A 144,179-nucleotide genomic window follows, 5' to 3' on the forward strand; every position below is an offset into this window, starting at 1 on the left:
CCGTGTGCTTACTTTGGTTTCATTCACTCAGGATGCTACCTCCGGCACTTTGATCATTGTAAATTCATCCTGTAAACACCGCATTAAATATTGATGACGGTACCAACGTTTTATATATAGAACTATATATTTATATCAGGTTTGCGCTGGGCTTTATGCTCTCTGTGCGAGGTTTTCTCTTAATGAGATGCTTGAAGTGCTGCACACAGCTGATCAAAGCAGATTATTGAAATTAGAGGCGCACGACAAGGTTAACATAACTTATATTAGCAAGTTCACTGGGAGGAAAAAGAGAAGAAGAAGAAAAAAAACAACCTGCGGCAAATGCCCACATCCAATCGCTCCGTAAATAATTTACGACTCAAGATGGGAAAATGCGTGCACTTGGACGGGATGGAAGGGCGTTAATTGTGCATTAACTGTGCATCAATCGCTGCTGCAGTTGTTTTCATATGGATATGGCTCACTGCCCAGGGCAGCAAAAACATGGGGGTAGCATGTACTTTTGACTAAATGGAATTTATAAATATCCCCCTTAGGTACATGTGGCTTATTAATTTGAATCCATTTAATTTGCAGCTTCATATTCACACACGATTAAAGCAGTGCTTCAGTGTTTTTTTTTTTTTTTTTTGAAGACTCTGGTACGTCTCTACTTTAAAATCGAATGCATTTATACTCATCACCTCTGAACCAAATATTTTCACACCCAGTCAAGATTCTGTTTAAAAGACAGTTTGGGGGGTTTTCCAGTATGTTATTGGAAACATACTGGAAAACATGTAAACATGAAACATCTTTATGTTTCTTCATGAAAACATAAAGAGACATTCTTTTAGTTTTGGTAGTAAGACCACCTTGGATTAAAACAAGCCCACAAAGCAGGACGCTTGAGCTGAATTATTCTTTTACTGATGCCGTTTGAGATGTGTGAAACATTTATTTATTATTTTTTTAGTTTCATAAAACCGACAGATTTGAATTATTTACAAAAACCTGCAGCGATCTCTATTTAGTACTTCATGTAGTCTGTGTTTGCGCCTGGCTGTTTCAGTCTCTCAAGTTCATCTCTATGAAAAAATATTTTTTAAAAGCACAACGCGTTAAACCAAACCAATTTTTGTGTGTGTGTGTGTGTTTCCTTTTCTATGGTTCTTATAATGTAAATAATTAAAACACAGTTTGCAAAATAGGCCTTGTTGAGGTAGTGAGTGTGGGGTTGAGGGGCCTCGGAGGAAGAGGCTTGCCCAGCACTATGATAAAGTGAGGACCGCCACTGATGGTTTCAATACAAAGAAAAAGAAGGAATCTGATGACGACGTGGCCAGAGTTCTTCCTTCTTGTGATATATCTGTGGAGCTAGAACTGCGTTATAACACATCAAGACACATGTGATAAACTTTAAAAACGACAAAAGGCGCCCAGTTGTTCATTTTTGCAATCCCACCTAAAAAGTTACACACACAACCATCAGATTAAACCAAAGCAAAAAAAAAAAACGTTTTGGCCGACTACATGTGTGACTGTCTTGAAAATCGCCGCTAAAGAGGTTTATTGCGTCAGATAGCGTCTACACAATTTAATTTGTGCTTTCCAGTGTGCATGTAAAGAGCGGGAGTTTTACACTTTCACTATTGGTATCATTTATCATTTATTTTTTATTTTTAAATATCACAATAAATATACTACATATGGACATTGGCTTTGGTAAGAGTTACAAGTTCATCACTGTTTGTTTCTCCACTTCACACACTCGGACGTGACCTTTGTCGCTCGTCCCGTCGGTGGCACCGGCAAAACGGATGTATCCTGACGACACAGGGGTGAGGGGTCATTGGGGGTCAGGAGGAGGGGGGCGCTGTGTGGAGATCATGTGGCTCAAACAAACTTATAACACGAGGAAAAAAACTTTACTGTTTCATGCATGCAGATAGGTTTTAATGCTTCAAAAGAGATACAGGAGTGGGATGGCCACAGTAAACTTGAATTTATTGACACAAAAAAACCAATATGATCCTCTATTCTCTTCACCCTTAAAAACACAGGTTTTTTTTTTTAATATCTTTTCTTTTTTGACAAGACTGTGAAAACAACAACCAAAAAAAAAAAAAAAAAAAAAGACCATAAAAGACATTACAAATGGAAATCTACAAAATAAAACATAGCAACGACAGCATCGATGCTGGTTCTGGAAATTTACAAAGTAAAATGTGTATTATTGTTTGTTTATTTTTCCCCCCTATCTTTTCGTCCGGTTCTTTTGAGAGCAAAAGTCATAAATGTCGGATGTGCTGCAACACCGTGAAGAATAGAGCCGAAGACCTACAAGCGTATGGAGTTATATCCTAAACAGCAAGGATTCAAGTCACGTAAAGATTTTTTTTCTTTTTCTTTTTTTTTTGAAAAAAAAAAAAGGAAACAAAACAAACCTATGTATAAAGAGCTGTAAAGATTCTGTGGTAGATACTAGTGGTCATAAGCATAAAGAGTGCATAGTTTGAACAAAAAAAAAAAAGCACTGAGACATGAAGAAAACCAACACTGCATGAGCAATATTTTCTAAAAAAAAAAAACAAAAAAACAAAAGCAAACTAAAAAGGCTGATTTGGTGACTTTTCAAGTTGTTTCTCATACGACCATGACTCCGAGTCACGTAAAGCTAAATATTTAAGTGAAAATCCTTTGGATAGGGTGCAATAAATCCCTTTTGACCCGTTACAACATATCCATTTTGCCAACTCTACCTGCCCGATTCGGAGCAGGTGATCCGTACGTAAAACCAAAATGAGAAGGGGTGTGTGTGTGTGTGTCGGAAGGGAGGGGGAGAGTTCTTTTCCTCTCGTCTTTCCAAACATTTGGCACAGGCCATTTCTGATCTGTGCGGTCCATTGAGGAGGCGGCGGAGAGAAATGACACGCGGGAACCTTAAGAGATGGGATTAAGAGAGGGAAGCGGCTGCAGCAGAGATCAGTGTCGTGAATCGATTCAGAGTACAGGGAGGGGGCGCTGTCGAGCAATGTGGGCTGTTAACGCCACAAGTTTTTTTCTCTTAAGATATATTTTTTTTCAAAACAAAAACTTGAAAAACATATATAGCACCACAGAGGAGAGAAATAGCACCTATGTTTTGATTTCTTTTTTTTTTTTTTCCGTTCGTTACCTTCCACTGCACAGTAAGATGAATATTTCAGCAAAAAAGTACAGAAGCAGTTTATTAACTTAATTACATTTCCACCAGAGTGGGGCTTTTGTTCAGAGGGTACAAAATGAGGGAATGTATTGTACTTTATATAACAGAGAATATTTTTTTAGTCTTTTATTTCCAATCTGTTCTTAAATTAAAAAAACAAAAAACAAAAATAAAATAAAATAAAATAAAATAGTGTGCTCTACAAAGACAGAACTTCCAATTGCGTTTTTTTTCCTCTTTTTTCTCTTCTATCCTCGTTTTGGATGCGTGTGTACGATTTTAGATGTTTTCTCGTTCGTCTACCTCACAATTAGTACAGTCACATGCATGTTTTGAAGCCAGAAGCAATAAACATTACCAGGAGAGAAAAAAAATATACAGAATGTACTTACAAACATAAAAAAAAAGAGAAAAAAAATCACTTACATATATTTATAAGTATATAAATATATAAGGTCCATTCCAAAGAGAATGGGGAGACACTTATGCACAAACAAGAAAACAAAATCAAGAACAGAGAAGGTGGCAAAAGGCAGGAAGGAAAACGGGAGGAGGAGGGTGGTGGGGTGGAGGGGCTGTGGGGCGGGTAGTTTGGGGCATGAGATCAAAACAGAGCCAAATGGGATGGTGTCCGTGGGCAACGCTGCGACCGTCTGGAACGGCAGCAGCTCTCAGGGTCGCCTTCGTTGTTTCAGACCAAAAGAATTGAAATCAAATGCGATGACATGGGGCGGGGGACTCGGGCAGGGGAGGCTGTGTGTGTGTGTGTGTGTGTGTCGTGTGTGGGAGGGAGGACGCAAACTCCAGTTTCAAAACTTGCATGTGATAAAAGAAGGCACACTGAGGTTTCAAGGTTATTTTTCTCTATTCCTTTAGATTTTCACTGTATTCCTGACGTAATTATGTTTGACTCGTGTCGCTTCGTGGAAACAGTTTTTCTTTTTATTATACAAATAGCATCGTCCTATTATTTTTCAACTGTTTGTCTTTTTTTTTTCTTTCTGAGAAAACAAAAGTAGGATTTTCTTTTCTTTTTTTTTTTTTTTTCTTCTTCCTCCATTTGCTCGGTAAAAGGTCTCAGCCGATGAAGCAGACGGGCCCCACTTCGAATCCGAACTTCTGCGTGGAGCCGCCAAAATCGTTGAACATGATGTCCACAACAGGCACCTGCTCCACCTTCGGAGTGTTGATCTCGAGTACTGTCTTTTCGTAGTTCTTTTTCAGCTGTCGAGAGAGAGAGCGACACAGCGGGAGACGGAATTAATTTCAGAAATCCAACAGACCGAGCCGCTTCAGCAGACGACAAGGACCGGGTGGCTTTCGTCAACCTACCGCGCAGCCATCGACCACGGCGCGGATGTAGGGGTTGTTGTCGTACGACATCTCCTCATCGTTGGATCCCAGGAAGCGGATGGCCTTGTCGTAGTTGTCCTGCTCCTGGTCGTGCCACGCCACCGAGTGGTAGCAGTTGTACGTCATGTTCTGCCGGGCCGCCGCGCTCAGGAGCCGCAGGAAGGTCATCTGGACGACGCCGATGGGGTTGCCCTCGGCGTCCACGTAGGAAAGCTACGGAGAGAAAAACGCCTTTTAAAAATGGAGTCTGGCCTTCCAGCTCTTACACCGGGATAGGAACAGAAGAAGGATTAGAAGGCAAATGAGGGATGCGGGAACTGATTTCCAGCAGACATCTACGAATGCTCTCGCACCCTGCAACGCCGTGATAAGTAACAATGTCCTGAAATCGGGCTTCAAAATGTCATAAAATCACTACAACCGCATTACGTAATAAAATCCTTCGACGCATTTTGCAATACTTTTTCTCGCATTATGCAACAACGTTGCATATCGCGCCCATCATTACGTAATGTGGAGGTAGCTCTTCTTTTTAGAAATAATCTAATAATGTGGCACATAATGTAAAACGATCACAAACTGTTCATTATGTGGACGCTTAAATTGACGCTTTGGATAACAAATAATTAATTTTTGGTCGTTTAGTCGCCTTTCCAGACTCATGCCCTCGGTATTAACCTACATGTTGTTCACTCAGAATGAGTTCAAGGATTTTACTCAACTATTACATAATGCTGTTTTAATAATGTTTTATTACATTTTAAAGCCTGATTTTACTACATTATTTTGAATTGTGATTACATAACGCGGTGTTACAAACCCAAGCTACATGTAATTTTGTGCACAAATTTCAGTGAAATTATCTCAAGATTTAAGTTGTTTTTTGGTTTTTGTAGGTGTGTGGGAGGATTTCTGGGAAATGGCCAATTTATGGACCCGGATTTAAGATGCAGTACTACCACCATGCTGTACAGCTCCTCTGAATTACCAGAATATACAGGATTCTGTAAATAATCTAAAGTAGGTATATATAAACTACATAAATCTGTATAACACATCAAACCCAGACCAACGTCTTTTACTGTCAATATTCAAAGGAGTTACTATTATTACCAGCATAACATTATTGTCAGTAGATGAATTGTGAATTGATGTCATTACGTAACCAAATTAAGTGCTAGAAATATAACATTTATGTCAGCCATCTTTAGTGCCAGTTTGGATCTTTGGAAGTGGGCTTCTGTGGCGTCTCTTTCAGTAGTTACTATCTTACCTGTATGACCTCAATTTGGAGAAACAGAAATTTTAGCTAGATGGTCCCGCTAACAACTATTCACCAAAGGGGATTTTTGTTTTCCATCTTGCAAAAGGTAAACACTAAATTTATTTTATAAATCCTTAAACCAACACTACTTTGGATTATATCTGTTGTCCTCTAATAAGGGAACTCCGGCTGCCTTCAGTGGGAATTTTGGTATCATTTGTCCACAGGGTCAGATCAAATAAACTGCTATATTGAGCTAATGAGCAGCGACGACAAATAATTGGGCTTTTCAATCACTTTGGTTTTTGCTTCCAATAGAATCATCTCCAAATTAAAGTGCAACTGACAAAAACAGAGGTTTTGAGACTTTTAACCAGAGGCGCTAGTTTCAGCTCTACCTCTGAAGTTAAGAGTGTGACTCTGGGAATGGCTTCACAAAGGGCTTGCCTGACACAGAAAGATGAAGAAAAAATTAGATTTATCACTAAGCTTCTCCTGCACACTGTAAATCTGACACACCCTTCATCCTAACATTAATGCTCTATGCATGAACACTGTAAGAGACACAATCGTCTGAGATTTCTAAAACTAGTGTGTAAACTCAAAGCCAGTTTTTTTTTTTTTATGTTTATGAATCATTTATGAAAGTGGGGAATATTGTAAAACAACTACCTGATTCCTTAATGGCATAAATGTATTTTATGTATGTTATGTAATAAATGTGTTTACAAGGGGAGGACTGATGCCTCCAGGCTACAAAAAGGATAAAAAATGAACATGGAAAATCCTTTGAATGAAAGGCAGACCCCCCAAATAGCTTATTTAGATGCTAGATGCATGTATGTGAAGAATCTCAAACCCACACAAGTGTAATTCTCAAAATAGGAAATATAAGGTAGTAATGACATGCTAATTGCCTCATAATTACACCAGAATCCCCCCCACCCCTCCAATTCTCCCACTTTCATGCTCACATTGCATAAAACTGAGCTACATCCCATTAAGATGATTACAGGGCTTCATAATCCAAACTGATTAGATACATCTGGAACCAATCCTGGTTGATCCAGTTTATTTTAATGCTCTTAAACGACAATCTGCATACCAACCATCAGGAATCCATTAGATCCACTTCGCCTTGCAGACAAACAGGACTTACTGAGCGTAGAGCGCATGCTGAACATGTGCCATGCAGCCGGAGCAGCAAACCATCTGGTGCCTCGGTGTTTTCCCTCCTCGACTGGCTTTGGCACCTGGTGAGCCGATGCTTGCATGCGCATGCACACGAGACACCCCACAGGGCTGACATTCAAAATGAACGGTGGCAAAGAGTGAGGGGCGCCTGATCCCTTTCCTGTACTTTTCCAGACTTATTTCAAGAGTTTACAGTGTTTTGGTTTTTTTGTGTGTTTTTCTTAAAGGGGCAGTATTATATGTAAAATCGACTTTATTGAGCCTTACATCATGCTATGATATTATTCCATACTTCAAAAACATAGCTGGAGTGTTGCCTTGCTTCCTTCATGCATGTTTGAGAAATCTTTTAATCTCTCATGGCAACCGTTCAGCTGTGCAAAACGCCTGGCTGGGGGTAGCGCCACCTTCGAGGACAAAACTCCTCCTTGGATTTTCCAAGCTTCCCAGATTCTGAGCTTCCATGTCACAGAGCACCCACCGTCCCCTGTTCCCCCACTCAGCTCCTTCAGACTAGCCAGCAGCAATTGGCAAACACCAGGTGGAACTGCACATCCTCTGAGCTCGTCATACGAGCTGCGTCTCAGAGCAACGCTGGTAAAAACTTTGTTAAAGGGTTAATAGAGGAGCCATATTGTGATGACTTCCTGACTTTCTCAGAGAAATGGGCCGAATTTCAAATAGTTAAATTACAATGTCAAATGTCTTTCAGGTCATATATGATATATGCAACAACTAAAGGCAACATAGTTACTTGAGTGAGCTATAAAATGATAATTTGAGGCTGAAAAATGCATAATACTGTTCCATTAAGTATAAATGAATTAGCTCACGTTGTGTTTACAGCAGATAAAAAAAAAAAGAAGAAGATATCTGGGTTATTAAAGATTACGTTCGGGGAAAAGGGCCTGGACATCCATATTTTCCATATCTTTTTCAGAGTAGGAACCAGGGGAAGATGTTTGTCGTTTTGATGTATTTGTGCTGCGACTCGGCGCAGAGTCATAGATAAACGAGTCTAATCATTCAGGAGACGACGTTCCATAACAACACAGGCGCTGAGGCTCACGTTCAGGAGTGGTTTACCAGTTAGTTCTTCTTTTTGTTTTTTTTTCCCCATTCACATCCCTCCTCACTCTCTGCCCCGAACACTGTGAATGCAGCCACACATCTCAGGAGAAACGTTACCTCTCGATCATCACAAGTCAACAGACTGAGGAGCCAGAAGCTCCTGAGTGGTGACTGAGTGCCCTGACCGCACTGACCTGGATCCACGCTGACACACTGGGAGTGTGTGATCAGCTGCACAGCAGCAGCAGCAGCAGCAGCACAAAGGGAATTGCAGGATTGGAATATTTATGCTCTGCTTTTTTTTTTCTTTTAAGAAAGAAGCATAAAGTGATGAACTTGCGTTTCATGGTCATGGCGTCAAGGTACTGAGTCACTTAAGAGATGCTACTTATATGGAGTAGAGACATCATGGACTGGATAGAGCAGGAAGTTTGTTTTTTTGTGAAATCCAATTTTGCATCTAAAGCAGAGGTGTCCAAAGTGTGGTCCGAGGGTGATTTGTGGAACTTGGAATGATTTGGTTCGGCCCCTGACCACAAGTGAAAAATGGTGAAAAATCTGCCCAACAGAACAGAAAACAACTGATGACTCCGTCTGTTTCTTTCTTTTAATAAGTTAACAGTCTGAAGCCCTGTTTATGTCTTTGATCTGTAAAGATTTTTAAAAAAATATATTTTTTGTTGAGCAGGTAAATCCAAAAAAAAGAAAGAAAGAAAGAAAATCACAGTAATCTAATTTTTGCATTTTTAACTTAATGGAAACTGTGGTCCAGTAGTTTTAACACTGCAAAAACAGTCTTAAGTCTTGTTGCTTACTTTCTAGTGCAAATACCTTAGCATACTTGAATTAAGAAAAAATAAATTACAAGTTACTTTTCAGCGAGATATAGGACCTTGTTAAAGTCAATAATTCACTAATATTGATGAAAAAGTGGAATAATACTTCGTCATCGGTCGTTTTGGACCCCACAGCACCACTGATCTAAAGTAATCCTCAACATCCTTCCACAAACCTCTCCTCCATTTCTTTCTGACAGCATCTTTTCTACATTGTTGCTGGACTGAAGAAAAATGCAGCTCATGCCGTGTCATGCATGATAAATTAACAACCTACAAGCATAGTGCCAGGCTTAATACATACTTCATAGTGCAGAACCAGAACCAGAACCATGCAGAGCCCGGGCCTCGGCCGGGGACTCTGGGAACCGCAGGCCGAGCCACTTACCAGCGAACCTCTCTTGTAGTGACTATACCAAGTGCCTGGCGAGTCTTTGGGCCATTTTGCCATTTTGCTCTGTAAAATATAAGAAGTGTTCAGGGGAGGGAAAGGGACTTAAGAGTCAGGCTTACCAGTTTACCACGTTTGAATTCACTGAACCAGGAACCGGCAGTCTCCTTTACCCAGGATGTGAGCCTAGCCTGGGGGCACGGATCAACAAAAGAAGGCAGAGGAAGGGTGGGGAAGAAAGGTGTTAAAGAGAGGAAACAGAATTTGACAGAAATCTCAGCCCCTCCCCTTTTCAGCTTTTCTTCTTTCTCCTTTTGCTCTCCAGAGATGAATCCTACAGATCAGAAACGCGGCTCAGTGAGATCAAGCAGCCTTGCCGGACTACGGCATGAGAGTTTCCACCCACCGCTACGGCACAAACTGCAGCTGGCGGCTAATTGCTGTTGAAATATTCATAAGTACACAGTGATATTAAATGATTGCCTGCCTGCATGGAGATTTTCTTTTTCTTTTTACATTGATGTTTATGTTTCTGCTAGGCAGTCTGTGCGGTTCTCTGATACTATTGCAGTGATTTGTTAAAGTGTTCAAACCACTTGAATGTTTTCTAAAAAGATCAAGTAATTTGAGTCCGCTGCTGCTTTCACAAGAACTGTGGATTACAGTCTTACAGCAAACTATTCCTTTATTGGAAAAAGCTCAAGCTCAAATACAAAATGAACAGGAAGCCACAGGCTCTCAACTGATTTAGGTCAGGACTTTGACTGGGCCATTCTAACACAAGAATATATTTTGGTCTAAACCATTCTATTGTTACTCTGGCTGTAATTTTAGGGCCCCTTCTGGAAGGCAAACCTCCTCGCTGGTCCACAGTCTTCCTCTCAGGATTGCGTTTTCTTTAGGTTCATTCCTTTTCTCATCATCTCTGACCAGTTTTCTCTATCCCTGCTGAAAAGAAAATCCCCACAGCATGTGCTGCCACTACCATGTTTCACTGTGTATGTATTCAGTGTGCTAATTTAGTTTTTCTTGCCACTTGTCCATAAATCGTAGTTTCAGGGTTGTTCTTCTTAGCATCAGTGAACTCCAGCAAAAAAAAAAAAAAAGTACCGTTTCCTTTTCCATTTCATCTTTACCATGGGTTTTGGAATTTATCAGGTCGTTTATCGTTTGTCACTTATCGCGATACGCCTCTTATTCTGATAATAATTTTCATTTATCAATGCCACGATAAATTTCAATTATCGCTGTTTAAAACTCTCCAACATTGTCAGTGTGGTTAGTTGCAATGGTTTCTCCACTGTTTGTTCAATGAGTGTCAATAAATTTGAAAACATAATTATGCAGTTGCTGCGTGCATTTTAGCGACACAAATCACACGCCGTCATGTGACTGGTGTACTAAAGAAGTGTATTACAAATGGTGTGTTGTTCCAGAGCAATATTTGCGGTCACAGCCATACACTTGCCTAAAAAAATTTATTAAGTACTTCTTATCGACACCGTAATACAACAAAATAGTGTGATAAAGCTTAACGTCCATATTGCCCACCTTTACTTTACAGGTAAGGGTGATCTCCTTTAGCAACCACAACTTTGTGCTCCTTGGTTTATCCACTAATATTCTCAAACAAACCTTGGCAGAACAGCTGGATTCATTCTGAGGGGGAAACACTTAGACTTTTCAGGTCAAAATTTCTCAACTATGTGCAACTTGGTTGTTCTGTGACACAAAATCCCGATGAAATACGCTTGCGGTCGTAAAAAACAAAACAAACAAAACGTGGAAAAGTTTGACGGATGCACGAATACTTTTAGCCAGATGCTGATCTCTCCAGCTCAGGTTTACAGATGGGCACTAACATCGTTCTGCCATCAAAATCCCCGCCGAGACTCGTAACGGCCTCAGCCGTGACATTGATGAATTCCTCTATAATTAGCGAGCAAGGTTTGATATGAAACTGTCAGCGGTCGCCTAAAGCGTCGATGAAGAATCACCTGTCGCTGGAAGACAACATGCATTAAACCCCCGCTGCCTTGAAGGGCAACCTTCGCTCGTTTTCAGAGCGAAGTTCCAACTTCCTCCCTCTCAGCATCTCTAGTGTTGTGATTTTTCTTGTGCTCCATCTGGACGGTGTGGGTTAGCGCTCTGATGATAATATGTGGGAGAGTTTTTTTGGCATCAATGCCAAGACTGACAGCGGGGGCTATTCTCTCTTCCTCAGACACAAACGAGGCTATAAAAAGTCCACTTCATTATTCCGGGTTTAAGCAAACCCTCTTACCTCTCCCACCGCCCCTCTGAGGCTTGATGAGTGGGATCATTAAAATGGCTGTAGCACTTGTGCTATTACACAACCCCGGAGTTGTCAGAGACAGTGTTCCTCCACTCCGCCACACTCCTCTCTCGCTCATGCATAATGAACCAGAAAGTGTTCTCGCTGTGTATGTCACCTGCCAGTGCTTTCATATGCCACTGAGTTCTCTCTGCTCCCTGAGAAAGCAGCACTAGGATAGATAAAAAAGAATTTAAAAAAAAAAGCTTTTGGGTGAGTTGGAGAGAATGTTGTCTGCTGTTTGTAAAATATAACTGATGAGTCATCTCCCACATCTCCTTGTCCCGCCGCAGCAGGGGATCCAACGAAGGCTAATTACGTGACTACGCGAGTCGCAATTCTCGAGGTGTTCACGTTATGAATACAGCAGTTGGTCCCACGTGTGGGAGAGGAGGGAATAAAAAAATACACGATATTTTCCTTATCTGCTGAGCTCTGCAAACATTTCCTCCTCTGTCGATTCTAACATGGAAGTTTTCTTCCCAATCTCTGCGCATGTTTTCTTTTGTGGAGATGTACGGCCAGACGTACCCCTTCAGACTTCTTATCCGGGTAGATACAACTCTCTCCACCTGCTGTGAAGTTGCAGTGGACCTTGAAGGAGTCCCGCGAGCAGCCCTGGTTTGGATCAATCCAGTATTCACCTGCAGACAGGAGGCAAAGCGGAAGACGTTTAGAGGAGAAAATAGGACGTTTGGTGAGTGGTGTAAAGCAGTCGATGCCTGTCCTTTTCTCATTCAGAGTAACCTGACACCTTAGAATTACATATACAGCTCTGGAAAAAATTAAGAGACCACTTTAAATGATCAATTTTGACTTTTTATAGGTATATGACTGAGTAAAACAATACTAATGTTTTAACTGAGGAAGAGTTCAGAAATCAATATTTGGTGGAATAACCAGGAGGTTTTCAATGGGGTTCAGTGCAGTGGGCTCTTCATTTTTTCCAGAGCTGTAAATGTCAAATGGGACACAATTAATCCTTATTTAGAGGGGAAAGTGTATAAACTGCAATGGGAGAGCTTTGTGTGTATAATCCGTTTGGCTAAAATGAAACAAAAGGGTAAAGAAACAGTCTTTTTGTATTCTTGTAATAAAGTCAGTGTTTAAATCAGATCCAGACTGAAAGGTCTTCCTTTGTTGTTGACATTCATGGTAAAGATCTGTACATAAGGCTTTAAAAAATGTCAGGAATTTAGCAGAATTATTAATATTCACCTTCATGAGCAAAATTAGGCGATATTTTGAAGAGTGAAAAACTGGTCTCTGTAATATGTTCTATTTATAAACCAGGGCAGCGGGAAGTAATGGACTGTAAGTTAAAAGTTTGACACTTGGATAATATGAACTTAAAATTTTATCGCAAAATTTTATGGCATTTATTCAGCAAACAATAAAAGCGACACTAAAAAAAGTATTTAAAAAAACAAACAAATCCAACCCTCATTTGGCAGCAGATCTGTCACCGCATAAAGTCGGTAACGAACACATAAGCTGCTCCAAATATAAAATCTTCCATCACCAAAAAAGGCTACCTGGCACTCCGGCAACAGAGTAGTGCTATTCTGCTGCTAAAGAGTTTACAGTAATTGTACTTAAGGCTACAAAATACCAGGAAAACAGAGCTGTTGAGCTACTACTGAATAATGCGCTTTTCCTTCATCACAATGTCACAACCACTACAAATACACATCTGTTGTGGGCAATGAGGACAGGAAAAGTCCATCCAACAGGTTAAAACGTATTATGGCAAATCTAGCATTCCAAATATTGCATTCACGGAGTCCTCAGTTGCATTTATTTCTCACTTCAGATATTGAAATTTAGTGACGCTCCAAAAACTGTGGAAAAATTATATGAACAAAAGTACGCATGTTTTTTCCCTATGATTATGATGAACACAAGGATTTCTCACTATGAGACACTTGAATAATAAAAAGCCAGCATGAATTAGAAAGTGATTCTATATGTATTTTATAAACTACAAGAAGTGAAGCTGATATCACCATTTTTTTTTTATCTTTAATTTTTAGGAGTATTTTCCTCACTGACTAAATCAACAAAAATTAATGGTTAGATTTTTCCTCAAAAAATCAGCATGACACCATATATACTTGAGCAAAAGAAAACTTATTTTCAGTTGTTTTTGAACATATATACCAGGGGATCCGATAATTACAGAGGACACTGTTTGTGTTTTACCTTCCTGTCAACAGAGGAGATTAAGGGACTTAAATATTGTGCATGCATATTTTTTCTTAACATCCTAGGCTGGCAACTGTCTTGTCTGGAGATTAATTAAGCAAATAAATAAAGGAGCACCTTAGCTAGCGGTGTCCACCGGGTCTTCGGGAAAAGATGTCCTGCATGTTTTAGACGTCTCCCTGCTACACCTGATTTAAGTGGCAGAATTTTCCTGCTCAGTTTATCATCAGGTTGTGCAGTCGCCTGGCAGTGACTCATTCATTAAAAATCTGTTGTGCTGAACCAGGCTTGCTCCCTCAAGGACGGATTTTGGACACGATTCACTTGTGCTAACCAGAAGCGGCTCTAAACAAGTTGGATCAGTGGATAAATCTCCTTAATATACAATCCAGAACTTAGGCTCCCCAAGGCCAAAATTGTAAAGGAAATGTTAAGCTATTTTTCTTTTTCTAAAACATCCAGTGGTGTGAATTTTACTGATCTGGACAAAAAATAGCAAGAACTAAATTCAGTTTGGTTGCATAATGGTTTTTATCCAAATCAGTCTTAAGCGAAATTTATGTAAAAATAGCAAGGTAATACATGTACATTAAGAATTTAATCAGATGTAAATATTGAGCCGGGTAATCATGAAAAGCGATATGTCATTCAGTGGACGGTCTCTGGCTGTTATGTTTTCTCCAAAATCAACTCAAGTGTAAAAACTCTGATATTGTGTGTTTCAATGTTGGTGGGGTATTTTTCTTCTCCAATTTGTTTGATATTTTTCTTTCCTCAAAAGAAAACCATTGCAGCCTTTAGAGCGTACAGAAACATGAGACATCGGTATCCGTAACGGAACTCGACGTCCCGTTCATCTGCGCTCTGTTGTCTTAAACACTTCTCTTTCGCGGCTGCTGCTGCATTATTAATGATTCGAGGGCGAGATATGAAGAGCGGAGCAGAAGGGCCCCGCGTATGAAACGGAACATCACACGAACCATCGGGGAAATCAGGGTGGCACAGCTGCAGGTCCTTGCAGGTGCGAGCCGGGTTGCTCTGCGTGCCCAGCGGATGCTTCATCTGCTCGATCTCCAGCTTCAGCGAGTTGAGCGACCCGAAGATCTCCTCCATGCCGTCGTCGTAGTCCTTGTAGTTGGCATCCATGGCGGCGTCGTCCACCATCTGGCTGGCGTCGATGTTCCTACGTGTTCTGCCCTTAACGGGAGAGACGATAGGGAGCGGGTGGATGACGTCACCGGGAGGGCCCTGTTGGGGATAGATTGGAAAAAAAAGTTGTTGAGACGCAAAGAAGTGTATCGGTAAACACTGGGACAGAATAACAATCCTGTTGGATTACTCACAGGGGGGCCAGGAAGACCAGGGGTTCCAGTCTCTCCTTTTGGACCTGTTTGACCCTGAAAGAAAGAAAACCAAACCCATTACTCTTTACACATGCTTGTTGTCGCCTCTACAACATTCAGGTTTTTGTAAATGACTTACAGACGACCCTTTGGCTCCTTTGGGACCTGGGGGACCCTACAGACACCCAATGACATCAAGCAATCAATACCGGCCAAGAAAGGACAGTGGCTGCTATCAGGCTAATGTGAAGAATATAGACTTACAGGTAAGCCGGGAGGTCCAACTGGACCTAGGGGACCTGTAGGACCAGCGATACCCTAACGGAGAGAAGACAACATGTAAATCCCCAGGCATGTTTATTCTCTGAATTATACAGAACTGACAAGTTCAAGATATAACCAAAGGTTTCTGCCTGCTAATTTAGCTGAACTAAAATCTTTCCCGAAGTATGGGTAAGACTGTCAGGGTCGTTCAGAGAGGTTGGCGATTGCTAAAGTAGGGTTGCTCCCCTCTGGGCCGTGTTGCTTACGTTGTCTCCTTTGGGACCGGACGTTCCTGGAGGGCCGGGAAGACCTCTGTCACCCTTTTCGCCCTGTTCACCTGGGGGTCCAATCAGACCAATGAGACCCGGATGGCCCTGCAGACGAAAAACAGTCAGTAATACACCAGTTTGAGCATAAATACATCTATCTGACTGAGCCTCTAAACATAAGGTTACCAAATTGACAACCAGAGGCAAAGAAATCTCATAGGTTATTGAGTTTGGTCATTAGTTTTAATGTTACGCCGGTGCTCTGAATTATTTAGCTTGCTTTAATGGGTAGTGGAGGTATTTACTTTCTCTCCTTTAACACCAGTGTCTCCTTTCAAACCAGGCAAACCAGGAGGGCCCTGTGAAGAGAACAAGAGTCATTCGGATCAGACTAACACTGCATGTTTGTAAGCAAATAGTAAAGCTGGGGCCGGTGCATTTACTCACCATAGGTCCAGGAGGTCCATCTGGGCCTGGAGAGCCAGGCAGTCCTTGCTCGCCCTTCAAACAAACAACAGTTATTCAGGATTTTCAAAGCCTACCTCCAAACAGTGTGAATCTTTTATATTTTGCTGTTAGCCAGAACTTTTCATAAATGTTGCATTTTTTTCTTTCTTCTTTTTTGCAAAACAAAAGAAGTCAGGTTGTACTTACAACTGCGCCAGGGATGCCCCTAAGTCCTTCTGAACCAGGCTTTCCGGGTGATCCTTGAGGGCCCACAGGGCCTGTTTTTCCTTGGGGACCTTCAATTCCTGGCTCTCCCTTTTAAGGTTATAGTTTGCATTTTTATTCGTATGGAAAATATTCACAAAGTGGAAGACATGAAATATAGAGAACTTTTATGTATTCCATGAGTTACCTTGGCCCCTTTCTCTCCTTGTCTTCCCTCAGGCCCCGGTGCTCCAGGAGGCCCCTGTTTATTATTGAAGCGTAATGCAAACACAGAACATAAGAGTCTAGAATCTGGTAAAAAAAATATATTTTTTAATCAAAACAGGATGGAAAGACCTCCAGGTTGTACTTACTCTCTTTCCGGGTGGTCCAGAGGGACCAGACTCCCCAGTGGGTCCAGGTGAACCCTGGTTTGAAATAAAAATGCAGCCATTAACACTTTTCAACAACGGCAAAGCAATAATAATCCCCTTACAAGTAACCAAAGCACTCACAGGTTGCCCGGCCTCTCCGTCGTCTCCCTTATCACCAGCTGGGCCATCCAAACCCTGAATTACACACAAACAGAACCTCAGTCAAAAAAAGAGTTTTATTTAAGCGATGTAAACACCGGAGCTGAGAGGCAATCAATCATGTGTATATTTACAGCTGGACCGGGCTCTCCAGGGGGTCCAGGGTCTCCAGGGAAGCCACTCGGACCCTGAGAATTAGATAGAAAATAAAACCCACTCGTCTTTTTGGGCCTGTAATTTTTAATTTAGCACAGAAAAGATCACCTGGGCAACCATTGTTGCAGTGTCAAAAGTGTTTTTGTGTTCTGCTCAAGGCAGATTAGAACTCACAGGGCTGCCCTTAGGGCCGTCATCTCCAGGTGGACCTTTAGGGCCAGGAGGTCCTGCAGCACCAGCTGGACCAGCCTCTCCCTTCTCTCCACGCTCTCCTCTTGGACCCTATGGTAAAAAGATATATACATATATATATATATATATGAAGCAGATGCACAAAAACAAACGGTTACAATTTCAAAGCCTTAGATCATTCGGCTCAAATAAAGTTGAAGAAAGAAGAGACGGATTTACTCACCGGCGGACCAACTTCCCCCTGAAGTCCCGGCTCTCCCGTCTCACCGGCATCTCCCTGAGAGAGGAGGACGGACAAACACATACATTATCAGCCGAGGGATCCACTGCGGATCAACAAATGCCATCATTTGCAGCCCTGACTGTCCCTGTGCCCTTGTCACCTGAATGAGAACAGAAAGACATGACACGGGAGATTTCAATCCCTCAAGTGTGAGGAGATGGTTGGAGGACAGAGCCTGCTGACCTCACTGTTCTCCCCAAAGCCTGTCCATATATCTTGCCCTTCCCCCATGTCACCCTCCCAGCTTCACCCTACTGAATAGTTGCCCCGTTGACTCACCTACGCGCGTGACAGTGTCGTTATTCACTGTCGCGTAGAGCTACTGCCCTCCCAGCTGGGGCTTAACGGATAAAGTCTGCTGCACTTGTTTTGTGGAGAAAATATTATCCCATGTCATGTTCAGAAGGCAAGGAGCAAACCGTTCCGCAGCGGCAGAGACGGGGCTGCTGCGTGGCGATGTGTTGTCATCAGCACATCCGGATTCCCTCAGGCGTGGACGGCTCAGTGTTTTGTTTTGGTTTTTTTGGTTGGGCGTCGGAAGGGATTTTGTAAAATAAGCATTGAGCTGTCTTTCAAAACCTCTCATGCTGTTGTCAAGAAATCCAAACTAAGCACGATTTGAACCTTAAAGTTTTAGCAACACATGCTGTTTTTTATTTTGTTTTTTTAATAAATGCAACCCTGCTTCCGTCCACCAGTGGTGTTTTTGGCTAAATCTGCTGACAAGAGGGGGCAAAAAAAAGAAAATCAAGACAGCTGCTCATCACAGATACACCAGGGATTGTGTTTACAGGAGAAAAAAAAAAATAGGCCTGACTTTTTGTTGCCTGCCAACTTTGTGCGCCGGCCAATAAAATGCCATTTCAGCTGAAGGGCGATTAGCCAAGAAGAGCAGTGTGTGGGTTCGTGCAGAAGGAGGAGAAGCTATTCAGACGGGGATTATGAAGCAGCAAAAGGTGATTCTATTGACTGAAGGAGATAAAACAAATCACATCATCACTACGGACGGAGAACGATGAGCTCAGCAGCCGCGCAGCTGCCAAAATGGGCCTCCTTGTAATGAAATAGCAGCAACGAATGAGAAGACTATCCGAGAGTGGCTTTTAATGAAGTACTCGCCTGCATACACAGAATTCTCCTTCACTGGATTTGGTAGCGAAAACTGGCAGGTGCGGTTTTAAAGTAAATGCAAATGTTTCAACGTTAATGCTTTCAGATTGCTCCCAATCTGGCTTTTTGTTTCTACTGGCAAATAAAAACACTAGAAATAATTCCACCAATCATATTCCCCTCCCCCCCCCCCCCCCCCCCCCCCCCCCCCCCCCCGATCCATTCGATCCATCTCAACCTCTGCACTGCAGCCTGATTTGGAAATATACTGTCTTAAAGTTATTTCTTCGGGCGTGCTGTGGTGGCGTACGGGATAGCGCGACCCACGTTTGGAGGCCTTGAGTTCGATTCCCAGACCCGGCGACATTTGCCGCATGTCTTCCCCTCTCTCCTTCCCCCTTTCCTGTCAGCCTACTTTCATATAAGGGACGCTAGAGCCCACAAAAGACCCCCAGAAGGGAAAAAAACAAAAGTTATCTCTTCATCCATAGGGTTCAAAGAACTAAATGTGAATTAAGTCTTATAACAGTGCTACATCAATCACTGTAAAGTGGATAAAACAAAGAGTAGAAAAAACTACAGTGTTGTACCCTTCAAGTGGGTGCAAAGGTCAGCAGCAGAAACATGCAGACACACAAAGCCGTCATACAATTAGCATTTGCAATAAAGCTCCCCTCCATTTGTTGAGACGGCATCCCAGAAACTACTTTAAAATTTAAACCTCGCTGTGAACTCTTTAAATTACTCAGTCAGCATTTAGCAGAGGAAGCAAAAAAACTGGGGGAAAAAAAAAAAAAGTTCCCAACTCGACCGAACTCAGAATCCGGTCCATGAAACAGGAACATCCTCCCATAAGTTACCCAGGCGCAGTGTCTGCAAAAGGTGAGCTGTTAGCGTAGTTTTAAGGGTAGCATAGTTTTATGTTAGTATTCTTGTTTGTTACATGTTTTATGGTTTAAGTTATGTTGGACTGTTACAGTGAAACAAAGCTGCTACAGCTACGTAGTCAATATGTAAAGAAAATGCCTGGGAGGCTAGCTGTTAGCGTAAGCTAGGCTAGCTGTGCTAATTCCTAATAAATGCTGGTAAAAACAGCTTAAAAATATTACCTTCATATATTTTTGACACTAAAACCATAAACACCTCCTTTATTGAGTGGTTTTATGCAACTTCTCTCAATCTCTTACATAAAATGTTGCCTCTACTAATAAATAGTGAATTACTATTAGCTGCTACCATGTAATCTGTTTGCTAGATCTGCAGTTTACACACCAATAGTTCTACAAGCAGCCATTACTTTCTTCTTTTATAGATTTTAACAATCTTGCTAACCACGTAGCGAGGCAGCGTAACACCTTGCTTAGCTAGCTCACTTTAGCATTAAAGATAACAATTACAGTGAATATGTGGATTTCTTCTTATTTTCAGTTGAGTGTCATTAATTTATCCGGAAAATGTTTTGAGATATTAGTAAATAAAACCAGGTGAGAAGTTTTACCTTTTCTCCAACAGCACCAGGGTTTCCGACACCACCAGGGGGTCCCTGAGGACCGTCGGCTCCAGGGGCACCTGAAGGACCCCTGGGACCGGGAGGACCGGGTGGACCCTGTAGTAGACGATAAAAGTCATTTAAATTTGTGAATGAGTTTGGGCTGGATGTCTCTTTCCATGCAATCACAGTCTCAGCGCCCATCTCACCATTTGACCGACGTCTCCCGTTTCACCTTTCTCACCAGGTGGACCAGGCAAGCCCTGGAGAATTAGAAGACGGTTGAATTTGTTCTGTTCTTCATTTGATTGTTCAAAATATTTGAGATGATATTGCAGTGCACACCTGCAGCCCAACTGGGCCTGGAGGTCCTGGGAAACCTCTCGACCCTTCATCTCCCTTCTGGCCGAACATACCCTGCTGACCTCTGGGACCTGGCTCTCCATCTGCACCCTGCAAAAAATAAGAGGTTATAAAGTGAGCCATGTTGTAGAGTTGCTAAACCAAGCAGTAAAGATACACAAAGCGGACACTTACAGCAGGACCTGGTGCTCCGACGGGGCCTTGAGGGCCGGTAGGACCTGGAGGACCCTGGAGAGGAGCACATCAAGTCTTGTGTTATTTTTCTTAATATGAGGCGCCTGTATTCACTAGAAAACTAAGTACGCATCAAAATGTGAAGATGTAAAATGGTTGATTAAAAAAAAAAAACGTACATGTTCTCCTTTGTCACCTTTACTTCCTTTCTGTCCTGGTTCTCCAAGCTCTCCCTGTGAAACAGAACCCTCAAAGTGAAACACAATCCTCAGCAACGGATACATCATGCACATTATGCTTATGCATCACGTGATCGGACATCTCCCATAACAGAAAACCAGATATGGGAAACTGACAAAACCAACAGGCATTTTATCCAGCCCTCTTTTCTGACAATTTACACCAAAAGGAGGGGGCAGAGGGGGCTTATCATGAGTCCCTCGCAAACTATCGAGCAAAGGAAAACAAGATAATTGCTTCCATTAGAAAGCACACTGAAATATACAAAATAAAGCCATTTGTACCTTTGCACCCTTTCAAAACCTTTTCTACACTGTGGGTGTTTGGGCGTGTATTCCTAATAGCTATCAGTGCTGAAGGCAATTACTTTTATAGCCAGACAATGCATTTTGTTTTGTCTCAGGAAAAAGCCCTTAAGTCAGTCAAATCTCCACGGTGTGGAAAGTGTCTGAACGTGTGTAAAATGTTAGCTAGTAATATCCCGTAAATCATACACAGCAAATGCTCCCGGTGTTATCTCTGTCCGTCCACTCTCTGCAGGGACCGCTGTGTGGCCCCGTAAGAACCGAGGAGCTCACCGGCAGGAGGAGAGATTATCCTTTGACTTTCTGCCGCTGCTGATCTTCCCGCAAATGTTTCTGGAGAGGATAAGGAGTTGCTCTCACCTCTGAATGCTAAAGAGTCACCGTGACACGTTGTGCCACTGCCTCTAAATTCAGCGCCTGTCGCCGCTTTGTTTGTGCGCCGCAGCAACAAGGCTGGCTAGACGATTAAAAGATCTGCAAATCAATGCAAACTCTGTAAAGCAAATTTCTCTCGGAGCGTTTGGGTCAGAGGGAAAGGGATGAAAAGAAATATGATTTATATCCCAGCTTTGGTGTCTGGCGTAAGGGGCACGGGTAGGGTTACATATATTTCTGTTTATAGCACGGTACATGTTTACATTGTTGGCAAAGTAAATTATGTGAATCTTCATCTTTTGAATGAGTGTGTCTGCGTAATCTTTTCAACCATCTGGCTCAAACTGTTCTTTGTTCATGAACCACTCAGAAACAAGCAAGACTCAAACTAGTGTCAACGTACTGGACTGAAAAAGTGCCGACCAGAAATGACTATAAAAGGACACTTTCAAGCTCGGATGAAATTTCTAACTGTTTACCAGGACAAAACCAAAGTCTTCAGGGGAGCTTTTTGGCCAACAAGAAAACCCCTTATGCTGATAAGAAGAACAACTTTTGTAGGAGTTGATGTTCTCAAGGTCTAATTCACTGATCCAGTTTATGGAGTTGGTACAGTAATGTACATGGAGGTCTACCACTAATCTCTTAATCTGCACTGGAAAAAGCCACTACACTGAACCCCATTGAAAACCTCACGGTTATTCCATCTAATATTGATTTCTGAACTCTTCCTGAGTCAAAACATTACTATTGTCGTTTCGAAATGAATATGAACTTGTTTTCTTTGCATTATTTCTCATTTCCTGATAATAAATAAAAAATCTTTGCTTGGAATTTTGGAGACATGTTGTCAGTAGCTCATAGAATAAAAGGACAATGTTTGCTCAAACATAGACTTATAAATAGTGAAATCAGAGAACTGATCATTTTGCAGTGGTCTCTTACTTGACTGAAGCTTGGACATAGCTGTGTGTGTTAAGAGGTTATCCATCAACAAACACACATCAAACAAAAAGGACTGAAATGCATAAAGGTGGCAAACATTAAGCTTCTACAATGGTCCTGACTTCTAAGTTATTAAAACATAACATCAGATTTAGTGGTTTAAGCTGTATGTATCATTTTGGCTCTGTGTGGATTGGAATAAAATCCACAACTACTTGAAACCTGTTCATTCAATTCTAAAAAAAACAAAAAAACACACACACACACAAAAAGAACTGTTAAAATACTCAAGCAAGAGTCTAAAATATAACGTCTGTGTCAATGGTAGGACTACGTAAACATCTGACTAGATGATTGACAATAATTGCTTTCCGTTGCAATTTTTTCCGTTTTGACAGAATGGAAATCGAGCTATATAAAGCAACTGACCTTGTCTCCGTCCTCTCCGGGTGGCCCTGGTGGCCCTCCAGGCCCTGGTAGACCCACAGGTCCCTGAATACCGTCTCTTCCGGCTGGGCCCTGAGGACCTTTTTCTCCCTAGAGTTGTTTCATAGCAGCGCGACGCCACACAGTCAGTCAGAAAGGCACAGCAATACATCGAGCACGCCACGGCTATTTCTGCAACACGAACCCCTTACCGGTCCACCTTTCTCTCCAGCAGGGCCTGGTGGTCCCTGTGGGCCAGAACGTCCAGGTGGGCCTGTAGGTCCGGCTGGGCCGGCAGGACCCCGCTCGCCAGGAGAACCCTTCGGCAAACAAAACACATCGATGTTAGTCACCAAAACAACAAAGCGGGATCAAAACTAACATACACACAAAATCCGTCCCACGTGTCATCCCTCTTATGTACGTAACATATTTTACATATATCATTATATGCATTATACAGCAACTTTAGCATGAAGGCTGTCCTCAGAGATGCATCTGAACTAATGAAAGGTTAGCATGTAGATGCAGTGAATTATACTCACAGCAGGTCCAGGTGGGCCTTGAGGACCCTCATTCCCTTTCAGACCATGAGCCCCCTGCAGAGCAAAATTAAACTAAAGCATGAGAAAAAAAAAACACACACACACACACATGCATCTGTCGAGGAAGCATCCTGCCTCATAAAATCTGTATCTTTAAACCGGCACAGCATGAGGTAGAAAACCTCCTGCAGCCTCCAAAGCAGCCGTTCAGCAGATGGAGAAAACAGTTCTTTACCAATACGGCAGCAAATCTGCTTCATCGCCGCAGAGAGAGGTGGGGTGAGCACCGCACAATTCAGCATGTCACGACGAAAGTGACTGAATTGATACTACGAATGATTTCTTGGTATCTACCTTGCAGTGAGAAAGTGTAATAAACTTTCTCGTAGAATGGGAGAGGGGAAAAAAGAACAACCTAAAGTTAAATAAACAGCCTGTCCCGTTTTGGAGCCCACTTTGACTTTAACACATCGCTACAGCAGTTTAATAGCTTATAGCCTCGGACTATTATGAAATAGACACGGAGCGAGAGATATTGATTTTTTTGGAAGGTATATTTGAATGCTGAGCCGAGAGAGACGACTTACCACAGGGCCTGGCAGACCTCTCTCTCCGGGGAAGCCTCTTTGTCCAGGAGGGCCGTCTTTACCAGTTGGGCCAGCAGGACCGGGGTCACCCTATGGTTAGTTTGAATAAATAACTTCCTAAATCAAATAGTGAACAGATGCGGGAAGTCCGATTAGTGGTCCAGAGACCAAAGTTTCACCTTAGCTCCTTCTTTCCCTGCAGCTCCGGGCAGACCGTGCTCACCAGGCGGACCTGGGGGTCCCGGGTGACCTCGATCTCCCATTGGCCCAGTCTCACCTGTTGGCCCCTGCAGGTAAAATAGTAATAATAATTTTAAAAAAGATCTTAAAAAGTGTAACATGTCAACTGAAATACTGGGCCTGCAGCTATCAGGCATAACATTATGACCACTGACAGTTATATCCTCACTGTTGATGTGACATTAATGGCTTGTCTAATCCAATTGTAACAGAGAAGCAACTGAAGCTCAGATTGTTAAATAAGTTAGGCAATGGTTCCAATAAAACGATCACAGGATACAGGACACTGCTGTTTGTAGTAATGGGGCTTCATAGCTGCAGACCAGTGTAGGTGCAAAGTCATAATGCTAGGCTTAATGTGTGTACTTGGTGAGGAATGTTGATGGAAAAGAAGCTTTCAGTTCTTAAATCCTTAAGAAGTTGAGCATTTGCTGAGTAGGAGGGCAACTCCTCCTTAAAGCCTCGGTGTTCCTCCATTATCGTCAATGTTCTCAGCTGGCATTAGCAGAACTGCTTGGAGGGTAAGTCTGCTAAGCAGTCATGCATAATGGATGAAGAGCCCAAAGCTAATATAGAAAGAAAAACAGCACCCGAGGTATGGCTCTCGCAACAATAAATCAGCTGTTGCCGGACCGGCTGAAAGCGTTCCTCGCTGTTCCCCGTCGTTCCCCGTCGCTTTGATGCGAGCGCATTTCAGAAAGTACACTAACGAGAGTCTAACTTCTAAACAAGTGACTGGTATGTTTTGGCACTGGATTCTGCTTTCTGGGTAAATGGAAAAGAAAAAAGCAGGGAGCGTACCTGAGGTCCAACCACACCTGGAGGACCAGGAGGGCCCGTCTTGCCTTGGAATCCCTGGATGTGACAGAAGAAACCAAAACTTAGTCCATCACCAAACAGTCTGGCGACTACAAACGAGGTCAGCGATCAAACGGCTTTACTTACAGTCTCTCCTCTCTGTCCAGGATGTCCAGGCAGTCCGTCTTTCCCTGGGGGTCCCTGACAAATTCACACAAATCCACAAATTCAAAGTAAAAGTACTCCATAAAAAACAGGTGGCTTTCTAAAGATCATCTGACTCACAGGAGGGCCCTTTGGTCCTGGAAAACCTGTTGGTCCCTGAGGCCCTGGCAAACCCTGAAAAAATATTTTTAAAAAAGAAGAAAAAAGTACACAACTGCAAGTCAGAAATCATTGATCTCTCAAAGAACAACAGATTCCTTTCAAACAACCCGACTTTTGATAAGAGTATAATGCTACATACCCTCTCTCCGGGAGGTCCTGGTGGGCCGTCGTTTCCTGAGTTACCCTGAGGAAACAAAGCATGGGGGTCAGCTGTGCAAAAAAAGCGACACACACACGGCAAAAGAACCCATAAGATGAGAGCGAAATATTTCACAGACTTTGGGTCCAGCTTTCCCCGTCGGTCCCCTCGGCCCTCTCTCTCCTCTCGGCCCCTGATGGATACAAAGACGTGATGAGAATCACAGAGAGGGCTCCGCCAGAGACACAGATGACCTGGAAGCGCTGAGATTAATTAATGTTTCGACTTGGCTCCCCCTCAAGAATAGCCACGTCGAGAGCCCCCCACCCCCCTTCTGCTTTTACCCAGGTGCCAAGTTTGCCATCTGTAGATAAGCTGAAGTGTGCTGAGTAAGACTAACCGTTGGTCCTCTCTGTCCGCGTGGGCCTGGCTTTCCTCCTGTGCCCTGTGGATGTTAAGAACACGCAGTGATCAAAGGAGTGGCAACTCACATCATTAAAGGGAGAGTGGCTGCATGCTCAACATGAATTAATCTAAAGGCCAGAAGAGGATCATATCTGCAGACTGAGCTCAACAGAATCAGGCCATCGCTGTGCTCCGAGATCAGCTTTTACGTCTCGTCTAGGCCTGTGTGCTTTTATGTCATCATTAATTCTTATAATCACCAACATTTGAGCAGTTAGCGCTACAGAAAATAACTTTTTTTAAAAAACAATTTAACAGTCATATCGCGGGGCCCAAATTAAAACGGGCTCGTTTAACTTTAATGAGAAAACAAGCGCATCTTTTGTGTGGTGTTAAGCCTTTAAGGGAGAGAAGCGGATCTTATTATTTTTCACTTTTTCTTCCTTTTCAGCTCAGTCCCATGAACTTTCCAAGTGTCCTGTAAAGATGAGAAACTTTATGTGCCCCGCTCCAGTCGCGGTGACAAACTGTTACTCTTCCAGGCGAGCTAATGGCCCGTCGCTAACACATGCAGAGCGCGTGAAATATTGCTAAAAGCGCCGTCGGGTGATAAACAATGTTTTTGCTGGTTTGAAATGAGTTGTGTAAGAGGTGCTTTCTTCCTCTGCTTGGTCAAATCTGTTTTGGAGCCACGCAGCCTCCGCTTGGGTTGATCAATCTGGATCCGGGTCCATGTTCCAACACTCTGTCGGGCTAACGTAAATAGGAAATGCTATGTGCGACGTACCCGGGAGCCCTTCTCTCCATTGGCGCCAGGGAAGCCTTGGAAGCCCTGAGATCCCTGTGTGGTAGAAAAGAGAGCAATTAGTCACCGGAGAGAGAAAAGATAAACACTTATTCCTTATTTATCTCACTTGCTGGAATACTCCCAGCCTGTTATAGCTAGTGGGAGAGGACGCTGCGGTGTTTCATTATCGCATAAGCAGCAGAGGGCTGACAGGGATTGCTTTTTCACATCTCCATCTCTTTGATCAGGAAGCTTCAAGCACGTCCACTTTTCCGACTGAGGCTTTGCTACGACGAGCTTAAAGCTTGAAGTAGCTGATGGTTTAAAAAAAAAAAAACAGCTTCGAAAGCATTCGAAGACATGGAAATGGAAACACAGCATTATGACACTACAGACAGGCAAAGTGTGTAATGTCTTAGAGCTCCCATTAAGTCCAATTTTATACCTATGGTATATTTACATTTTGAACAACTTTTGTTCAACCAAGAAAAGGAAATTCGGCAAAGACCTCTCAAAAGATAGCAACATAAGTAAAAAGTTTTGAAAAAAAAATTGTAAAACATACATTTACATTAAAAAAACAATACTGTGTAAAACATTAAGTATGTCATCCTTACTAACCAATGAAAACATTTGAATTGGCATTATCCTTTTTTTATTTGCTAACCAGCTTTCTGGAGAGGTGATCGCCTAGTCCTTGAGGATTCTAGACCTCCTAGTTAAATCTTCACCATTACCTCTTTCAGCTTGAGGAAACATGTTGGTAAAATTATTACCTTAAACCTTAATTTGCCGGAAAGTATCACAGAGTAATGCTTTTGGTTAGCAATATGTTGAGCACTTGCCTTTGGTCCTTGTCTTCCTGGGTAGCCTGGCAATCCGGGAACTCCGAGTTTACCCTGTTGACAAAAACACATTTTGATAAAATGCTTGTGATTTGTCTAAAAGAGAGCCTTCGTTAAAGTCAAAGTTGCAATTTGACGACGAACTTTAACATTTAACATAAACAAAGGTAATCAGTTGTCAGATTTCAACAGCAAAGAGGTTGGACTAAACACCCGATACATATTGGTGGTATACTGTTTATGATGCTCTACATATATTTCTACCTCTTTAATGTGCAAGGTATGCACATCTGCATTATGGCAGACACATGTTATTTTGTGGATCAAACAAACTGGCATGTTTTCTGAAAACTGTTTTTATTATTCTTCTCAAAGACATTCACAGTGAAAAAGGGAATCTATTCCCTGTTTGCTAATGCGCTAGCCTTAGCCTAGCAGTTTAGCAAACAGCTTCTTGTGAAAAATATCTTTAGTAAGAGTGAGATATAAGTCTATTGCAGACTCCTGCAGTATCTATTGAGTCAGACTTTGAACTGTAGTAGTATATTACAGCTGTCCACTGTTGGAACAATATCATTTGCTACACTTTTGTAAAGCCCATCAAAGCTTTACATTTAATGTTTTTTTTTCTTTTGCCGTAGGTCTTGATGTTGAAAAATGCTTAATTTTGTATAACTCAGATCAATTAAAGCTAAACTGACACGCTACATTCTTTTTTTTAGTATCTAAAAAAAAAGCAATACAAATGAAAACTTTTGCAATTTCTTTCTATATTAGTTTTCTCATGTTAGATGCAAAATGTAAAAATAAAACTCAAGTAGTTGCACGCTGACATGCACCAGGGGACATGAATCTGCTAAATGTTTTATTTTTGCAGGTTCTACAGAAAGCATAACACCACAGCTACATTACGGTTTGACCATTTCTAGTGTCAAGACACTGCAGAATAAAAACAGTCTGATTGATGGAATCATAACAGTTGGCAACATTTATTTCCATCCCGAGTATATAAACTGCAGCAAACAGATAAAAAAAAAAAGAAAACTTGATTTGCTGCTGAATCCATTTTCCCTTTGTTGAGCTATATTGTTGTTGAGCTTCTCTGCGACTGCCACGGGGTGAAGGGCAGTAAAAACTGGTAATGCAGTGAAACTGAAAACACAACCTTCACCAAATGACCGTATCATTATATTATTCTATTACATCCCAATAAATATCTAGGCTTCTTTTTTTCTCTCCACCGAATTCAGTGCAAAAACATCTTATCTCATGACAAAAACCAGACTGAGCAAACCTCCCATTATTTTTAATGTTAATGAACACAAAAATTAAACATGCACAACGCCACAGCTCAGTAAATACCCGCGTTGTTTACAGCTGAAGCGTCGATTCTAATTATACACGAGAACGGCATCAGCATTATTTAACGCAGACTAATGAGGAAATTGAAAAATTGACCACAAGTCAATAATTTGGTCAAATCAGATTCTGAAAAAAAAAACATAAAAGAAGCAGCTTTAATACTATGTGAATCGGTGTCTAAGGCATAAAAATCAAATACATGTGTTTAAGGGATTGTTAAACATTGAGATAATTAAGAATCTTCTTCCAGCGAGCATCAGTAGACAATAAATCAACTCCTCAGTTCAGTTTAAAAAAAATGATTAAGTCATCTGGGAGAGTTGCCATTGGCTGTATGAAATATACACAGCAGCCTACTCAGTGTTTAACTGATGCAGAGTCTGAAGCCTTTAATGCTTTCTGCTGGTTGAAGAGCAGGAGCAGTGGGAAAACTGATCCCTGTTCAGATCAGATAATTGGGGGAAAAAATGGTTTCCTTTTAAAGCCTGGCTGCGCCTTAATCTTAGAGCAAACATGACTGAGGATGAGAAAGTAAAGATTAATCTTTTTTTTTTTTTACTTTCTCTTAGGCAGGCAGTGAGGAATAAGTAGAAATAAGTGTGACTCATAGTGACGAAATATAAATTGGTAGAAAAAAAAAGCGTCTCACCTTCTCACCAGTGGGGCCGAGTGGACCAGCATCTCCAGGGAGCCCTGAGCGACCCTTTGGCCCTTCTGGGCCATCCTCTCCTCTGGGTCCCGCTGGTCCAAGTTCTCCCTGGACAGCACAGGAACCACAAAGCGTGAACGTTTCTTTCCCTACATGGTGTAGCGCCAGCACAAACTCTCACCTAGACAGATTGTAAATAACTGAAATTGCTCTATCCATAACCAAACTACCTACTGCACACATCAGTTCTGATTTCGATTGCAGTTATTTACTAAGTTGTGTTGGTATTTCACATACAAATCTTGATTCACTCACTAAAGTTTGTGCTGCTTGTAATGTGATGAGATATGGAAAAAGTTCACAGGGTGTGAATACTTTTGCCAGGCACAGTATTACTGCCACCTTCTGTCTATTAATGGAATAACATTAATGGACATTAATGGTGTTGTATTGCTATGTGTTGCTAATTTTAATCATTTAACTCAATAGTATATTTGTGTTTTCATAAGAAAGAATGAGGATGTAAGCCAAATAGAGAACATTTTGTCACACACACACACACGCAAAAGAAAATCCTGACTATGATGAGATGAACACCGATTGCATCTTTGAGCCAGTTGTTGTCCTCTGAGTAGTTCAGGTTGACTCCTTTTAACAGGAGTGAACACTTGCTTAAAGGATCCAGTTAGATACTGTTCCTGTTGAAAAGTGGTTAGCAATCCTATTACTGCTTCTCGCTGTAAGTGTGTTCCCATTTTAAAAGAACACACACACTAAATGACAGAGTACAAACTGGCACTGACAGCCCGGCGCTGCTTGCAGAGGCCCATTGGTGTGTGAAAGGTATCTAGTTAAAGGTCCGCGCAGAGTTGCAAAGTAAGCAAGCGAGCGCACAAGCACACACACCCCTCAAGTACACATGAAACGGCATCAGGCAAACTGTACTTGACTTGCGCTCGCAGGCTCATCAAAGAAAACACTTTAAATTGAGCGCTCTCGCGCGCATGCTAACACACACGCGCGCACGCGGCCCCCTTTCACACGCCTGCTTCAAACTGAGTCATTTGCAGCCTAGCCCATGCGGGCATCTCCAGAGCAGAGGGGGCCTCCTCAAATCTTTGCTTTCATCTGGATCAGCGGCGTCTCCAGAGGAAAACATGGCGGAAGGCCCGTGTCTCTCGTGGGCTTGGAGTGGTGTTTAAAGTGCCATTGATTTCTCCCTCCTTTTTCAGCTGGAGACAACCCGGTTCAGGGATAGGGGATTTAATGTTTCAAGTACGGGGCGGCTGTGAGTTATGTTTCTCACTGTGGAAGTCATATTTTCCTGCAGCTTGACAGCGTAAATCCCTAATGCACTTCAGAGGAGCTGCTCCAGAGTGAGCGTGTCAAACTTCTTTTTCTCCTACATCGGGGCGGGCGGGTTTAGGACTGACTTGGAAGAGGAGGAGAAGGAATTGAAAACTGCTACACGATTATAGCTGTCAACATGAACAACACCTCATGTTTTCTCATTACGCTCTCTTCCGCAGCAGTCAGAAAGGCTTTAGGAAACAGGGGAGGGAGATTGCCTCAGAAGGGGTCAGTATAGGTCAACTTGGACGATGCTAAACTTCAAACGATTTAAAAAGTTACATTTGCTTGGCGTGACAAAAATATCCATACCCCTCCGCTACTGTGATATGTGACCAGATGTGTTGCTCTTGACACTGGCATTTGTGTCCAGTTAAAACTGCTCAAGCTCAATCAGGTTGGACAGATAATGTTTTACATTGAAGGTTTTCCAACAGATTCTCAGTTGTCTGTATTTTAATTTGTCCACTCTGATATGTGAATTTTTCCACATGTAACATGTTCACTTTCATCCAAGATATTTTAGTACTTTCCCATAAAACCTTTTCTTTAAAGTCTGACAAGCTTTCCAGCCCTTAGCAAGACATAGGGTGCATTCCCATCAACCCAGTTTTGTCCATTTTACTTAGAATGTAGTTTGCTTGCCTAGAAAGTCTGATTCCTTTGGAGAGGTGTGAATGTTTAAACGAACCCTGATGCGGACCAAAGAAGGCAAACTCTGGTCTGTCTAAAACTCCTGGTCTCGGTTCGATTGAAGTGAACTTTGGCGGGGTTTGAATGCCAAAGTGAGTGCCGAGCGGATTGCCTTGTAGATGCCAAGAGGATCGGAGACTGCTCCTAAAAGCAGGAAGTGGACTATAGTGCAGGGCATTCTGGGTAAATACAACTTAAACAAACGTGAGAGTCTACCACTCGCGGGAGAAATGTCTGACGTTTTTTTGTTTGTTTTTTTTTACCAAAGACAAAGGAGAAATCTTACTACCGCTAAAACCTACGACTCTGTTTTTGTGTACATTTTGCAAAGAAGGAAGCTGTGCTCAGTGTCTTCTTCTGAGGTTTTTATGTCGTTTCCTTCAGTAGGTCTTGGTGCAGCGCCCCCACAGGCAAAGGAGTAAACAGGTTTATCAAACAGACTGGATCTTTTGACAGTGCAGTGAGAAAGAGACCCGAAAATGTTGCAATTTTTGTCTCCAATTGAACCATGTCTACCGGACTGTCAGGTACGGAAGCACTCTGAGTTTCTGTCACACAAAGCATTCAACATGTAGGTTTCTGAAAGGTTTAGTTTTGGCCTAGTCAGAACAGAGGACCTTCTTCTGCATGTTTCATATGTTCTATATGACGGCAAACTGAAAACAGAACTTTTTATGGGTTTCTTTCCACCATAGCATTCCTTTTGCCGAAAGCCCCTGCTTCTGTAGAGCAAGACGAAGGGCCAAATAGTCCAATCTGCTGTTCACCAGGCTCACCATGTTTGTCATCTGTACATGTCCACTAGGGTCACCTAATACTCACCGGTTAGATTTCTACTTTGACAGTCCCACTAACACACCTATTCAAGAGAAAGCACCAAACACAGCTTTTAAAGAAAACGATAGGGTTGAATCATGAGCTGAAGAAGTAAGAAAAAACAACATCGGTGCTTGTTGTTCTAGAAATACAGAGCCAGGAGACCTGCTGCTTTCCTATTTGGATAATTCCTCTCTCAGGAACTGCAAGGGCAAAAACAAAAAATCAGCATCTCCGTCCTGGTGAGAACACACTTAACACTTTCTTGTCAGTTCTTTCTACTTTTCCTTATCTGGGTAGACAGAATCGGGTGTCTATTGCGCTCTAAGAAGTCGTATTGAAAACTGACCATCAACTAAAGACCAGTTGATGGTTTTTAGCCCATCAACTGGGCTAAAGACTAGCATGAATACAGCTGTGATCTCGTCGACAGGAAGCGGACACATTTGTACAAACAATAAAAGCTGTCCTTTCAACAGATTCTCCCACCCGAGCTCTAGATACATTCAGCTCCTCCAGAGCTGCCATTTAGCCTCTTGGCTACTTCTCAGGTTATTTTATATTATGCATCCTTTTTCTTCCACTTCAGTATTATTCAATGATTTATTTCATTCAGACACAAAAATACAAATAAAACACACTAAAGTTTGTGTTTGTAATGTGAGCCAGCAGAGACGGTTGTGAAGACATTTCCAAGTCAAACCTGAACCTTACCCTGTCGCCCTTTATGCCCATGTCTCCCTTGAAGCCAGGGAAGCCGTCCTCCCCCTAACATGAGAAAAATGAAACACACTGTTAGAGGTGCAACAGACAAGACTTTAATGAGAAAAACATTTTTTATTAGTCAAATATCCTCTACTCCCTCCAGATTAGGTCCGCACACAAACACAGACGTCAAGTCTGACAGAGCACCAATGAGACGAGAGCCATTGTTGCCATAGAAACACTTGATAGCCCCCTTTGTTTTTTGTAGCACCAAAATTATGTGTTCTGCGATTATCATTAGCAAGCAAAGGCCATCTACCCCAATCATCAGTTTAATCACAATCACCATCATCTCTCTGTTAATGTCAAATTTGATTTGAATAACTGATTTATTTTCGGTCGGCCGCCCGCCTGCCTCCGCTTACCTTTTCACCCTTGGTTCCCTTGAGGCCGCGGACGCCATCAGCTCCCTGCGACACAAAATCAGACGGACGTTACACGACAATCGGGAAGCAAACGGGACAAAAAGAGGGAGAAAAACGGCGGCGCATTCGCTCTGGCAGGTGAAAATATTTACCCACAATGTGATGACAGTTTTTCTAAAATAAGGCTGGGAAGAGCTTCTGAAGTAGCTGACTCACTGTCCTTCTAAAAAAATCTTCCCCGCAGAGAACAGAAACTTTCCAGAGCAAAAAAAAAAAAAAAAAAATGAAATCCTTGACCGTCCTTCTAGATTTCAGCCAACTAAGACAGGAACTCTTGAGCACAAGCCAAGCTTGTTGACTGATCCCCTTTTCTCAGTGGAAGCTGTACTATTACTGTGCTTTCATGACAAACAGTTCATGATCTGTACCGTCAATAGTTGAGCAAAATAATAATAAATTGCTAACACTAAACAAGGTCCTAACACGTATTATTTGTCCTTTAACGGCTGTCAGCTCTATTATACTACTCCAAAAATGTACTCGACATTAATGGCGATGAACTTACCTTTACACCTCGAGGTCCAGGATAACCAATGGGGCCTTGAGGTCCGGCAGGGCCCTAAAAAGACCGACATTTGATAAGAACTAGAATCATGCTTACAAAAAATGCTCAAGCATGGACTAGCAGGAGGAGATGCACTGATACATCAACCAGTGTCAGGAAGTGGTCGATTTTTAGCTTAACTAGCGGGACTGATGACCTGCCAGTCTATTTGGCGTACAAACAAAAGTCATCTGTCAATGAACCCTTCATACCATTATTGGTAAATTTGAACAGTTTTATTTTTTTATCATTCCCACAAAATTTATTGCAAGGATGTGTGATTATTTCCAGGTAACATGATCTAGTTATTTGGGTTTGATTGTGGTTCATAATCAAAGTTCTTGACTTATCTAGCTAGCAGTCACGCTAACAAGTTACGATGTCGGCATCACTCTGCTCTGAAGTTGTTACTGAGGGAAACAGGCAGACAGCTAGCCATTTTCAGCATCAGTGGCGTGTTCAGGTGACCCACAAAAAGTTCACGAAGCTGTTTGAAAAGAAAAAGTGTTTTTTTAAGTGAGCCAGCTGCTCATTAATGTTTTATTAAAGGAGCCAGAGAAAGGCTAAATGAAACAGCAAAACTGCCCTTGTTATGCACTTTAAGATCTATTTAAGTGCCGGCATCGTTCTCGAAAGTTAAGTTGCATGTTTTTAGTAATAAATATAAACAGAAACGACTGTATTTACTTAACAATAGCAAAACAATGTTTACACACACTGCTTTCTCTCTTTTTCAGGCACACAGTGTGGCGTCTCTCATATTAATATAATTAGTTAATGACTTCTCATTGCAGAGAAACTCTAAAAATATTTCGAAGGTTGTTTAATAGGCACTGTAACCACCTAAAACTACATAAGCTATATTACTATAAACTATATAAACTTATATTATTATAAGCTTTAGAAAACTGTAGAGTGATAATCAGTCGCAAAACCTGCTAATTTTATCTTCTTGGATGTGGGGAAAAAACCTCCAAAATGTTGGAAGAAAGAAAATCCAATTAGAAATCTCTCAATAAATCAAGACAGAAGAGGAGAAGAAGAAGAAAAAAAAAACTCACCATGTGTCCTTTCTCCCCAGTCGGGCCCTCTTTGCCAGGGTGACCCTGTGAATTATTGAGAGGAATATTATTGCATAGCATTTCAGCATAATTACCACCATAAACAGTGCAACATGCCTATAACTGAAAGATTGGGCTGTAAAACTGCTGAAGGGCAAATCCGACTGGGAAACTGGGAAAGTGGACCTTTCAAGGGTCCGATCTCATTTGGGAATTCATTTCCCATCCTTAATGCACAGTGTTGCAGATGCACTCACAGCTATTACTGGGCTCTAAAAGCCGAGACCAAAGCCGCTTTGAGACTTCACAATGCGAACGCGCATACACTCCCCCCACCCCGTGTGAACTAACACACAACGGCGAGTTTGCAGCAGACACCACACAGAACACGCACGTGGATGTCCAGTAAAAAGACATCTGGAGGAAAATTGATTGGATTCTCGTGAGACAAAGGAGCTTCGCAAAGCCACTGATGGGGTTTTAGCACAGAGACCGAAATGGATACAAACGAGGAAAGAAATTAGGGGCAGAGAGGAAGCTCTTCCGCTGCAGATGTTGTAATTGAAGTTATAGACAACAAATGAATTAAAAGAAAAAAGTCTTGAGTGCATGGATGTGAGCTATTTCAAGTCCGAAACATAAACCTTTGAAGGGTTGTGAAGCGACGTATCGCATTATGTGAGCTCTCCTCCATGTTGTCTCATCTTTCAGCAGACACTCACTTTCTAACTCAAATTTTATTTCTTTCTTTCCTGCCCCTGAAGTTACTTAAACCTCTCAAAGCCTTTCTGGGCCCCCCTCTCTCCTACGGTAGGAGCCACCTGGTGATTTCCGAGAAACATCTGTCATTAGTGCAGGTGTCACTGCTGCCTGGGAAGTGAAGGAGGGTGTTTGCATATAAAGTACTCTGTGTGGGTGTGATGATCTTCTGTTACAGAGCCAAATGAAGATGATCTATCATCCATATGCTTCACACTAATAACCATCAAGGTGGTTCACACTGTATATGTTAAGAGCGTTAATGTGGCAAAGCGATATGAAATTACAGAAGTTTATTTCACAGTGTTTCATGTCCGTCCATCCATCATTCGTCAGCTTTAGTACAGTTCAAATTTGATATAATTTGGAGATCTGGGTATAAACTTACCGGAGGGCCGTCGGCTCCCGGCATTCCTGGCAATCCAGGCTTTCCAGTTGGACCCTTGACAAACATCACACAGTGAGTCAATATGTGGTAAAAGTTTATAAAAGTCTGCAGCAATGCAATATGAAGTCCTTACAATGGCAGACTTCAGAAGTTGAAGTCAATCAAATTTGGTGCCGGTTACATAAAATGAGACGTTCAGCCGTTTTTCAAATGATGATGAAGTAACTGTGCATAATTGGGCATTATCTCTAAAGTAAAAACAATTACATGGTGGGACATAACGGTCAATAATTGGTGTAAGGATACACATTCGAACGGATAATTTCCAAAATGTGCCTTTTTGGTTCAGTTCACTTGTGACCTGCACTTATGTCGCTTTTTCAAACCGTTGCACATGGAGAACATCTACTTTCCCTCGAGCAACTTTTGAAAAAGGCAGCACATAAAAAAGAAAAAACGTAAAAAGCACAAAGGTTTGAGGACCTCGAACGATCATTAAAGTCTGCTGTTTCGTAACTTCACGCTTCACACTCTGGTGACAACGCAGAAAGTAAAATGCACTTAATGAATATTTTGGTCATCTTCATTAACAGAAATAATGTAAGTAACTCGTTCTACGTAGAGCTTAACTACTCATTTGAAAAGGCATCACTCCAAGTCAATTGATGGAAAAGCTAAAGTGCTAAGCCAGGTTACAGTACCATTAAAACAGACGCTCGCTGACATTTAGACCACAACAAACCCCAAAAGAGTCTTTGTAGCAGCTACATAGTGGAAAACACTGTATTTAAACAGAAGCCGAATGTAGAGAAAATTCCTACTTGTTAGTATTATAGTTATAGTATTATATTAGCAAGAGGATATGCTAATCTGGTGTAAATCATGCTCTAAGCATCAATTTTAACAACTATACTCAGTTGGGGGGGGAAAATAGACTTTGCTTCACTTTTCTTAATGTGTTTGTACCAAATAATTCCAAACCATGACTTCAAAACCTGAGTACCAAACGGTGATTTATGCGTACGATGACGTAAAACCCAGCAGTTTCCCACTCACTGTGGGAAACTAGGAACTTTAAAACAAAATGTACATAATCAGTCTATTTAAGCTGACCATAAGGCTGACATCGCCAGTTCTAGGTCTATATATGCTAATGATGATAGGAAAACAAGATAGCTAAGACTAAAAAGGATACGTCACGTGGTTTTTTTTAGCAGATTCTAACAGCTATGTTAAAATATCCCAAGTTATCATTTTTTGTCGGTTTATGTATTACTGTAAAACTCAAGATTATATAGGATTAACATCCTGAGCTGATGACTGCTTTGATTACACACTGAAAGAAAAGGTTGAGTTTTGAGTCTTTATCTCGCTTTGTTCAAAGCTTTCTTTTAGGAAAAAAAAGAGGGAAACATACCACCCATGTAATTAATTTTTAAACTCTTGGTGTTCGATAATCTACAATGTCAGCCGGCGAATGTGATATGGCTGTAATTGGCTTAAAACGTATCAGGATTTGAATGGGTCTCTGCTGTATGTGGGGCAGTATTCCGTGCAGAGGATGGGGATGTGTTTGCATAATTGTGTGATAAGCATCTGGGCCTGAATAAGAAAGCAGCTTGGCTTTCTTGCTCATGCAAATGAATGAGACAAATTCCAATAATTTTACAGATTCTGGGTCTGCATGTATTAACATTTTATCTTTCCTGCAGTTCTTTTTTTTATTTTTTTTTCTTCTCCAGCAGGAGTTCCATATTCAGCAGGCCTGATACGCTACCTTCTCTCCTGGAGGTCCAATTGCTCCTTGCGGCCCCGGGAGTCCCTGCGGAGAGGATAAGAAACTGTTTGGAACCTTTTCTCTGAAAGCTGAGACAGAAATCTAATGTAAATTACCTACCTGAGCACCGGGGTTGCCTTGCTGTCCAGGGGGGCCTGGCTCTCCCTGAGGTCCCTGGAATAAACATTTAGAGAGCTCCTTACACACCGATGAGGCTATTTTTTCAAGAGGAAAACAGGGTAAAAATGTTGCACAAAATAGATCAAAATTAAATCAGCTTCAACTGAATGATAATGTATTACCCAATTCTAACTCAAATACACTATACGTGTTCATATTGTTGCTGGATTTCAGAAATTGTGTTGCATTTAATGCAAAAGGACAAGTGCGCAGGTGTATGCGGGGCACATTCACAGGCCTACTTTCCTAATGACGCAAACTGCTGAACCACAAACACAAAACACCATCCCCTGTAGGATAACCAGCAATCAATTATGCTGCCTCCGTCCGAGAGTCTGGGCCAGTTGTTGATCTTCCATCTCTACCTTGTTGGAAGACTCCCAAAAGACCATGCAGGCCGCTCCGGTAAAATATTCTCTCATTACGGGTGCCGGGCGCTGGCAGGAATTGAGCTGGAAATGTACAACTAGCCAAGAGTGTATTCTCTGATGCTGCTAGTGTGTGTACGTACTCATGGATGTGTGCGAAAGGGCTCCTTTTTGAGGCCTAAATACACGCGGAGTTAAACTGGTGCCACTTAACACTCCGATAGTGGTATCCTTTTAATCGGATTTAGGAATTTAATCAGTTCAATCTTTACTTACTATATTTCCTTTGGGTCCAGGGTGGCCATCCATTCCAGCAACTCCCTGTCACGGAAATGAGGGAGAGAAAATCAGGCGTGAAAGAAGAAAATCTGTAACCCGCTGAAATGAAAACCCATTTAACGGCATTTAAATTTTTTAAACTGCTGAAGGCAAATTTGGAAAAAAAAAACGTCTCTATTTTGCGCAGTGTTTTTTAAAATAAAAAAAGAGAGAGGAAAAAAAAATCCAATGCCCATTGCTCATGCAAAATTAAATCTATAAGTATTATAGTTAGTCTTGTCTCCGCTGTAGAAATATTTCAGAAAATATTAAAGTTAAACTCAATTGTGTGCTGCTTATTGTGCAGTCTGTGAAATATATTGAGCTTGGTGGGTCCCTGTGGGTGTTGTCTACTCTTTTTGTAGCTGCCCAGGAGATGGTAAAAATGTATTCTGTTCTGTAAATACCAAATCTGCTCTGACACAGAGGATATGAAAAGATAATAGATGGAGAGGTTATACGTACAGGTGGTCCAGGAGGTCCCTGAGGTCCCTTTGGTCCCAGCAAACCCCGAGGTCCCTAGGTGGTGGGGGGGAGAAAGAAATGAGACCGAGGGTGATATTACACCTGCGAGAGGTCTGATGAATAATTAAAAACAGTTTCAAAATGATACGTCTAAAAATAACCCGCCGTTCGCAAAACGCCCTTGTGAATGTTGTGCCTGCTTTCGACTCAGGCGGTTAAATCCTACTTATTTAACTAGCATAACTCTTTCTTCTCCGTTTTCTTTTCCTCTCAAAAATGCTGTAATATTCCCATTCCAAGATGGTTGACGTCTGCTAAAGCTAAATAATTACGGATTGTTCGATTCAGTCTGATAATTAGCCATAGGACAATAGCTACAAATGACAGCTCACTCCGGCCCATTCAGATGGTTTCACTGGCCAATGAGAAGCCTGTTTCAGACACTTAGTGCTTAGTTGCCCAGTTGTGTGTAGTTTTCACCAGGGCTGTGTCTGCAGCCCACTTCTGAATATTATTTAAATTCTTGGTAACATTTTTAGGAAAGGCGAAAAAATATTTCTTTTAAATGCCAATGATACTCCTCTTTCTATAAATACTAATTTTGCGTCTCCAGCCTTATCTGACGGACGGCTTATGCAAGTCTAGATTTGAGTTTCCCGCTAAATTAAAAAAAAACAATTAAAAAAAAACACATTTTCTGGGTTTCTTCTGGTGTTTCTTTCGTTTTGGATAAGTCTGGTCAAATCTATGTGCTGGCAGTTCTTGAAAACCTCCCTTCAACCACGCTAGAAGTTTTAGGTGTAATTTTGTTTTTTACACTACTTTAAAGAATACAACAGTCAATGCACATCCTTCAATTTTCCTAATAATGGGCATGTTATTCTTACATTTCAAATTGACTACTGTCATTTTGTCCTCTCTAGTTTGCTGCACCGACTTTAACAGGTTTAAAAAAAAAAAATTTAAAAAACTCCTTCCTCTGAGCATATTACTTCAGTCCTCTAACAACTTAATTGGCATCCTGTAAATCGCAGCGCTGCTTTCAGGGTTCTTTTTTCTGTCAAGCGTCTCCAGAACTATGAGCCTCCGTATCTCTCTGATCTACTGCGCAGCATCACTCCATCACTTAACTCTGGGCTCCACCTGCTCTATTTATTACACGGTGCCTACCACCTGCCTGCCTGACTACCACAGCTTTCTGTCAACTTAACCCTCGTCTGTAAAAATGCGCCGGATTTGTCAAACCGGTTCTCTTTTTAACGTTGCTTTGATTTTCTCTTCACTTTGAAATATGTGGTGTTGTTATTTTCTGAATACCGTAATTAGATGGTTTGTTAAGGTGCTCTTGACGTACTTAAAAAGCCCCCTGTAAATAGAATTATTATTGCCATTATTATTATTATTATAATACAGACTGAATATTATTATTATTATTATTTCTCTCTCTGCTGTGCCTCATAGGCCTCACAGTTATCTAACCAGACTGATTGTCCTGGCAGAAAAGGTCTGCACACCCTGGTGGCCAGAATGAATCATAACACAATATGTCAAGAGCTTTCTGCTGATTTTTTTTTTTTTTCATCTTTCTTGTGCCCTCCCTGCCTCCCCCCCTCCTCCCACCCACTCTCTGTAGTGAACATCCTTCCTGAGTGGGAGTGGGAGGCTTTAACAACCCTGATGTGCACTGCCAGCTTTTCTCACCTCCAGACAGCAGTGAGGAACGAGCGAAGCCTGATAAACGCGGCGGTGCGAGGCAGAAAAAAGATCTCAGCGTCTAACGACGTGAGCGAGGCGACCCGGCCCGCAGTTGATGTATGACATCATCACACACACCGCTAACGTAATTACACGATGACAGCAGGCCTGGAGCGCACACCCAACCCCACCTCCGCCTACACATCGCACAACACCTAGGAGCACAAATGAAAGGTGGAAAGAAACCAAAAAAAAAACGCAATTACTCACTGGTTCACCGGGAAGTCCCCTGGGTCCGATCTCTCCGTCATCCCCCTGCGAAAGAGATAAAGTCGGTGTCAGTCTGCGTCGCAGACATGGGAACGATAATGGAGAACAAGGTGAGGGTATGAGAGTCGTTGAGACTGGGAGATATTGGAAATCGGGTGAGATCAGGTGATGTAAACCGCCAGTAATGAGGTAGAAGAGGTGCAGAAAGTGAGAGCAGGGAGAGATGTCGAAAGCAGAGGTGTTTGCAGAAAGTACTTATGTATTGATCACAGCATGCAGAAAGAGGATGCAATCGCAACAGCTCTACGACTCCTTGGCACAGTAAAATGAGATAGAAGCTGTGAAATCATATCGTCCAAGATACCCTCTCTCCATCTTCGCCAGGAGCACCGGGAGGTCCTGAGGGGCCTGGTTCTCCCTATAAAAACAGACATTATTACATTTTGCCCTCCCCTCACGTCTGAACAAAGCTGAAATTACTTTCATGAACCCATAAAATCTCTTACTCTGTGTCCCTTTTCGCCAGGAAGTCCAGCTAAGCCGTCAAAGCCTCTGTCTCCCTGTAAAACACGCAGAAAATGGGAAATCTTGTACGAACGCCAAAGTTCTTGTTTTTAATCTGCTTTTTGTGAAGTGCGATTTGCTTAAATCAATGTTTGCCGATTGTGGATTAAAACTACCTTCGGCCCAGTCTGTCCTGGCATTCCTCTGGCGCCATCTGCTCCAGAACGACCCTGCAATAAACAACTGGCATTTAGCTGCGTTGACGATGGAGCAGAGGATGGTTGAACAGCTGCAGCGTGGAATATAAGCCACTTTTAATTCAGAGATGTGAACGCAGGCATATAAATGAACTTGTTGGAGTTTGTGGAAAGTTTGCTCAAACATGTACCCGTCTGCCAGGCTTTCCAGTGGGTCCGGCTGATCCCAAGGGTCCACGCGGCCCCTGAAACAAAACATTTGTCAATCACAGATACAGGTTTGCTTTTGTTCTTTTTTTCTTTTCCTTACAAAAAGAAGGGAACATAATCTGATGATTAAGGATAAAGTGTGACATTTAGTACCTGAGGTCCCGCCTCTCCAGACTCTCCCTTCAGTCCTGGTACACCGGGTGGACCCTAAAAAAGGATAAAATAAGGGGGAAAAACATCAGATATTTTGTAAGGTCTCAGTCAAGATTGATCAATTCAAAGGCACAGGCAACATTTCAATAGATTTTCTTGGTGTTTCCTGATTGGTGGATGTAAAGTACACACCAGAGGGCCAGGTCGGCCAGTCAAACCCATTGGACCTGTCGGGCCGCGCATCGCCAGCTGGACAAAGACGGAAAATAAAACGAAACAGATCAACATAAGAGTGTAGGCTTTAGGCTGCACATTTGACCATATGTAGACGTGTATATACATACAAGTACGCACTCGCTTATAGAGCAAATGCATGCAGTGTGTCATAAATACAAACGGACAAGTGTCTCTATCACTCGTGATTATGTTTAGCTGTTGCTGTTACCCTGGCCTGCTGCATGATGGCTTGCATCTGGGCCTCCTGTGCTGAAACAGCTGGTCCCTTCTGCCCAGAGTCCCCTCCAGCGCTTAATCTGAACTGTGGAAAAAATGTTTCGTACATATTTTACTGTAGAATAGAGCAAACCACAAAATTCTTTAAAAAATATATATATAAAAAAACAGCTCACAAAAGAATGAAAAAAATCCACTACTTTGAAAAAAAAAAAGAAGGAGTTCAGCATTCGTTTATTCCACTGTTCTTCACATTAAAGAACAAACATAAACAAATGCTGAACAGAGCGTCTCAGCCGTCGCCACGTTTGGCCAAGAAGGGTCAAATTCTACTGCCATCTGGTGGTCATACGCCAGCATTACAGCAGGAGTGAAAATTAAAAGCTGGATGTGCAGCTCAACTCGTGATGTTGTTTTCTTTTCTTTTGGATGAGACGCTTTGGATCAGACCCACATACAGTCCTGAGGAGGCTGATTGTCGGCTTACGGATGTACAAAAATAAAGCAGTAAAAGGTTGTTCCAGAATCCTGGTAACCAGGAAGGAATAACACAAACAATAGACTCAGAGCTGAAGGTTTGAGTAAAACCTGCTGCAGCTCACAGCACAGAACCTCAGCGTAACTCCCCACATCTGGAAATCTGTCAAATTTCCTGCACAGCTGCTTGTATTGACGTCTTTACTTACAGTGAAACTCTCTCCTGGTTTGATTATTTATAAGATTTGTCCTGTATTGATTTCTTTGGTGACTAATGCAGACCATCAACAATTCATGAAAACTCAGCTCAATCCAAGAATTGATTAGCATGACCGAGAATGTAGCTTGAAAATTCTGGTTTTTAACCATTTTCCCTTGTGCCTCAGCGTCAAATAAAGGAACCGAAAAGAGTCCTCGCGGCTCGAAAGAACGGCAAAACAAAGATGCATGTTTCTCATTAGGCCTGTGGGACTGGATTTCAAAACGTCAGTGTTTGCCAGCCAGGATACGCCAGAACTGCTTGAGTCACTGTCCAGACTGAGTTTGCCACACGGCTCCGCCAGAAGAGATCCGCGAATCAACGAAGCCGCAAGACTTCACATCTGTACAAGTAATCAGGCTGGATAGCATCTTCCAAGTACAAGAAAACGAGAGGATTGAAGGTAGACAACAGAGAGGCCATTTGGAAAGGTTGCGTAACTCTTGTAGTCGGATCAACGGCTGCAAAAGCGTCAGTCAGCGATATTGCTTTCTGTCCCATCAAAAACCATATGACGTCCTGGAGAGATGCCTGGTAGATTAGGTTTTGAGTCAAAAATTTGGGGTTAATATGTAGATCTGTGATGTCAGGAGTCCAAGGAGGTCCTTCCACTCTAACACCACAAGAGGCTGCTAAAGCCTCACATCCCTATTAACATATTTGCGATTGGATTCATTGGAAATCCCCTTCCTCCAAGAACACATTGTGAAACATGTGTCAGACTTATTAGTAAAACTGCTGTAAATGTGACCAGAGAGTGATAGAAAAACCATAGGAAATGTTTCAACCCTTGAAATAATAATAAAAAATAGTAAAAAAAACCACACAACCAGAGTTTACTTACGGGCAGCATCAGGACAGTTCCAGGGGGTCCTGGCAGACCATCAGCACCAGGAAGGCCAGGGCGACCCAGAGGACCCTTAAAGAGAATAGTGTTTATGATGAGCTCCCAAAACAGGCTGAGTTTCTGTTGTTCTAGAAAGTATCTCAAGTGATTTTCTTTTGTCTCACCCTCTCTCCAGGATCTCCAGGACTGCCTGGTGGGCCAGAAGATCCTGGGGGTCCAGGGAGACCCTATTGTGAACAGAAAAAGAAGTGTCGATTGATTTCCATATTCGCATCCTATGCCACGAGATCTCAAAGTGGCCACACACAGGAGGTGGGACACTCTGTTGATCCTTTTGTCTGGTCGACTTTATTTTCTTAAACTGCAGCTCATCATGTCAGTGAGGCTCGCTGGTCTGTGGAGGACACCAATCTGCTGGCTGTCAGCAGCACCTGGCTTTTCCAAATGTTCTTAAAACATTTGCCAGAGTGCAAGTCCTTTGAGAAAAAAAACACTTTTCCATTCGAATGCTAGTCTTACTGACCAATCTTAGCTTTCATTTTCATTTTTCCTACAATCAACAAGTGGCATAAACCTTCAGTATCGATAGAAGAAAAAGACTCTGTGAAACCAGAACATAATGAGGAAGAAAATGCAGAATTTGACAAAAAAAAACTGACTTACTGTTGGCCCCTCAGGCCCAGGCGGACCCTCCATTAGCATACCCTGAAACATGCAAGCAGAGATATTATTAGATACTGCACAGGTCAATAGAACAATCTAATGACCTCATTTATGAAGCATATGTCTGTGCACAACAACATCCCACTGTGCAGCCACGAGCATGGACTGTTTTAGTAGTAGCAGTTCGGCATTAACAAAAACATCCTCCGGCAAACCTGCCTATCAACGTTTGGTTCCTGTCCATCCACCAAATGTGTTTCCAATTAAGTAGGTGCGAAATAAACGGGTGAATTAATGCAATCGAAAGCAAAGACGTCCAGATGTTTTCCTCTATAAAAGCAAGCTAACGTAAGGTGTTGAGTGTCTGGGAGGAATTCATTTGTTTCAGTGGGAAATGACCACAGATTTGAATCGGTCCTCAGATTCCTGTGTCTCGGCTTGAAAACAAATGGAACGGTATCATCGACATATGGAGAGATATTCCTCCAGATGCAGAGTGAACCTTCTCACCGTAAACTGAAAGCAATTTAGTAATTAACGTTTTGTGACGCGCTGTCCACGTTTCGATGTGAAAAAGTGGTGGACTACAGAAGCACCGTTGTGAAAATTAAAATCTTCTGACATTTTTCCTCATTTCATCTCTTAGCACATCACCAGAAGGCGCTATTAAACATCATCTGATGTCAAGCTTTAGGATTAACTTTAGGATTAGTGGGCCAATGACAATAACAGGGCACTGCTAAGGGTGTGGGTGTTTCCACCTCTTCACCTTTTATCTACATTGTTTTGGTTGTTTAACTAACTGCTTTGGTCTTTGGAAATGATTGAAAGTGCATCAAGGAAATGTGGTTATATAAAACAAAAAGTCAGTGAGAGGTTATTTAGATTTTTTGGGTCTGATTAAGGGATCATAATGGCCCTTTGCCAATTTAGACCCCCATTTTGTAACTGGGGGTCTAAATTGTCCCTTTCTACTAATATTTTGTACCCATGTATTTCAACCATTGCGCAGACATTTATTTCTGTCTGTATTTAAGTATTTTCATTAATTATGAAGACAATGGGAAAAATACACCTCCAAGGCAGGTACAAATTGACTCATGGTCGGTAGGAAACACTAGTTTTTGCCCCAAAAAGTGTGGCGCAAAACTACAAAGGTACAGAATGAAAATACTCAACTACCTAAGGAAACAAAACAGTAACAAATTTGCTACATGGGTACAAAATGTTTTTTTCGAATGGTACGAAGCGAAAGCGCGGAGGCACCAAAATGCAACATGGTTGAAAAATGAGCTTCCTGTTTAGTGAAGGGCTGAATTGACCCGGAGCCCACCGCTACATCCCTATTCTCCATGTGTCCGTCAACACATCAAATAAACGTGTGCTAAGAAACTCACTAAGGCCTACCCATAGCTGTGGGACAGCGTTCACTTAGTGTAAGTTCAACAAATATTGGAGCCAGTCCTTAAACATACTGAAAAATGAGAGGAATATATAATTTTGGCCAGCAGTGAGGAAGACTCTGTTGCATCAGACACAAAGAAATGACGAATATTATGACAGCAGAGTAAAGCCATTTCAACCGCTTGTTTAAAATTAGTCAGCATAGGCGATCCTTTAGTATGTGAATCTGATGGGGAAAAACACAAGCTAAATTCTCCTTCAGTATGTAATATTTTATAATATATATGTGTAAATAGTCATGTAGTTTGAATGAATTGATATCCTTTTATGTTACACTTGTACATAATCATTACCTTGTGCTAAGGACTGCATAAGTAAAACAGAAAAAGCACACTGTGTTCTTGTAGCATTTCTATGAACAATACTCAAACCTTGAGATTTGTGTGTTTAGGGAATATTGGCAATTCCTGCATGGCTCTTCTTCAAATGTTTGTGTCAAACATTTGAGCGAGGCTTGTTCCTCCTGAGAGGAAGGCTTAGGAATCTCTTGGCTTGTCCTGTTTTTAGCTCCATTCACTTCCCCATCAATTTTAAGCATTTCCACAGCACCATGCAGCCAAGCCGCCGTCATTCGCTCTGTAGACGGCGTCTTCAGGGTGGTTGCACATTTGTTTGCAAAAATCTTTGGAAACCATACATCGCTTTCCGTTTTTTGTTGCGCTTCACAGGTCCTGAAGCGGTACTACAAATAAAAGAGCTCCCACATTTTTTTTACTTCCACTTATAAACACTTGCGCTTGGTCATATGTTTACTAAGCGCAGCTCTGTGGCATTTGTTTAAAGCAAAACAGCTGTAGGTCCATTAGACATATTAATTCTGTCTATGTATACATTTTCAAACTTACAAAATGAGTCATCGTTACAGATACTTGTGTGTCAGAGTCCGATTTAGCGTCAGAGTGACCCCAGAGGATCACGTTTAGTAGTTCTCTCTTATGTTCCTTTTTTCCCCCATCCCTTCATTCCTCTTGGTTTCCACTCCACTCACCCTGTGTTTAGAGATTATTGACTATCCCTGTCTAGCCCTTCTCCAAATGTTTATGCTGAGATCCTACGAGTGAGGCCTTGCTACGAGGATTCGGCAAGGAGGATTTAGTTGTCCATGGTAAATACGTTTGGCTTGAACATTTGCTTTCCGAAGCGAGCGGATCTTGTTTACATGTGGATCACACATATGTGAGTGCGTCTTCCAACTGTGTGCACATGCACGTTACATCTGCTGCTCTAGTTTGTTGCTAAAACACAGATACTCACGGGCTCAATAACAGCAGGTTCTCCCTTCTGTCCTTTCTCACCACGAGCTCCGTCAACCTGGACACACATATACGGAAGTTTTATCGAGACATCCTCCTTATCATCTGAAATCATAGTTGCGGAGTCATATCTTTGGATTGTTCTTCACCTGGCCAAAGTACTCGTCGGTCTCAGCAGGCAGCACTTTGTCAGTGTAGTCTCCATAGACGTCGTAGTTGTCTAATTCTCCGTAGTCGACGACGTCCTCCTCCTTGAACTTGTCAAGATCCGTGTAGTCATCGACTCCGTCGATGGTCAGGTCGGTCCCAGCGGCCCCGCCGGCTCCGGCTCCGGCGCCAGCAGACGCCGAGCCTCCACTGGAGGTCGAAGATCCTCCCACGGATACGGAACCGCCGCCGACAGACACGGAACCTCCTCCAGCTGACCCGCTCCCAATGGTGATTGTAGAGCTGCTGCTGCTGCCTCCACCACCGACTACAACTGTACTGCTGCTGCCTCCACCTCCACCACCACCGACTACAACTGTACTGCTGCTGCCTCCACCACCACCACCACTGACTACAACTGTACTGCTGCTGCTGCCATCGCCGCCTCCACCCAGAATTGTGCTACTGCTGCTGCTTCCTCCTCCACCACTGATGACAACTGAGCTGCTGCTGCCTCCAACATCTCCCTCTGTGTAGTAGCTGTCGACGCCGTAGTCGTAGCCATTGCCATAGTCGTTGTAGGATGTTCCGGCCTGTTAAAACACAGTTGGAGTCATCGGGATTGGTAAGAAAAGACAGCGCCATGCAAAGGTATTTGCATACCTCTTAATTGTATCACTATGTAACCTCAAACGGAGATTTCATGGAAAAAATTAGTGTAATATCCAATTAGAATGCAATTACTGCAATGAAAGGTCATTAATCGTTTTGCAAGCCTTTAGAGCTTTGGAACGTGACGTCACTGCTCTAGACGTAGGGATATGAGTGCCATCTTCAGGGGCCATGAACATAACCGACAAAAATGACTCTCTCATAGATATTTTGAATCCAAGTTACTTAAAATTATTTAGCAATGGTACAAATTTGCTGCATTATTGGATGTAATGTCCAATCACACGACCGAAATGGTAAAAAGATGGAAAAGGACTTTCGTTTCACTGTTTTCCTGCCTGTAAACAACGCGAGGGGGCTAAGCTATCGGAGCTAACGAAAAGGAGACGAATGTCCTGGGTATCAGCGGATGAGACGTCCTGATATTACGTTCTCCAACATCCCAAAATATCTACAAGTTTTCTCCAGTCATGTCCATTCTGGTGAGTGTCTAAATTCGCTTTGTTGGTGTTGTGTCATAATTCTTTGCTATGATTTTGTCCAGGTGTACTCATATTTAGTTTATGTTGAGTTCATGTAAGTGGATCAACTTTGTCTAGGTCGGGCTTATATTTTTTATGTAGCATGGTCAGAGTTTTGTCAGTGGATATCGAGGTTATTCCATTATTGTGAAGTAAACTATTTTACCAGTGTTGTCCAATTTACAGTATTCATACTGATGTGTGTTCTGATTTGTCCTCTTCAAGGCGAACCGACGTATGAAATGGATTAGCTCAATCCAGACTGAATCTGGGTCACTGCGAGGTAAACGCCACAACATCGGACCGACATGTGCGTCAATTAAAGAGGCGATACAGCAAGACCATGGTGGATCAACAAGTGGGGGAGGAAGTTACAGAGACTGTGTTTTCATTATTTACCCCTTAAGAGGTAAATAAAACACAGCAGAGGAGGCTATAGAAGAGGAGCAAGTGGGAGAGGCTGAGGAGGAAACCCCAGCAGAGGAGCTCAGCAAGGCTGCACACTCTGAAGAGGAACATGAACCATTTGTGTTGAATTATGTGTTCAGTTGGAAGTGTCTGTTTTCTATCATTTAATCATTTAATGTGATAAACATTCATAAAACGTTTGATTCAAGCACTTCAAGTTGCATGTAAACAGGTGATGAAATGAATCACATTTTAAGTCACAATTTGATATTTAAAATATTTCAAGTAATAAACATACATGTAATGAAAGATTATATTTTTAAATAAACATTTTATGTGAGCAATAGGGTTAGGGTAGGGGTAAGGGTTAGGGGTAAGGGTTAGGGTTAGCTGGCCGGAATTCGCATTCATAAATCGGATCAACCTTGAGCTAAACGACCCTTGCTCCGCGGAGCGCGAATATCCAGTATCCAACTTGAAAAGAACTTCACTGTGGTCGGTAACACAATGAAAACGCCGGAATAAAGTTTGTTTCGGTTTGTGGCCTTTAAAGATGGCGCCGAGCGATTGCGCGAGACGTAAACGTCATACGCAGTGACGTTGGTTCCAAAGCTCTATAGAATGAAATTGTTGCCTGTTGTTATCAGCTGATTCCTTGATTAATGCTGTTTTGGCCTCCATATTCTTTTTCATTTCAGATGGTGAATTCAACAGTAAGGACACTGATTTGCATTCTTATTCTGCCTCAAAGTTCTTTTCAGCTTTATCCCTCAACGTATTTACTGTGGTCCTTGGTTTTCATGGTGATGCTTGTTCACTAATATCCTTTAATAAACATGGGAGGCCTTCACATTAAAGCTAGGTTTAGACAAAGGTACACCCTATTAGCCATTAGCTGACTTTTAACTGACTTTCCAGTCATTATTTAAGGTAAAAACTACAATCTGACGATACCCAAGAGAGCTCTCAGTTATCAGAGCAAATATGACTGCATAATTTCTGTATCACAATTAAAACACATTAGTTTTACTCTATTAATATGCTATAGCTTACCCACTTCCGATTAACAAGTATTTTGTGTTGGTCTGTCACCTAAAGTTCTAGGAAAATGCATTGAGTTCTGTGATTTTAACTGGAAAAAATGCAAAAACAACATTAAGCAGTATGAATATGTTACCAAGGCACAATGTATACACAAAGATCATTTTTAAAAACATCCAATATGATTTTGTTTTGCGGTCAACTTACTGACACGTTGCGGGTGACTGTTATTGTAGTTCCACCTCCACTGGTGATCACCTTCCTATCCACTCCGGCCCCACCTTCCAGATCGATCCGTCCCACTGCTCCGAGGTCCAACTCGCCCCCGGTGCCGACGCTGGTGACGGTGACCCGCCGAGAGGTGTCGCCGTCGGGCGTGGCGGTGGACTCGCCGTAGTAGTAGTTGGTGTCGCCGTAGCCGTCGTAGTCGTATCCGTTGTTCACGTCCCCGTAGGCGTCTTCCCCTCCGGCGCTGGCGGACGAGCTGCTGGATGATGAGCTGGAGGAAGTCGAGCTGGTGGAAACGGACGTGGAGCCCGAACCGCCCCTGACAACTTTCTCCACTGTGGACACCACACTGCCTCCTTCCGTCCCCTGCGATTCAGTGTTGTTACGTGGTAGTTAAGGGTTACCGTCTGAGGCATGAATACAAGTTTCTAGATGCAGTCCAATGAAATTCCTAAGTGGATTACCTTGACTTCTTTATTGGTCGTCTCTGTTTCGGAAGTTGAAGCAAATGGCTTGCCTTCAAGGTCATCATAATAGGGATATTCGTAGTAGTAGTTGTCCTCCTCTGCAACCTGAATGAGAAATACATTCCACCGGTGATGAGTGAAAGAATGATTGGGAGGGAGAGGATAACAATCAATGATTAACAATTTGATTTTCAAACATGATCTACAACTCCGTTGCCTCTGGCTGGCTGGCCATCGATCAGAACCCAGCAGAAATGCTTTCCACTCGCAGACACGTCCTGCTGCATCACTCTGTCGAAACTTGCAACTTGCTCAGTGACTAATTACATCTTCGGTTCGCCTAATCAGTCTGTCATTTGTTTGCGGAGAGGTGGAAAATGATTACATTTTGCACACCCTGAGGGTATGTAACAGGTCAAGAGCAGAACTTCCGATTTGTGTTCTGACACTTCTTTGACTCCTTTGTTTAGCATGCACTCAGTGTGGTGCCTCTCAGCCTGTAGTGCAGGGAGAGCAGGCTGAGGAAGGCGCCGCATCATTTCTGAACTTTATCGACGAACCGAACAGCCTGATAACCCTGTTCTCACTCAGCGTTTTCCCCTGGCAGACCGCAGTGCTCTAACATGGGCCCAGGGCCCACAGTACAGGAACCAATCATGATTTGAACTGAGCACAGGAGACAATTATAGCTTTAGGAGAATAAATGGAAGAAGAAGAAGAACATTAATTGGCTGTTGGGGTTCTGAGATGTCCAACATTATTTACAGTCAGATGTAAAAATCAATGGGAACTACCTCCAAGAAGTGTATGAAGCAGCTGTATGTTCACAGAGCTGCACTTAGAATGCATACTGGCGGGATCAAATGTTGGCTTAACAAACAAAATCTTCAAAATGTTCCTTCGGAGTTGCCCGATTTCCCATTTTATATTGAAATCAGCAGGCAAGTCATTTTCACAGCAGGATGAATGAGATAATAGATACATATAAGTGGCAGGATTATTATAAGGCCTGAGCCTGTTGTCAATAATACATTTAAAGGTACATGAAGGTTGTAAAAACTATCCACACTGTTTGAAACTGAAGTGTTTTAGACATTTTAAATATTTGTTAAAATTATCATTATGCCATGATAGTATAAGACTAGAGCTCTTCTGCCTTCTCCCAGGGTTCCCAGCACCAAATGAAATACACCACTCAGTCAGAAACAACCAATCAGAGCCAAGAGGAGGGTTTTAGCGCTGTCAATCACTCTTTTAACAATGTTTACCTCCCACTCTTGCTGCTTTGCCCTCCCAGTCAGCTGACTGAAAGAAGGCTCCAACTCAATTTCACACTTAAGTTTTAAAAATATTTAAAAGTCACAAAAACCTAGAGAGAATAATGCTACGGAAAGTTGGATTCAAGTCTAACTGTGTGGCTGGATTGAATAAATTTGACTCAGAACTGAATTTAGATCAACTTGGATTTTTTTCAACTTGATATGAATTGGACCCGTTGCTTCTATAAAGTGCAGGGATTGTGACATTTGTTGGGACTTAGCACTTTATGGAATAAACTAAATTAAATTGAACATATGCTGAGTCAACACAAGAATCTCATGGCCTCTTTTATAAAGCATAAAAGTGTCACACTGCACAGTGATAAAAATCCACAGCATCAGCTAAAAAAAAAAAGAGAGAAAGCATGCCCCGACAGACCTGCCTTTCAAGGTCCCTTTTCTTTACTAACTCAGCATACATTCCTGTTTTTCTGTCACATGTGCTTCCAGTTATTCTGAGGAAATGAAAGAAGTTAATGTATGTCCAAAAGGCAGAGAAATCCTGGGTTTTCCACCCATTTGGACGAGCTGAAGGAACTGTAAATCATATGAAAGAAGGACTGTCATTAATTTGCCTAACATCAGTGTGTCTGTCGAGAAATAAGATGGATTTTTTTCCATTCAAATATATATAACGGCATCATCAATGGAAAAAGTATTTCTCCACATGCAGACTAAACGTTCCTGCTATAAACTGAAAATGATTTATCTCGCAGCTTCACTACGCAGGATGTTTTTTTTTTAAATAAACACTTTTTCCTTTGTTGATGGGGAAAAAAAGCATCCCTACTTTTTGGTATTCCTGTGAAAAGTATTGTCATTTTTAGTATGAAAGTGACAATCTGACAAGAACAACATCCAAACTCGAAAATAGATCCTGAGAGCGTGGCTAAAGCAGTGCCAGGCTAAAAATGACACAAATGAAGCCAAAACAGTTGTAGCTGCTGTTTCTTTGAATTAGTTTACATTTTTGCTCTCGGATATAAAACTACTTTAGCTTAGATTTGAAGTTTGATGGAAACAGCTTTGTTATTGTGTGCTTTCTAGCACGGAAAGCACATCATTTTCAATAGTTTTGAGAAAGTCTAGCTCTCATTATGAAATGCTTTTCACATGCTGAAAAATAAGCGACTTGGTGCAGTTGATCAGGCTATTTATCATATGGCTCTATAAACCAAATGAGACCGCACCACATTATAACCATTGTCTAATTGGAATAATATGCAACTGAACTTGAATCTGTCTTAATAATTTGGCTGATTTGAGTTGAATTGACTCAACAGACATGGAAAAAAGTAAAGTGGCCACTATTTTTTTTATTTCTAAAATGAACAGCCATTCCAATCAAGACGTTACACATCCTTCTATTTAATGATGGGCTGGTCAGGTAATCACTGGAAGCCAACACACATGACTGGTGGAGAGCATTCCATGGCAAACTGTGGTTAAGCCACAGTGCACACATAATGATTTCTATCCTGTCCTTATGTTAAAACATGTTTAATTATTTATGGTCTGAAAAACACAATTTTTTAAAAACTATTTTTCATTTCCTGCACAAAAATACATGAAATGGCAACATTTTTATTAGGAATTTGGGAGTAATATGCTCAGTGGTTTATGTTTATCTTAACACACATATATTCATTTAGAAAAAAAATGTTTTGCAGTGGTCTCATTTTTTTCCAAAGAATGGAATCAGTAGTAGGTAGCCATTATCTAACCAGAACTGTAAGTCACGTCCACAGGGGAGAGGTTTTTTTTTTTTTCTAAAACCAGAAAGTACTTATCTATTTGTGCCCTGAGTTCACACAGAAACAGTGTTTCAGGGGACCCTAAGCATTTTGTTTTGAAAACTGATTACAGACTTAAAGCAATCTTTTGAGAAAACACCTACGTATTAGTACCTCTAACCTGACCTATAACCCCAAATGCTTCGTACGTAGCAACCACGCACACAGCTTAGATGTTCTTGATTTTACTTCAGCTGCAAAAAGTTATACAAAAGACTCTCCTAGCATCATTCACATTTTCTTGTTTTGTTTCTGACTGTGTGTGGAAGCTTTATGCACAAGTCCTATACTCCATGTTACTTATAGGTTTGGGGGAGTAAAAAAATAACATTTTGGGCTGTTTTCTGTGTTTCCGTGTGAACGGAAAATATTTCTGAAAACATGTTTTGGAAACCAACAACTCATTTTAGAAAAATACATTCCCATATGTCCAGGGAATAAATTTGACAGTACTATCTTAATACAATGATTGCTATGACTGTACTGTCATACTTTTGTGAATCTGCTTGGTTTGATTAAATATATATATATATATATATATATATATATATATATATATATATATATATATATATATATATATATATATATATATATATATATACTGTATATATTTATAGGTGGATATAAATTGCATCTGTTTGTCTTGTAAATTGCTTTGTTGTAAACTGTTGCTGTACAAACAAGTAGAACTGAATATTCTCCCGTTAGTGTGGACAGGGTCTTTCTCACTTTATGAAGTTTTGCCAAGTTTCCTGCTGCTGTCTGTGCTCTGATTAAATTTGGTGCAGCTTCGAGGATCAGGAGCCAAAGTCTCGAGTTCTCGCTGGAACATTTCTTTGGCTATTCTGCAATTAGCATGCACACGGTGTAATGCCACTCAGCCTGCAGTTCAGGAAAGCAAGCAGCACATCGTCATTTCTGAGCTTTATTGACTAACTGTGCTGTCTTATAACGCTGTTCCTCTCCCTCAGCATTTTCCTCTGGCAGTGTTAAAGTTCTCGAGCACGGGCCAAGGGGCTCTTTTGCAAGAACCAATCATCATTTTAAGCAGAGGATTAGAGACAATTACAGGTTTAGGGAAAAAAAAACACACACAATAAACACTGAATAGATGAAGAGGGCGGCCGGTGACCGAACTCACATCGTCCTCCGTGTTGGGGTCCTGGTTCTGCGGCCGGTCGGGCACTGGCACTTCACAATCGGGGCTGTAGTGCTCACAGTAGTCATAGGCAGCCCGGTGGTCTGCTACAATCATTAGCTGCTGGATGTCTCCCTGGAAACCACAAGAAACAGAAAGTCAGGAGGTCCACTGGAAACGGCTCAGGGTCACACATGTGCTATAACTAACAAACGTGATACAGAAACATCAGTTATTTTTGTTTTTTCTCTCTTTTCTTTTTAGGGAGAGCAGAGTGGGATGAAATCATCTGTATATGAACATGTGACACAGTGCTGCTCCAGAACATACAGAACTGAAACTAGGTCAAGCAGAGGGTGACTAAACCCTGAGGAACGTGGCGCCGGCTCCAAGTTGTGCATTGGGTCGTGGCAGGGAAAGCTTTAAAACAAGCAGTGCGGAGCTACAAGACAATGTAGAGCGACGCGACGGCTGCTACACACGGAGGGCGTCTTTACAGAGTCTAACTATGTGAGCTCTGCCCTGATCTGCGTGAGACGTGAGGGATTCTGCCTCCGAGCCCGTCGTGAAGACGGCCGGTACGGCTTTCGCATGTGCACAATAGGAAATCTGGAGACTCAAACAGCTGATCCAGGGCTGCAGAAGGCAGGGGAATTTTGAAAAAAAAAAAAAAAAAAAAGTCAGACAGTGACAGAGCAGGCAAGATTGATAGAAAAAAAACAGAGCAAGGGAGAGGGAACAAGAGAGAAAAACAGAGGCTCGGAAGGATCCCTAGGCTACATGGGGAGCTGGGTGTGTTAGCCACATGTTTCTCACAAGAATGAGCATGGCACTAAAACGCTGTTCTGCAACCATCCAAACATGTCCTGATCACACTTCCAAACCCAGTGATGTCATTCCACATCAATCAAATGTAGAGTCAACATGGCCGAAACAAGGATTTTTCTTCTTCTTTTCTTACAGGACAGAAGAGTCATGAACCAAAACAGATGCTGACTGTTTTTGATTAAGACACAGGCAAGAGTTTGGAATCCCTCGCCATGTCCTCGAAGCTAGAAATTTACTGTGCACAGATTTCTTCTCTGGCGAACAAAAATCGCACGTATTTGCGATGCAACCAGTGATAATTCACTCGGGAGCACCACTGCCAGCGTTTCACTAAAACATGTCACACTTAAGAGAGTGCCTCGGATCCTTTGACAAAACCTCACCAGGCCCCCACAAGAAGCGGTTTCCTGCTTTCCCCTGAGTTTATGCGGGCAGAGGAGTCCAGGCTGGGCAGAAGAAGCCGCAACGTCAACGGCGTAAACGTCAAAAGGTTTTTGATGAACTCGACGGTAAAGAATCTAGCGCAGAAATTTGGACTTATTTAGGATTTTGGTTTTTTTTCATTCATACAAACTGGGTCAAATTTACACAAACAACCAGAAATACATGTACATGTCCCTCCGGGATTTTGCGATTGTTTTATTTACACTGATGTGCGACGGTCAAAGTGACTTTTTGTTACCCGCCATGTCGATCAAGGACTATAACTTGACATCAAGTAAGGCTGAGGCAGCGGAAAAGTAAGAAGTAAGAAATACTGCCATCTGCAGGTGGGAGTTAGCAGTGAGAATTTGCAGGACGCTTGTTGATGGTGACAAAAAGCATTTTGTTTGTCGCTACCTACGATCAATACATCACAGAACCTCCCTTCGTAAAGCGAAATGTGTCGGCATTGTTACGGCTGCAGTGGGTCTCTGCCCTTTTTCCTTGTAGGGTTCTGGAGACAGGCCTTCTGCAGGGGTTGTGTTCTGATTAGTGCTCTGCTGCTTTAAAGCTGCAGTGCATGCAGCAGAGAGGAGGGCTTTTCCCTCTCCCTCCTCAGAACTCCATTTGGTTTGGTTTGTATCTTCTGGTTGGTTTTTTTGTTAGGTTTGGTTTGCATTTGCTTATTTCTGGTTAGTTATGGGTTTTGCCTTAATCTATTTTGGTTTCTCATTTCAGGTATTCCTTTTCGAGTTTTATTTCTTTAGTATAACTTAATAAATTTAATTTTCATTTAATCAGAAAATCCTTGTGTGGTCTCCTTTAATGTTACCCCACCAAACGAGCCTGGTGGACGTAACGGCATTCACTTGAGACGTGTGGCGGTCATTTAGCACCTGAGCAGTTTGAACATTGATCTTTCTTAATGAATGGCGTCGTTCTTCGCTAACATCCATCAAAAGTAAAACAAATACTTTACTTTTGATGTAAAATATTTTACATCAAAAATACTGGACTATGCATTACTGTAGGTCTGCAGAACGAAGAGGATATTTTTTGACTTGGGTATTTGGAATCCCAGGTTTACCTACATTTTTGCTCCCCGTTTTACTTATTGTTTTTGTTTGCACTCGTTCTGTCATATCAGAGCAGTATAACATTAACTGAAAGACAAATAGATGTGCTCATATTTTCGTTGTTTCATTTTGCGAGCTACGTGTTGTTTACTGCTAACTCGCAGGCTGTGGTGACAGTGGGCTGCTGAAAAAGTCTGCAAAGATGTCGTTTCTCACTGTTTGTTCTGTAATCCCTGCCGTATTCTTCAACCTAACTTTCTAAGCAACAAATGTTGCAGTTTTTGCCAAACTAAAGTCAATGAACAGCCTCTTTTAGGCCCGGTGCCAAAGAGCTCTTGTTAAATAATTTATACTTCAACGGCATGATTTGTTCCTGCAGAAAACCATCTGTGTCTTGCTAAGCTGCAGCCTTGTGAATATTAACAGCCTTGCTTTGCTTGCAGATCTCCTAATTTACTAAAAAATGAGCTGGATTTTGCCGTGTTCTTAAATCCGCCCTGCTGTAAGACATCGCCCACACAGCTGGACTCTCCCATCCGGTTTGCAGCTAAAACCCAGTTTGCCCAGTTTTAGCAAATCTCCCATTCAGGCTCGGCTCTGCATCGCTTCCACAATCTGTCTCTATTATCCTGCTAAAGCTGCAACGCCGCAGATGTGCTGAAGAAGCTGATGGGTGTTCACTGTTTGCAAACAAAAAAAAGAAGAAAACGAGGTCACGTTCAATAAGGAATAAGCCCTGCAGTCTGATGCGCTGCTTCTTCCTTCAAATTCCATTCTTGTGGTTTTCTTCTTCTTCTTTTCTCTTTGTTCTGATTTCTTTCTTTTTCTTTTTTTCTTTCGCGTCTCCCAGAACTGCCAGAGGGATGTCAGGGTAAGATTCTCCCGAATGGTGGGAACCTAAATTTGGCTAGATGAGATGATTCATCATATCGCAACGATTTAATAAGAACGTTCTGAAAGCACCATGGGAGAGAGCGGCTAATGACGTGTGGCATGTACATAGACACAAGGAGAGGGAGTTTACAGTAGAAAGAAAGTGCTGTTAAAGGAGCATTACTAAGGTCTGGTAAACGTATGACTACTCCCAAAATGCATATTAACAGGAGAAAAGAGTACAGATATAAGAGTATTTTGGCATTACAACAGGGAATTAGGGACTCTGCTGACAGACCAGGGGTTAGCACAGAATTAGCCTGTGAGAAAAAGATAACTGTTTTAGTCAAATTGAATTTGGCAATCCAAATCACTATTCGCACTATAAATATGTGCAATGTTTACTTTACAATTCAAGATTTGGCAAATGCTGCCATGTTTTTGCATCTCAGCAATGTGTACGACCAGCTTGATAACCTCACTGTCCTCCATGTCTACAGCTTTCATACAGCATCCTCCACACATATTATATTGTTATCTCTGCTTCGGATAGGAGATCCACCAAGAAATTGGCTGGCGATGATTTTTTATCTTGGCTGGTGTGAATCAGCGAGTGGTGGGTTGGAAACACACAAAAAAAAAAAAATCTGAATTTTTAGCTAGGCGCTACAAGGTTGCACTGAAAACAACAATCTTCAGGGTGGAAGTTGTGGCTAATGGAGGAAGGGTTCTACTCTAATCTGTTGATAGACATGAAGGATTAGGAAAATTTCAAAGAACATGATCTAGATTTGCCAAAAAAATAAATAAATACAAGGAAGCAGTTGTTTTGGAATTGTCAGCCATTTTAGCTAAGCTAAATGCTAATGTAAGATACTGAGGGCAATTGAAAACATCAACTACACTGACATGTGATTCGTTTAGAAATAGAAAATTCCTGTTTTAGAGTGACTGCTTTCTCTTCTACAGCTTCGTGATGTGATTTCTGTTCCTAATAGTAATAATTAATGAGCTGATTCGAAGGCAAGAAAAAAATATATATCTTCAGTGCTTTTGTTTTAGTTTCTCAGTGTATCCAAGCCTGATGGAAAAACAGGAGCACCATAAAATTCTAAAAAAAAAAAAAAATCATAAAAGTCATCATAATGCAGTACATTAAACTTTTTATTTATTTAATAAAAACTTTTTTTTTATTAGACCACATTTATTCATTGGGAAATAAATAGCATAATAAGTCTCTTCTTTTTTTGGCTTTTCTTTGTTTTTTGGAATTACCAGTCCTCTGACAGCCATAGCAATTCCTATAAAACAAATGTAGCTAAAGTCATTTTTCCAAGAGAAAGCAGTGCTTAGACAGTTTTATGACATTCTGTTTCCCTGGGCATGAATATGCTATGGTATGGTAGAGGGATAAAAAAATAAAAAACTTTGATGAACACAGCTGGGACTGTGACAAACAATGCTGGATGAAGAAATTTATTTTTGCCACAACACAGGGTGAGCAGAATGACAGCGGAGTAAAAAAAAAAAAGTTTGAAAATGTAGCTGTTAAAAAAACAGCAACATGTTTCCACAGCAACCATTTAGTAGACATCTTTGCCAGAGGGGGCGTTAATTATGAAGAGTGCTGGAGATGATTTGGAGATCCCAAAGCACACAGAGTGTGATGGGAAGGTAATTTAAAGAAAGGAAGAAGAAGATGAAATATGGATTATTGAAACTGAGCATTATTTAGTTTTGTAGTAAAAACTAAAGCAGTTTGCAGAACTGATCTGTTTTTGATCACACTGAAATTAAAATACAATTAACAGCATCATTAAAGCCTTGGATTAAGCTTTTCATGAAATGAACAATTTTGTTTTTTAATTCTCCACATGCAGAAAATTCATTCTTTCTTTTTTCTCGTTCCGTTTCCGATCACAGAACAACAATCTTTCGAAACCACCAAATCTCAGACGATGCACTTTTGCAACTTGACAGTGATGCACCATGTCAACCACCGAATTCCTGTCTTCGTGTCAAAATTCCACCTTTCATCACACATCAGTCAAACAGCTCCGGTGCCAAGGCCTTATATAAGCTGTCGTTTTGCAGATGCAGCCAAAAGACAGATATTGTCATACTGTATTCCGACTCAGAGCTACAAACCAATCTTTCTGTGTGTTTTTTGTTGATATTTGGCTGATTAGTCAACTTAGTTCATCAGCCAGTTGGCGGGTAAGTGAAATTTCCTGCTTTTAGATAACACTAGTAAACTTTACGACGCCTGATGCAACTTCTGTACATGCACAGTAAGGGATTTAGGATGTGTCGATGCTGATTATCATGCTAAAATACGCCTCAAAAGACTTATTATGCAGAAAAACAGTTCACAGAAAAGAAAAAATCTAATGTTTCGATTAAATGTCTAAAAGAGTGTTCAAATCACAAAGGAGCAGGAAGCAGAAATCCAGTTGGGAAAACACAGAGGGATATTATTTACTCTGTGGCACATCAGAGTGGTGCTTAAGACACAATTTTTAGACAATAACAGGTCTTAAGCTTCTTCCTCAGCACCAGCGACACATGATTCCGCTTCTGCACGTCGCTCTCCTATTGTTGGGCTGTGGTGCAAAAGATTACTGCCTCTGGAAAAAGATGACCTTACCTGACATACTTTTGTGTTAAAAAAAAAAAGAACAACAACAAGAAGAAGAAGGGAAAAAAAAGAAAGAAAGCCATGCATTTTAAAGCAGGGAATAAACATAAATGAAAATGAATTGCATTGTCCTTCTCTGCTGTTTCACTCTCTCTCTCTCTTTTTTTTTTTCCACGTGTGATGCTTACATTTGGCAACAGGCACTTTTTAACTCCTGCTGGACTTTCAGGTTGTGTCCAGATGGGGGCAGGAGAGAACACAAAGCCAAATGTGTGTCTTTCATCTGGACACACAATGTGCAGAGTGGACTGAGTTCACGGTGTTCCCAATTCTGAAAACTAAGAAATGTATTCATGCGCCATGAGGAGTACTAGTTTTAAAAACTTCTTAATCATAAATATGAGGGGAACGTGCAGATTACAAGTGAGAAAAGTGCATAGGATGTATTTTCTTGTTCTCCCTTAAGTGACATGAAAAAAGCTTATTTTTATTTGAGGAATGTCTGCTGACTGGATTCATACCTTGAAGATATTTGCACGTTCTTAATCTTAGACCAGCAAACTTTAGAAAAAACAACTCACATAACATCAGTGCTCATTATTTCTCTCTGCTCCCAGAATCTCTGATAATGTCTCTTTTAACTTTTACGTCTAATATAAGACCGGGGGAGAAAAAAAGAAGCTAAAAGTGGAAAAACTCACATCTATTTTTCAGTATTCTTGCCTGTGTGTTCTCCATGGGGATTGGTGAGTGGGAGAAGGATCAGAGTCTTGGAGAGAGGAGCTTTGAGCTACTTTAGCAGAGTATTTTCACACACACACACACACACACACACACACACCTGTCACGTCTGAGCCTGGAATCGCACGTCACCTGGACGTGTCCCCCACCAGCACCCAAGAAACAAACCAACCCAAACAGCATTCGAACGTGTCGACACCACAAGCGTGTGTTCAAAGGACTTCCAGGTTGAAATCTTCACCAGATTTTCTATTCCCCAGTCCAGACTATGGCAAAATGTCAGCGCCCGGAGACGGGGCCAAGAGCAACAGGGCTGTCTGCCTGCCACCCTGCGTGTCCACCACCCAGCTCTTTAACTGTTCCCTCACTTCGCCGCCACCGTCTTCTCCACTCAGACTGCTCCGCTCTACGTCTGGAGTCCCCGCCCCCATAAAAGTCTGAGCTGCGTCAGATTTTGAGCTGCGGGCAACCGCGCTTCGAATCTTCTGATACTTTTTTTATTTTTGTGGAAATCGGAGCGGCCCTCTTCCGCCCGTTGGACGTGGGTTCTAATTGTTTGGTTTGGACATTCATGGAAATCCACACGAGAAGTGCTGAAGGGACACTTTAGCGTTTGCTGACACAGTTTAAAGGAGTAACCAAGAAGGAGAGGAAAGGAGGGGGGTTGAAAAGACAAACATCTGACATGGGTAAAGAAAATTCAGCTAATTATCCGTGCTGGAAATTCCATTTTTCATGGAACGACTGAAGCACAGTTGTATAAAAGCAGTGTGCTCCGTTAGCAAGGCACAGTGAATCCAGACACAGAGCAGAGGTGTGACTAGAACACTTAGAGTAAAAACCTTGATTCTGCATTATATAAAGTTTAATGAAAGCATCATTACAGCATGATGCTACCACCACCGTGTTGCTCTTCAGTGATGTGAAATGTTAGTTTTCTGGGGGGATTTCTTTTTACCAAACTTAAATGTTTTCCATATATCAAACTATTTAGTTGCCTGTTGCGTTCTTTGGACGTTAAGATGCTGTTTGTTCACCGATGCTGTCTAACAAACTGTTACATTCAATAACAGAGGTGTACACTATTAACTAATTAGGTGACTTTTAGATTTTATTTAAGCGCATCAGAAAAATTATACAGCTGTATCAACAATCACTCTGACTCTATTCATTTAGTAATTTAGAAACTCCTTAAAGCACTGGGATTTTAAGAAACGGGTATGAGAGTAAAGGGGATGTATGTACGTACACGCCACACTTTCCAGATTTAAAAAAAAAGTGAAAATAATTTATGATTTTGCTTCCACTTATACACAAATCTGCGCCGGTCCATCACATACAATCCCACTGAAATTACATCAAGGTTTGCGGTTGTAATGTAACTGAATGTGAAAAACCTTCAAAGGATATGGACATCTTTTGAGCTCTAGCTTCACATGTGCTCCATAGTGTGTCTCACATAGTACATCATACGAGTGTAGCATTAACTCAGCTTGAGTCTTTAATTAGTGTTGTCATGTTCTGTCATTAGCCAGACTGGTGTCTGACTGTAAGCAGAAATATTACAGTAAATCTGCATCCAGCTGGGAGGAGCTGCAGTTCTCACATGGAGGCAGAGCGCTTCTCCAGTTTATCCCCAAAACTTCACAACACCACTGATTGAACTTCACCAGTGAGAAAACTACACACTGGGAGCATCCTATGGCTCGCAAAAGATTGTTGTGATGTGATATTAGCACTGTACTGTCTGAGTACAGTGGTGAAACGCTGTCATAACTGAACCCAAATCTTCAAACGGATCATCAGAATCAAAACCTCTGGAAAAAATATCAAAAGGCTCATCAAGCCAAGATCTTATGACCAAAATGAACCAGCATAGATGGAAAAGACAAGCTGACAATAGACATGTGTTCTTATTTTATTTTTCTGTTTATATTTCAGTACTGTGATTCACCACACGTGAACTGAGCAGATGTGCCTGAAGTGATGTTTTATTCATCAGATGTTCACTGTTTTAATATTTTTAAATGTTCAACCAATTAGCCACATTTTAAGCCTGAATCCTGGTAATTATCTGAATGGCTTTCGGTCTTTCCCGTCATAAAAATTCTGTTGCTAGGGTGTAACAACTTAAAGACTTATAGAGGCTGTATTTAGATTTTGCTGAAATCATCCGACATCAGCATCACCCATGCCATGCTATGCAGACGCTCTGTTTGCACTAATGAAGAAGGACTTACTTAGGCTTGGTGAATACTTTTGTTTTTATTTTCAGATTGATTCAGACATTTTTTTTTTTGTCTGCTTGGAGGCTTCAGGAAACCAGTACAGCGCACTGAACATGAATCCCAGGATGGTCAGGTGAGAACCAAGTATTTAAAAAAAGGAAAAAATAAAAACGAGACAGTGACAAAGATAATATCACAACAAAAAAATGTTCTCTGTTCTAACACGGTAAATTTTATAACCTACAAGTAAATACACTAACGCTATAGAAAGCTGGGGTGGATCATACGCGACACACTTGTTGAATGACAGGACTTGATGTTTCATTTATCTGTGTGTAGACCAACATAAAACACATTTTCAGACATACCGACAAACAATAACAGCAACTTTACCCTTGTCCTCCAAATAACAACAATATTTCAGAACAACAACCCAACAGCAAAAGGAAAACAACATTGACTGACGTGAAAAATGCTTAGAAATAACTAAAAGTATGCAAAAAAAGAAGAAAAAAAGGTTTCCACTAAGCCATCAAACTGTGAAGATATCCATCTGATGAGATCTGGCATGCTCTGTGGGAGGCAAGCCCCAATATTCAGGGCCTGGCAGAAAGAGCTGTCTTGGTTTAAAATGGAAACTTACTGAAAGTAACCCAGATGGTCATAATGTTATGCCTTGTATACATGCAGTGCAAACATTAAAGTAGATCTGCAATGCCAATAAACAGCTCCTCCACCCCTCCCATTTCTTTTAATGAAAGCAGGGACTTAAACAACACCCACATTTTTGCACCAAACCTGGAAATGAACTCTCAGTCAGGGGATGAAATTCCCAGGTCTCTACAGGAGAAAAGCTATTATTATAAGCATTACTCAGTGAGCTAACAGTTACTGAGGCTAAATGACCCCCAGCAGGCTTAGTTCCATATAAATCTGGAGCCTTACTTCAGGTCAAATGAAGCTGCAAATAAATAAATAAAAAAGAGAACTATAAGCCAGGAGAACACAAAGAAAGCTTAAATTATTCTCTCATCTTAGAAAGCCTGACACAAAGAGGTGTTAAATAGGAATACCTGAAGCATATGAAGTGCAAAAACAATGGCTGGGGTTATTAGCAGAAGAAGGAAGAAAAGTCCCGAGGTAAAGATGAGGAAACAGGATGCGTGGCTCCTCTGGCTGAAGCGATATAAAAACTTATTACGAGCATCAAGCTCATGTGTTGCACATTTTTTACTACTTTTTCCTGGCTCTCGCCACACTGCAAAACCCCACAAGTTGCCTCAACCCAAAGCTTACACACTGGACTGCTCCCCCGCTCTTTTGGTATTGCTTTATCCGACTCACACACACAAAGTCTTTAAGTGGACATCATCTTAACCTCATCTTCTCGTCCCTATCACACTTTTCCAGCACATTTCTAAAACACATCACTTATAGATCATGAAACAGTCAATCGGAAGAGACAAAGGAAACCTCTGGATGATGTCATGTGGAACGCCGTTCCAAGACTGAAATCAGTGGGGAGAGACCTCCTCATTCTTTTCAGAGTATGACCCAAAGTTTTTGGCTCCTCTAACTGAATCTACTGTTCCAGCTTTGCTTTCATTCCTGAGCACTCTCTTCAGTTTTGTTGACATCCAAAACCTCACATTTCTTAAACGAGTGCGAAGGTTGCTTACTGATGAAGCATCAGTCTTACAGCCCATGGGTTCGCAAAGATCGAGGATGGAGGCCAGATGTGAACTGCACAGCTCCACATCAGCCAGGTTCAGGTTACCCCGACGATTACCTCCACATGAGGTCAACCGGTCCACTTGCGTTCCCCTCAGACCAAACGCAGTTACTCCTCAGAATTCTACTGAGGACCCGGTAATGGGTGTTAAAATTATCCCAGCTTTTCTTAGGCACACGTGCTCAGAAACAAGTGAGCAGAGCAATCAGGAGACAAATTTTCTAAATGGACTCTGTCTAACAGACCACTTTCAAACAAGAACAGCACACTTTTAGGCCTCAATCTTCGCCCCGCAGCCACAAAATACTTCTAAACACTCCATGCTGCACCTTCATAAAGGCAAAAACACCAATTGGCAGTTTTTATAGAGCCTAAATACTTAATTTGCAATGCCCTCCAGCAGCATTAAACCTTTTCACAATTTGCCAGGCTACTACCAATTCATTTTAGTGCCATTTTAAGTGATTAGTAAATTACAAAACCTATAGCTGTTCCTCAGAGGTTTGCTAGAAAACACTTTAGAGAAACAACATCATGGAGACCAGATAACACACCAGACAGGTCAGGGATAAAATTGTGAAGAAGTCTAAAGCAGAGTTATGACATGGCGGTGGTGGGAAGCTTGGTCTTCGTTCAGCTACCTGAGTCAATACTTTGCCTCAGAGTATTTTGGGCTATGATTGTGCCAATTCTGTTCTAGATATGACTGTGTGTTTAGGGTTACAGTCTTGTTGGAAGGTCAACTTCTATCCTAGTTTTAAGTCCATCAATCCTGACCAGCATATCCATGGTGAGGAAATGCATCACCACACCATGATTGTTTCACTACCTTGTATCACCATACGGATTGTGTTTTCATTCATAGGTTTTACCATCATATGCAGCCTTTTATACAGAAAACCAAAAGTTATCCTTATTTGTTGTGTCCACCCAACATGACTTGCAAAAAACAGCAAATCTCACTTTCTTATAAAGGTTCAAATTTGCATTGATAAGATTCTCCCACCTGAGCCATAGAGCTCTGCTGCTCCTCCCGAGCTGCCATCATGTCAGCCTATCTGTCCCATAAAATCCCGGCAAAACACATTCAAGTTTTCGGTTGCAGTGAGAAATAACAGCCTGCTCCCGTAAACACTTTAACACCAATTTAATCATCTTCCACTGGCACTGTCACAAGCGCAGCATTCTTATGTAAGATGCTGAAAAAAAAAGAGAACATACAGTGCTTGCAGCGGGTAGACGGTCTCTCTGTTGCCACAATAACCTTGTTAGAGACCAAACCACAAACCACCTCAGTGTAAAAGTGCTACTTATCCCCTGACTGCTGTATATCAGAAAAAAGCACAGGCTGCAGTAAAAACCTTGACAAGCAGTTAAATCATGCCGTTCACTGTTACTCAACGGTGTGACAGAGAAGATTTTATCTCCTCTCCCCTCTTTTATTTTTATGGTTGATACAGCATTTAAAAGAGAACAAACAATACTCTTTTTTTATCTGAGGAAACTAACGTTTAATTTGATTTGTACTATAAAATCAAAACCATTTGTATGTCAGAGGTTTTGTACTCTGCCAATAGTCAACATGGTATCAGACTAAACTACAAAAAGGGAATTGAAGTAATGGGGGAAAAAAGGCAGAGCAGCCTGAGGACAATTTGGAAACTATGTGGCATATTTTCCAGTTTCTGAACGCACTGGAGCTTGTCCTGTCTCTCGACTAGCAGACGCACAGCAGGAGTCCTTTAAACATCTCTCCCAAACTATCTGCCGGCTCCCACAGTCGCTGCTGAGCTGTTACTGCAGCGCTGGCTGATGGCTGGCTGAGATTACGCTCTGTTTCTGTGCAACTTCGATTTCGAGTCAAAAATGCCGTCATTGGCAAAGACTAAAACAAAGCAAATTTTAATAAAACAAACAAACAAAAAAAGAAATCTGGAGGAAAATTGCTACTGAATGACCGTAGCCAACTCACGTACACAGCAATTATATCTGAACTGATGCCTCATTAGTACTAAAAGCACCTAAAGTACAAAAAGTATTTGTGTAATGTAAAGATTGTGCTTCGTGTTTCACTCAGAGTCCCTATTGTTCCATGAAAACAATTAGCAAAACTATTTTTATCAAACATCATGAAGACGAACCAAGGTTGGAGAGAAAGTTGTGGAGAACTTTAAAGCATGATTAGATAGTAGGATTATTTCCCAAATATTAAGCGTCTCACTAATTATTTAAAAACTTTACAAAGTATGGCACGGCTGCAAACCTACCAAGACACGGCTGTCCACATAACTGACACAACGGACAAGGAAACCATTAGTCAAAATGCCCATGGTAACTCTGTGGAGGACTACATTCCACAATTCTGTCCCATGTGGAAGAGAGGCAACAACTAACTGTTATTGAAAAAAAGAAGTAAAAAAGTTTTCCAGTCACAGACCAAAATGTCACTTTTCGACTGAAATGAGAAACACTGCTGGTATCAGGAAATGACACCATCCCCACAGTGAGACATGCTTGTGACAGCCTCATGCAGGCAGAATGCTTTTCTCTAGCAGAGGCAGGGAAGCTAGTGACAAGGTAGGAAAATGATCATTTTGGTAGGGTGTGAGTGCTTGTAAAGATGGTGTTATTGGAGTTAATAGAAATATGGATGGAGCTAAATAAAACCCAATCCTGCAAGAAAACATGCTATGCCTCACTTCCACTGAGCAGTACGGTACGTTCGGTACTCTATTTTAAGGTCTGGTGTATTCAAGAAACCATTTCCACTGGTGGTTGGATCCCCAAACCCAAATGCCTAATGTAATGTCATGTTAATGTGACGATAAACGTGTTATGTGCTTGTTGTGAGCGGTGATGTTTTTTCCTGTCCCACAGCAGAAGGCCCAGAAATGGTGCGGTGAAAGTCAGTTGTGTGGGCTGCTTTTACAATGGAAAAAGACAATGAGGGAAAAGCTTTGACACTGAGGCGAGGTTTCACCTTCTGGCAGGATAACGGCCCAAAACATACAACCAGAAAAACAATGGAATGGCTATGGTCAAAGCACAGAGTGTCTGAATGATCTAGTGAAAGTCCGTCTGAGAAAACCTAAAGTCGGACGCTAAAAAACACTCTCTATCGGCTCTGCGTTGGACTGAAATTCCATGGTAGAGCTTTGAATAACAGAAAAGACATATTGACTTTGGTTTTACATCCCACTATGTATCAGTGTTAGACTGGCGGATGAACTCTAGGACCTGTACAGAGAGGTGATGTCATATTTTTTCCGTTCTATCTGCAGTCGCGGAGCAGCAGTGACGTTAAAGGTCAGCTGGCTCAGCATCAGTCACATCAATCTGTTTCTGTTGGTAATTATTATCAAGGGCCTGAACTTCATGGACTAATCCCCCTTTAAACAAACGCAACTCTGAAGGGACAAAGACAACACTTGTACTCGCTGGATTGTCGCTGCGCGAGTCCGTCCCTCGCAGAGGTCACGCTTACGTACCCAGCACAAAAGCTGGTTATAGAAAGTATCCGTAGTGTTCAAGTCACATAGTGTATCATCAGTGTAACATAATCGCCAAAAGACTTCCTGTCCACCAGTCAGAATGCAATAAATCCGACAATATTTTGTTCATTGACTCTATGTGAACAAAAGGAGCTTTAAATAATCAGAAGCGCGTTTCCGCATGTTAAAAAACTCTGACAGAAATGCTGCAGCTTGTCAAGACGGGAAAACTCCAGCAGATAGCTAACAGAGTGTGAGCAGCAACAGGGACATCCAACCAGCAAACATACACAGCACGTTTGGAAACGGAGCAGAATTACGGGAATCAGAGCTCATTTGTGGACAGTGTGGAACATCAGGCAACCTAAAATTAAGTGTGATTTGTGATTTTGGGTGCCTGAGAATGAGTGGGTGGCAGAGGTCAGTGGGGTTCTGCGGGCCAAATCTGCACATCTTCAAGAGGATGTGGCCGCCACCACAATCCCTTATTTTATGCTGCATGTAAAGAGGGATGGGCACTGGGGTTGACCACTGTTCAGACCACAACCGCAAATGTCTATATGGACGTTAAAATGGAGATTATGCTTTGCTTTTATCTGATTTACTAAAAGACGTCAAATCAAAGCACAACTAAAGTTTTAGTGACCTACATAAAGAACACTCCACTTATAGCCATGCTTCACCAAACAATACAGCCATTCTTCCCCTTACACATTTTTTTTTTCTGGTCTCAAATTTATAAATACGTTCACCATGCAGAGTGGGAAATAAGAGACAACATATGGCCTACCTCGAAGACTTCTTCATCAAGTATTCTAGTTCCAAACACTATAATTCCTTTGGTATCAATGATGGGGTTGGGGCTTCGAAGCAGCTTCTGGTTGATCTTCTTTTTACAGTCCAGAATGAGGGTGATGGTCTGTTGGTGCACGCTGATTGCCACTCGATGCCACCTGGCAACAAGAGGTGGTGTTAGTTCACACACTTACAGGATAATGTGCAACCCCATGGCGAGGCCCTGAGAGGCCTGTACTGCGTTGAAATTCAAAGGTATGCTGTTATGTTGGTTCAGATGGATGCAGGTAATTATGATATATTAAAAAAATCTAACAAATGCAGAAAATGAAAGGCCAACATATCTACAGATTACATACAAATTAGGTCAAGAAATGGGAGCGGATCCAGTCAAATACTAGTATCACAACAGAAAATGACTAAATTCTATCTATCAGATTACCTGGTGTAACCATCATATATTTTCACTGCTGTACACAAAATCTTCAACTTCAACCTTATTGAGCTGCTGTACTTTGCTTCCATTCATGAATAATTTGTGACCGTTCACAGTAGAAAGGCTCAATCAGCTGCAGTTGGTGAGGCTAACTAGGCTAAAGATGCTAACCACTAACAAAACTTGTTGTTGAAAAAGGTTTTTAAAAAGTTTTTCAACAAACACAAAAGTTATTTCCCTTCAGTTCATGAATAATTGATGTCCAAAAGGCTTGTTAAGATGAATAATTTGTGACCGGTAATAGCAGATAGGCTCAGGCTAACGAGGCTAATAATGCTAAAAAGTTGTCGAAACCAGTCTAAAAAAGCTTTTCAACAAACAGAAGTTATTTCACCTCAACTCATGAATAACTGATCTCTGAAATATTTTCTAAGTTACAGAGAAACATGGTTGTTATGTTGATTAATGTAGGAACTCTCCATATCACTTTACCAACATTTCACATTCCACAAAGTTCAGCCTGTTGCTCAGTTTGAGCAAAAAACAAAATTGATATACACATGAAAGTATCATTCTGATGCTTTGGTACGTTATTATGAATCTTGTGAATATAAATGCAAATGATTTAAGTAAAAGCAGCAAGAAATAATCTCTAATAAAAGATAACCCCACATTTGTCGGGGGTTAAAAGAGCGACAGACTGATGCACCTACTTTCCGTCAGCCAGGTTGACTCCTCTGAAGAGCGGGTAGTCCTCTGGGCTGGGTTTGCCTGTTTGGTCCTCGTAGAGGAATACGGGGGATCGGCCCACTTCCAGTCCGAGCTGCTGGATGCCCTGCTCATTGTACATGGACAGCAGGAAGGACTGGCTGCCCTTCTTGGGTTTTACTGTGGCCAAGATGGAGAAATCCTCAGGGAAGGCATCACCTGACAGAACGGGCGGCGAGTTGGACACAAACAGAGACGAGTCAGAGAGTTACGAGCAGCAGGAACGATTCATCATCGTGAGAAGAATGCGATACACCTTCTGGCTTGAAAAGTCATTGTAGTATTATGTCAGTAGACAGATTTATTGTCATGAGGACAAATAATATTGTTATTGTCACTTGAACAGACAGGGATTGAGAAACTATTAATGTGGGCTTTGCGCAGAAAAAGGAAGCAAGTGCGATGTGAAGAGTGCCAAGAGTGCAAACGGATAGGATTAATCTGAGAGTGGTGGCTGGCAGGACAGAGTCTGTTCAGAGAGGGTTGGGGGAAAAGTGCAAGGTTAGAAAGAGAAATACAAAGTGGATCACTTCCAGTACAACGCAGGGTGAAGAGCGTTAATGACAAAAACATCTGGTCCTAAGAGACTTTGTGAAGCCATCCTTCAAACTCCTCCTCCCTACTTTTTCCCTCCCGTCCCCAAGCTGATGCATCCAACAGACACGGAGACCCCAAATTATTACAGGAGAGATTCTTAATGACACATTTATTTGGAAATGGAAATACCAACAGCCTATTGGTATGTGATCACATGAAAGATATAAAAGCGATCCGTTAGGCTCCATCTGCTTAGTTCCACTGTGGAGGCTCAACTATTTCCGCAATTCTGCCAAAGTATGGGGCCCACATCTGCCAGACAAATTCTCTCCTAGTAGGGTGCACTCAGGACCTCATGAAAAAACCCTTCAGAAGAGAGAACTGCTTCAACTATGTGGCTTTGTGCTAAAAGACTTCTGATCTTTTAGCTTGAAAAAGATTAAAGTGAAGCGTTGACATGGCCGATGCCCAGATGCCATCTAGTCATATGACTTCATCTAGTCATAAAAGTTTAAGTCTTATGTTTTATATCTTGCCGCTGTTTGAGTCTCTTATTTTGAATTAGGAAAGGAAGCAGCTCATGAGATGTGTGTGCTGACATAGTAGAAAGAAAGAATAATTGACTACAAAAGAATTGGATGGATGGTGCACAGTTTTTAAGAAGCTGGTTGGGTTCTGAAGAAAACACAACTAACCATCTAAGAGTAAGTAACTAATTAAGTTAAAGTGCTATTTACCTGCTTTTTAACAAGTATAAACATTTGGATCCTCTGCACTTAAGACTGATTAAGCCTGACCTGAATCTGTAAAACACATTTTAAGGCTTATAAAACCTTTATTATAATTGTAAAAACACAAGTGAGGATTTTTTTTGACATTCGAATAGCCTTAGAATTACTCAAGCATAAAAACAACACCAGTTAAATTGACCAATTAAACCACGACTGGATTGTTCACTGATGACAGATACGTTTGAGTTCTGAGAGCTGTATTTCTGAAAACCAAAAAAATCGTGGATTTTTAGCATCAATGTATTATTGTGCATTGGCTGTGCTACATTGCTACAAATTCCAGATGCTTATTCTTAAAAAAAAGAAAAGATTAAAGTGATAACTGTTATGTTTAACATAAGCAAAGAGGGCACTCAGTCTCCACTAGCAATCTCTCTTCAGGTTTCCAAGCGAGCAAAACAGAGAGGCTGGGCTTAGGGAAAAGATCTTATTGTAGCACCATCAAAGACTCTTATAGTTACAGGCTGGGAACAGGCTTGAAAAATGTTAAAGTGATAGTTAAGTACTGTGGAAGAAAAGGTGCCACAGGAAGAGTAGGGTGTGGAAACCCCAGCTTAGGCTGAGAAAGAGAAGAAAAGCTCAGAGAGCCGAATTTGTAACGGTCACCCTTCTTCCTTCGTTCCTTATCTCTATCATCTCCCTCTTTTTGTCAGCAGCTGGATGTCTGTCTGCCTTCCTGCCTCTTTCCCATCGCCTCTGTATTAACGCTAAGCATCAGATCGCATCATGAGGACACCACATGCCTTGGCAGCGTCCTCGCTCAGGAATTCTGCTCGGAATCATAAGAGAAGCGCTGCTATAATTGACAGACGTTGTACCGCGATGAGAAAGACCGGGCTTTAAAAGAGGAAGACGAGGATGAGACAGAAAGATCTCAAACAGGGGGAAGGGGACACATGTCACAGCTAAGCCCTAGGATGGGAAAAGAAAGGCTTAGCTCAGCAGGTACAGTAGTGTTTAGTTAAAAGCCGCAGTTCTTCTCCCACAATTGCTGCTATGCACTGCCGGTCAGCTGGCTTGAAGATGGTCTATCTCAAAGTTACAGAGAACACCTGTTTGGTTATTTAGATTTAAGGCTTTGGTATGGGAAGCTCTTTTTTTAAGATGGGCTTTAAGATTGCTTTTCTTCTTTAAAAAAAAAAGAAGAAAAGCAAATTGAAGCAGAAACCAAATGGTCTCATTTGGACCCATGTGAAAATTGAGACTGTTTCGTATTAATGCCTCATCCTGTCATTTTATTAAGTACTCGATGCCCTGAAACAACCTCCAACGGGATCAAGACAGTCGAGGAGCACAGAAAACTGAAACTGCAGAATAACAGAACCACTGTCCCTATACAAAACTTGTTACCAGACACAGATGGAAAAATATTTTTAAAAGCTGTTTTTTTTGTGTGTTTTTTTTTTATCTTTCTGGAAATTGACTACTGAAGCTACTGCATTGGAGATTGCTCCCTTCTCATTTCATGTGTGTGTGCTCAGTGTATGCTGACATGCAGTAGTATGGTGCCAGACGTCCACAGAGTTTACACTGGCACCACCACTACCCGTTCCAGGCCAGAAAAAGATTAAGAAAAGGCAGAAACCCGGGAAGAGGCGCTCACACAGGAGCAATTTGATATTTTCTCTGCGATGGAATAACCAAATTAATTTTCTTGCTAAAACCAAGCACAATATCTTGGGCTTAATGCAGCTCGAATTTCCCCCGGTGGGTCTCGTTAAGAGGTGTACCATCAACCCGTGTGCATATAGGCAGGTAAATGAGGTACCTGTATACCTGCGTCCTGTAATTTGTATTTTAAGTCTCACTTGTGAACAAATCTATTTTTATATAAGACACATGAGCATCCCAGCAACCCCCGACTTTGGAGCAGAGACCTCAAATTGTAAGCACTCTGAAAGGAAATACCTACTCATCTAATTTTTGCCCAAAGTGATAATTTAATAAGTCAAAGTAACCTGAGAAAAGTTGATCTTGACAGCATGCATAGTGAGGAGGAGGAGGATGAGTAAGGTAAGCAAAACTTAAATCACACTGTTAGAGAACTGCAGCAATGAGAGGCCCCTGGGGGTCCTTAGAGTTTTAAACACATCATTTTCAAGGTGTGCCAATACTTCCTGAGTGTAAAAACAACCCCAAATTATCAAATCGTCCAAATACCCTCTTTGAGCTAGAAGCCAACTGACTGACGTTTTGGATTATAATTAGGATTGGACTCTATGAAAATTAACCTGAAACTCACAAAAGGACTGAATTGTGTTTAAAGGACACTTCCGATGACAATGTGGCCTGCACTAAACGCAAAATAGAGAGCACCTTACCTCATAGGCAAAAATGAAAGTCATCATTTCCATCTCAACATCATAGTTTTATTAAAAATGCAGCATCTGGTTACATCTTCTCTTTTGGCAATGAAAGAACCCACTTGCAGTTTCTTAATAATCCCTTTAGCACAACATCTTAGTGTCCTCCTAAGACATTTTCCTGCATTATACATAAAGGATAATCAATTATGTGTCTGCCATAGTGAGCCTGAATAGTAATTGTATTACTAACTAACATTTAGTGCAGCTGCAACAGATCTTTGCAGTATTGCTGTTGCAGCAATTGGTATTTGTGATAATAGGTTTTAGGAATATCAATGCAATTACTCCTATTATGATCAGCAACTTATATTTCCTGACAGTATATATATATATTTTCCAAACTTTTCGATAACAAACATCATGCTACACCCAAAATCCGGTGTAGCACCACTATCACTGTCCAAAACCTTCCTCTACCCCTCCATAAAATACATTGTGCTTCCCTAATGATTTAAATCAAATACTGTGCAGTCTTACTCAAGCTATGAACCATAAATAAGCAGTTTTGAATTGATCTGGTTATGAGCTTTAGTCTTATAATTTACTATTTGGTCCCAAGATATCAATTTAATGGATACCAGCAACACCACGTTATGATTCCTATCCATTAGATGACTCAGACCTACTGTTTTCGGTCCTAATAAAGGATTAGGACCGAACTATTATCTTTCAAAAATAGGTCAGACCAAATCTGAACATGCAAAATTACCCTTCATTTGAAGGCAAAAGCAGCTGTTCGTTGGCTGACATCCATTCTCTCCAGGCTGCTCCTCTTTTTCTTTTTGTGCCACTTATGATTGAAGTAATAAAGGTAGGAAAGGTCTACACTGTTTTAAGAACCTCTGCGGTTTTAGATGATTCATTTCTTCCACATGTTTGCCTAATGATTGCATGTCTGCACTTGCTCTTTTCCAACACATCATCGCAGTCTGTCTGTGGTTACTGGGTCACAGCTTGGTGTGTTCCCAACCAAAGCTGGTTTATATTTTATCATCCGAACAAAAGCAGGATGTTTGCATGTCTTCATTTTTTTATTTTTTTTTTTTGCCATAATTTTATTTGTAACCTTTCAGAGTGAGAGGATATTATGCAGATTATTAAAGCAAACAGTTCTCTGAGCCAGAGTAATAACTAGCAAAGAAGAGGGGGGCGCAGAATAATGGATAAAATGATGTCAGAAGTTTAGCTGCCTTCTGGAATATATTAGCAAACATTCTTGTAAGAAAGAGGCGAGACAGGGGCCACATCCCAAACACAGACACTAGATTTAAATCCTGCAAGCCAGAGACAGCTAGTTAGTCTGTTTGCACCTAAAGACTATGAGGTGCCTGGTTAAAACCCCTCTCCACATGGTTTGTTTTATGTGGACTGTTATTTCAGATCTTCCAAAGCAGCACATGCGTAATTATAGCAATGTGTGTCTAAACAAAGACCCATAAGGGGCTCCACTGTCATAGAGCATCAAAGTGAAAAGGCATTTGTTTGATTGGAGAGCATGTAAAGGCATGCATGCCGCAGAAGCCTCGTGGCTCAACGTTAAGCCCGAAGAAAGAGTCGCTCGTGAATCAAAGGGCCAGCTTAGCCTCTGACAGAGCCGTGACCGGGGATGTCTTCCAGCGGTCCGAGCTTTTATCGGAGCTAGGCTCAGCCTAACCGCAGTGGCTTCTCAGAGTTCAGCAAAGTCTTGCTAGATGGAAATGAGATAAAAACAGAAGAGGTGGGGGAGTGGGGGTGAACGCGAGGCAGAGGGAGTCCTGGAGAAATGATAGGGAGGAGAAATTATGATGCTTGAGGGGGTAAAAGACGGGCGAAGGGAAAAAGGAGGAGAGAAAGGAAAGTAAGTCTGCAGAGCGCCCCACAGCAGCCATCGCTAAGCCACGTCAGCACGGCGGAACAAGGCAAAAGTGGGACCCCCCACTACCCTCAACCGCCCACCCATTTCCCTCTCTCCTCTCTGCCTCCCCTGCTTTCACTGCTTTCCCACTATCCGGACTCCTCCTACAACATGGAATATTAAAGGAGCGGAGCCAATTCATCTGCAGTCTGTTGCATTTCTAGGGAAAAAAATCATTACCTTCCAATAAAAAGGCAGCAGGATTTACAATCAAATGAAGGATTAAAGTTAATTGTACAAATTTAAGTGAATTAAACTAATAACAGATTGTTACATAAATGGTGGAGAGTGATAACTGTTTTTAAAAAGGTTTTGGCCTAAAGCAGACTTATTTTATAATAACAGTGAAATCCAGTTCATCTGCAGTGCTGTGAAACACCGGCTGCTCTCTTTTTAAATGAAATTTTTCTCAATATAAAGAATTATTCTTCTCAACATAGAGGTGCCTTACAACTCTTATATAGTCACAATAAATGAAAGAATAGCTTAAAAATTGACAGAGCCAGAAACAACAACAAAAGAAACAAAGTTAAGTGAGCTATAATCTGTTTTTGTAAAGGAATACAGGTGCTGTTATTATTATTATTATTATTATTATTATTATTATTATTATTATTATTATTATTATTGCCTACAAACATTTGACCAAAATGGCTACTTGAGCTGTGTGCTCTGTGCTTTGACTGAGACACTCACCTGGGTAAAGCTGTTTGGTGGGGGCACTGAGCTGGGCATCTTTGGATACTTTGTACGCCACATCGGGTCCTTGTGTCGACCTCCGATGTGAGCAGAAACCCGTTGTTTTTGTAACACCCTCAGGTAAATTGTGAAAATCTAAAATCTTCAAGAGGTCTGCTGGTTCCGCTGCGAAGAAGAAAACAGACACACAAAAAAGATGTTAAGGCTTTATAAGGCTTTATCATACAGCATTTTTCACATTACTTACTCAGAGACTTGCAGTAGTTTTATTGGGCCTTAAATAGAATTTGAGCAAACTAGTACCTCCTTTTGATTAAATATGTTCAAACTTTCTGCATTTTTCATCTTGTATTACAAGCATAGCTTAGGACACCAAAACAAATTTAATCAGAAAACAATTTCATTCAATAATTGACTGCATAACTGTTTCTTATTATATAATTTTTCTACAAAAAGTATTTTAAATGAATTGGAAGCAAATACAGGGGGTAAGGAAGCTAGCTGCTCGGTTTGCGTTACTTTGGGCTGACACCAGAGTCAATGTGTTCCAAAAATACCTGCATCTAAACTAAATTTAAATTATATGCATTTCTTTCACCATACTTTATTTTCAGCGTCCCACTGACTCAGACAAGAGTTGGTTGCTCAGCAGAACAATTCACATTTGGGAAAATTTATGTTTTCCCATTTAGGCACAAAACAGAGATGTGCGCATTTATAGATTCCAATGATCATGGGTTGAAGCCACACAGAAAAACCCACGCTTCCAACCATTTCGCTTGCAAAGTCCACCGCTTGCCTCTCTCCGACCACAACCGTGCAATTAGCACACTCTCGAGCCGGTCGCCTTGGCTGTGATCGGGTCACCGCAGGAGTTCGCTGGGTCAAAACAATGTGACATGGAGATTGACCCTGCACCGCAACCGTCATGTGCCAAAACCGCCCAGGACAAACAGCTGTTCGTGCAGCCAGAAGCAACACGATGACATACACCAGTAGCAACTTTTTCTTTCCTAAGCAGAGATACGTGCAGGGACGGACACTTGGTCATCTGGAGGAACTTGGACAAACCTCACAGTTAGGAAACATCTTTAAAAGAAGACAAGTGGAGATTTCTGATAACTTGTGCCACAAATTAAAACTTAAACAGAAACAAAAGCGAAAGAATATAGCGTTCATATTAACTTTCGAAAGTGCACGCAACCTGATGTTTTGAGACTAAGATGGAAGTTTTTCCACCTTTAACATTACACTCATCCTGCAAATTTCCAGTGAAAATGTTGTCCAAGCGTGCCCATCAACATTCCACATCATGAACTGATAATATTTGCCGATGCTAACCTGCAAAAGGTCTCCAAATGTATCAAGTTAAGCTCTTCACACCTTAACGTATCGGTTCGATTGGAAACAAAAGTCGCAACATTTGTTACATTTTCAGTTGGTGCAATTCACTTTCACACTGCACTGCATCAAACAAACCGAACCCTTAAAAAAAAAGTTCCCATCTCGCCTGTGGTGGCGCTGCACCAAGAACTACTGAAGGAAACAGCACAAAAACCTCTGAAGAAGACACGAGCGCAACTTCCTTCTTCAAGAAATGTTAACAAAAATGGAGTGGCATCAGATTAGAGCAACAGTAGGATTTTCACTTTCATTTCTCCTACCAGCGTTAGACTCTTCTCTCTTGTTTTGGTTGTATTTACCCAGAATTCCCTGCACTATAGTCTGTTTCCTGCTTTTGGAGTTTGGCAGTTTGGAGCTGGACTCCACATTCACACCTCCCTAAACAAATTAAACTTTCTAGGCAAACAAACTAGAGTTGAATTAAAGCGGACTAAACAGGGCTGGTGTGAACACACCCTAAGAACATCTTCTGTCCTCTCCCCTCTTCAAATCAAATATATCTTCTGTCGGATTTAGAGATGGACTTCGGTTCAACTTTTTGCAAAAGTTGACAAAAACCCCAGTTCCATCAGAAGAAAAATAAATCCATTGCATGATGTTGCCACTACCATGTTTCACACTGGACATGAGGTTCTTCTGGATGCTCCCTTTGGAATTAAATATTTCTGTTCTGTGACGCTGCTTCTTACTTCAGGTAGAACAGGAACACAACCAGGACTTTTTGGAAACTGTTGTAGCTCCTTCAGTGTTACTCCACTCCTCTTAAAAACCTCCATGACTAATTCCCATCCTGTGTTTATGTCCATTTTCGGTTAAAAAGAGTCTATGATGTTAGATATGAAATCAAGAACGCTGTAATTATGCCGTAAAGTTCCCACAAAAGTATTAGTTTGGAAATGGGTTTGCAAATGTATGCAGCCATGTTATTGCCGCGTTTTATTTTGTGCATGTACTCTTTCTCAAATGCGATATCTTAGCCGACCGTAGCTACAAGGTGAAACTGCAAAAAGCACAAATTGTTCAAAAAGTCAACTTGTAACAGAAACAACCACTTAAAACTAAATAGGCCATTAAAAACGTCAAATGATGAACGAGCACATTTCAGCTGAGCTTCAAAGCCGCCCGCGGAGACCTGTAACAACCTCCAGCTGGATGTGGTTATGAGTGACTAACATGCAGCAGAAATCAATTAAAAAAACATCCTCAAACAGAGGTTTCCATTGAGAAACAGTTAAGCTGCACATGTTATCCTACAGCTGTGCAGTGATGTAAATAAACTTCTTTACGCACCTCCCGAAGCCTTTTCACGTTTTCTACTCGGTCAAAGCAAAAGCTCAATGAAGAGTTTTATGCACATCTTTGCAAAAAAAAAAACAAAATAAACAGAAAAACTGAAAAATCAAGGAAGTCGTTTTTGCTGAGAACAGAAATGTAGAATGAAAAAACTTGATCTGAACTTAATAAGCATTTTTCTAAATCAGATCCAAGCAACGCTTTGGAGGTAATGATAGGCACAAGAACAGGCATTTGTGATGGCAACTCACCTAATCAAATGAAGCACCCCACCCTCCAATTTAAAAGCTCACCTACGTCTCTGCCTCTATGCTGCACAAGGTACCAATAATCGCACTCCTGTCTGGGAATCCGACACATTTACACCGCTTTTGAGTAGAAGAAGGGTCTAAACAGAAAGACCAATTTATCTGTCATCAGCTCTCAATGAACAGAGGGATAGAAAACCACCCAGCAGCCACGAAATGTCCATCATCCACCACGAAAGGGGCGTTTGATTAAGCAAGGCTAACTCTCAGACCTCCACAGTGCAGTAATAAAGGCGCATGTTTCACTGTTATCTGATGGGAAACATTCCCTCATCCATCCTGCATTATTCGGTTTGTCCACAGGGCCACTATTTCTGTTTAGAAGCTAATTCACGTGACTTGATTCCAGACGCATCATGTAGCATTTCTGTGAAGTTCTGAGCATTTGAGGTTCCACAATCCAGCAGGGACAAATGCAGAAAAAACATCACCATCACCCGCATAAAGATGCTACATTTCAATAAAGGCTCCGCAAGAATGACGCGGACACCCACAGCTGTAAGGTTAATATAGATAATAATAGGTAGTCATCACACAAAAGCCTTCCAAAATAAACAGGGCAATGTGGAATTAAAATTTTATCACAATATTTTGTGGCACTATTGTGATAATGATAAAAGTGATCATGAAAAAAATAAGATGTAATAAAATGTATCTAACTGTATGTTGTGACTGAATATCAGGGCAATCAAATACTGTTCCTGAAAAACATACCCAGTTGAGGTAGCCTTCATCAGGACACCGCTCATGTAAAGACTTGTGATTTCTATCCCCAAACTGAATATTTATAAATGTTCTCATGGAACAAGCGGTGGTAAAAAGAAAAAAATAGCAATGATGAGAACTAAACTTCTAGGATTTATAAACATAATAAATTGGAATTTATTGTGCCAACGATAATATAGGTGAAAATAAAAACATAGGGATTTTTTACTTGCTAAAACAGATGGATAAAGATTTATAGCTCTCTCGGGAACCCAATCTTCTAGGGCATGATAATATTCGTTAAGCATGAAACTGTGATATTGTCGAATATTGCAAAGGAGATACGTCACTCTTTTTTGTTTTTACCCATTATTATGACAACCCTAGAACTTTCCTCAAACTTCATTATCTAAGGCCACTAAGATCTCTATCATGTGTGGGCTTAAAGAGAGACTGAAACTCACTCTAACTGGCCAAATATTTTATTAGCATTTGACGCAGAATCACAATTTCTTGCATTCATTTTGTGAGCTAAATGTATTACATTCCAGTTGGTTCATAGCCAACAGAATAACTTTATATAATATTATTACGACATTATTGTTGTCAACGCTGGACTATGATTTAAGTTTGATTTTTATTTCAGCGTAGCTACGCATATTTTATAGGAACCAAATGCCTGCAGCTCTAAAATAGGAACACTATAAGAAGCAACTAAAACCTTTTCAATAAAATACAGTGTCTTCAAACTCTCCATAAACATCAGAGCAGTCTGCTTCGACCCAGCAGTATCTCTATGTAACTGGCCAACATCCAGCAGAACCGTATCCCGCTTCAAACAGATCAACCAATGACTTGTAATTGTACCGAGGCCCCTACAAGGCCTGGACAGAGCTGGCTTACACGTAACACAGTGACCACGGCCGCTCTGAATTATGGAGCTTAAAGGTGGTCAGATTAAAGACAAAATACAGAATTCCACTCTGATAGTAAAGTCCGTAGTCATAACCATTTGGTCAAAGGCTCCATTTTCATTTTATACTCACATGTCGTCTCTGTTACCAACACTGTCCCCATCTCCTTATTTGGATGCAGACTTGCTTTTGGCTGCTTTTTCAGGCCTCTCCACTGAGAGGTTGAATGCCTCCTCTTCATCTCTAATTTACAACAGTTTCATGACCTTCCATGTAAATAAACTACACTGTCATATATCTGGAAAATGCTCTTCTAATGTTACAGTTGTCTGAATTTGAACAAAACCGATCAAACATGTACCAGCGGCAGCCAAGATCGTCCACAGCCACTTTTGTTGGTTTGTAGGTTATAACAGAACACCAATACTGGTAACTCACCTGGTAACTGAATACAGTTTATTTGGACTATACTCACAGTTCAACCTAAACAGCAGCAGAAGGAGCTTTATAACAAGCGATGCATGGCTAAATTAGCTGTTAGCTGAAATCTTTTTGATGGATTAGGTCTGACTGTTTTTAGTTGAAAACTCAAAAATCCAATCTTTTTCCAATCAGTGAATACTCCATACATGCGCAAAACCAGGTTGTGCTGACAAATACTCTTCAGTGTTGACATATGTCTGTGGTGCATTCAGGCTGCAAGGCAGCGCATGAGAGCAAGACTTAAAATCTGAGTATGTCGAAGTAAAGTAGCTTTATTTACTTGTTGAAAATCGGCAGTTTTGGAAAGTAAAGGTAAAGATTATCACGGGCACAGACCGTCAACAGTGATTAATGTTAATTTATAACATGCTGCAGACATTTTGAAATGATTGAGATTCCCTATGCTCCAGAGGGCAGGAAGGCTACGAAGATATTTTTGAATGCAGTTGTTATGTCTTAAATAGTACACTTTGAAGACAGGGAGAAAGCTGACCACATAAATCAGAGTTTAAAAAAAAAAAAGCAGAACGGAAATCATTAATGAAATTCTAATCCATCTATCTCTATTTATGACCTGGTGGGTTAATTATTCCAGTTGAGAAGAAAAAACACAAGATGTTTGTGGTGAGAATCGAGCACAGCCCATGTCTCGGCTGCGTTAGACATTGGTGGGTTGCCGTATGATGCCATTCCTACAATGTAAATTTATGTAAATGAAATACAAGCGAAAGAGCCTGAACAGCAGGAGTTTGCAGTGGCCATTTGGAGGGTAGAGTTCTGCATCACTGCCCCTCCCCAACCTGTTGCTGCTCACTCCAAGTCATGTTTCTCCTATGTGTTTCCATTTGGAAAATATTTCTGCTTGAGAAAAACATACAACTTTATGGCATTTGAAACAAAAAAAAAAGCACCAGTCATCACTTTTCTCAATGCAGTGCCATTTTAAAAGTACATTTGAGAGATACTGTATGTATGTTGATTAGTAAAATGCAGATAGCTAACCAAACCAAATGTCTAAGTTCCTTCTATTCTTTCAAACCCCCTAACTTGGTCAGTTGTATTTTATATTTTCAAGGATCTGAATGTGACAGTATTTGAAGGTGACACACAGGAAACTTAATAGTCAGCAGTGTACTGGTCAGATGCTGAAGTATCAGCTATAGTGGAGTGCCTGGCCATTTTAACAAACTTTTTAGGGATTGGTAAATAAGTTTTACTCGTCAGCAAAACCATTAATTGTGCAATTTTAGTTAGTCTACGATGAAAGGATAAGAAAAGACAGCACTGCTCTTGTCCGCAGGCCAAGTGGAAATAAAACTTCCCAAAAACTGCGGCAAGAGACAGAAGATGTCTACTTTTGTTTCCACCAAGAAATGGTTCAAAGAGGGAAAAAAAATCAATCCAAAACCAGTATGGGACTTCAGAAATGTGAAAAAGCAAACATTATCACTTCAACTCCCTTCCCTGATTTGCACTTTCTCAGAGACTCCTTCATTCATAGATTTCGGTCACCAGGCGGCCGACCTGGCAGCGGAAGCATTCCTGACCGCGTTCCAAGCCGCAGGTATGGCGCTCAATCCCACCTTGTTAAACTGAGATGTTTACCAACTTAATGCGCCCGGTCCCTTGAGGAACCAACACCTCTGGAAGCGGATGCTAAAAATACTTTTTCACCTCAACCACAGCCCCTCATGTCCAAGAGGCAGGTTCACCTCAAGTACACAGAGAGTGTTTATACGACGTTGCCTTGTGTACATTCGCTCTTTGCCAGTCTGCCACATATTTGACACTACTTTCACACAAAAACACAAAGAAACAAAACGGTGAACTGTGTATTACCAAATTGTCATTGATTGGCTCTGGTCAGTGCATGGCAGGTCAAGTGTTGAAAATTCTGGGAGGCATTGCAGAGGCTAATCCTATTCATTGAATGTACTAAAGCTAAAAACTCCCTCTGGTTTAGGTTTGAAAATGCATCAATCAACACAATGCAGGTTGAGGCAATTTTTGTGGATTTAATAAAGATCAAGCATAGTTCAAAGCATTAATAACATTGCAAATTCCGTGCCGTGGTGGCGGAGGGGTTAGCGCGACCCACATTCAGAGGCAACGTGGCCTCGACGTGGCCGTCGCGGGTTCGACTCCCAGACCCGACGATGTTTACCACATATCTTCCCCCTTCTCCTCCCCTTTCCTGTCAGCCTACTTTGAAAAAGGGACACTAGAGCCCACAAAAAGATCCGTTGCGGGACGATAAAAAAATAAAAAAAAATATTGCAAATTCTTCATCTTCTGTTGGATTGAAAACGATGACTTCATTAAAAGAGATGCAACATATTTTTGTTTGTTTTTTTTGGGTTTTTTTAAACCTAATCTAATAATTGGTTAAAATCTGAATGGGTGGATCATGTATAGAGACAAACCAGAAACCTGTTCCCAATGATTGTTTGTTATCAACAGATCAGAGCCTTTGTCAAGAAGTAATCGATCCTTTGGATCTTTGCAAAACAGAAAATGCCTGTGCACAGCTGTTTCAAGAGAATGACACTACCAAATGTCAATGTTAAATCAATTCATGAATCAAAAAAGACAAAAAATACTGCAAATCTCACATTAAAACTACCTGCTGACAAAAGAGTAGCTTATTATTTGCAATAATAAATATCTTCCTCTCCCAATCTGACCTTAGTGTACCTCTTTCATTCAGTCTGTAAGTGAACAGCAGCTAAAAGGCCAGGTTCCTAATCCTGCTTATGGCTCAGTGCCAAGACTGTGGTGGATCCCATTCTCCCTAAGTACTCACCTCCCCTCAATTTTCACAAACCCACACAAACCCACACACACACACAGTCTCTGTAACAACTCTCAGTGACTCCAGACGGCACCATTTTATTTGACAGCAGGAGCTGTGCAGAACCAGTGCGTGATGACCTTTTTCTTCGAGGGGGTGGGAGGGGATTAACATTTTTTATTTTCTGACCCCGCCATCCTCCTCCTTCGTCCGCCCTTCTCGAGGTGAGGCCTGACTCTCAGGCACATGCTTGACCTAGGGCTGAGGACATGGAGTAATTAGTAGCCATAAAGAGGACCCTGCCTCTCCTGGAAGCCAGCACAGCCGAAAGCAAGAATGCCCGATGAGAGACTTCCCCCTCCTAGAGTGCATCACCAACAGGGAGGGTGAAAGACTTGGGGGTTTTTTGGTTTGTTTTTTTCATTATTTCACCTGATTTTGTAATAAAACCCGAAGCCAACTGTCGTAAAGTTGGAACCTTGCTGCGAGTACAGCAGGTTACAATTACGGTCTTTACTTTAATTGTTTAAAGTAAAGATTTAAAAAGACTATGTGACCTTAAAAAGAAAAAGCATACAAAATTCCAGAGCCCTAAGGTGTTGGGTCAAAAATCTAAAAACAAAATCATAGTTCCCACTATGTGACCAGACAGGGGAGTCATACAGCAGGAATTATGATTATGCTAGTTAGAGCACATGAGTAAATTAAATCCAGCACAGAGCAGAATCCTAAACAAGTGAAATCTTAACATCAAATCACTAAAAATTATATTCAGACCATTTCAGCATATGTTCAATAGACCAGATCAAAATTACAAGGAAGCGCTAATGTGCTAATTTGAGGGCTCTTGTGGAATCCCAAAGCCCCAACCAATGTCCTACACTGGCTATGTAATTTAAAAAAAAAATAATAAATTAGAATTATTTTTAGACAGCATGTCTAAGCAGAACAATCAAACAACTTTATTTCCGTTCATTCTCTCTCAACTAGCTGACACTAAATTAGCCACAGAAAACAAATTTAATCCTATCTGCTTGTCTCGCCTTGCATAACTTTTCAAGCCAATCACATTATGCCCAATAAAACACGCTATAAACAAACAAAAAAAAACAAAACAAAAAAACTCCTTCTCCACTTGCACTCCTTTTACACTAGAAAAACAGCATCAAAATTAATTAAGAGTTATTAAATTATTATTAAGAGTGCCCATTATGTGTGGTAGCTTGTGAAAATTTCCCAACTTTTTGTGCAGGCGTGAAACCACCACAGGAAGGTTTATCATCCTGGTGGCACCATGGTGTTCTGGTTGGGGCATCGGGGAGGACGGTTGCACCAGTGACACTGTGTCCTTTCTGCAGAATCTGAAGCCTAACTAAAAACACAGGCTTGACTTTAAGGGTGCAGCCTCATTATGACCACACACCAGGCTGGCAGCTCGATAATTAAGTTATACTACCACTCCTGAACTGCGCCATCGCTTGTGTTTAGCCACCGGTCTGGCTTCAACCACAGTCAGCTTGAATCGAGGGGTATCACTGTGTTGCTGCTGCATGCAGCAAACAAACCACTCTCTCCATGCTAAAGAACGGCATATTGTGCTCTGGCATTGCTTTCACAATGCGCACACACCTCCAAATTGCTCCAAGACTTGGTTATGTGTGCTAGTAGAAGGCTTTTGAAAGTTATATGTTTTTTTTATGCTGCAGTTTGAATGAAAAACACAGCCCGCTATCAGGCTGTCTGAGAAAAGCCCCAGAAAAATTACCAGAGTGAGAAAGAGGAGGAAAAACATAAACTATGGGTTTTGTAGCACAATTAGTCAAAACAGAAGAATCAGAACATGGCATATAAAACTAAACAAATTTTGACAAGGCTGGTTCGCAAAGATCTGCGAAAAAAATACCGATATTGTGCAAATGATTCCTTCTGACCGCACATACTGAGACATTCACACTGAGTTCTGTACTGTCATGAGGAATCACTCAGTAGATCCCATCCTTTGCATCCCTCTCATGCTGGCGATAAACTTATGAAAACACTAATGATGTTTTCTCTTCTCTAAGGCTGAAAACGATGGTGGAGGCACAGACACCTCTTCTAGTGAAATCCTGCATCTTTTGTTGCAATTGCTTCAGTTTCCAAATCTGCTACAGACTGAAAATTCAAACTCTCATGGAGAATACAAAGCAATTGTGTTCCATCATGAAGGAGGGCTTATCAAAACCTTGCATTTCATTAATAAGGCTAGGTGACGTTAGACGCAGTTATATTTTTATTAAAATGCAGACTTACGATTCTGTTGATAAAGTTTTTGTTAGATAAATCCAAACAGATGGCCAACAAATGTTGAGTTTTGCTCATACGCTCAGCTAAATGCAACAAAATTCTGGTTTTAATGAAACTTATTTTTAGCCTATAGCTAATGTAGACTTGCAAACATCAATATGGAACACTTAAGAGTAATTTAGGTCAATTTAACAAATATTTTCAGAAAATCTGCAATACAAACCACTGAATGAAAACGCTGATTAGTTGACTTTAATTTAGAGCTGCACACTGAAACAAAACAACAGTGGAAGTATTTAGTCATCTTTCAGTGTGTGCGCCAAAATTCAACAACCTTTCTAGTTATGCACCACACATTCCGATGATATGACACTAAAACAATCACCATCCATTCACGAAACAAACACAAAAAAAAAGCACAAGTCCTGCATACAGTATTTGATGCATTTTATGCACACAGATGTGACGAAACAATTTTCTACCCAGAGTGTCTGCTGTGTACTCTGAGGCTGAACACTGAACGGCCTTTTTATTTCTTTAACAGTGGGAATACCAGATGGTTTACTTCACTGTCTCCGTGCTGCAGCGCACAGCAGCGCAGATAAATCACTGTCTGCCTCCCTCCACAGACGGAGATGGAAAAACTGACTCAAGATTCCACGGTGTACCTCAGAATGCTAATTTTACAGCAAAAAAAAAAAAGAAAAGAAAGGAAGAAAAAGAAGTAGAGGCATAGTGATTTTCAGGCACATGTGTGATTACTGTTATCTCTTGCCATTGTATCTGCGTTTCTCCCATCCTATTTCCGTCGTTTCTTCTCTCAGTTTCATTAACTTTCGTTTTTTCCAATAACCACCCTCCAATGCGTTTTAATGCCTGCCAGTTTTATCTGCGTCTTGCGAAGCTTTCCGTCTCCAGCTGCAGTCACGGCTTCACTGGCTGACACTTTCGAAATTTATGGCGAAAGAAAGCCTGCAGCACGATTATTATTCCAGAAGAAATGCGCTGAAAAGAAACAATAAGAAGAAATCTACTTATAACAAATCCTGCACTCTATTGAGACGTTTCTATTTTTTGATTATCACTTGCATGAGAAAAGCCAGTGATTTGTTTTTCCTGATGACGTTAGAATGATGGGAATCAATCTAAATAGAGAATATGTTCCCACATATTAAGAGTTTCATCATCATTTGTGCTCTCAAGGACAGCTACACTCATTCTCATCATTTCTCATCAAAAAAATAGAACTATGCTTTATAAATGAAATACAAAAATGCCCAAAAAAATAAACTTAGATCTAGCCCACTACACTATTTTGTGAGGCTCACGGAACCCCAGCCTTGAACTGGGACTCTTTTTTTTTCATATTTCACATCATACAAATCAATTTGCTTCTGTGGGAAGTTGGTGGAAAACGGCTCACTGCTTGAAGTTATTGACTGCAAGACAATGAAATACTGCAAATCTAATTCCATTTCAACATTAGCATGTGAAAGATAAATCCAAAAACTGATTTACCATGATTTTGCCATTTATTTTCGACTTGCATTCTTAAATTTATACATTCATACAGATACATTCTTAAATTTATGTGACAACATTGTGGTAAAGAAAAACAATTATTTACTCAGTTTTGGGGGAAATTTCGCTTTGTTTCTGTCTATTAAGAGACAAACATTTTTATGTGAAGACAGGAGAGATGAATTCAAGAAGCAAAATCAGTGTTTATTATGTTTTATGTTTATTAGAATAGGAGTAATTTCATTTCAACTATTAGTGACACTATTAAATTGTATTTAAATACATCATAGTTTATTTGATAAACATTACATTGCTGACTACATGGACGTCAAAGTTATTTAGAATACTTTTCAAGATCAAACTACATTATTATCAATAATTCCTGAAATCCAAGAAACGTAAACAAAAAGGAATATTTACTGCCTGTTAATAATTCTTCTCCGAGTCGATTCACACACTTGAATTCAAAACGCAGCGAAATAACTTGCGATGTCATGATTTGCCAAATAACACGGCATAGTTGGAGTGACAGCCAAGTCAAGCATAAATTTATCTGCTACTGACATTTTAACGGGTGACTCACTTGAGCAATATCAACCCTGTGGGGGAACAGAAGTCAATGTGCAAATAAGATCTTGTTGCTATGCCTGAATCGTACAATAAATCAGCCAAAACCAGATACCTACTTACTGTTACAACACCACTCAGAAACTTTCAGGGAAAGTTCACAAATAAAGAAAAAGTGGAAGTTATTTCAATACTACTTTCCCATTTCTATTACTGATTGAAAGCATTCCTCTCCAGACCTTAGCAGTTCAAGTGCTTCACATCTTGGCAGTACAAGTTAGCTGTAGTTCACACAAAACAACAACTATAAAGAAAGCCTCTAGCAAAAGTTGAAATAAATGACACAGGCTGCACGTTGAAACCCTTAGCCCTGAGTTCAAGTGATATCAACCAAGCAAATCAAGGTGTAAACACAGCTGACTATGCACTTTGAAAATCTATGCAAAGTCATATCCAATAAATTTGAGCATGGATTCTCATAAGGCTCATTTGTCAGATTAAAAGTTCCTTTTCAAAAGCAGACATTATAGCTGACTCTACACATTTTTATTAAAAAAAATTCTCTTGGTGTGATATAATAATCTGATATTAATTGTTGTTTTCATTAGCTGCAAGAGGAAAATCCTCCCATGTAACAGAATTAAAGGCTTGAAAACATCAGTCTGTGTGTAAATAATCTATGTAATGTGTATTATTTAGTAAATGGAGTTACTGCAATACATTGACCTCAATAATATTCTTCGTAACTGAACAAAACTGTAAATAACATAAGAATTGCTTTAGTGCAAGTGTGTGGGTGGCCATTTGTGTTGTTTTACTAAGCTCATAAAAAATGGAATTCAATCAGATGTTGAAAAAAAATTGCCCACAGAGTTTAATCAGTAACAATGCTGAGCAAATCTTAGGTTTTCACAAATTCTTATGTTATAGGAGAATATAAAAGGATCCATGACATCCTAACAAGTTGACAAGGTGTTTGTGTTGTAATAATCGAAATCAGCACATCAGTGTAACAGTGTATGGTGCACTGTGTGACAATCATATCTTACTGTGATACTTTAGAATCACATTATTACTGTTGACTAGACTGCTATTGAGAAGTAATTGCAAGAATTCAGTTGCCCAAATACATACCGTTAACTCATTATCCATTTAGGTTGTTTGTTTAATACAGTTGGCAATTCCAGTGCCTTTATGCAACCTGCATGTGCAGACCAACAGCAAACCTCTAGGACAGCCCTCTTGAATTTAAGTCAACAATAAATAAAGCTACTTTGTAAGGGTTATCCCAGCATAAGGGTCCACCCCAACAGAAAATTCCCTTGTCACAAGTACAAAAGGTGTCCCACCAACCCTGCTGAAGACCTCCATCAACTGTGAACAAGGGATATCCATCAACTGATGATGGGAAACAAGGCAGCATGGGAGCCCACTCCACCACAGAAACCACTAGTGAGAGGGATACCAGCTGGGTAGCAAGGGGACCACACTGAAAACTCCTCTTTATTGCACGGAAAACACCCACAGTGTTTTCATACCCAACCCACAGACACTGCCTGGCATCAAGCACCCACTAAGCCATCAAAGCAGCCCTCCTGGACAGCATACTTGGGTTTAAGTGGTTAAGGGACATGCCCAGGTGTGTCAGACCTGACAAGAGAGATTTTCTATCTGTTGATGAGAACCTGGGCAGAATAAAGGCCAACCCTAGCATAGTAGCTAGGGTTGGCCCCAGGTAAGGAGTACAAAAGGTGAATGGCCAGTCGACATCACTGACAACCTTCCTCAGCTGCAGTGGAAAGACCCACAGAGTGAACAAGAGTTGGGAACCTAGGCAAATCTCCCAAGAAAGGCCAGGCCAGGTCTGATTAGCTCAACTGTTAAAAGGTTTGTTCTCGTTCTTCAACTTCCCCAAACACAAAATTTCTAGGGACTTACTATCTCTAAACAGTTTAATCGTCGCCGCATGGCTTAAACTCTAGCTGTGACCAGGGCTTGATTATTGAGGACCTCACTAAGCATACCGTCAATAGCAACAAGAAGAGGTGTGTATCATGCACAACCCTAATTGATCAAAACAAGAACATCCTTATAAAAACACAAAGCCATTATATCTAAGGAAAACTGTTCTGTGTCATCATATGTGTTTTTATATAATTGGGTAAAGAAAAGTTGTATATTATACACTACTGCAATCCATATTCACATGATATGTAGTACGAAATTTCTATGCCTTCATGGTCTTCCATTCCTCATTGTTTCCTAAAAGTTTGCATGTCCTTCGATTTCCTGCTTTGACCATGCTTTTGGACTTTACATCTCGTAGGATGTGCTCAAAGATTTTTTGTTTTCATTCTAAACTAAACAAAATATTGACTTCTGTCCATATTCAATGGTTTGTTCCGTCAGAAAAATCTCTTAAATCCTGCTTAAACACATAGCCGGTGTGCGGTAAAACTCTAGTTGAGTCCCTTGTTGCAACAAGACCAAATGAATTAAGCTTCCCGGAGAAAAATAAAATCCCGCTGACTAGGCAAACCATGTCCTACTATATATGTCCTCTCATTACAACTTCAACTGATTTCATCACCTAATAAATTTAAAATAGAGTACATATGACTACAGTAAAGTTTCATGACTGACCAGAAACCATTGTTTCTTCCCACTTGGAAAAATGTGCTTACACTCAGTTTTCTGCAACCAAAGTTGCGGCTAGGCTCTGGCTGGAGAAGGGGGAATGGGGTTGGAAAGGATGAGTCATACATTGCTTTCCATGCTCAATGATTATAATACCCATTACAGAGAAAAGCACTGTTTTACAGCTCAAGTGAATGCAGAGCTTGTAAGTCTGGACCAGATGCAGAGTTTCACTCAAAGCATACAGATAAATCCCAAGCGCAAGTGTTTGGGGTTGCATCACAAAGTAGCACGGCCAACACTTAATTTGGAGAAGAGATGCACATAGGGAGAAAAACTAATGAGAAAAATTGCTGAAAACAAAGCGCTCTGCACCATGACAACTTTAAAACAACAGATAAATGTTTATTCTAAATGAGACTTGAAGATAACCTGTGACAGGACATGGCAAATAATACGCTGATTGTGTCGAACAAAGGATCTCCTTAACTCTGTCACTGGGTCAAAAAACTGTCGTGCATATTTTGCTCTATCTGCCATGTTATTATCATGCATTAAAGCTGATTTACAGCGTCTCTTATCCACAAAGCCTGCATTTACAGACTTGAAGTGGCACATGCACTTACAGGGTCACTGCCTCTCCATGCAGCCCCAGATTCCTTCCTCGGCACCAAGGCAATAGGCACACACAAGAAGCAGCCACTTTCTCTCATGGCCGCTTATCTGATATTGTCGGACATGACCTCAGGAGAGCTAAAAGACACTGTGTAAGAACCAGCAGACCCAAATTCCACCAAATGAGTCTGAGTTGGATAAGAGAAGGTGGTTAAACTGGATGAAAGATGATCCTCTAAACCTAGTCCTTCCTCCAGCATTCAATAAGTTGTACTCTCATAAGGTAAGAGACATTAATCAGTATCATTTCATAAATCAAGATGAGCCTTGTTTAGTAGCACGCTCCAGGAAAACCACCTGCTATCATTGCACATAAAACACCAAGAAACCCTATGAGCTCATCTTGCCGGCACTGGGTCACTTCTCTGAACTTCACTATTTACTAGCTTCGTCAAAAAGCCAAAGCCAAACGGCAGAAATTACCAATACGTAAAATATCCTTTTGAAGAAGAGTTGTCCAGACACAGGGCAACTCTAGATGAAAACCAGCTGCAGTAGACCTTTCACCCTGCCATAAAGTCAGCCCACATAAACAAAAAGAACCTTTTAATGACCCTGGTTGTAACGAGTACAAAACTGGGTAAATAAAAGGCATATGCTGCTATTATACTCCTAAACCCCTCTATAACTGTGTCACTGTTATTTGATTAGAAATTTTCTCTAAAACCAACACACAATGGCGTATTTTCTCTTGAAAGAAAATGCAACTGAGATTTTTTTCTTTTTCTTCATGGTTTCTCTGTTCCACCAAGAATGGGAGGAAAACATCTGGAAGAAATTTCTTTGGCTTTTTGGAGGGCTTAGCAGACAGCACAATGGAACTTATTGAATCCAGATGGGGAGGCGTTCAGAGAAACGGCAAGCTTTTCTGTTCATCCCTTTTAAACTTGCATTAGGATTAAACACATATAAGTTCATCGCATAATTCCTATTTCCTGAAAATATATGGTTGATGTTGCCCAAACACAACTGCCCCTCGACTGGTGCCATACATCACCTATGGGTTTGGCTAACATATGGCTTTGTTTTCATTTGTGCAAGGTATTCAAAGAATGTTTTTTCAGTATTTCTAATGACTGGTTTCTGTTCCTGTGTGAATTTCCAGCTGTGGAAAAAGAACGTTAAAAGTGAAATTTGGTTAATCAATTGAATCCAATTCAAAGAAAATAAGAAATAAACCATTTCCAGGAGTTTTTCTTATAAATAAAACGTGGTAGATGGAAATAAATGAATTAAAATCCAAAGAAAACATTGCTGCTTGCATGCAGTCTAAAACACCATCTTGCTACAACCTGGATATGGTTGTAGCAAGACACGCTCATCATTGAATTCTGAATCTAAGGCAAATGATAAGGTTGGAAAAGAGACTTCAAAGTTCCTCAACATCCCACTGTGCAGCTTCTTTTCATTAAATGCAACCTGACTTTTCATCTTAGTCCCACTTCCTCCAGCACAGCCAAAAGGGAATCTATTGAAACAAGAAAAAAAACTACCTATAGAGAAAAAATTCCCCTTCTTTTGGCGATAAAATGCTAAACTTGACAAACATGAAAGATCTAGCAATCACCTTTGAACTCTGACCTTTCTTCTCCTTCTTTGTCTCAGAGACTTACAGACCTGGTGTTATTTATACATTTCCCTTAAGTCTTAAAGTTCCTTTTCTAACAGTAAAACAAAATGGCGTTCCAAATGAGCCATGAACTTTCACTAGCATAGCCTGGTTAGCTTTCAGTGGGATGATTATCTGGGTATTTTGTTTCCATCAACAGGAGTATGAAAAACTCGGCATACATTATGTTAACACACTATATGTAAACAGGCTACACATTGCTAGCAAGTCTCTCTATAGCTTGGTTTAATAGCTTCTTTTGTTGTCAGAACACCAGGAGGAACTAGCTAATGATAAAGACCAGTAGGACCACATCAAATACCATTTTGTTTTTGCTTACTTTACTTTTACAAATTACAAAGTTTTACGTAAAAAAAAAAAAAATGCTTAAGTTTGTTAGCACAGTGGGCTAACCTCAGAAGAACATATTTTTCTCAACGAAGTCTACTCCCAATAAATAGTTTCTTGAAAACAAAAACCTTCTGTCTACACAACATGTAATTGTAGCATGAAAATATGTTTATTGAAATCTAAATGTGGTTGAAAAGTAGTTTAGGCTGCTGGGCTAGAATGAGTAAATGTTTGGCCAGTATCAAAAACGCAAGACTGTGAAAACTGAACTTTCCTTATTAAAGTCAGTTTAGTTGGATAAAGGTGATCTGTTTACATTGTAATTCAGTAAGATGCTTTAAGTAATGATAAATTACAACTTAGTGAGCTTTAACCTATGTCAAAAGGTGGTTTTGATAACAAAACACCTATTTCTTATTTTAAATGATATAGCTAAATGGCAGCCCATATGAAAATGTATGCTGAGCTATATTATACAATATTATAAAAAGATAAAGTTCTATACAGTGATGTTAGATCAAGAACAAGAGGCTATAGTTAGCTTAGCAATTCCTGTTTTGAATTCTATGTAAAAATCACATTGAAAATCAAACCTCGGTGCCCTATTGACAGTGTGTTCTTGTTAAGAAAACATTTCTCTTATTTAGAGAATCGATTCACCTTCTATGTATTTCGTTCTGTTCCAGGTCAAAGGAGACTAAAGCAAGAGGTCACCAGTCCAGAAGAGGCCCCACACTCAGAGACAAAGAACTTTTCATACTGTCAATCCTTCCATAAAATCAAACATTTAGCTTTAAAATCTAGGTTAATTACATGTACAGAAAGGGCACGCTAACTCCCAATATAAAGGCCTTCATAGCTGTGGCGAAACACTGTTAACCGACAGCCATTGCCACTTTGTTGTTTTTAATTAAAGTGCTGTGTTAATGCAATTATCTCATTCAGGCATGGAATTGTGATCAATATGGAATGTATATAATAAAAACATCTTGTGTTTCGACATGTTTATTGCAAATGTCAACATTCTCAAGCAGTCATAGCAACAGCTATACCTCGTGCAATGTCCTTATTGTATATCTGTGCAAGCCTTTCAAAGAAACTGCACTAAAACGTAGCCTTGGGTAGTAAGAGGCTGTTAATTATGAGTGAAAAAAGACTACTACAGCGGAAGAATAGGAAAGTTAAACTTTGTTTGACTTGAGGGTGAAATGTTACGTGTCACAGTGTTTTAAGATTACCAACGCTGTACTTTGCGATGACAAAGAGCACGATAGTAAAGCTGAAAAACGTTGACGGAGGAGATAATTAGTTTACACAGGCTTTTCATGTACGTGCTATGTTACTACCACTCAATCATCGAGTCTTTACTGGCATATGTCAGCTTCAAGTTTCAAGAAGCATATCAGTGCCCTCAGGATCCTTTACATGAGTCATATAAGTTTTGATAGATGTTTTTTTTATTTTTTATCCAGCCCTCAGCATCAAGTTCCAGCTCCTCTTTGATCCACTAAAAGCAATCACAATTCAAATATTCTGCAATAGCCAATGGTAGATCCAAATATTACACATTTATACAGTTTGGACAAGCAACAAGAAACTGAAGAGAAAATCGTAACTACTTCACATGCATATGAGCTAAAGAGGACAAACAAACAATCTTTTTCTCTGCTGTAAACGGACACTAAAGTGGTCATATGGCTCTACTAATTCACAAGTTCAGCACAATCTCAGACATTTCCTGTGTACAACATACAGAAGAAGCCACCTGTTCAGCTCAAAGACTGGTGTCGGAACATTGCAGCAGACCACCAGCAATGTCAGGCCGTCTTAAGGTGCTAATAATACTGAAAGGCCAGACCCAAGCCTGACTTCTTGACCTCCAAGAGACAAGAAAACCTCTTAAATGTCACCTTCTACATAACGATGCATCAAGGATTTGAGCTCTAAGTCATATTTGAATGAAATTCTAACGTTATGCATAGATATTTGTGGACTCGGTTACACAACCATCACCGACAGAAAAGAGGGGACCCCAGCACTTTAAGAGCCGTGTCCCCTGGCGTCGGAGCCCTTCAAACCGCTCCACCCTGCCACTTCAGAGGAGCTACAGCCCCTCCCATCTTCTGAAAACTGTTCCCATCCTTCCCATCTGTTGAGGGAGAAGAAACTGGAGCAGCAAGCGCCTCACTGAAGTTTCTTGAAGTGCACCACAGAACTCATTTTTGCAAAAAGGCTTGCAAAAATACGAAGCATTCAAAAAGTGCCCCCCCACGAGAAATGATTGGGATTGTGAATAACTGAAAACAGGGAGACTTGCAGAAAGTTTTAAAAGGGACGGCAAGATGGCGACCACTGATAACGATGATGGAATGGCACACAAAAATTAAGTCATGGCAGGACATAAGGAGTTTTAGTATGCTTCTGTATTTGTAGTGAATGGTGGCTAGTCGAAAGTGGCACACTGTAAAACCAAAAGTTACATATGCATGAATGAATTCATGTACATTTTACAACTAGTAAAAGCTTGTTCTCTTGGGTATTTAATTAGTGTTCGTCAAAAAATAAAAATAAAATAAATAAAAACATTATGGTTATACAAGTGACTGGCAAATATGTGCTGGCAACCATTGCCCCCTTTGGTCCACCCTTGGTGGCGCCACTGCAATAAGCAGCAAAATCATCATTAGCTCCTTCCCAACAGAAAAAAAAAAAAAAACTTTTCCAAAAATCGCAAAAAACGATCCACACTTTTCAAAGTCCCCCTAAAGTTCCTGACCCTGCAAGCTGAATAAGTTAAGGCAGTAATAGAGGAGGAGGGGCGCTCATCAGTGACCCACTGAGGGGAAAACTTTTTTTTCCAAAGTGGACCCCAAACACATCACACGGCTGCTGCATCTTACCTGAACTTGCACGCGACGTGACAAAAAGCAGAATCGCCGCTAAAGTGATCTGGGCGTCCCTTATTCTCCGTTTATCTTTCCATCTTATATGGGTATCCATGACCGCCTTGCGCCGTCCACGGCAAGTGGATTCACTTCTCAACTAAGAGCAACTTAATTAGACTTGCTATAACTTCTGGTCAGGACGAGGAAAAAAAAAAAGTAGAAGTCCAAAGAAGTCCCAGAGAAAGAGAGAAAAAAGGGGGAGGGGGGGTGTATCGGTACGTCTCAAGCAGCCATAAGGGGGTTTGTAAGTGTGGGTTCCTCCAGCTGGTTGACGGGTGAGCTCCGTCTCTCTCTCTCCCCGCACTGCTCCTCTCCTCTCTGCTCTTCTGAACTGTCCCGCACCGCTGCGCCTGGGAGCTCAAGTGTTGCCCCCTTGTTTCAGCCGCGTCACGCAGAGTCCCGTCAAAGTCAGAGGGGGGCAATGCTGATGGGGCTGTGAGGAGGGGAGACTACCAGCCCTCCGCTCGGCCTGTCACTCACGTCCCGGACAGCTGGCCCGGACAAATCAGAGGAGTCCGCTCATTACAGCTCCCCCTGTTATTGGCCGGGGGAGGGAGGAAAAGTTGAAGGGAAAACTTTCACGCCTCCAACTCCCGACACACTGGGTTCTTTTTTCTTCTTCTTCTTCTTCTTTTCCCCTTTTTTCATTCCCTGAGGGAAGGATTAAAGCGCGAAATCCAAACTGCATTTGAGACTGATGAAAGCCTAAATGGGAAGGAATTTGATCTTCATTTTGCTGTCAGTCTCAATGTTTGGTGTGAATATCGGAGACTCAGTAACAGGTGAGCTTGAAGTTGAGCCATAAGGCTCACAGCCCAGGGCGCCATTCTGTGAGCCCAGTAGAGGGTGGACATACATTTACCTTTTTCTCTTTTTCTGTTGTAAAGTGTGACGTCCAACCACTGGGGATTAACTGCATGCCCACAGGTCTGCACAATACAACGGGCTAATATTGTTGGATATGATTTCTAATTTGAGAATCAGGTGTAGCACTAAACCCCAGGACTTTAGTTTACTGTCTTCCTAACCAGCGTTAAGTGTATTTGATCACCTCTTGTTCAAAATACAAAATACTACAAATTCTACACTTTCAAATTTGCTTCTGCTGCAGTGAACAAAGACTCTCTGAACCACAGTTTAAGATTTGTGAAAACTGTACCGCTTTTTGGAACATATTCATAACTATTTTATATTTGGTGTTTGGCTGTTGCAATACATAAGCCCTGTTCAATTCAATAAATGTTATTTTTTTATAGCGCCAACTAAGTACAATTTCACTTCAAGGCATTTTACAAGACAAACAGCTGAAGCTACAAACATGTAGTTAATTCAATCTAATCATGTAGACGGATTAAAATTAAATTAAACACATTCCAAATCAATTTTACAATCCAATCGAGTTCAGGTTATATTGCTAAAACATAAACAGTATATCTGAAAAATAAAGTTTACATAACTTAATTATACACAAAAAGTTTTGTCCCCTCTTAATTCAATTGATTAACTTATTGTCATCTTATTCTCTCTTGATTAGATCAGCCTTATTTCTGTTTCACTTTAGCTCAGTCCTCCTTAGTGATTCTAGTTTATTATGTTTATTTCTTGTGTCTAGTTATTCTGTTACTCTAGTTTTATTATGTTCCTTATGTCTAGACATTCTTTAGAATTAGATTAATTTCCAAGTTCCTGTTGTACTTTCCCACAACCTGCCAATTTTCTCTCTCCTTTTCATTTTCTCTCTCTCTCTTTCTCCTCACACCTGCAACCTGTTTCTAATCAGCCATCTGTTCCTTGTTCAGTAATCAACCTCCCCAGTAGATACACAACTCAGTTCCTCCTTCCTGGCTCCTCCCATCATATCTTGTTATTTCCTTTTTAATTCCTCTACTTCCCTGGTTTGCCCTTCTGGCTTTTTTTTTTAGTTTTGTTCTGGATTCCTGTTTTTGTTCGGCTCTGGCTCATTGTGTTCCCTGTGGTTTTTGAAAGGTTTTTTTTGTCTTTTTTTCATTAAAACATTCAACATGATCCGTGCTCCCAGTTCCTATCTGTATTTTAGTTCCTCCACAAACTCACAACTCATGACTGATTGATTTAAAGACGATTAAAAGATTGAGACCATGTTTGCTTGCACTCACGGAAAATAACTAGTCATTATAAAATATTAATTCGGAGTCATTTGTCTCAGGTGATGTTTGATTTTAAGATCCCTGATCAAATTTTACAATCTCAGAAAATGGTAAAAGTCCTAAAAAAATATAGAACATAACAAAAAATTATGGTCTAGTCAATAGCACAATGCTCATTTTACATTTTACCTTTTTGTTGGTCTTGCTGTCATGTCTTATACTTCAGTCTTAATTGTTAATGACTGTTGCCAACATTATTATTGTCTTTTTTTATGTATACTGACAACAAATTCAGAGCCCAGTTTTTCTGGCTAACTGCTGACTGTGGGTTTGGAGATACTGTATTTCCTCCTTTTTTTTTTTTGCACTTACATTGACTGCCCACTAGGTGGCACTGTGTGGGGCACATCAAAGTCCAAAGAAATAACTTAAATGAGACAACACCCACATACAGAAGAAAATAGCTGTTGAATAGCTGCCAACTGTAGCGGCCACCTTGCGTGAAAGAGCTAGTAGTTGTGTTTTCAGTGTCCTTACATTGAAAGGAAATGCTGTCAGCTGTCGGGATAAATGGTCGAGATAGTTTAAGAGATTGTTGTCGGTGGTGACATGGTTACCTAATTAGGGGAACTAATGTCATGAAATGAACTGAGATGGTACGTTTACACTTTCTTTTAGCTCAAGTTAAAACTAGTGATCATGTGAATAAAAGGAAATCAGTAAAACCCAAATGAGGGTGTCTCAGTAAACAACTATTGTTTCTATCCTTGTTTGAATTATTAAACTTAAATGACTCGAGGCAAAGAGTCTCCTCAAGTGGTTTGAGCTCAACTTTTTGCACAGCAGGTTTAGCATTTCTGAAGGCGTGCTTGGAGTTACAGAAAGGTTTTCGTCACTTTCTTAAACTCTGCAGATGGAGATGTGTGGGATCCAGACAAACACACCTTTATTGACTGGATAAAAGTTGCCACTTTAAAGGCGACCTTTGCATAGTGGCTGGAAAAAATGATCTTGTGGGTGTTTTTCGTTTGAAGGCGTGAACAATAAAGTGTGAAATATGAAGAGAACAAATTGATCCCGCAGGCCTAATTTCTTATGTGTCTTCTTCAATTGTGACCTAAAAAAAGAAATAAAATGCGGCAGATTTTCTGCAAACAAAACAGACTTAATATCACTCCGGCTCCAGCGAGGTAGGTGTGTCTGTCATGGCTCCTCCAGTAATGAGACAGACATACATTAACAGCCTAGCAAAAGGTCATGTAAAAACAAATGTAATGACCTCACAACAAGATCTCACAACATGTTCAATTAATCAAAGTGTAGCTATTATAAATGTTAGCCAAAAGGATATTTTGCTGTTTTTTCTAATATTGGTGGACAAGATTGGATTTTTGGATTCCATTTTTTTTATATATAAAACATACGTTCAATTAAGATCATTTGAAATCATTTTTTTACATTTTTTTTTTAATTTGGCATTTACGGATCTAGACCTAAATACTTTGCCTTAAAACATAAACGCCACAATAAAATATTCAGTTGTTTCAAGTGAAATGTTCACATATCGTTGTCTAATTTAAAAAAAAATTACTATTATTTATCTCTGGGGTAGTGATGCAGTAACAAGTTAACAACAAATAAATAGCCACATTTTACTCATTAAGCAGAAATATACACAAACTGAGAACAATGTTAAAGTTTCCCTTCCTTTGACCTAAATAACTTCAGTGAGATGCATCTATCAGTCTCTCTTGTCGGTCTGAGAACGTTTTCCCCCACTCCTCACTTTCAGCTATGAAACGTTTGAGAGATTTTCTTTTGCCCGTTTCAGCACCTCAATGAAATCACGATCTGGGCTTTGACTGATTTTATAGGTCTTCAATCTCCGCCACTCTTTGGGGGATTTCCTGTTGTGCTCCAGATCTTTGTCATGTTTCACAGTCCAGTTCCGCTTTCGGTCTAACTTATTCACAGAGGTCCTCACATCTTCCTTAGGAACTTTGTGATAATTGGTAGAATTCATGACAGACTCCATGATTGTGAGCTGGCCTGGTCCTGCTGCAACAAAGCATCCTCGCACCATGATTCTTCTAAGCTTCGCAGTTGGCTTGAGGCTCCTATCTTTTGGAAATACACAAACACGTTTTCTGCTTCAGTGTCTAAAATGGTGCCACAGTTCTCACTGTTCTGTTCAGGAAATGTTTCTCCTTCAGAAGTTTTACTTATTCATTCTCTTTCTTTATGTACAGGCATGCATTTTCATAACATCACAAATAGCGTTCTGTAGGTAAAATGACATTTTATGGGGGTTTTTTGTAGACTTTATTTAGCTTTTTGTCTGCTTTCGGAATGGATTGCCAGATCTGGACATGTCTGCAGTTATTTTCTGAAACACAGAACAGACCCCACTTTTTAGAGTTAGTCTGACTTCTAATTTTCTGACTTCTAATTTTCATCTCATTGACTTTTTGATATTTTATGCGTAAGCTGAGAGAAACGTTAACTGTGACATGATATAAATCCATGCAATAATTCTTAAAAAGTCTAACTTGCCATTCCTCTTGATAACAATGGCATTAGACATTTCTTTTCTGTTTTCAAAGTTTGCAAAAAATCAAAAAGTAAATAAAACTTGTAAGCCCTTCCCTTCTGTTTGAATTTAATCAAAAACATCCTGACTAATCTGATGCTGGAATAACAATGTCTATAATTCATGTCTCTTTGACTTTAATCATGCATCAAAAAAAAAAAAGTCCCCACGAGAAAAAAAAGAAAGGATCCAGTGTCTGAAACAGGAAATTGTTGATCAGCGATCCTGATGTAGTAACTCCACATCTACGCTGACAAGGTGTCAGTGCTGGATTTAAAGCCATATGAAGATCTAATACAGAACATGACCCATACTGTCATCCAATGTTCAAGTAACTCATTGTGATTCTCAGGATGTCAAATAAAATATCTCTGAAGCCCTTGGTGTTTGCCAGCAGCTTGTAAGGTATTTGTAATGGAAATCAGAGCTGCCAAAGTGCAACGCTACATAGTCATTATGGAGGTTTTATGAGCAAACAATGGAGGAACTGAATGGGAGGGAATTGACAAGATTCCCTAATAGCTTGGACAGATTTATTTTTATTTTTTTTGTGCAGGAGTTTAACATATCTCAGTATCCGAGCTCAATTTAGTAAGTCCAGACAAACTGCACAAAGGAAGGTTCTAGACTGCTGAGCTCGCTCGCGGCAACAGAATCACTTCGGAAAGGCCCAACAAACACATCACGAATAAATGATGCGGCGCAGATTATCCTACAGCGTGAGCCCAGCTTTAAGTAAGACTGGCAAGAGTAAAGCCCCTCTTGGAAAGACAGCAAACATTCAGAAGATGTTTTTTTCTTTTCTTTTTTTCTAGTTTTACACGAGACTAAAACTGAACTTTTTGGTCTCATGTAAACTGCTTCACCCGGCCATTGCCTTCCAATGCTATTCCACTCTATTCAAATCTCGCTTCACTGGGGTTTCTCCCATTGACTTTGATTCCTCTGGTAGAATTTCTTCCGGGCCAATCGGTGAAGAGAAGAAGTTGTGAACGACGATGTTGCGATTTTTTTTTTGTTTTTGCACTGTTTTAGAATTGTAGTCTGTCTGCAAATAGTTTTAGCAATGGCAACGGAGGAGGTGAACGTAGCTGTTCAGTAAGAGTGGACCACACTTCCAAATACTGAAGAAACGTGATCAGCCGCCCCCGTTCGGATCGACACTTCTCTCTTTGCAGTGGAAGTTGGTTGTTTTTAAGATAGAACTTGTGCATTGCATACATCATGGGCAAACATTAGAGATTGAGTAAAATAATAAACTTGGTTTTGACCAGGCCACACAATGCTATGTGTGGCAGAAAACTAACAATATTCATCAATTCTGGATGAAAGACAATTTTAGAGGCTGCAAAACACTTGACTAAGGGGAAAGTTCACCTTGCAGTCGCCCTAAACATTCTGCCAGAACTGCAATCCAATGGTAGGAATAATAGCATATTCACGTTAGAGTGGCACAGTCAAAGTCAAGCCCTATATCCAATTGAGATCTTTAGAAAAATGCTCACATAATATGACCTCCATTCAATCTGACAATCGAGTCTGATCTGATTTGGAAGGAAAAACCAGCCAAACAAGTTTCAGTCCGGTTCTACAAAGTGTTGGCTGGATACAAATGCCTGGGATGCATTATTTTTGGATTTTCATTTATTTAAAAAAAAAAAAAAGGCTTGTCATTGAAGTTCTCTATTATGCACACTTTTATTTCTGTTCATCACATAAAATGCCAATGAAAAGTTTATGGATGTAATTTCTGACAATTACAAAACAATTTAAAGGGATAGCAATTGGCGCTGCTCATATCATTAAGTTTCCTGCATCGCGATGCCAAATATAGAAAGGTTTCCGAAGATATTCTCTATTTGCTCATTTTGCAGACTATAAAACTATATTTACACACAGTGGTTTCAAGTCACGGTAACAAAAAAGACAACCAGACTGTCTGAACAAGCAGAAACAATGAATGAAGCTCCCACCTGAAAACCTTCTATCTGTGGCTGTATATAAACATGTTGCTCCTTTTGTTAAGAAACTTTTAAAGTTTACACATGCCAAATTACACGTATTCAAAGTTCCACTTTATATGTTTTCATTCCTTTCAGAGCCAACCAATATTTTTCACAGATCTCATGTCAAAACATTGCTTGTCTACGATCTGATGGGGACAAATTATAGAACAGAGTTAAAGCAGGAGGGCTTCACTTTAATCATGTTTTTTTGTTGTTGTTTTTTTTGTGCTCAAGGTGCTAGATCAGAGAAATTTTGAATGCAGGAAGCCAGACAGGGAAAGAACAGTTTGAACTCCGATGTTAGGTTTTTCTCTTTTTTTTTGTTTCTGATTACAGCACATAAGCTCCTGAAACCTAAATGAGTGAGTCAAGGTCTAACTCCAGATATTTCCATTTGCAGCAATTCGGTTTATAAACAAAAACTGTCACATTTGTGGATCACATGTTTGAAAGAATTGAATATCATTCTGTTTATTTGAAAACTACGGAAGAGGATTAGGGCCACCAAAAACAAAACCCAAAATAATTCTGAGATTAAAGTCAGAATTCTGAGATTAAAGTCAGAATTCTGAGATTAAAGTCAGAATTCTGAGATTAAAGTCAGAATTCTGAGTTAAAGTCAGAATTCTGTAATCTCAGAATTCTTTTTTTTTTCAGTGGCCCTATAAATTATAAAACAACTTGAGATCCTTTTTTTTCCTTTTCTCTTTTCTCTCTGTCCATCATCTGCAGACTGCTGTTGTCATGCGTTGTTAAAGCCTGTTTGGCACGACGCACCGTGGCAAGACTCGATATATACAGTATATATAATTTTTAATTTTTTTTGCATTCCACAATGTGTGACTCTTTCCGCTGCCAGATTATTATCATGGCAAATATCTGGCCAGTGTTTAGGGGGACGGGGAGTGAACTTCTGCAAGTCAAAGTAAAAATAAAAAAAAAGTGACGCCCTCAAACCTACTTTTAACTGTAAAGGCTTGACAAAAGACATCCTCTGTCAATGAGAGGGCGCTCGGTGAGTCACTCTCACCTATCTGCACATGCTTCCAGCTGCTGCTCATCTCCTTGAACATGCTGCGCCGGAAAAAATTGCAGGCGCAGATTTCCTCTTGTAAAAGAGGCCAACTGGACGCCGGTGCCAAGAATGAGCAAATCAGAGGGTTTGAGCTAAATCCTCCCCCCACCCCAAAAAGACGCTGATGCATGCATGTTCGGCCTTGTACGACGTGGATGTAAGTGCCAGCGAGAGGAAGCGGTGGGGGGAGTTAGGCTCGGGCTTTGGTTGTGATTCCTCAAAAATAAAATAAAAAAAACCCCGGAGGACTTTGTTAGAGAGCAGAAGGAGTTAAGTAAATCTGCCATGTGGCAGACTCTTGTGTTCTACATGATCTTGGAGCTCAGCGGGGCTGCAGCCTTCCTGTCTAAACAATTGGGAGCTCGATCCAACTTGTGCTCTTCCAGAAAAGCAGAACATCTGCTTACACACTTTCCCAAGTGTTATTCGTTTAGTTGTCAGTGTTTGGCTTGTGGTTGTTACATTATAAAAAATTTTTTTGTTTCTTTGTTTGTCTTATTTATTTACGGTAACTGTTTGTTTTATATAAATGCCGTGGTCGCTGCTGAATAGTTTGAGCGTTGCTTGAGATATCTATCAATCTAAGGTGTTAAATGTTTTCTACAGACTCGAACAACCACTTACTGAAACACACAGGTGTTTGTTAAAATGTTTTTTAAGGTGTTTATTTATGTGAAATTATTAAATGCTTACTAAGAAATGTTCATGTGTCATCAGCTCATCTGTCAGCCCTGGAGAAAATGATTTAATTGCACTTTGGCAACAAAAATAAAGGTTGTTTTACTCAACAGATATATATATATATATATACAGTATATATACCAATGTGTTTTCTAGGTGATAAAAAAGGTTAGGACACCCTGCCACCTGATAGCTAGTCTGACCCCATTTGCTTGAATGCACTTCAGGTCGCCATCTACTAGTCTCTCACATTCATCTCAAGAAAGTTTGCCCCAATCTTCACTTTTTCAGCTGTGGGACGTTTGAGGAATTACAGCCTGTTTCGAATCAAACCTCAGTGTCTCAATGAGATGAGGATCTGGGCTGCTTGGTTTGGGGATTAACTTTTGTTGTTGTTGTTGTTTGGTTTTTGTTTTACTCCTCCATGGGCTGCCACCTTATCGTGGTGGAGGGGTTTGAGTGTCCCAATGATCCTAGGAGCTATGCTGTCTGGGGCTTCATGCCCCTGGTAGGGTCACCCAAGGCAGACAGGTCCTAGGTGAGGGACCAGACAAAGAGCAGCCCGAAGACCCCTTATGATGGACAAGAACTTTGGACTTGGTGTTCCCTCGCCCGGACGCGGGTCACCGGGGCCCCACTCTGGAGCCAGGCCTGGAGGGGGGGCACGATGGCGAGCGTCTGGTGGCCGGGCTTTTACCCATGGAGCCCGGCCGGGCTCAGCCCGAAGAGGAAACATGGGCCCCCCCTCCCATGGGCCCACCACCCGTGGGAGGGGCCAAAGGGGTCGGGTGCAGTGTGGGATGGGTGGCAGCAGAGGGAGGGGACCCTGGCGGTCCGATCCTCGGTTGCAGAAACTGGCTCTTGGGACGTGGAATGTCACCTCTCTGGTGGGGAAGGAGCCGGAGCTAGTGCGTGAGGTCGAGAGGTTCCGGCTAGAAATAGTCGGTCTCACCTCGACGCACGGCTCTGGTTCTGGAACCAGTCTCCTTGAGAGGGGCTGGACATACTTCCACTCTGGAGTTGCCCAAGGTGAGAGGCGTCGGGCAGGAGTGGGCATACTTGTTGCTCCCCATCTCGGCGCCTGTACGTTGGGGTTTACCCCGGTGAACGAGAGGGTAGCATCCCTCCGCCTACGGGTGGGGGGACGGGTTCTGACTGTCGTTTGTGCTTACGGGCCGAACGACAGTTCAGATTACCCACCCTTTTTGGAGTCCTTAGAGGGGGTACTGGAGAGTGCTCCTCCTGGGGACTCCCTTGTTCTGCTGGGGGACTTCAACGCTCACGTGGGCAATGACAGTGAGACCTGGAGGGGCGTGGTTGGGAGGAACGGCCCGCCCGACCTGAACTCGAGCGGTGTTCTGTTGCTGGACTTCTGTGCTCGCCATGGATTGTCCATAACAAACACCATGTTCAAGCATAAGGGTGTCCATATGTGCACTTGGCACCAGGACACCCTAGGCCGCAGTTCGATGATCGACTTTGTCATCGTTTCATCGGATCTGCGGCCGTATGTCTTGGACACTCGGGTGAAGAGAGGTGCGGAGCTGTCCACTGACCACTACCTGGTGGTGAGTTGGCTCCGGTGGTGGGGGCGAAAGCCGGTCAGACCTGGCAGGCCCAAACGTGTTGTGAGGGTCTGCTGGGAACGTCTGGCGGAATCCCCTGTGAGACGGAGCTTTAACTCCCATCTCCGGCAAAACTTCGAACACGTCCCGGGGGAGGTGGGGGACATGGAGTCCGAGTGGACCGTGTTCCGTGCCTCCATCGTCGAGGCGGCCGATCGGAGCTGTGGCCGCAAGGTTGTCGGTGCCTGTCGCGGCGGCAACCCTCGAACCCGCTGGTGGACACCTTCGGTGAGGGATGCCGTCAGGCTGAAGAAGGAGTCCTATCGGGCCTTTTTGGCCTGTGGGACTCCGGAAGCAGCTGATGGGTACCGGCGGGCGAAGCGGCATGCGGCTCGGGCGGTTGCTGAGGCAAAAACTCGGGCGTGGGAGGAGTTTGGAGAGGCCATGGAGAAAGACTTCCATACGGCTTCGAGGCGATTCTGGTCCACCATCCGGCGTCTCGGGGGGGGGAAGCGGTGCAGCACCAACACTGTTTATAGTGGGGATGGTGTGCTGCTGACCTCTACTCGGGACGTTGTGGGCCGGTGGGCGGAGTACTTCGAAGACCTCCTCAATCCCACCAACATGCCTTCCACTGAGGAAGCGGAGCCTGGGGACTCTGGGTTGGGCTCTCCGATCTCTGGGGACGAGGTCACCGAGGTGGTTAAAAAGCTCCTCGGTGGCAGGGCCCCGGGGGTGGATGAGATCCGCCCGGAGTTCCTTAAGGCTCTGGATGTTGTGGGGTTGTGTTGGTTGACGCGACTCTGCAATGTCGCATGGACATCGGGGGCAGTTCCCCTGGATTGGCAGACTGGGGTGGTGGTCCCCCTGTTCAAAAAGGGGGACCGGAGGGTGTGCTCCAATTATAGAGGGGTCACACTCTTAAGCCTCCCTGGCAAGGTCTATTCAGGGGTCCTGGAGAGGAGGGTCCGTCGGATAGTCGAACCTCGGATCCAGGAAGAGCAGTGTGGTTTTCGTCCTGGTCGTGGAACACTGGACCAGCTCTACACCCTCGGCAGGGTCCTGGAGGGTGCATGGGAGTTCGCCCAACCAGTCTACATGTGTTTTGTGGACTTGGAGAAGGCGTTCGACCGTGTCCCTCGGGGAGCCCTGTGGGGGGTTCTCCGGGAGTATGGGGTACCGGGCCCTTTGATACGGGCTGTCAGGTCCCTGTATGACCGGTGTCAGAGTCTGGTCCGCATTGCCGGCAGTAAGTCGGGCTCGTTTCCGGTGAGAGTTGGACTCCGCCAGGGCTGCCCTTTGTCACCGATTCTGTTCATCACTTTCATGGACAGAATTTCTAGGCGCAGCCAAGGTGTTGAGGGGGTCCGATTTGGTGGCCTTAGGATCTCATCTCTGCTTTTCGCAGACGATGTGGTCCTTTTGGCTTCATCAGATCGTGATCTGCAGCTCTCGCTGGAGCGGTTCGCAGCCGAGTGTGAAGCGGCCGGGATGGGGATCAGTGCCTCCAAATCCGAGGCCATGGTCTTGAGCCGGAAAAGGGTAGAGTGCCTTCTCCGGGTCAGGGGGGGTGTCCTGCCCCAAGTGGAGGAGTTTAAGTATCTCGGGATCTTGTTCACGAATGGGGGAAGAAGGGAGCGGGAGATCGACAGGCGGATTGGCGCAGCGTCTGCTGTCAAGCGGGCGCTGTACCGGTCCGTCGTGGTGAAGAGAGAGCTGAGCCAAAAAGCGAAGCTCTCGATTTACCGGTCGATCTACGTTCCCACCCTCATCTATGGTCATGAGCTTTGGGTCATGACCGAAAGAACGAGATCGCGGATACAAGCGGCCGAAATGGGTTTTCTCCGTAGGGTGGCTGGGCTCTCCCTTAGAGATAGGGTGAGAAGCTCAGTCATCCGGGAGGGACTCAGAGTAGAGCCGCTGCTCCTTCACATCGAGAGGAGCCAGTTGAGGTGGCTCGGGCATCTGATCAGGATGCCTCCTGGACGCCTCCCTGGTGAGGTGTTCCGGGCACGTCCCACCGGGAGGAGGCCCCGGGGAAGACCCAGGACACGCTGGAGGGACTATGTCTCTCGGCTGGCCTGGGAACGCCTCGGGATTCCCCCGGAGGAGCTAGAAGAAGTGGCTGGGGAGAGGGAAGTCTGGGCCTCCCTTCTGAAGCTGCTACCCCCGCGACCCGACCTCGGATAAGCGGAAGAAGATGGATGGATGGATGGATGGATGGATTTAGTCTCTCAAACATCCCTGAAAACCTCCCAAACCACGACACCTCCAGCTTGATGCTCCATAGCTGGTATGACATTCACTCTCTCCAAACTTTCTTCCGTGAACATCTATGGAAAAACTATGTTTTTACAGTCATTTTCTGAATATGCTGCCACTATTGCTAATTTCGCATCAATAATAGCAAAGGCCTTCTGTGTGTCTCATAACGGCATTAAAGGGTTTTCATAGACTTTTGTCAGCATCTTGGTGTTTCAGTGTTGACTCTTTTGTTTTGGTTGTCAAGACCTGTAAATACTTGCAGTTGTTTGAATTTCCTCCACTTGTTAACAAATTTCACTAAATGGCTGATATCAACAAGTTGTTTTTTCCCCCTTGTAGTTCTTTAGGGCTTTGTTATTAGATTGTGGTTTGCTTGTTGGTAATATGTTTCTCTAGATTTTGGCAACTTGGTATAAAGTTTCACAAATTATGCCCGTGCGATGTCATGGCAACCAAATACAGAATCTGCTCCGGGCGGGTACCAGTCCCCACTGGATAAAATAGCAATAGAAAGTTAATGAAGGCATACATTTTAGAGCCAAATTGTACTATTCAGTTAATAATTATGTCTTTGTATGTATTTTTTATTTATTCTTTTGAATTTAGATACATGCTTATTATCCAAAAGTACAGGACATCCTAATGACATTAGCTTGACCCTCAGGCTTACTGTGAGATAATTATTTTTTTTTACCTTAGTTCATGAACTCACAATATCCGCAGCTGAACTTTGCCAAACTGTATGTTGTGACACTGTACTGCAGGAAATAATCTGTATGTGTATATATCAAAATTTCCACACACAAAAAAACGAAAAAAAAACCTTGAACTAATCAAAAAACATTTTTTCTTATAAGAGTTAACTAGAGCCTCACTCTCCTCTTAAATCTTGTTGAACTCCCCCGCCCCTTTTTTTTTTTTTTTAAATGAGGCTTTTAATGGTCACTTGTGGAAAGAGCTCTCATTGACACTTGACTGACACGGGATTAATTGAAACCACAACAGCTCAAGGAGAAACCATTGAGAAGAAGTGCTTCGGTAATCCCCCAGGCAATTCTTTTTATTTATTTATTTTTTTTTTGTAGCGTCTGTGTTGGGGAGTGTGTGTGCGTGGGTGCGTGGGTGTGTGCGTGCGTGTGTGTGTGTGCGTGTGTGTGTGTGTGTGTGTGTGTGTGTGTGTGTGCTCAAGAGGCTCGACAAGACATATAACACAACAAACTGTAAGGAAATTAGGCTTTGTGACGATTTCGAACGTGAAGAGAAGTTGAAATGTTTTGACCTCTGAAGACGTCACGTGCGAAAGGTGAAACAATAGCAAAGAAACTGTAAAAAGTGAACTCTTAAACTTTCAAAGAGATTTAAAAAAAAAAAAGCATGCCTTTACATGTTTGTACTAAAGAGACACTTGAAAGAACTTAAACGTTTCTCTTGCTTTGATGTCGCTGCAAATTACTCGAAGCTGCCGAGCAATCTGCGTTTACTGGGAAGCGCACTATTTATTGCTCGACAAAAGTTTCTACGGCAGCAGCAGTGTCATTTCAGGTGCTAAATTTACACCTTAACATGTAGCCATAAAATTATAATCCGAGGGAGAAAACTTTAAAAGCAAGAGTTTTCCCTTTGTGTAATTTACTGCATCACAGCCTGTGCCCTCGGATTTGGATTTATAGCCTCGTGAAAAAAAAAAAAAATTAAAAACAAAAAAACCTCCCTGAAATAAAAACACTCAGCTAAAGAAGAAAGAATATGTAGTAGGTGCCAAAGCTGCTGTTTGTCATCTAAGATATTAACTAACCATGTCTCCTTCCCCACCCCAGCGAGCCCAGCTCCGCCCTGTCGGCTGTTTGTAGTGGCGACTTTAATTGCGAAAGGCACTATATCCCCATGCGTTTTCACAAGGAGCCTCATAATAATGTAATACTCTCCGACAGCTGAAGCTCGCTCGCTATGAAAGAATTAAGGAGCGAGGAGTGAAGCGATCGAGGACGGGAATAGTTAATGAAGTAGTCACTGTGATCCAGTATGGACGTTGTGAACGACTCACTGGGGTTCGGTGGTGGCGCTGTGGGGTTTAGCGACACCCCACACGAGGAGGCCCCAGTCCTCGACGCGGCCGTCGCAGGTTCGATTTCTGGCCTGGTGACTTTTGTCCCTCTCTCTCTACCTACTTTTCTGTATTTGCACTTTCAAATAAAAGGACACCAGAGTTAAAGATCCTAAAAAAAAAAAAAAAAAGAAGTGAATGACTTGCTGCCACTGAGAAAATTAAGTAGATATCATAATGAAGTCGTACGTGCGTTTTGACATGTTTTGGGAGTCCTGTGTAGTTGGAACACCACACTGCGCCCACGTTTTAATCATATAGCTGCTGATTTAAGGTGAAGTTGAAGGATTCTGAGGTCTCCAGTCTGTAATGCATCTAATTTTTACAACCCAACACTACTGGCATTACTGGCAGTGGAACACCACATGCTAGACGGTTTAAACTGTTTCTTGTTGTTGTTGTTTTAAAGGTTTGCCATTACTCCTCCAGACATTCTACTTGCATTTGAAGCCTAACGTGTTTTCATTTTCTTTTTTTTTTTCTTGTTTTTTGAGGAGGAGAAATTTGTCTTGTCCATGTGACCACATGGAAATTTGAAGTCAAGCATGAAGGAGTTGAATTTGGACAGCGGCTGTCTTTAGTCAACATCGTCTCCGTCAATGTGTTTTAAAATGTAGCTCCATTGTGGACGGTGACAATGGCGTTCCAGCAGTTTCTAGGACAGCATTATGCTCAAGTCTCGATTTCTGAACATTGTATCCAAATGTCTTTCTTTTCATGGTGACAGTAAGGAGAAGAAATAAATTGCTTTCCTAAAGATCTAGCCTCAAACTTGTTTAAACATTTGTGGACTATGACAATAACCCAGGATCTTGAGAGAAAACCGACCAATTTAAAAAGCTTATTATAAAGTTTGGGTACAACAGCTAATGGGTTTTTATTCAAAATACCATAATGGTATGAGGAAGGATTCGAAAATAAGTCGTGATCAAAGTGGAGCCCTGCAGTTCAGTATTACAATATTTTTCTGTGGTGTGTATCGGCTAATAATTCGTGGAAAATAAGCCACCATGTCTTTCTGTAGATCATGTCTAAAATATTAATGTCTAAAAATGCATCTTGGGAGGCTGAAACTCCTATGGTCAATGCTACTTGACACACTACCGACTGCAAAGCAAGTGAATTAACACAAAGCCAACATACAAGTAACTTCTTGGCAAGATGTAGGAGCTTGTTTTAACGAAATAATTCAACGTTGATGAACAAGTATTAGTTCTACTGGCAGATTTTTTTCAGTCACAACAAAGTAAAAAATATGTATACTAAGTATAACTAGAAAATTTCGGAAGAAATTTAGCCGGGGCCTGCCAAGGCGTGCCCGTCGGTTTGGGCCCGGCGTTGTCAGGCTACAAATTGGCATCGATGCTAAAGAACGCTGCAACGTAATCAATAGCATGCTGAGAATCACAAGAACGTTAAGTAAGGTGGACGTGCACCATTCAGTATGATTTAAAATGTTGTCAAGGCTTTTATTTTGGAAGTTTTGTTAAACTTCATTTCAAAGGGCCAAACTAATCCCATGCGTAATAGTCCTTGGGTTAAAATAGTTATATAATGCTCAAAACACAAGTAGTTGATGTAAAAATATTAAAGGCTTTTATTTTGAAATATTTGTTAAGCTTCATTTCAAAGCGCCAAACTAATCCTATGTTTATCAGTGCTTTGGATGAAAAAGTCAAATAAAGCCAAAAAGAGCAATTACGTCATGTAAAAATATTCAAGGCTTTTATTTTGAAATTTGCAGGATGCTTCATTTCAAAGGGCCAAACTAATCCCATGTGTAACAGTGCTTTGGATGAAAAAGTCAAATAAAGCCAAAAAGAGCAATTACGTCATGTAAAAATATTCAAGGCTTTTATTTTGAAATTTTCAGTATGCTTCATTTTAAAGTTCTGAACTAATACCATGTGTAACAGTGCTTTGGATGAAAAAGTCAAATAAAGCCAAAAAGAGCAATTACATGATGTAAAAATATTCAAGGCTTTTATTTTGAAATTTTTGTTAAACTTCATTTCAAAGGGCCAACCTAATCCCATGAATAACAGTCATTGGATAAAATCTGTTATATAATGCTCAAAACACAAGTAGTTGATGTAAAAATATTCAAGGCTTTTATTTTGGAATTTTTGTTATGCTCCATTTTAAAGTTCCGAACGAATCCCATCTGTAACAGTGCTTTGGATGAAAAAGTCATATAAAGCCAAAAACAGCAATTACCTGATGTAAAAATATTCAAGGCTTTTATTTTGAAATTTTCAGTATGCTTAATTTTAAAGTTCCAAACTAATCCCATGTGTAACAGTGCTTTGGATGAAAAAGTCATATAAAGCCAAAAACAGCAATTACCTGATGTAAAAATATTCAAGGCTTTTATTTTGAAATTTTCAGTATGCTTAATTTTAAAGTTCCAAACTAATACCACGTGTAACAGTGCTTTGGATGAAAAAGTCAAATAAAGCCAAAAAGAGCAATTACGTCATGTAAAAATATTCAGGACTTTTATTTTGAAATTTTCAATATGCTTAATTTTAAAGTTCCAAACTAATCCCATGTGTAACAGTTACTGAGTTAAATCAGTTATATACAGCCCATAGCAGCAAGTAGTTCTAAAGGCCAGTTCAGTCCTGATCTGTTTCAACTGAGGGTTTCACTATAGATAGAACTACAGCGATGCGTATTTGTAGTCCTAATCAGCAGCCAATAGCCTCTTGAGTTCCGTTGCTATGGTAAATAAGTTTCACACCAAGGTGTGAACTGTTAGTGAAAGAGCCTGAGAGCCTCAGAAAATCCTGTCGCATGACTTTGCTCTGAAGCACCGTGACAGAAAACCGTACGGTCTAGATAAATTTCGAAAACATTTTACCGGAGCAGACATGCATATCAATGTCAGGATCGATTTTGATACCAATCGTGCGATATTTGTGGGCGTGATGGCGATTTCAAAATTATTTTGGGCTCAAAAAACCTCTTCATTTCTCACTCTAGCCGAGATGGGCTCTCACTCTAATTTTAGGAAAAATGAGAAACTTTGGGTCGCTTAGAGGCAAATTGTGGACAAACCGTAACTGGTATCGACGAGCCGTCTTCACTTTCGAAGAGATCACAGACGTATCTACAAAATGAAATTTGAATGGCATTTCTAGGTGAATTTGTGACGACACAGAAAATCCTCAAAAATAGGGTATTTCCAGGATTTTTCCCATTGACTTATAATGGGTTTTTTTTGTAGTTTTTTGCGAATTATGTCGCCACGTTAACCCCAAATCCCACCAAAAGTAATAGCTGGAATGGCGTGAATTTTCTGCACGTTTTGATACCTCATTTGTAGGTGTGCACCCAGCGGTATGAGCCGCATTAACGGTCACGGAAGAAAAATAAAGAAGACTAGAAAATTCCTGAAGAAATTTAACCGGGGCCTGCCAAAGTGTGCCTGTCGGTTTGGACCCAGTGTTCGGATGCTAAAAATTAGCATCAATGCTAAGATTAGCTACTGCGCAAGACAGTGACCTGACCTGAGAGAAAAAGATAATGCAAGGTAATATTATTGCATCACCTATGGCGGTGCACTAGTGGAGGGCAGTGAAGTGCTAATGTTTGCGCTAATGTTAATGTACTGCCTTGCTATGAAAGGCAGCGCACTAACCTAAGAGAGAAAGATAATACAGGCTAAAATTATTGCACCGCCTACGGCCGTGCACTAACCAGAGGGGAGTATTAAGGCTTTTATTTTGAAATTTTAAGTATACTTCATTTTAAATGTCCAAACTAATCCCATGAGTAACAGTGATTGGGTTAAATCGTTTCTATAATGCCCAAAAGAGCAATTACCTGATGTAAAAATTGTCAATGCTTTTATTTTGAAATGTTTAATAAGCTTCATTTTAAATGGCCACACTAATCCCATGTGTAACAATGGTTGGGTAAAATCAATTATAAAATGCCCAAAACACAAGTAGTTCTAAAGGCCAGCTCAGTCCTCCTCTGTAGTAACTGACAGTTCCGCTATGTTGTAGTCCTAACCTTGAGTCATTGTAGTTCTAAAGAGCAGCCCAGCTGTCGCGTGATGAAGCAGACAGGAAGAGACAGAATTCCAGTAGTTTGAAGTAGTTTGTTTTTCTGAAAGATCTGAGAGGAATATTCAGGCTTTTATTTTGAAATGTTCAGTAAGCTTCATTTTAAATGTCCAAACTAATCCCATGAGTAACAGCGATTGGGTGAAATCAGTTATATAATGCCCGAAAGAGCAATTACCTGATGTAAAAACTGTCAAGGCTTTTATTTTGACATTTTTATTAAGATTAATTTAAAATGGCCACACTAATCCCATGTGTAACAATGGTTGGGTAAAATCAGCTATAAAATGCCCAAAACACAAGTAGTTCTAAAGGCAGACTCAGTCCTCCTCTGTAGTAACTGACAGTTCTGCCATGTCGTAGTTCTAACCTGTATGTTCTGCCATAGTTAGAACTACAGTGATGCGTTTTTGTAGTCCTAATCAGCTGCACTGCTCTGTCCTGTTCTTTGTTCTGTTGCTATGGTAATGAAGCTTGTCTGTCAGACACTCAGGGCTGACAGAATTCCATTTCTTTGAGCCAGCCAGTTTGACTGAAAAAAGCAGTCCTAACAACTCCTTCCCGTTCGGGAACCGTGATACGTACTTGAAAACCGTTTGAAGCATCTGAGAGGGCTATTTGTCGTCTCCAATAGTACCGCGATTCATATTCTCTACCTCACTCACAGTAATAACAGCGATGAGAGAAAGATGGTGTGTGCTGAGCTCAGAAATTTTTCAGAAATGCATGGAAGTCAATCTGTGACTATTCTCAGAGGGATATTGAGGCTTTTATCTTGAAATTTTCAGTAAGCTTCATATAGAATTGTTGTTTAGGTTAAATGAGTTATTTACTGGCAAAACAGCCAGTAGTTCTACATGGCAGCTCAGCCCTCTGTTTTAATTCAGTGTTAGTTAGAACTAGAGATATGGCGTTTTTGTAGTCCTATCTATTAGCATTAGGTTAAAGGCTAAAGCTAATAGATAGGCACTATCTGCGCAAGCCAGTGCCTTAACCTGAAATAACAAGATAATGCAGGCTAATATTAGGCCCCAATAAAGAGAAGTTTTATTAGGTGTGGAACAATAGGTGCCTGCCATGCAAGACATTCTTGTTTTAACCTTCTTGTTTTCAAGAAGGTTAGGGATACAAATTTTCTAACCTTGAAATGTTGAAGATTTTAGAAATTTGGAATGAAGATGATGTCATGGAAAAGAGAACTTCCAACTACAAACACTTGTTTGGATTCTTGTTGGAAAGAAAGAAAATTGTTAAAATACTAGTGGAAGCCATTTTAAAAAAAAAAAAAAGTACTTAACAGTTGATTTCTTTTTACATAAAATCATGGTAAGTCTGGCTATTTTTAGACCAGGGGTCACAACCTTTTTGAGACTGGGAGCTACTTCACAGGTTCAGAGTAACACGAAGGGCTACTTGTTTAATACAGACATAAATTTTCTTTACAACAAAAATTCATTTAAGTAAATATGATTACATGCTGCCTGATCATATTAATGTTAGGGACTATGCACAATAGTTATCAGTAAGGACAGCTATGGTTAATTGCTATATTGTGGTCAGACGTTCTTAGTTCAGAGTTTTAAGTTGGTGAGGTGGGGAACGCCGTAGCCTAAATCTTATAGGTCAGTTTTCTTTTTCTGTGAGTTAAAAATGATGACTGGAGTTTGAACCACTCATCATTTGAACCTCAGGTTCTGCCTGAGCTTTTTACAGTGCGCGGTTCTGGCGGGTTGTCGGTTTATTAGCTTTTTTGTGATTTTGTGAACTGAACAGCTGACGGGTCACCTGCGGGCTGACACAAGCAGATGTCGAAAAAAAATGTCTGACAGATTGGAAGGTACAAAACTATCACTGCACCTGACCTGCAGGAGCACAACCACCTCTCCAACGCGCAAACATCGGCACAAAACTAAACCACTAAAGCAGCGCACCCTTTTATTTCTTTTTTCTTTTTTTTTACACAAACGATGCTAAATAATAAAGACATTGAAGCGAAGCAGTGAGATCCACGGAAAGAGGAGGATTGGCGAAATCTTATAACTACAGGAGGTTCAAACTCCACTCATCATTTTTAGCTCACAGAAAAAGCAAACTGACCAATAAGATTTAGGCTTTGGGTGCCCTTTGACCCCCACAGACTCACACTGATGCGCGCTACATACAAGATGTTTTGGCACAAAAGAACTTTTTCTTCTCCATAATTTTGTTATTAGTAAACAGGGTTGGATAATAGAAATACAATAACTTTTCTTTTTTTAATTTAAAGGAAAATCTCTCAGTGCGTCCAGCTGTACAGCTGCTGCTGCAACAATCCAAACTCTCAGTCACTTGTGGGCAATTTAGAATCACACAGAAAAGCTCCAAAAGGGAATCAAACTCAAAACTCTGAACTAAGAACTTCTGATCACATAATAGCAATTAACCATAGCTGCCATGGTAAATTATTACTGATAACTACTGTCAGTAGTCCCTAACATTAACATGATCAGGCAGCATGTAATCATATATATATATATATATATATATATATATATATATATATATATATATATATATATATATATATATATATAGCCAAGACAATTTATGTCTGTATCAGACAAGTAGCCCTTCGTGTTACTCTGGACCCGTGAAGTAGCTCCCAGTCTCTAAAAGGTTGGTGACCCCTGATCTAAGGAATCTGGGTGAATGAGAAAGACAACGGTATACTTTAAACTTCTACTTTAATAATTCTGTCTTTTCCACTTTTCCTTCTCTAATGTCTCCTCCCACTTAGTTAATTAAGAAAACAGAGAAATAAATATATGGTAAACTGCTCTAATATGCCCTAAGTAAACATGCTCTGATCTGCATCCAGAAGAGCTTAGAAAGTTCTCAATTAACTATTGTTCTATTGTCTTTTCTGCAAAGAAAATGTAAAGCATAACTTATTTTAAATACTTCATGTGAATAGCTGCACATTTAATATGCATGTCTTAAAAGTCTTAACTGTGACATTTGTAAAGCATTTCTTGAGGAAACAATGATAGTTCCCCTCTCTGCTGTCGCTATCCCCAAACATCCTGGTACCAGCAACCCCCCAAGCTCCCCTCTCTGCTGGCGCTATCCCCAAACATCCTGGTACCAGCAAACCCCCAAGCTCCCCTCTCTGCTGTCGCTATCCCCAAACATCCTGGTACCAGCAACCCCCCAAGCTCCCCTCTCTGCTGTCGCTATCCCCAAACATCCTGGTACCAGCAACCCCCCAAGCTCCCCTCTCTGCTGGCGCTATCCCCAAACATCCTGGTACCAGCAACCCCCCAAGCTCCCCTCTCTGCTGTCGCTATCCCCAAACATCCTGGTACCAGCAACCCCCCAAGCTCCCCTCTCTGCTGTCGCTATCCCCAAACATCCTGGTACCAGCAACCCCCCAAGCTCCCCTCTCTGCTGGCGCTATCCCCAAACATCCTGGTACCAGCAACCCCCCAAGCTCCCCTCTCTGCTGGCGCTATCCTCAAACATCCTGGTACCAGCTACCCCCCAAGTTCTCCTCTCTGCTGTCGCTAACCCCACAGCGTTATGGTACCAGCTGTCGTTACGCAATAGTCAGCCCCGCCCTCAACCTCACAACATCCAAGGAGTGACTACTGACCAGCTCTCCGTCCAACGGGTCCAAAAAATCTCTAAGCCTTCGAGTATTACCCTGAAGCATGTCTAGTAGAGATGATCTATCTAAGCTGGTGTGGAAGGAGACTCAACTAGCCTTTAACTACCTACAGTCCAAGAGTTATGGCCTTTTCCAGTTAAGAAGCAATCAGCTGAGTAGCCCTCACACCTGCACAACCTCAATAACCACTCCTATTAACGGTAGCGCCCCCTCTAAGTACAACGTGCGCTTGTTACAGACTAGTCAAAATCCTCTTTGAAATAGAAGCAAAGCAGACCTGGCTGTTGTCCTTCGAACACTTCAGATCTTCATCACTCAGTCACCTTTGTCTTTTCTCCAAGTCTGTTGCTGCAACTTTGAGATCCTAGGGTTGAGGCAGAGTAAGGCAGCCAAATCAGGAACCAGGGCTGAGGGTCAAGGGGTCTTGTCCCTTCTGGCGGTGCGAAGTCTCAACTTCCCCATGGCTCCAGGGTGCCAGACCTCTCTTCTTGGTCCCCTTGGCCTTATATACCCTTTCAACCCATGCCTCTATAAGGCGTACGTGACCTCTTGAGCATGCAACTACCTCATCGGAAAGTCCCAGCCATTCCCACATATACCCTGCTTCCCTCCCTTACTTTCCTCGTGACCATCTTAGTTTCAGATCCTTAATTGGGACACAGCTCTGGGGCAAGTCCAGACATGTTCGGACTTGCCTTTTTCCCTTGCCTCTGTATCTAACACATTGTTTGATTATTACTTCAATTACAGTTTTATATATGGTGTATGATCATCATAAGTAAATTCAAAATATCTTGTCCCATAATCATCAAAAAATCAAAATGCAAGATTCACTTGCTCAGGCCTTCATGATCTGTTGTCTGCATTAGTCTGGAATGATCCCACCTCCTCATACCAGTTTTCACAACACAGTGACCCCCCAATACTTACGTCCAGTTACCTGAAATTTTTTTCAGTTATTAAAAAATCCAGGGTGGCACCCAGTACCTCAGCGTTCCCGAATTATACATGTCAACAAAAATACGCCCAACTCTCCGGAATATATTCGGTTTTGGTGTTTCTTCCTCCTGTGTTTGATCAATTTGTGGCTCAATCTTGGTTTTTTCCACCCTGGATTCCATTCTGTCTATCTTGATTTTTAAAGCCACGATCTCCTTATTTAATTCCTCGTTCTCCCTAGTAAGGCACAGCAGTTTTTCTGACTTTTCTTTTAAAGATTTTTCCGCGTCATTTTTTGCCATGGCCCGCTTCCGTTCTAGTTTAATTGTTAATTGTTGCATGTTGCAATAATCATTTTGCATTCTTTCAATTGTTGTTCTCGCTTCCTCCAATTCCAAATTAACTTTAATCATTTGTTTTTTATAATACCCATTCGAACTTATGAGTTTGCAATTCTCTACATGCCAATTTGTTGAGTCATCGGTCCTGTTCAGTCTCTCTAGTTTCCTCTTCAGACTCTCCACTGTTTTCTGAAGCTGCTCATTTTCACTGTTCAGCTTCATCTGGTTCTTCTGGAGAATCTCTAACTTTTGTAACGTGAAATCTTTCTCCGCCATTGTTTCTTTCTCGTTCGAACCTTAAACTGCAAATGAATTTCTCTGTGGAATCTGGGAATACAAAGACAGTCACCAGTGATGTCACAAACAGGATGTGTGACATCACAGTTCAACATCATAGCCACAAGAAGTCTGTTGGGTGTGGGGGGGAAAGGGGGGATGTTTTTTTTAAAAAAAAAACTTTATTAACACTGTATAACGACAGAGAGAAACATTTGTTCTGCCTCAAGAAAAAACAAATACAGATAAACATGTTCAAGAAAAAGAAAAAGCTAAGGGGCTTCGGTTCCCAACTGTACATTCAAAGCAATACAGATTTCAATTGTTTTAATATCTATTTTTTGTCTTTGATGGTCGGGATATAAAACTTAACTTCATGGTAAAATGCAGCAAGGCATGGCTTCCCCTACCTGGAACAGTGAATATGATATTTAGCTAGTGACAATAAAGGATTTATCAGAAACTCTGAATTGTTGAGCTTCTAGTGAGGCCAAGTAAGAATCTTCCCATAACAGCATAAATTGTGCTTCTATGTTGTTGTGGATAAAGTCACATGTATTGCTAACTAAGGCTAGGCACCTGACTACAAATATGGTAATAGGCAGTCAGAAAGGTTCGGCTGAGGAGCCGAGTGTGAATAAAACACCAAGAGACAGGTAGTAAGTTTAAGTTATTGTATTCAAGCTTACAGTTTTGCATAAATTTATGGACCAGTTCGGCAAACATCAAAGAAGCTCATAAACCGACGACCCACCAGAACCGCACACGGTAAAAAGCTCTGCCAGGATCCAAACAACTGCTCTCTTAGAACTACGGGAGTCTTCAAACTCCTGTCATTCATTTTTATGTCATGTCTCCCAGTCCTCCCTCATCGCCCCCTGGTGGTCCCAGTGCTCCCTTGTCCCTTCGCAAGTCAGTCACTGCTCTCCTTATGCATTGCTATGGGCAGGCCCCAATTATCTTGAGACATTTTATTTAAATTGAATGGAAACAAAAATCAAAGAAGGCAAAACATATATATGTATCACCACATGCTTTTTGAGGAATTAGGAAGCTACAGCAGAAAAAAGCTTCTGATCCCAGCAAACAAAGAGGGCTGAGACTTCAGAGAGGACCAGCAGCAAGTTCTATACCCATACCAACTTATACCAAGTTGTATTACCTATGCTGAAACGTTTTCTAAAAAAAACACACAGATGCAGACTATTCAGGCAAAAACTTCTTCTGTTTGACAGTTTTTTTCCCATGGTGTTTCACAGTTGTTGCTTTAAGTTTTATCGTGACTCTGCTTCCTGTCTTCTACATAATAAGTAGATAAATACATGAATAAGTAAATTAATAAAATTTGCATCATTCACTAAGAGAGCAATAATGTTAACGTACAATGTTTTTTGTGAGCCATATGAGCCAAGAGCTGCCTGCTTTTTCCTATCTTTTACTCATGTTGGTTTATCTGACGCCCCATTAAAGGTAGATTCAAATGTGAAGTTAAAAGTTTTCTGAAACATCAACTTCCGTCAAATCTATATGTAGGCTATTTCTCATTTGCAATACATCCTGTTACATACTTTGCCCGTGCCTTAGAATGAATGATGTACAATTGACAGTGTGATACCATCATTTTTTTTTCTTATGACATACTTAATCGTTGCTTGACCAATTAAATTTGAGCCAGCTGGCATTACAAACTAACTTAATTGTAATACAACTGAGATTGAATTGGAATGTATGTAACCTGTCTTTACAGCTAGATTGATTTGAAAAAATTGTTTCTATATGAAATAGAAATGTTTGTTTTGATATGTCTTGTTGTAAACCAGCTCTGTATAAATAAACTCAGTAATTTGACTACGAAACGTTGCCGTTTTAGGAAAGCAGACTGATGCAAATATGGTTTATCCAAAACTTGAGGTCATCCATCATCGACGGCCTGCTTGTGTGCATCCATGTAGGCAAAATCACACTCGCAGCTCTTTAACCAACTGTGTCATGTACATGCGTGATTTAGAGACAGATTTTAAACAGAGGCACTCAGGATCATTAAACTCAGTGGATGCTGCGTTTTGCCTTTAGCACATCCCATGACAACACAATTCTGTCAACTCCTGTGCATAACCTTTTTTGTTGCTGTAGTAATTGCCGATTAAGAGTCTGTTAGAAAAACAAGAATAAGTCAAGTGTGGAGGTTGAAACTGAGAGACACCGTAAGAGGATGGCAAAGGAAAGAAAAGAAAATGAGTAAGCTCCGAAATAAAACAATCTTGTATCTGAAAAGTAAGACAGAGAAAACTGGGCAAATAAGACAATAAAACTACAGATAGTCAGAATCAACTATTGCTGATGACAGGCTATTGTAATCAATCTATTAGAGAAAAAGCAATCATATAAGCATTCATGGCTAGATTTAATAGAATTTGTTAAAGAGCTCCAACAAGAACACAAGCATTCACCTGCTTTCACATCAATATTTAAATATCAAAGTACATCAAGTCTATCATCAAGTGTCAAAGAGTTTTAAAGAAAGCGTAAACTTCCAAACAGTCACATCGTGGCTCAAACAAAAACAGCCAAAGCGGTTCGCTTCAGCCTTCCTGTGATTTTTGATCTCAGAGGGGTTCAACTCCTGAAGAGCCTGACGTCCTGTCACCATGGCCACCCTGAGTGTTATGCATGAAGCCCACTTTAATTTGAATCTCCATGCACAGAAAACTTTCTGCTGCCTTTGTTGGTTTTCAGGAAGAGGCACAATCCCTTGGTGAAACTAAAAACAAACATTTATTCATCCATTATAATTATAAGGCTATTAAGTCGTTGTAATGTCAATTGATTATTGAAAGAAATTCACAATAGAGGGACCAGTCTCTCTATAAGAAAAATTTAAAACTGAACACATAAACACCCATTAATGATAAGAAGCAACAGGAGGAATGACTGCTTAGAAAGACACAGACCGATCGGATGCGTATCCGATTCAAAGGTGATCTAACGTCCTGGTGGGATTCATCCAACCTGAATGTCATTGATACTCGACAAACGTCACTATTCTGCGTCCTGATACGTGTAAGCAGGAAGAAAAGCAACAACCATGGCGTACTGTAAGCCCAGATCTGAAATTTTAGTCAAATACATGGGAGACAGCCTCAGAAAATCCTGTCGCATGACTTTGCTCTGAAGCACCGTGACAGAAAACCGTACGGTCTAGATAAATTTCGAAAACATTTTACCGGAGCAGGCATGCATATCAATGTCAGGACCGATTTTGATACCAATCGTGCGATATTTATGGGCGTGATGGCGTGATTTCAAAATTATTTTGGGGTCAAAAATTCTCTTCATTTCTCACTCTAGCAGAGGGGCAATCAGTCTGAGGCACACTCTAATTTTAGGAAAAATGAAAAACGTTGGGTCGCTTAGAGACAAATTGTGGACAAACCGTAATTGGTATGGACGAGCCGTCTTCACTTTCGAAGAAATCACGGACATATCTACAAAATGAAATTTGAATGGCATTTCTACGTGAATTCGTGACGACACAGAAAATCCTCAAAAATAGGGTATTTTTAGGATTTTTCCCATTGATTTATAATGGGGTTTTTTCGTAGTTTTTTGCGAATTATGTCGCCACGTTAACCCCAAATCCCACCAAAAGTAATAGCTCCAATGGCGTGAATTTTCGGCACGTTTTGATACCTCATTTGTAGGTGTGCACGCAGCGGTATGAGCCGCATTAACGGTTACGGATGAAAAATAAAGATTAAAGAGACCCTTGTTGGGTGTAGAGTAATAGGTTCCTGCCATTGCTTTGCATGGCAGGCCCCAATTAAAGAAACGCTTTCTCCGACAATAGTAATAGGTTCCTGCCATTGCTTTGCATGGCAGGCCCCAATTATTTTGGGCTCAAAAAATCTCTTCATTTCTCACTCTAGCCGAGATCTAAAGGCCCTGGCTCTCACTCTAATTTTCGGAAAAATGAGAAACTTTGGGTCGCTTAGAGACAAATTGTGGACAAACCGTAACTGGTATCGACGAGCCGTCTTCACTTTCGAAGAGATCACAGACGTATCTACAAAATGAAATTTGAATGGTATTTCTACGTGAATTCGTGATGACACAGAAAATCCTCAAAAATAGGGTATTTCCAGGATTTTTCCCATTGACTTATAATGGGGTTTTTTCCGTAGTTTTTTGCGAATTATGTCGCCACGTTAAACCCAAATCCCACCAAAAGTAATAGCTCCAATGGCGTGAATTTTCTGCACGTTTTGATACCTCATTTGTAGGTGTGCACCCAGCGGTATGAGCCGCATTAACGGTTACGGATGAAAAATAAAGAATTGGGAGAATAGCAATAGGTTCCTGCCATTGCTTTGCATGGCAGGCCCCAATAAGGTATTTGCACTAGAAACGAGAACATAAATAGTAGGAGGTTGTGTTTTTGCATTGTAGCTTGGTGACAACTCCTTCCTTCCCTCAATAAAATCACTTCATTTTCATTCAGGCCCACAAAATGGGCAGATTTGTCTCATCCGTGGTGCCACCACCCATGCAGAAGCTGGGATGTGCTCCATCCCTCGAACTTCACTTCTCATTCCGAGTCTCTGATTAGCACGTCCTGCTGGCTTCTAATTATTACAACGTGCAAGCGATGTTTAATTTATGACATCAGCTCTCCTACGAGTACAAAAAGAACGAAAAAATAAAAATAACAGATTGGGTCTGAGAGCCAGCAGGACCAGCGTGGCTCCAAGATCGGGGCCTGGGTGCCACATGTGAGAGCAAAGGAGTGCAGCGGAGCTTAATGTACAGTCAGCGCACGGGCAAGAGGGATCCAAGGTGTTCCCCAGCTGCTAACAGAGTCAATGGGGTCAGTCACATGAAACAAAGTGACAACTCACAGGTGGCCACAAAACAAGGTTCTGATATTTTGTTTCCTTCTAATTCCTATTAATGAACATTATATATTTAATGAACAAATTAGCGGACGAGAGGTTTTGAAACTTTCCCGTTGTGTTTCTATGCCCATTCTTCTTCTTTGTTTTTGCTTTTTGTTTTTTTATGCAAGTGTTAGGGCACCACACACAGGCTCTAACACTTGTTCTCCATTGAAAATGAAGAACATTCTCAATGCTTTGTGAATAACACATTTTTTTAAAAAACAAAACAAAACCACTGCCACATTAAAAAGTTTTAGTCATTTTGGAAATCTCCACTCTTTGCCAGTCACGTGACTAACACACCCTCCCTCTCTCCTCCCAGCGCCATCTTGGATGGCAAACAGATGTAGACAGACTGTAGGAAAAGGTGTCAAATCAATTGTGTCAGTCAGTTATGTATTTTCAACTCCTTGGGCCTATGAAACTCTGTGATGATTTGCGCTCATGTAAAAGAAGTTTAGCTCAGAGACAAACTCGGCATCCTGGTCCAACCCAAACAGATCTCCCCTCCCTCCCAACGGCCCTTAGCTTTTTCATCTCCCAATTCTGCAGCAGATATCTGTGCTGCTCTGTCACTGTTTCTGAACAGAGCCTGGCGCACCTTCACTTCCCCCCCGCTTGTCTGTCTCTGGATGTCAGGCGTAAAGACAGGCGTTGAAAAGCCTGAACTGAAAAGCCACATAGTCCTGAAGCCATGCGCATGTCCTATTTTATTTTATTTTTTTTAGAGTTCTCACATTTTGCAAAAACACTGGAGGACACCAGGATCCCCCATGGTGGGACATGCAAACAGACATTAGAAAAAGTGTTTGGAGCCCAAATTAAATACCTTAAAAACAACAGCAGCAGATATCAAGCACAGACTGCAAGGTGGTGCGCTGTGGGGGTATGGTTGGTTGTCCTGGGATGGAATGGGGTACACTCAGGTTGTACCAAGCCACTTGCCCAATTACCAGGCTTTTTCTCAATTATCTTGGTCATTATGCTGGTTGACCAGTCTTCCTGCATATACCTACACTGACTAAGTAGGTATAGACAGTGGAAGGATGGGTGGACTCTGCCCACCTCCTTGGCTATGTCGCCCAGTGGAAGGTCATTGGCCATAACAAATTATCTTTATGAGGTTCTACAACTATCTTGGTCTAACCTCAATGGTACAAATCCACAACATGATAAATAAATACCACTTTACTCTAAAAGTCCCATCTTTTTATTGTCTACACTCGCTCCACTTGTCCATGGAGGGTCTGGCTGACGCCTGTCTTCAGCTGTAACTGGGCAAAAAGGAGGTCGTCACTCCACCGTAAAGCAATAAAAGTCCCAACATAAAATATTTATTAATAGGTAGCAATACAGCTGAGAACACTTCATTAATAACTAATAAGCTATTAAACGGCTTATTAGAGTCTTCTTTATTGATGGTGGGTGAATATTTGACAAGAACTTTGTCGCTTTTATCTCCATTTTTGCCTTTTAACTTAAACATTTATCAGTTCATTACTGGTCTACAAAGGCTGTACAACATACTTAATAATTCGTAAGTTATGTGTTAGTCGTTTCTTGAGAGGTTAACAGCGTCGTGCGTCATTTAAGATGGCATTCGTTGTGAATTTGGACTTTGTAAACAGAGTTGAATGGAAAACAGAGTGCATCCCCATAAATAAGGTCCACTGTCAAAATGTAATAAACTGTTGAGATTTTATTATTGATGTGTTTGACAGATTATGTGTTAAAGTCTGATTTTTACTTCAAAACGAAGCTCCTGAATGATGCTTAAACATGAGTCATGAAGAGAAAAGTCGAGGATATGCTTGCAGCATTTATTGGCACCAATGTGTTTTGGAGCCTTTATTTAGAAAAACAAATACTGAAAGCACAGGGATTTCATTGATGAGGTCGCTTCACATCTCTGGCAACTTAGTGGCTGTTTCTGTAAAAACCTCTTCAGAGGTCGCATTCACGCTGAGCAGAAATGTATTCCTCAGGCCAAGGGACGCTGTCAATTGAGGATTTGGCTGGTGAGTTCATGACAAGGTGTCAAGTGCGAATCTGCGCAAAGGGCAGAAGGGCATGTGCATGTTTGTCGATTTTCAAGACGGTGCGAGAGAGAGTTTGCAGACATGTTCCGTGCTTTTATGTTCGAGTGCGGAGCGCTTCCGTGTGTGCGGGTTTTCGCGCCCTCCCGATATTTGCAGTTGCTCGCTTTCAGATAAAAGCAAAGGGAAACTAGAGAGCCGTACCCCCGTATCATCACGGTTCAAGTAAACCGTGAAACAAGAGGGTAAACTGCGAGGGTTGATTTTGTCTTCCCTACTGGAAACTCCCGTCAAATGTTTCCAAAGCAAAAATCTGAAATAACAGGAAGAGGTTAATTGCTGACCTGACTCGCTTTGGAATCTTGACCTTTTTTGTTGCAAATTAAAAATCATTAAAAAAAAACAACAACAAAGAAACATAAAGACGATCAAAAGGTAACTTAAGTAACAATACATTATGAAAGGAAAAGCTTTCAATTTACAGACATAAACTTGTGGCAAAGTGGCTCAGTTTATTTGTTTTCTAGCTCACGCTAAAGACGGCTGTTTTTCCTAAGATAATCACAGACGACACATGTGAATGTAATGATGCAAAAGAAGTTCAAGATGTGTGAAAGTCTGAAGGAAACCAATTGGAAGAACTCTCTGTTTGTTTTTGCTAAACTCGCCCAGGCAGAATCACGTCTCTTGACATTCTTGAGAGCTCGGTGAAACAAAAGTCCGACATCTCTGGTTGTAGATGGTCTTCCTTCAGAAGCAAGGATATATTCACTGATTTTTATTTTTGTAAAAATTGGATTCTATTAATAAGTGATGACCAGTAGGGGGAAAAATACATATCTGAAAGAAATAATCATCTTTGCAACTTTATGAAAAAATGAAATGCGATTGTTTTTACTATTGGTTTTGATTTAGAGAGGAGCATCTATGAAAGTGGACTTCTGTCATGTTCAAACAACTCCAGTCTTTTCATGGGGTGCAAAAATGAACACGCTTAGCCAAAACGTCTGTCTGCTTCAAACTCTATTTTGAGAACTTGGTCCATATTGACATTATAAACTATAACACTTGCTGCAGATTTGCCGTATGGACACAAGTCTATATCTGTTGTCAGATGGACTTTAACTAACTTTAAGGAACTTAAAGTTGTTAAGTTCCTTAACAACTTTAAGGAACAACTCTTTAAAGTTGTTCCACTGGATTGAAACGTGGTGACTGTGGAGTCGATTTGTACATAGTGAAGTCCGCCATGTCTTAAAAGCCACGTTAGGATGATTTAAGCTTTGTGGCATGATGCATTTAGGACCTTTTATTGGTCATTAAATGACAAACGTGGAATTTAATCACCTGCATCTTATTGAAGAATATAGATCTGAGCAGTAATAATATAATTAGTTTGTCTTTTGTTTTGTTCTTTGTACCACCTGACTAAAAAACAATTGTCACCTTCCTAAAATAAGGACGTAATGCCTAAATCATCTAAAAAGGTGACAAAATCCAGCTTAATCTCAATATATTTTTGTTTAGAATAGATCCTAAAGATACTTGCACTTGGTGGAAACTGTTTTTGGGACACCAAAATTGGCCTGAAATTTAAAGCTAGAAAAAAAAGAGGAAAAAAAAGAAAAAAGTCTGGGACTGTATAAAACTGATGTCTTTTGTCCCAATTTCTCAGAAAACTTCCAGGTCTTATTCTAATATTGTTATCCTTATTCAGAAAAGACACATTTTGCTCACGTGCACAAAAATATCCCACCAGTTTCAGTTTATTATTTAGTTAGTTATTCACTCTTTCTGCTCAGCTGCGCCCTAGTGATCGATGGACTTTCGTTGTGCCCGTCGTGTTTCTGAGGTCGAAATTCACAATGTGACAAACGAACTGAAAATCAGAAGGAAAAATACATCCGTGGCGTGTCAGACCACTGTGATTAATATGGAGCTAAAAACATGAAAAACGATGTGGGAGAGAGTTTCTGTCGTACATATGCATTTCTGCTTCGTTGCCCTGTGTGCTGGTGTGTCTCTTCTCTGCCCCTGAATGTTCTTAATCAAAGGCACACATGGCAGCTGAGTAATACTCGACGGCATTTCTATTAGTTAGTTTTTCTGTTTTGTGTAGCGGTGGTCATGCTGTGTTAAAAAAAAAAAAAGCCATTACTAAATGTTTGAATATGTCTGATTTAAGCCAGGAAATGTCATCACTTATGAGAATTTCTAACCAACCACAGACTGATTTTGGAGTTTTAGGAGATTCGTCCTTTGTTGAAATGTCAGCTGTTCGATTGGCAGAAAGGTCCACAGTAAAGGGCTTTTTAATCTGCCCGGTCTTGAAATGGTCAGTCAGACGAGAGCTGCTGGATGTTCAGGAAATGCTGAAACTGTGAGATGATCTGACTCAAGCAGTATGCAGTCATGATTTTTCCCTTTGCCTGGTCACGCTGCCCTTACCTCAGTTACTTCTCTGACTAAAACACTGAGACCGAAGCTCTGGACTTGGACTGATTCAAACACTCCACTAAAGGAAACACTAGCTGATCGTGAGACTGGATTTTATGTCAGTCTCACTTAGTTATAAGAGTAACATTAATTTAAAATCACAAGTGTGTATAATTCATGGATATTTAAGCTTAAAAATGTACCCAATCGGACTATTGGACTAGCTATGTTAAAATACTTTAAAATGAGATAAAAATCATTCTCATACCAGTCTGGAGGATTCATTCTTATCTTATCCACACAGTGAACTTTACAGCATATAAAAGAAGCAAGAGCATATTTATATTTATCCAGGATTGGCACAAAAAGACAATTTTGAGTTAAAGATCCTAAGAAAGCCAAAGGGAGCGAGCAAACTGATTTAATTGAGTACATAGACACAAACAAAGACAATATATAAATATTATCTTGCAATTTTACAGTACTCTACAACCTCCAGCTAAAAGGGAAAAGTTTAAGAATAGTACAACAAATGTTCTAAATTATTGTACTAACTGGTTAAAAATGTAAAATTTAACAAGAATCTGTAGGCTCTTCAGGAACTGAAGAACTGGCTTAAACTTGTTTTTAATATCTATCCTAATTTGAACAAAGGGAAAGAAAAAGAGATGGTGTACCTCCACATTTTAGTTTCACGTGCCAAAACTGGCACTGAACACATTGAGTACCTTACTGTGGTCCAGAATCGACCTGTTGTCTCACTCACAAAACTGGCCAGGCTTCTGGAGATGTGCTTCCCAAACCCACTGCTCCAAACTGAATTAAATTTCTCTTGACTTCTTTGCACAAGCAGCTGTTAGTTAGACCAGACGGTCACTCAGACTGGTAAGCTTGTGGGTTCTGGCTTGGATCATTGGGCGGCTTCTTGGTTTCTCACTTTGGATTTAGAACAGGGTTGCTGATACTAAAGTAGGCACTCTAAGAGAAAGTTGCTAAGTCATGTCAAGCACGGGTTTCAGGCGTTTAGAGCAAAAATCTAAATTTTGCACAGCTTTACAGCATAAAACACAAAGATCCAAACCGATCAGACCTAGGTCTGCCTCCATTAGCCAAGTTGCTCTGATGGTTTTCAGGTTCTTTCTTACTGGATCTCCCTGAGTTCAAGTGTCATCTTAGTAGCATGTACTTTTGGGACAGGAGTCATCACAAGGGGCTGGTCAGCCAATCAGAGTGGAGTTAGGGTGACAACCGCTACATATCTTTGGACAGTTGAAGAATAAAATGAACCCAGTTTATTCTACACTAAATTATGCCAACAATGTAAGTATGACTATCCAATTTTCTCATTGACATTTTTCTAAAAACATGCAATCACTGCACTGAATAAAAGAACAAGCTTACATTCAACACATTACTCACTATTTTAAAGTTATGGCTGAAGCTCAACGACTAAATTAGCTAAATAAAATCCTTCTGGAGAAGAAACTCTGACATACATCGGCAGGCATTCAGACAACAATTCTTTGGGGTACGACACATGTTGAGGCCATATGCTTGGATTTTGGAGAACTTGGGACTCCACCTATTTGAAATAAGAGGTTGTGAACCATGAACCATGGGCTAGACCCATGGTTCAGCAAGCACATCTTGAAGTAACCTGGAGAAGCGCTGTCAGACCGGACACATTTTTCTATCAAAGAACTCCGTACAGATTATTTTACGTCCAAGAAATATCTGTCCTATATGTGTGTCTTGTGCATAAATCCTGTGTGTCTAAATTCCAAAGGCATACCATCTCAGACATTCAAACTATTCGCCTGCAGTGTTTAAGCCCCAGGGAGTAATCCTGCTCACCTTAGTTCCCTTTTCAGTTGCATAAGAAAATCTCACACTGATAATATGCATGAATAAGCATTAAGACGAAGCACAAGCAGCCAGGTGGAGGACCACGGACAGGCCCGAACTCCCAGAAGACTCGACTTAAACCCACTAGCCACGCCGTCATTCTCCGCTCTGCAAGTTTCCAGCTGAAAGGCTTCTTGGGAAAATGGTTGTTTGTCCACACATCCATGCTCAAATACACAACCAAGCACACAAACGCACAAACATATACAATACCAACAGTTAAATCTTTTTAATGGTCCCCTTCAACAGTCCCGTTTGATATAATTTCCATGCGACACATTCATTACGAACATCTCAGTATGGTTTGGCGGCGCTTTTATGGAAAATCCAAACTCTGCGAGCCGAGTCAGAACGCATGTTGGTTTTGATAGACACGATGTCTGGAAATGGGAATCACATCTCCTTGTTTTACATCATATTTCAGCCTCCATCTTTTTTTTTAATTTATTTATTTTTTTCATTTTAATAAAAGCTTCCACGAAGGGAACACACGGGCACAACCGTCTCATTCATGGTGTGTCTGTTGTACAACCTTTTGGATGTCTGTCATTTTATGGCTGTTACTTGCCACTTCTCTTGCAAAGCCCATAAAAGCTGGGCCTGTTACCATGTAATGGTCTGCAGTTGAAATCCAGATGTCTGCTGGTGACTTGGAAAAATAAGAAGAGGAGGGTCCTTCTCAGTGGAAAGACGAGGGAGGGGACAGAGAAGAGAATGAGCTAAGAAAATGAGCTCTAAGTTTAGGGGGGGTATCTTTTCTCTACGAAAACACAGATGAGCAGAAACAAGGGTGTGAATATGCAGACAGCCGCAGATGGCGATGATCTGAGTGGCCCAACAGAGCTTTGTATGTGAAATCTTTGTTTTCTCATGTGGCTTATGACGCACTCCCCTCGACTACGCCACAAAAGGCAACGTTAAGAAGAAGAGTCTATAAGATTTTCCCCTATTACGGCTCCAGACTTAAACAGACTGGCTCAGAAGTAGGTGACTTATTCCATAAACAAGACATAAGTGTCTCGATGTCATTTTTTTTTTTTTGATGGGAACAGTCCTGAGTCAGGTTTGTGTTTGTGGTTTTTTAGTGGAAGATTCGGCTACTGTCTGGTGTCTAGCAGTTGAGTTCAGATCCAGCCCTTGTTGAAAACAGCGCAATGTCTGTTTTATTTTATTTCATTTCATTTATGCCTGCTTACTTCATGTTATCTCAGATTAATACATTGAGCTCTATTACTTGAGACAACACTATTCAACCTACTGAACTCAAGTATGTTACTAGATTGACTCGACTGGTCGACAAATGTATTTTGGCTTCAGGGAAGAAGTATTTAGATATTTCAAATTGGTTAAATTAGAGGACATAGAAAGTTGTCTCTGTTATAAGCTACCAGAGGTGCATGATATCTTTTATATATATATATATATATATATATATATATATATATATATATATATATATATATATATATATATATACAGTACAGACCAAAAGTTTGGACACACCTTTTAATTCTATGAGTTTCCTTTATTTTCATGACTATTGACATTGTAGATTCACACTGAAGGCATCAAAACTATGAATAACACATGTGGAAATATGCACTAAACAAAAAAGTGTAAAACAACTGAAAATACCCCTTATATTCTAGTTTCTTCAAAGTAGCAACCTTTTGCTGTGATTACTGCTTTGCACACACTCTGCATTTTCTTGATGAGCTTCAAGAGGTCGTCACCTGAAATGGTTTTCACTTCATAGGTCAACCTGCCCTGTCAGGTTAATAAGTGGGATTTCTTGCCTTATAAATAGTGATGAAAATAAAGAAAACCCATTGAATTAGAAGGTGTGTCCAAACTTCTGGTCTGTACTGTAGATATATACTGTATATATCTATGTCATTACAAGGCAGCCATGTCTACTCCAGACAATGAATCAGTTGAGCTAAAATGTAAAAGCAACATACAATACAGACCAAAAGTTTGGACACACCTTCTCATTGAATTCAATGAGAAAGTGTGTCCAAACTTTTGGTCTGTATTGTATGTGTGCAGAATCTAAATGCAGGACTCTGAAAATCCAATAAGTCAACTGCACGTTTCAAGTTTTGTTGTTTGTGTCTGGATGCTTCTGAAGTTCTATTGTACATCTCTAAAAACCCACGTCTTGCAGATTCAATATAAAAGCATGTTACAAGACGTTTTTGAAGTAGGAGGTTGTGTCTTGTTAAAACGTTTTATGGCTGTTGCGTTAGTTAAAACCGTTTTATGGGGAAAATGCTTTATGGAAAGTAGGATCTCATTTGGCCAGTGCAACAAACTGGAGGGACCGTGTGCTTGTGGGAAAATTCCAGCGCTAATAACGGTAAATCTGACAATTTTATACAGAACACAATAGCTATTGTGATATGAGCTGGGATATGAAGAGTTATGAAGAGTACTTACTTCATGAGTAAGCATAAGCTTACTTCATGGTAACAGGCCCTGCTGGCCTCCGTCCCCTGCGACACAAGGGAATATTTTTGTTTTGAAATAACTATAACTCTCAGTGTATAATAAAGATACCAGACGGCTTTAAATGGAGGCGGAGCTACATGACCAATTGTTGAAGAGGCAGCCATCTGACAGAGTTAATCGAGTGAGGATGAGGATGAAGGCGGTGTGCTTGGCGATGAAGGCTGGGCAGCAGTACCAGAGGGAACTCCTACCGCTACTTCAGTGTCAAGAGATGTGAGAAGTGTTGCTCCCTTCCCAAACCCCACTTGAAATGTGCTACTCCACCAAACATAAACAAATGTTGTTATATTGTGTATTTTTTACATCACTAAAAATATACCACCATTTTTCTCCCTGCAGTTCTTGATGCTAATGTAGTATTTTTAAACTTCTTCCAATTCATGCATACCCCCGTTTAAAGCCATTGGGCAGTATTGTGTGTTTTCCAGGCCACTTTGCTGCACAATCAAGTAACTATGCTACCTTCAGTTGTTATAAAAATGCTGTGTGCATCAAATATGTCTTAAAACAAATTTGACTTTGGAATTTAACATCTTGAAATTGGGCCTCTGTCTCTTTAAGGAACTTGCTCTAGTTGACACTCCGCCGCCGTCAGGAAGTCATCAATTAACCCTTCAACAGTGTTTTTGTTGTTTTGGTTTTCTTACCAGCGTTGCATTGAGAAGTAGTTTATATAATGAGATCAGCGGATGCTCAGTTCCACCAGGTGTTTGCTAATTGTTGCTGGCTAGTCTGAAGGAGCTGAATGGGGAAGTCGCGGGGGAGCGATGCTCTGTGAGGCAGAAGCTCAGAAGCCTGGGTGGATCTAGCACCGGAGGGCGGTGCTAGATCCACCCAGGGATTTTGCACAGCTAAATGGTTGCCATGGGAAATTAAATGCATGCATGAAAGAATCAAGGCAACACTCCAGGCGTGTCTTTGATAATTGAATACCATTATAACATAAGATACAGCTGAGAAACATCCATTTTAAACTGAAGCTCAACGTCTCATAAGACAACAAAATTCTTCAGTTAAATAGTCCCAATATGAGCGCATATAGATAGATAACGCGTCAACATCAAGAGGCCATACAGATGTACTTAAGAAAGACTATTGCTGCCAAAGGGAATGATGCAGTCCGTTTATCTCTTTGCAGTTCAAAGAGATAAACCTGATAGATAAAAAATAACTTTAAAGACATGTAGAGTGGCCAGGATGAACAAAAGGACCGGATTTTGCGATGGGAAGAGCGTGTCTGGACTCTTCCTGGCCTGCCTGAGCTCTGACCTTTGAAGTGAGCATCAGCAATGCGTGCTACACTCGCAGGGCATGTGTGCCGAGCTCTGACGAGGCTTACTCTGGATCTAGTGCTTTCAGACCATCATCTCCGGGCTTCTGCTCTCCATGCCTGTCACATTGCGCTCCTGCTTAGTTTCCCTCCCTCCTTCCATTCATATTCCTCCGTCTCATCCGTCCCCCTCCCTTTCTTCTCTCTCACATGCTGTTTTCCGTCCTCGTTGCAAGGTTGGACCTCATCACGTTCCGAGCAGATGTTGGATGTGTGTATGTATATTCTGTACGCTTGCGTCTCTTGTGTGCCCAGTTGATCGTTTGCACTGACACAACTTGAAGGTCGTCGACCGCCTTCCCCTTAGGCACCGAGTCTGAAATTAGTCAATTCCACCTAAAACAAAGCAAGTAAATGAACACACACACAAAGAAAGTGAGCATTTTCAACATTTGCTGCCAGTGCTGCTGTTTAAAAAAACAAAACACTGGAAACATTTCAAGTTTTTTGGGGGGTGGGGGTGTGGGTGGAGGTGTTTATAGAAAGGGTGAGGTAGCGCGTTCCACGTTCTTGAGAAAAATTACAAGAAGAGTGGGGAGACCAGAGGGAAGGACAGAGGCAGGAAGGTTGGAAGTTAGTCTTCACCAAAAGTAGCTGCTGGCAGCTATTAGGCTACACAACCCACTGAGAAAAATGCACACCCAGGAACTTGTTAAAGCCCACAGTGGCAAGCTGTGTGTGAGTTTTATGGGAAAAGAAAGGGGCAGAAATAATAACCTAAGTGAATTAAAAAATAATAGTAATAAAAAAAACCAGCAGACTAGTCTGTGGACAGTCTTGCAGTGAGTTTGGCACATGGCTGAGGGGTTTTAATATGATGTCACACTTCTGAAAGGATGAATTTTCGCAGAAGAACCTAGTCACCATCACAAATTGAACTGGAAAATTCTATAAAGGATAAGGAACAGCAGACGCTCTGGCACTGGAAATCTAGACGGAACGTAGCCAAGTCATCCATTATCAAGCTGTGGAAGCCATCTTGATATTCACTTAGATCCCTTTTACACCAGTGTAAAGCTGCACTGGAATGTAGATGGTCTCTCCAGGGCACACCAAGAATGATGTAGCATCCAGAATGGATGAATGGATGGATGGATATTGTTGATTCACCATCAAAGTGTCTGCTGCATGACTTAGTTAACAGAAACCTTGACAATGAAAGACAATGGACAGCAGGAGAAGGAAAGGGTGATCCTGTAGCACAAGCAGTGGCATTCAATGCTTGCAAAAGAACCTTTAAAAAACAAACAAAAATAATAATTTTAAAAAATGGCTTTAGACCCTGGGGATGTTTTGTCCATGATTCCTTCTTACTCTTCCGGCCAAGTTCTGACAACCCTTGGCCAAAGCCAGTAACGCTGAAAACTGACACTAAAGAAGTAGAAACCTCCCTTATCTGTGTTTGAGAAAATGTGGAATCAACAAAGAGGTTGGCCAGAGAAGAGAGCAGTAGAGTCTTGATTGCGTTCACATTTAGCTGATGTTTCGCATCCAGCAGTTTTGGAACGGTCCATTGAGACCTTAGGGCAGACTTAATCTGATGCTGGGTTGGGCTGGGATTTAGGCTTTGAAGGTGCATCAACTCTTAATTAAATTATTTGCCTCTACATGTGAGGATGGCTTTTCAGTCACTGAGTCCAACACGAGATCAAAATGTGTGTAGTAGTCGGTGATGGCTTGGTTTCTGAACACACTTTTCTGAATGTTGTCCAAAATTGGGATCTCAATAGCAGCATTTAACTTGTGAAGAGTTTTAAAGGCGCGCAGTAGACAGGTGTCGACCTGAGAAATGTCTGGAAGAATGTCTTTTGTTAAAGTCAAATTTGTTGGTGCCTAAAATGATCTTTCGTTTGCCTGATTGTGCGGTTCGAAATTTCTAGGATCAACATTTCTCTCTAAAGCTTATTTAAAATCCAAAGATTCAAAAAAAAAAAACCCAAAAAACACGACTTTTTATGTTAGTGGTGTTTCCTAACCCTAACCCAAGCAAAGACATCATGCCCCTGTTTCAAATGTAGCAAAAAAGATACTTAACTTCATGCTTGGTAAAAGTAAGAAGAACACATTTAACTGCAATGGCGCAAGGCCCTGACTTGTTATAAATAGACAAAAAACAAATTAGGCTTTGTGGCAAATATGCTGTCCATCAAGCAACACTTGGCGCTGCTCAGTGGAATCAGCCTGGAACCTGATGACCTTCTTTACACCGACAAGCCTGCAAGAAAGAACGAGGTCACCGAGGCTGTCATGGCACTCGGTTCTCTTGAATTCCTCTTTTCTGCCACTACCTCCAGGAGTCCCAGGCTAAACCCAGCTGAGGAATCTTCCTGTCCAACTTTTCATCAGTATGTCAAACCTCAGATTAGTGAGGCAGGAAAACTTGGCAGTGGGGTTACTGGATGTTAAACACCCTGGCAGAAGGAAGACTAGATCTGTCTTTTACTGGATAAATCATCTACAGTATGTTAACAAACACCTTTTCCCCCCATATTTTTTGCTATTTAAAGGTGTTTAATATGTTCTGCATTTGTTACAAACATTGCTTTCCTGTTTTAAGTTCATATTTATGTCATGTTAGGTTCAGTAGAATTATTTGTAAAACATGATTTAAACACATTTCCAATTTTGTCCTCAAGAACAGTCACTTTTTGTTGTCATTTCCATTTGAATTTAGTAAAAAAAAAAAAAAGCCACATAAACAAAAAAAACAAAGCAAAAAACAAAGTGACAAATGAAACAATTAATTGCATACAGATCCATATCATTGTTATCACAATATTTCTTTTAGCACAAATCTGAATTTTGAGGCCAGTGCTGGTCGGAAATCTCTGATTGATGATTTCTTGGGGGCTTTCTTATAATTTTTCCAAATTCAAATTTGGGAATTTGAACCACTGAGTAAAACAAAAAAAAAAGATCTTTTAACCAATCCAAGACTTCTTAAGGATAATGTTTTGTGTTTTCTTTATATGGCAGAAAACTGGAATCCGAGTTCTGTTGAGATAAGATTTTAAAATGTAAGTCTAGATGGTTGAATGTAGAAAACATTGTATTTACTGTGTTGCTACCTATCATGACGCTTAAGAACAACTTAAACTTTGGTACGTTTCACACCCTCCTCTGAGGTTCTGAATCTGTAATCTCCGCAAAATGGAAAGAAAGTTTTGTTGTGTTAATGAGGAGTAAAACAAAACTCCTATTAAGCATCACAAAGATTCCAACATTTGGTATTCCTGTTCAAGGTTTTAAGAATAATAGCTTAGTTATGTTTTTAAATCCAAAACGTGCTTTTTCACAGTCACCAGCAGCCAAACTACTGTCTTTGTACAATGATTACTTCCTTTTTTCATACTTCATTTCAAACTCAGTAAATATTGAATTCAATAACGGTACGGTGTCAATTATTGATCACTGCTCCTATTTATGATTAACATCTATTTCACAAATGCAGAGCATTTTGTAAAACAAGTAAAAAACAATCAAGCTAAATTAGTTCTGTTTTTTTTTTAAGAAAATGACTAATGACTTGAAGTTTAACCCAAAACCGTCATGCAAGCACGCATATTAAATCAAATTTCCACACCCTTTTGTTTATGTTCTTTCTTTCTCGCAGCTTAAGAACAACAGTCGACTTCTTTCCTAACCTCGTTATTCACACACGTCATATTTTATTGATTCGTCCCACATAAAGCTGCTCTCAATAACGCACTTCCTGCCTTAGTGCCACAAAGGCAAGCAAAATTTAATTGAAAACTGTGACTGTTAATGGATCCCAGTTGAAGGACGTTTTCATTTGCCCTCACTTTTAAAGCATTACAAGTTCGATTGGTTTGATAAAAGCTGTTTATTTACGCAGCATCCCCGGACTGAAACTTTGAAACATTACAAATGTTCATCATACTCCCTTCATTCCTACTATTTTTTTTTATCTTCCTAGCTCTACAATCAAAGATCTGGACTCAAACACATTCCAAAACATAACTTTCACTTCCCTCGGTCAATGCGTTGGTTTTGAAAACTTGTCCGAAATAAAAATCAACAAAATCCAAACAAAAAACATCTCCCATGCCGCAGAATCTTTCACTACGTTCAAACTATTTGTCTGAGCTGGGCATCAAATTATGTATTCTACAGTATTAAAGGTGATGCGTAACCAAGGCAACGGGGTGTTGTTTCTGCAATCGGGAGAAGCCAATTAGCATCTGAAAAGCTCAAACAATACCTGAACTACGACCCCTAATCCCAGAGGAATTTTAAAGGAGGCTTCATGGATGCAGAACAAAACCAAAGAGCATAGAGAGAAGGGGGCAAGATTGAATCATTTCCTCCATCGCTTATGATGGACATGGATCATATCCCCCGCCTTCCCATTTTCTGCCCCATGATTCCCTAACCATACAGAAAAAGAAAGAGACCAACAGCGGAGAGAGAATCCTCTTGAGATGGATTTTTTCCCCCCCATTATTATTAACTTGTAAATCTCATTGGGCAGACATTTTACCTCTGCCAGATGATCTGTCTCAATCGGACGGCACCCAACTCTAAAAAATTGATTCCAAATTTGCCTCTCTGACACAGAGTAAGTGATCAGTGTGGGTGTAGTCGTAACAGCACATGTGATAGTCGCAGCCTCTGCTGGATTCATAGCTCAATGCCATAAAAATGTGGCTAATGATCAGGAATGCTCTTACCAACGCTGGTATAAAGAGGAGCAGTGAACCTGTTTCAATAAACGTCAGGGAACCAGATGTGCATCTTTAGCGCTAGCTCTCTGCCTGGCTTTTAGCATAGCACTGAGGCTAATTCATGACCGCTTGAATCGATTTACATCTGTGCGTCTGCTCCACAGGTTTAAGTTTAAGTAATTCCCGCTGCTGGGTGGCAGCTTAAGAAGAGGGAGCCAACATTTTTCCTGAGATTTGCTTTTAATTTATATTGTGTGCTGACTGGTGGTTTGTTTGTTGATCTTCTAATTCATAGTAAAATACATTTTGACTAATCAAGTACCTGCTTGGCAGTGTTTGGCTACAAACAAATCTACAGAATTTCAAGACAAAAACTATTAATTTTTCACATTTTCCCACACAGAACTTTAAAATGTCACGTATTTTACTGGGATTTTATGTGAAGGACTAGTAAAAATACCATCTTACTGCTAAATGACAGGAAAATAACTGGGTTTTTTTTTTTAAATCAGGTTGACTGAATGGACGTCTGCTTTCAATTTTCCCCATGCATTCTCAACTAAATGCAGGACTTTGACTGGGACATTCCACTTTTCCTACTTCCATGCACAATCACAAGCTGGCAGAAACCAGGGGATGCAACCGCGACTGTTTCCTTGACGACTGGCCAGTTTGAAGATGAGTTGAGTGGCTATCTTATACCTCGCTTTACCAAATAGCAAACACCAATCATCTTCGGTTGCTCTCATCAGGGGGTTGCTTGTGATAAAAAAGAAAAATAAAAGAAAAAAGGGGGGCATATCCCCTGTGGGAATCTGAAGACTCCCACAGCCTTGCTAGTCACCAATGTATCCACACTGGATAACTTTCTGCCAGTCTAGATTTGTCCTTAATTTCATTCCACAGACTTTCATTGAGTTGCAGACTTTGATAAAGCAATGCAGCTCTTTTGCAAACCAAATGGAGACGGAGGCGAGGAGCTGGAACTCGTGATATCATGCCGCAACGAGTCAACAAAGTCCCTCAACGTGTCCTCCTACTTTGTCTTGTTAGTATCTGCCAATACTACCCTCAGAAACACAACACAAAGTCAGTACATTTCTGCATTTTTATCCAATTTCGCTGCACTGCTTCTTGGCTTTCGATGTCATTTTGTCATAAATCCTCTGTGTTAATGCCAAAAAGCTTTTGGTGGAGGCAGTGTGATGATGTCATGTGAAATCTCCTTCACTGGAAAAACGAGGCTCATCACCATCGTCAGCCAGAGGCAGTCCCACATCTCCACTCCTAAAAACCCAACTCCATCGTCCAGGACGTCAATGTCCGACCCACAGAGGGAGAGACGACCTCTATAAAACGGAACAACCCGCCTGGAGTTCTGACCTCAACCCCACTGAACACTTATCGTATTAGCTTTGCCATGCTGTTTGTGCCGGCATGGTCAACACAACCGCATTGACTGACTTTTAATAAAATGCTGGTTGACGGATGCGAAGCGTCCCTGAGCAGAGTCTGACCAAGCTGGTAGCCGGCGCAAGGAAGAAGTGCCAGGCTGTTGGGTTTGTGTACGATTTTCCCACGCATTGCTGAGTCCCCCGGTTCCTTAAATAAAACACTTTAACCTCAAACATCCAATCCTTTGAAGACACAAAACAAGAGTCAGAGCCAAGGAAAGTTATCTGGCATTGGCAGAGAAGATTAGGCAAGGTTTTTTTTTTTGTTTTTTTAATGGGAACAACCCACATACTCAACTCCGCTGCTCAAACCACAAATGCAGTTTTCTAATAGACATGGCACCAGAATGAAGGGAAATAAATGTTCAAGATTTACTAAAAGCCTTGTCGCCACAAATAAATACCTGAGGAGTTTCCTTATGTTTTGTGCTAAGGACATTTCTAATAGCAAAATTTAATATTCATGGACGCACTAATAAACTCCAGTTCTTTGTACGTTCCCAAATATTTACTAAACATACAGATTTCCACCACCCTCTCTCAAAGTTTCAACTTTATCCTTTCTTCTTATCTACATTCATTCCAACACAGAGTTTTCTTGACAGCTGATGTAACAACGTGTTTCCCTCTTCCATGCCTCTGAGGCACTGAAGCATGAAAGCAT

The 144,179-nt window shown here is 41.0% G+C and overlaps 1 protein-coding gene across 2 annotated transcripts; it reads right to left on the reverse strand.

Annotated features, from left to right (window-relative positions):
* Nucleotides 1-1,909: 1,909 nt before the first annotated feature.
* On the reverse strand, nt 1,910-98,970 carry LOC102232699 (collagen alpha-1(XI) chain-like). Of its 2 annotated transcripts, none has more exons than XM_023338577.1 (66): nt 98,493-98,970; nt 78,046-78,213; nt 71,707-71,920; nt 70,553-70,715; nt 55,736-55,867; nt 51,477-51,584; nt 50,992-51,378; nt 48,145-48,735; nt 47,997-48,053; nt 45,279-45,320; nt 44,780-44,842; nt 44,613-44,687; nt 43,025-43,117; nt 42,772-42,828; nt 42,580-42,633; nt 42,408-42,461; nt 42,196-42,249; nt 42,022-42,075; nt 41,880-41,933; nt 41,516-41,560; nt 39,551-39,604; nt 39,044-39,088; nt 38,340-38,393; nt 38,220-38,264; nt 36,443-36,496; nt 35,296-35,340; nt 34,196-34,249; nt 33,631-33,675; nt 33,215-33,268; nt 29,642-29,749; nt 27,631-27,684; nt 26,786-26,839; nt 25,994-26,038; nt 25,733-25,786; nt 25,594-25,638; nt 25,413-25,466; nt 25,275-25,328; nt 25,131-25,184; nt 24,269-24,376; nt 24,090-24,179; nt 23,503-23,556; nt 23,170-23,277; nt 22,961-23,068; nt 20,846-20,899; nt 20,667-20,720; nt 20,475-20,582; nt 20,339-20,392; nt 20,139-20,246; nt 17,471-17,524; nt 17,230-17,337; nt 17,034-17,087; nt 16,882-16,935; nt 16,741-16,794; nt 16,575-16,628; nt 16,370-16,477; nt 16,163-16,216; nt 16,021-16,074; nt 15,713-15,820; nt 15,447-15,500; nt 15,322-15,357; nt 15,183-15,236; nt 14,820-15,087; nt 12,166-12,278; nt 9,297-9,365; nt 4,523-4,756; nt 1,910-4,414 (listed from the first exon to the last, which is right to left on the reverse strand). In XM_023338577.1, the coding sequence occupies exons 1-66, from the start codon at nt 98,590-98,592 to the stop codon at nt 4,268-4,270; spliced, it is 6,060 nt and encodes a 2,019-aa protein (XP_023194345.1). In that variant the 5' UTR covers nt 98,593-98,970; the 3' UTR covers nt 1,910-4,267. The 2 variants fall into 2 exon arrangements, with proteins under 2 accessions (XP_023194345.1, XP_014323863.1); XM_014468377.2 differs by lacking the exon at nt 9,297-9,365 and adding an exon at nt 9,422-9,490 and having other exon boundaries at nt 98,493-98,969.
* Nucleotides 98,971-144,179: the final 45,209 nt, after the last annotated feature.

Source organism: Xiphophorus maculatus, chromosome 8 (assembly GCF_002775205.1).
Source record: "Xiphophorus maculatus strain JP 163 A chromosome 8, X_maculatus-5.0-male, whole genome shotgun sequence".
In the NCBI taxonomy this organism is placed as follows: domain Eukaryota; kingdom Metazoa; phylum Chordata; class Actinopteri; order Cyprinodontiformes; family Poeciliidae; genus Xiphophorus; species Xiphophorus maculatus.

Excerpts from the sequence above, each read along its gene's own strand:
- LOC102232699 (XM_023338577.1), bottom strand. The coding sequence starts at position 98,592 with ATGGATACCCATATAAGATGGAAAGATAAACGGAGAATAAGGGACGCC. Across the intron at positions 42,076-42,195 it reads CAGGACAGACTGGGCCGAAG|GGAGACAGAGGCTTTGACGG; the intron begins GTAGTTTTAATC and ends CGTGTTTTACAG. Across the intron at positions 20,721-20,845 it reads AAGGTGACAAAGGAGAACAT|GGTCCTCCAGGTCCTACCGG; the intron begins GTACGTTTTTTT and ends GCTCCTCTCCAG.